This window comes from Gymnoscopelus microlampas (assembly GCF_963454915.1).
Source record: "Gymnoscopelus microlampas genome assembly, chromosome: 15".
Taxonomy (NCBI): Eukaryota; Metazoa; Chordata; class Actinopteri; order Myctophiformes; family Myctophidae; genus Gymnoscopelus; species Gymnoscopelus microlampas.
The window spans coordinates 7,835,806-7,979,984 of record NC_139952.1 but is presented as its reverse complement, the minus strand read 5'-3'; the positions used below and the strand labels follow the sequence as shown (position 1 = coordinate 7,979,984).

Here is a 144,179-nt window from a genome sequence, read left to right as displayed (position 1 = left end):
GGCGAAAGGGCCTACTCTGTGTGGAGTTTGCATGTTCTCCCCGTGGCTCCTAGGGTAGTTAATACCCTCACAAAAACATGTAGTAATCCTGGTCACTATACTGCCTCCCCCTGGTCAGCCGGGGCGCCTGATGGAGGAGAAGGGAACTGGTTGGAATAACGTGTTCCTTCCACGCGCTATGTCCAACCAGGGAAACTCCCCCCTGTCGGGTGATAAGAAGCGGCCTGCTTGCTCCTCATGCATTGAAGGAGGCATGAGCTTCAGCTTGGGCTCTCCCTAGGCTGGCAGAGGGTAGGTAGTGCCCAGGATTACATAGGCAATTGGCACTGGGTGAAAAAATGTGGGTTACAAAATCGTGGGATAAAAATTATTAAAAAAAAAATAAAATAAAAAAAATCATCATACAACACAAACAGCTGCAGGAGCAGCAGCATCCAGCAAAGGAAAAGGAAAAATTACACATGTCACAATTATTAGGCTACATGATCGCAAGTATTTGAGATAATCGCAATACTTTTTCGGATAATCATCATCATTTCCATGTTAAAAAATGTTCATATCTTTTCAAACATACAACAAAACAACAAAAATAGTGGAAATAGCTATTTCCACTATTCATGTTTTTTTTTAAGTATATTGAATTATGCAAGTAATTTGTCATATCTACTCTGTGTACCTTTTTGTTTATGAAGCCTAAAACGCCAGACACATTTGTATTAATAATGTTACAACGTTCAGTGTACAACGCAATAATTCATTAATTCGGCCTAGTTGATCGCAATTATTTGAGCGACAATTAATCGTCAAGTAAAATGTCATAATCGCAACAGCCCTAAAGAGGTTCCTACTTTGAGCCGTCTTCATCAGCCGTCTTCAGGGGAAACCCCCGAGAAGGACGAGGTCTTCGGTTGTCCGACCGCGCGGACCAAGTCTTCGGAGGAATCCCCTAACGCAGACAAACCCATGGATAGAGAGAGACTTCCAGATCTCGATCTCTAGGGCAGGGCATCCTCGGATGAGCCTTCCAGCGGCGCCTCCCGCCATCTCCATCCTCCGTACATCTGGTTGGCTTCACCAGTACTTTACATCTCCATCCTCCATACATCTGGTTAGCTTCACCAGCACTTTATTAGAGGTGGATGGTCTGGGAGGGTGTTGTAGGTGAGAACCTCAGTCTTCTGGGCATTTATGATGCAGATGTCATCTGCATCGTCATATGTACAGTATGTTTGTGGGTGGGTTGTGTGTGTGTGTGTGTGTGTGTGTGTGTGTGTGTGTGTGTGTGTGTGTGTGTGTGTGTGTGTGTGTGTGTGTGTGTGTGTGTGTGTGTGTGTGTGTGTGTGTGTGTGTGTGTGGGGGGGGGGGGGGGGGTTATAAAATTAAAAAATACTACATTAGGGAGTCATCTAGACCAGTGGTTCTCAAACTTTTTCATGTCAAGGACCCCCAAATTGACACTTATTAGCCCGCGGACCCCCATTTGAAAAGATATGCCAGGGACCCCCATAAGAGAAGATTTTTACGGCTCTATAGCAGTGATTCTCAACCATTTTTATTTCAAGGACCCCCAGTTTGACATGCATTAGGCTACGAACCCCCATTTAATGACATTTATATCTCTGGGACCCCAATTCATATTGTAAAATCAATGTTAATCTAACTCTAACGGGTCCATTTGGTTCCATTTGTACACTCTCAGAGTTACAGACCCATAAGGGTCCATTTGGTTCCTGTCCATCATTTAGCTGGGTACCCCCTGGAACCCCCTCAAGTACCCCTGGGGGTCCCCGGACCCCACTTTGAGAACCAACGATCTAGACCTCCTATAGTTGTAGTAGTGAAGCCCAGTTCTTGCTCCCCTCCTCCACTGATGGCCTGTCTTACTGCATAGTCCACGCTTATAATGAAGAGGAGGGGGGAGGGGGGTGTGTCCCCTGCAACACCTCTGCCAGCCTTGAGTATCTGAAAGAAAGAAAGATTGATTGATTAATTGATTGATGTACTTTATTTAGTAAGACATGAGAACATCAGTACATGGAAGTACAAATTCACAATACAAGGTCTACTAAACTGGGAGACTCATTAAGCACTGAGCTTGTTTAAGATGAGATCCCCATGCACACAAATCATGGTAAATTAATCAAATCATGATTAATTTAAGTGACCAAGAGAGCCACATATATGTATAATGTATCCTGTCACAACATACACAGCCTAGTATACGTATACTGTACGCTGTCACAACATACAGCCTAGTATACGCATACATGAGCTTGTAGATCGGCTATTTTCACAATGTTTGCCTCTTTCTTACGTAATATTTGACCATTTGGCCAATTTAGTATTAAAAGTAATTAAATTGTAACTTTATAAATGTGCAAATACCCTGTATACACTTATAGGGCATAGCACGCAGTGGCGGCCATTTTGTGGTGTGAAATAGAAACCCCATAGATTTTTCCCACAGAGATTTCCGAAAATATATTTTATAAATGATGTTAAGCCTGGATCCAAGCCATCCCCAATCCTGGTGAATGTGTAAAGTGATTTACTAGGCCCAGTGGTGCAAAAAGTACTCTAATTGTTTACTTGAGTAAAAGTACCAATACGGCAATTTAGAAATACTCTATTACAAGTACAAGTCTGGTATTCAAAATGTACTTGAGTAAAAGTACAAAAGTATTGGCATCAAAATATACTTAAAGTACCAGAAGTACTCATTATGCACAGCGCGTTAAGATGTGACGCTTGTCACGAGCTTGTAGATCGGCTATTTTCAAATAGCCAAACTATAGGCTATAGGGCTGAAGTGGTATGTTTTGTAGTAATAATCCAAACCTACAAAGTAACAAGTAACTCAAGTTTTCAAATAATTGTAGTGGAGTAGAAGTAAAATATTTGTCTCTGGGATGTAGTGGAGTAGAAGTAAAAGTAGCCTATTGAAAATGTAAAATACTCCAGTAAAAGCTCCTCAAAATTGTACAGTGCTTGAGTACATGTACTTAGTTACTTTACACCACTGACTAGGCCTGCATACTAGTCTGTCTTAGCATCACAATCAAACACAGCTCAACAATACAACATATTCACTTCACATCACATCACATCACATCACACCACAACAATTCTTCATTCATCCTGACTAGTTGTTGCTTTACCAAGTAAAATAAAAGTGAAATGAAACACACAATTTCATCAATTCCTTTAATGCTAAGCAGCTAATTATCTAAGCTAAGTCACCTGTGGAAACTCACCCCAGTTTGCTCAGATGGAGATAATGCACAGTCTTGTCACACATGTTTTAGCAGCTTTCACCACTCTGGTAAACACTGACAGCTCTACTCAATGTGTGCAGCAACGTTACATTATGAGTTGTTTATTTTAGTCTTTTACTTCCAAACTTTGCAGAGCTTGCAACAAACTCTGTGTGTGTATGTGTGTGTGTGTGTGTGTGTGTGTGTGTGTGTGTGTGTGTGTGTGTGTGTGTGTGTGTGTGTGTGTGTGTGTGTGTGCGTGTGTGTGCGTGTGTGTGTGTGTGTGTGAGGGGGGGGAGCGCCCGACAGTTGGAGGATTTAAAAAGCCCGCCCCTCCCTCCCTCCCTCCCTCCCTCCCTGCTTCCTGGGGAGTGTGGAGCAATAACTAACTACCTTCCAGGCAGTGGTGGTACATTTACTTAAGTACTGTACTTACAATTTTTAAGTATTTGTACTTTACTTGAGTATTTCCAATTTCTAATACTTTTAATTCTATTCCACTACATGTCAGAGGCAAATATTTTACTTTTACTCCACTACAATTATTTGAAAACTTTAGTTACTAGTTACTTTTCAGATATAAATGATGATATTATGAAACATACATTAAAGGGATTGTAGGCAAGTTCAGAGATAAAAAATAAATAAAAAGACTGTTGTCAAACACCGCCCCGAGGTTGTAGATCTGCTATTTTCAAACATTCGAGTACTTTTACTTTTGGTACTTTAAGTATATTTTGATGCTAATACTTTTGTACTTTTACTCAAGTAACATTTTGAATTCCGAACTTTTACTTGTAACACAGTACAAAGTATTGATCATTTTACTTAAGTAAAACATTTGAGTACTTTTTCCACCGACAGGGTTTCTCAAAGTGGGTACTTTGATAATATTTGGAATTCATCAATATCACTTCAGTTTAAAACGGACCTCACTGCGTTCTTTTTTGATCTACACCACAAACACCTTTGCCAAAATAGGCAATCTACAAGCCCACAACGTGTCGCCCTTGCGACGCGTTGTGAGCTTGTAGATCGGCTATGTTTGGTTAATGTTCCCCCCAGAATAGGGATGCTGGGGTTCAAGTGGTTAAACGTTGAGTATAGCGTCAATCTGTCCTAGTAAACTCCAAAAGGAAACTGATATTCTCTCAAGTTTGTTTCCCTGTGACACGCTGTATCTTAGGGGGAAAGTTTTACATATTTGCGCAGCGTAATTTAATTTGACATAAATGTAAGGCGCTATCAAGTAACAATGTTATTCAAGGGTGCTGTGGATGAACAGGTTATTACAGGGATGACCTGAGACATATATAAAGTGGTTAAAATGATAACGCTATATTAACTAATTAGCGTTACTAATTAGATGGTGCGATAGAGACAAGTCAATGCAATCCCGATGAGAGGCATTGTAAAATACCGTAATTTCACTGGTTGACTACTGAGGCTGTAGCAATTTTTTTTGTGTTCTAATAAAGTATCCCATTTGTTTGATTCGTCCTTTTTATGTGACATACCTGCCATCTCAATATACAACCCACAATATACTATAATATACTCCATCAGTGTGTAAAAAGTTCTAGCATCTGAAATCTAAGGTTTAAGCGGTCGCATGGTATATATGTCACGGACGCATTCCCTTGAGGATGTCAATACCCAGATACGTTTGGGTCTCTCATGTATCATTTTTATAGGCTATTTATTTTTGGATAATTATCCAAACAGCATCTTGCGAGACTATTTGTATATTAATACTAACCTGGAGTATTCACTAAGTAGTTCAAAATGTCGGGATATGTTGGGTTATTTCCCCAACTTACATTCAGGCAAGTTAATAGAACAACGGTGAACCCACACGTTTTAATTTTTCACACACACACACACACACACACACACACACACACACACACACACACACACACACACACACACACACACACACACACACACACAGATCATTGCTGAGGAATTGCTCACCACAGAGCATGTCCTGTAATATTTGCATACATTTCCTGTTACAGAAGCATTTCTCTAACCTCCTTAAAGCAGTTAAGAACAGCCAGCCATGCATGCAGGCACCTCCTGATAAGTCTGGATTTTAGCAAAGAACAAGTGCACTGACATGCATACAAAGTATGATGGGTGTCTACCCAAAAGACACAACTATAGCAAATAAAGATCTCTCAAATAATATTTGTAACAATTGTGTGTAGCAGAGTGAAATTGACCTCTGAGCATTTCTCACACATGTGGGTGTGATATGGCTTAATTATTAGGTTCCGTTTCTAAAGGGTTGACTTCCTCTTTAATGATTTCTGTTCTCCAGCAAGTTATGCAATGAATGTAGTTTGAATGTGAACTAGAATGAGTGAGGACGTGTACGCCAGGCCAGACCTGACAAAGAAGGTGAGATATGGCCGAAGAGAGGGGGAGCAGCAGACGGAGGAGAGAGGAGAGAAGGAAGACAGGGGAGAGAGGGAGGAGAGGATAGTAGACATCTATGTCTCTGCAGGTGACCTTGGCCGTGACCTTGGCCGTGACCCTGGCACAAAACAGGATGCTGGGCAGAACACCGCACAACAGCAGCACAGAGGTACAAATCAATGTTACAATGATTAACCCTTTAAGGCCGGGAAGGGAACGCATGTGTGTCATTTTACGATTTCTTTGGCTATTCAAAAATAGCAGATCTACAAGCTCATAGCGCAGCACCGAGTGCCACGCTATGAGCTAATTGAAGATCTGCTATTTTTTAGAAAAATCGTGAAAATGTGTGCAAATCTTTTATATACATTTTTAACTCAGATCTTTAGCTTCTGGGGGTCCCTGGAACAAAATATTTTAAGAGGGGAGGGGGTCCTCAGACAAATACATATTATTTTGGGGGTCCTTGACATGAACAAAGTTTGAAAACCATTGATAATATAGCAACATAAGTAAAAAAAAACAATAAAAAATGTTAGGATTTAGATAACATTTGTAAAATCCCCAGAAGCAAAGATTTTGACACATTTTCACGATTTTTCAAAAAAATAGCAGATCTACAAGCTCATAGTGTGGCACTCAGTACCGCACTATGAACTTGTATATCTGCTATTTTTATATAGCCAAAGAAGAAAAAAAAATGACACACTGATTTCTTCCCGGTCTTAAACGGTTAACTAACACATCTGGAACACCACAAAGTTGAGTCTTGTTGATGCATTAAAGGAAGAATTGACCAGTTAAGGTTCAAGCTAAATGTATTAAATGAAAACTTTTAAATGCGTTATTTTGGAACTAAACTCTTTAAACACTGAAATAACCTCACTGGTTTGTCTTGTGTTTTTCAGACTACTGGTCTCAGAATGGTTTCAGAGCTGCTGCAGTGTGTCTGGGCCTGCTGTGTCTTCTCCTATTGGCTGGCATCATTGTCCTGGTCATACACAGTGAGTGTTGATGGCTGTTGATTGAAATACTTTAGGCCCCATGTTGGGTAGGGTTCGAATTTTGACAATTCCAGTTCCTCAACGTTTCAAGTCCAATTCCTTAGCCGTTCCCTTTAACAATATATATGCCTACAGTGTGTATTATCACTGTAGGGTGGAAACCTTGTATGTCTAAAACCGTTCCTTTTGTATTATCTTAAAAATATTTAATAATAGTGAAAATATCCGATCTACAATGCGTCACGTTGTGAGCTTGTTCTTTTGAGTGACACTCTTGATGAAGTACGGCATTAATGTACGACCACCCTACTCCAGTTTGGTAAATACCATACATGTGTGTATGTGTGTGTGTAATTATTGTATACATATTTTATTTTTGCAGACAAGTCCAGTTTTGAAGAGCTACAGTCCAGATATGAAAATGGAACTGCAGAGCAACTGAACATGAGGCTCTCTGGTCAGTGAGACATCACTGTTTTTAGTCATTGTTATATCATGTTGATCATAATTTATCTACAAACCTGCCACACTGTCACTAAAACTTAAACAATTATACCTGTTGCCTATTTCACTATCCAGTAAATGTTTTATCTAATCTAGAATATGTATTCTATTTATGTATATCAACTACGTTTTACATAGAAACAAAATAAATAAAGATAGGCATTCTAGTGTAGTATACAAATATTCTATTTGTAACTGAGGGCCAATTCAGCCATGCAATCTTTTTTCTTTTCTTTTCATTTGTTTAGCCATGGAAGATAGGCTGAAGGCTACAGAGAGTGAGAATGAAGGTAATGTCACATGACCATCTTCTGTGTTGCTGGGAAGTTGTGGTAGCCAACTTTAGCCATACCATTTTGCATGCTGTATAGAAACAGCATATCTCTGCTGTCGGGCAGAAACCAGCTAACTCCAAAATGCAACATTTTCAGGAAATTACTAAAACAAAACAAAAAGTGGAGTTAGGAGGTTTTGTTCATCATTGATAAGAGCAGCTGAATGGACCTCCAAGCTCACAATGAGGTTGGAGGTCAAAAGGGGGTGGAGCCTGGAGTCAGGAAAACCAGCTAACTCCCTAACCCTTTGGTGGAATTAGTTGGTTTAGTAGAAAGTTTGAGGTTCCAATGGAGTTTGCTGGTTTTGTCAGAAGCGCTTTTTAATACTTTTCATCGTTCAATATTTGTTTTTACCAACACACAGACGTAAAGGGTGTTCAATTGCACTGATTTATGGAAAAAAACGTCTCTGTCGGATAGAAACCTCATATGTCCAAAACTGTGACTTTTCAGTATTACATTTTCAGTATTAAATCATACTACAGTGTCACACAAAAATAGCAAAAGTAGCAGATCAACAAGCTCAAAATGTGGCGTTTCGCGCCACGTTTCGAGCTTGTGGATCTGCTTCTTTTGATACTTTTGTGTGTCACTGTAGTATGATCAAGTAGGGCATTCATTTTCCAAAAAAAACACACACAGTTAGAATATGGAGGTGAGAGGTTTCTGCCCGACTGCCTACAGTATAGAAAATACAGAAACAGGAGATAGGCTCCTGCCATATGGGCCACATGGCTGGGAAAGGCTTATTACTTACTTATATTTAGACATAATGCACCAATCTGTCATGTCTGCTGTTTACAGAGCTAACAGCAGCAGTGGACAGGCTAACAGTAGCAGCGGACAGCAGTGTGTCACAGCTCAGAGATGTTCACACCAGACTGAACTCCAGGGAGAATCAGCTCCACCACCTGCTGGAGACATCAGGTAGGACAATCTGTTGTCATCTACTAACTGGTAAATAAAAAATAAAAAATAGAAAAGAACCCAGGGGTTCAACATTCAGCGTCGTTAAGAAACTTCATATTTTTCAATGTTATATGTTCACGAACAGTAATGTTTAGTCTTCTTAGCTACAGCCTTTTATTATAGCCTTTTAATAAAATAAAATAAACATATAATCAAGTTCGAAATCTTCAAGTTGATCTCATCAGCGGGCAGATGTTTGGGCTGAAAAAGGGTGAAGTGTTCCTTTATTCTCTAGGATTATCTAGCGTTACAGAATGACATCTGAAGGTTTATTCATTATACAGTAATTACAAACTGAGAGATTGTTGCTGAAACTGTCAAACAAGTCCTGACATTGAATCTCCTCTTCAATGTCCACTCTAATGGCTTATACTGTATGTTTATAGCTAAATCCAAAGTGGCATTCTCAGCTGGACTTGGGCTCAGTGGGACCATTGGACCCTTCAGCACAGAAACCAGGCTGAAATACAGCAAGGTTTTCACCAACATTGGCAACGCTTACAATTCAAACACGGGTATGTATGACCTATGGACAACTGAGTTTGTGTGTGTGTGTGTGTGTGTGTGTGTGTGTGTGTGTGTGTGTGTGTGTGTGTGTGTGTGTGTGTGTGTGTGTGTGTGTGTGTGTGTGTGTGTGTGTGTGTGTGTGTGTGTGTGTGTGTTAGGAGACTAGCAAAACAAATGAATGCATCACAAATGTTCTTCCTTACAGGCATCTTCACGGCACCACTTCAAGGAGTGTATCACTTCAGTTTCTACCACCTTCATAAAGGTGGAGAAGGAGGTTATGCGTACCTCTACAAGAACACACAACTACTTGTTACCGCATATGGCTATAATACAGATGGATTTTACCATTCTGCTAATGGTGTCACAGTGCAGTTGAAGGAAGGAGATAAGGTCTATGTCAACTTACGGTCAGGTTCATGGATACATGACAATAATAGTAATTACTGTAACTTCAATGGCATTCTGTTGTTCACTCTGTGATTGTAAACACATAGTCGCTGTTGGGTGGATACCTAGTACAAAACTGATACTTTTCAGGAAATGGAAACACAAACCTGTGTTCCAGTGGATCCAATGTAGTTATTATCTAGTCAAAATCTCATGTTGATTCTGTTCATTTGTTCAATATGCATAAGCACCCACACACAGACTTCATAAACAGCAAAAATAGCAGATGCACAAGCTCACAATGCTTTGCATTGCAACGCGTTGTGAGCTTGCAGATCGGCTATTTTGGTGTGATACTGTAGTATGACAAAGTAGGGCATTAATTAAAGGTAGGGTAAGTGATATTATTATTTTTTTCTTTGTTAAAAGGTTAAAGTACTATTCTGATAGCAATCATTGCTACAGAGCATTTGTTCGGTCACAGGGGTCTCTCCAGCTCTTTGGTAAACAGAATATAGTACATTTTTAGGTAGGTGACAACATTTAAGCCAATCAGGAGAGAGCACTGAAAATGCATTTTCTGTTTAATAAAGAGCTGGAGAGACATGGGAGACACCTTTTACTGAACAAACACTCTATAGCAATGAATACTATCAGAATATAGAGCTATTTAACACTTATTTTAACCAAAGTAAATCACTTAACCTACCTTTAAGTAGGGCATCAAAAAAAAAAGATATAGAGACAGTGTAGTGCCTCAGTAATCTAGGATCATAGCAGGTAAACCAAGAACCTATCATCAGTCTAAACATAATCGTATCAATAAATGAAATGTACATTGAAACTATACAAACTATAGGATGCCAGGTCAACAAATGAACCTTAACAAATGAACCTGAACAAATGAACCTGAAAGTGTCAAATCACAACAAGTTGCCTCAAGACACTTTACATGTAGAGCAGAGACCTGACATTGTCCCACCCTAAGCAAGCAATTTTGCAACAGTGGCAACGAAAAACTCCCCCTTAACTGGAAGAAACGTCAGGCAGACCCAGGCTCTAGGGTGGGCGTTCATCTGCCTCGACCGTGTCGGGGGGAAAGAGAGAGAGAGAGAGGGAGAGACAGAGAGGGAGATATAAGCAAATACAAGTAGTACCAATAACAATAATAATAAATATAATAGCGTACGATAGTATAATATAGTACAACAATAATGTTAGATAGCATATAGTGGTATAGTATAAGAATGTGAAGATAATATACAGGATAGTGGTATAGTATAATATACAGTAGTAGACATCCACAGTTTGAATGCATAAGTTTCTCATGTAATGTGCGATGAGAGTACAGAGCAGTGTCTGTACTGATAAGAAAAGACCCAAACAGGGAAGGGACTTTGAAATGATAGCTTCAATTATGCAAGCTGGATGATTCAGCTCAGTTGCATTTCCACCTGTTTTCAGACAGTTGTGTGGGAGGAATAACGTGATCCAAAACAGAGTGCTTGAAATAATGCAGGCAAGGAATACTCCATCATGGAAGTACTTTATTTGTATTTATTTTTCCAACTTGGATAAATTAGCGAATTGCGATACCACAATGTAGATTTGTAAATGCCTGTATCCTAACATTTGCTTGAGTAAATGTACAAAAGTATTACCATTAAATTATTACCAAAGTAAAAGTACTTATTTTTTCAAATGTTTTCAACATTTTGACAAAATATTTTGGAAAATAGCATTTCTACGACTACAAGGTAAAAATGAGTCGCAATGTAATTTGGGGAGCTACTTATCCTACACATCTTCATAAACTTCATAAAACGACAAAGCCCGACAAAGACGGATGCACCACGTTGGATTCGAACCCACAACCTCCACCGCAGGGACTTTACCACTGCGCCACCCGAGCGCCGTTGTTGTTGTTTTTTTTATGTGGCTCCGTACTATGGAGTTTGTGTTTGTGTGTGAGCATACACCTCGGTTCACTCACTGCATGATCAAATGAAATGTAGCGAATGTGCACATGAGGCAAATTCAACTGAATTAAAAAAAAACGTTATCTGACAATTGATATGTTTGTTTTATGTGCAACAGCCATTCTCTTTTAATGGCATGACTCTTTCTCGAGGGACGTCACGCCAGTCACTTTGAAGTAAAGGATCGTTATTTAAGCGCTTTTCATCAACGTATGAAATGCCAATACACTTGCACCGAACATGAAGAATTGAGAGACCAGTCTAATGATCATCATGCACTTGCACAAATGCAATCAGGTAATAGCCTATGTTAACTTGCACTCTAATGAGCCATGGAATCCAGAGGATTTTTTTTTCTGTATCACCTACACTACAGTTAAAGAGTTATACAGTAGGCCTGTAGCACTACCATGAGAGGAACGCTCACACACACACACGCGCGCGCACACACACACACACACACACACACACACACACACACACACACACACACACACACACACACACACACACACACACACACACACACACACACACACACACACACACACACACACACACACACACACACACAAAGTTCATGGTTGAGGAAATGCTCACCATGTGGTGTAATATTTGTAATACTTGCTTACATTTCCTGTTAGAGCATTTCTCTAACCTCCTTAAAGCAGTTAAGAAAGGGAAGCCACGGCAGTTGACCACCTGTCCAACTGCCTTCAGATGAGAAAGTGTCTTTCATCAATTTCAATAAAAAATCACATTTTCAACACGATTATTAATCTTAATCCATATACTGCCATCTTCGGGGTACTCCCCATTGAATATAAGCCCTCAAAGCATGAGTCAAGATTGAGGACAGCACTGTCGATTGCTGCCCACATGATAATGCTGAAAAATTAAAAATAAAGTTATTTAAAAAAAAAAAAGTGTCCTTCATTATGCCTACACAATTTATTGCGATGTCTCTCCTTCCTGCTCTCATTCAGTACAAAGGTCAGGCCAAGTAGTTTTTTCCACCCCGTGATAAGTCTGGTTTTAGCAAGAAACAAGTGCACTGACATGCTCAAGTCTACAAAGTATGATGGGTGTCTACCAGTGGTACTGGTACTCACATGTTTTACTTAAGTAAAAGTATCATTACTGCAATGTAGAAATACTCTGTTACAAGTGAAAGTCCGTAATTCAAAATTTACTCCAGCAAAAGTACAAAAGTATTGAATCAAAATATACTTGAAGTACAAAAGTAAAAGTACTCATTGTGCATAATGTCCCATTTCACAAGTTCAAAATGTATAAAAAATCTTTTGAAAATAGCCTATCTACAGGCTCACAATACGTCGCATCGCGACACATTGTGAGCTTGTAGATCTGCTATTTTCAAATGGCCGAAATATGTATAGGGCTGAAGTGGTTGGTGTGTTTTGCGATAATAATTAAAGTCTAAAAAGTAACTAGCAACTAAAGGTTTTCAAAGAATAGTAGTGGAATAAAAGTACATTATTTGCCTCTGAGATGTAGTGGAGTAGTGAAGTAGAAGTTCTGAAAACTGGAAATCTGGAATACTCCAGTAAAGCAAAAATACCTCAAAATTGTACTTAAGTACAGTACTTGAGTGAATGTACTTAGTTACTTTACACCACTGGTGTCTACCCAAAAGACACATCTATAGCAAATAATGTTGTCAGAACTCTCAAATAATGTGTAACACTTTTAATAACACACTGCAGCAGAACGAAACAGCCCTCTCTCAGTGTTTCTCAGAGAAGTGGGCGTGAAGTGTGGTTTCAGAACATTATGCTGATTTCATACACATCACACCCAAGTAGTTCACCCCATTAGTCGCCCCATGGAAACTTGAATTCATCGATATTTTTAGTTTTTTGTCGCATTCCTAAGCCAATAATTTGTAGGCAGCGGTTCCGGTAGGAGACACAAAGGAGACTCTTTGTGTCTCCTACCGGAACCGCTGCCGGTCATCAAATTATTGGCTTAGGAATGCGACAAAAAACTAAAAATATCCATGAATTCAAGTCTCCATGGGGTGACTAATCAAAAGAAAAAAAGTCATTTTGGTGGTGAACTATCCCTTTAAGGCCAGACCTTACCAATGCAACTATTTGCAACTGCCATTGGGGAATAATGGTTGCAAGTATAGTTGCATATGTTGCAAGGAGTTGTATTGGTGTGGACTGGACTTCAAGGTTCCGTTTCTAACATGTTGGACTTCCGCTTTTCTGGACTTCTCTTCTCCAACACGTTTTACAATGACTGCAGTCTGAATGTGAACTAGAATGAGTGAGGACGTGTACGCCGAGCCAGACTTGACAAAGGTGAGATATGGCCGAAGAGAAGAAGACAGGGGAGAGAGGGAGGAGAGGATAGTAGACATCTATGTCTCTGCAGGAGACTTCGGCCGTGACCCTGGCACACAGCGGGATGCTGTGCAGAACACCGCACAACAGCAGCACAGAGGTACAAATATATGCTACAATGATTAACTAACACATCTGGAACACCACAATGTTGAGTGTAATTGATATATTAAAGGAAGAACTGAAAATTCAGTTTCAAGCAAAATGTATTAACCCATTAAAACCGGGAACGCACTTTAACCATTATTTTATACTTTGGCTATTCAAAAATAGCAGATATACATGCTGTGCGGCACGAGGTGCCGCGCTACAAGCTTGTAGATCTGCTATTTCTTTTGAAAAATGTTGGGCAATTTTTGGAATATATAACATTTGTAACTCAAATCTTTGCTCCCGGGGATTCTACAAATGTCTTCTAAATCCGAACAGTTGGGGAAAAAAGCGTATGTTGCTATATATATCATTGGTTCTCAAACCTTTTCATGTCAAGGACCCCCAAAATCATATGTATTTAGCCACAGACCCCATCTCAAAATATTTTGTTCCAATCCAGGGACCCCCAGAAGCAAAGATTTGAGTTAAAAGTGTACATATATATTCAAAGATTTGCACACATTTTCACGTTTTTTTCCCTAAAAAATAGCAGATCTACAAGCGCGCGGCACCAAGCTTGTATATCTGCTATTTTTGAATAGCCAAAGAAATCTAAAATGACACAGTATGCGTTCCCGGATTGAATGGGTTAAATAAAAAATTTAAAAATGCATTCTTTTGGAACTAAACTCTTTAAACACTGAAATAACCTCATTGGTTTGTCTTATGTTTTTCAGACTACTGGTTTCAGAATGGTTTCAGAGCCGCTGCAGCTTGTCTGGGCCTGCTGTGTCTTCTCCTATTGGCTGGCATCATTGTCCTGACCATACACAGTGAGTGTTGATGGCTATTGATTGAAATACTTTAGGCCCTGTGTTGGGTAGGGTTTGAATTTTGACAATTCCAGTTACTCAACGAGTATATTATTATATATATATATATATATTTATTTATTTTCATTCTCCTTTTTGCAGACAAGTCCAGTTTTGAAGAGCTACAGTCCAGATATGAAAATGGAACTGCAGAGCAACTGAGGCTCAACATGAGGCTCTCAGGTCAGTGAGACATCACTGTTTTTAGTCATTGTTATATCATGTTGATCATCATCATTTATCTACAAACCTGCCACACTGTCACTAAAACAATTATACCTGTTGCCTATTTCACTATCCAGTAAATGTTTTATCTAATCTAGAATATGTATTCTATTTATGTATATCAACCACGCTTTACATAGAAACAAAATAAATAAAGATAGACATGGTCAGGCTGTTTATGTGTTTCTCTTTGGCATTTTTGCTTTTTGTGCTCCTCTACCCCATTTCCAGTGACTATCAGCACCTGTCGAGGTCCAATACTAGATAGGAACAAAAATCGGATCTGCTACTTTTGATGCTTTTGTGTGACGCTGTAGTATGATCAAGTAGGATATTAATTTGCACAAAAAAAAAAGGTTTCTGCCCGACTGCAGCAACGATAGCCTATATAGAAAATACAGAAACAGGTATAGGCTCCTGCCCTATGGGTCACGTGGCTTGGCAAGGCTTATTACTTACTTATATTTAGACATAATGCACCAATCTGTCATGTCTGCTGTCTATAGAGCTAACAGCAGCAGGGGACAGCAGTGTGTCACAGCTCAGAGATGTTCATGCCAGACTGGACTCGAGCGAGAAGCAGCTGCACAACCTGCTGGAGACATCAGGTAGGACAATCTGTTGTCATCTACTCACTGGATGGTAAAAAAATAATAGGCCTACTAACAAGAGAAGAAGAACCTAGGAGTTCAATATTCAATGTCTTTAAGAAACTTCATATTTTTCAATGTTATATGTTCACTAACAGTAATGTTTGGTCTTCTTAGCTACAGCCTTTTATTTACTTCCTGGAACATTAACGTGCTAAAATAGTAGCTGTTGCATTAATAAAATAAAATAAACGTAATCAAGTTCGAAATCTATAGGTTGATCTCATCAGCAGGCAGATGTTTGGGCTGATAAAGGGTGAAGTGTTTCTTTATTCTGTAGGATTATCTGGAGGTACAGAATGACATCTGAAGATTTATTGTACAGTAATTACAAACTGAGAGATTGTTGCTGAAACTGTCAAGTCCTGACATTGTCCTGACATGTACACTCTAATGGCTTATATTGTATCTTTATAGCTAAATCCAAAGTGGCATTCTCAGCTGGACTTGGGGGCAGTGAGACCACCGGACCATTCAACACACAGACCACCCTGATATACAGAAAGGTTCTCACCAACAATGGCAACGCTTACAATTCAAGCACAGGTACAGTATGACCTATGGACAACTGAGAAGTGTGTGTGTGTGTGTGTGTGTGTGTGTGTGTGTGTGTGTGTGTGTGTGTGTGTGTGTGTGTGTGTGTGTGTGTGTGTGTGTGTGTGTGTGTGTGTGTGTGTGTGTGTGTGTGTGTGTGTGTGTGTGTGTAGGTAGGGGGCTAGTAAAACAAATGAATGCATCACAAATGTTCTTCCTTACAGGCATCTTCACTGCGCCGGTACAAGGAGTGTATTACTTCAGTTTCTACCACCTTCATAATAGTGGAAAAGACGGCTATGCATACCTCTACAAGAACACAGAACTACTTGCCACCGCATCTGGCTATAATAGAGATGGATTTTACAATTCTGCTAATGGTGTCACAGTGCAGTTGGCAAAAGGAGATGAGGTCTATGTCAAGTTACGGAAAGGTTCATCGATACATGGCAATGCTAACAATTACAGTAACTTCAATGGCATTCTGTTGTTCACTCTGTGATGGTATACACATAATCGCTGTCGGGTGGAAACCTACCTTGTAATCCAAAACTGATACTTTTCAGGAAATGGAAACAAGAACCTGTGTTCCAGTGGATCCAATGTATTAGGTATTATTTAGTCAACATTTCATGTTGATTATTTTCATTTGTTCAATATGCATAAAAACCCACACACAGACTTCATAAACAGCAAAAATGGCAGATGCACAAGCTCACAACGCTTTGCATTGCAACGCGTTGTGAGCTTGCAGATCGGCTATTTTGGTGTGATACTGTAGTATGACAAAGTAGGGCAGTAATTAAGAAGGGCATCAACACAAAACATATATAATTGAAAAACAACACAACATTCACATGCATGCTTCCTGATGAGTGCATGTAGAATTTAGGCATTTAGCAGACGCTCTTAATCCAGAGCGATTTACAGTATATAAGCAAGGTAAACGCAAGGTAATACATCAAATGCATAGAGACAGTGTAGTGCCTCCGTAATCTAGGATCATAGGTAAACCATGAAACTATCATCAGTCTAAACATAATAGTATCAATGAATTAAATGTACATGGAAACTATACAAACTATAGGATGCCAGGTCAACAAATGAACCTGGCATCTGTCTACATAACATGCTATCTAAATTACATTTGAACCTTTGCATAAGACTGCATGGTCGTCAAGGCTAGGACAAGTGCTACAGGCTAAAGTGGAGTCTGAAGAGGTGAGTCTTCAGATTACGGCGGAAGACTCACCATGTACAGCAAAATAACGTTGTTGTTGTTGTTGTTGTTTTGAATTTAATTTAACCAGGCAGACAATCAAGAACATTCCTATTTACAACTGTGGTCTGGGAAAAGGCACACGACTATGTCCTGGGTTTTAACGATGACATTGCCTCTCTGTCACCTCACCTGTCCTGCATAACTGTTTCTCCCATTTCTGTCTGAACTGTACCATACTCCTTAAAATGTCCAATACAATGCCTGAAAACAATCTTTAAAGAGGACTATTTCTGTATCCTTTTTTCAGATATGTAAATATGTGCTATCACTATCAATCAATGAATCAATCAATGAATCAATCAATGAATCAATCAATCAATCAATCATTTTTACAAATAAAGACTTGAGGTACAATATCTTTATGCACTTTAGAAACTGTCATGAATATTTTAAAAACATTGGTGGGTGGGTGGTTGTAGTGGTGGTGGATTCTGGGAGGCCAGAATTCACAGAGTATGAATTTACAGTAGGCCAAGGAAGAACCTCCACCCCAAATGATTCATATCAGACTACTATAGCGCCACCATGAGGCCGATTTTTGCAAAACACGTTTTTTTGTTACTGCTAGAGATTTTGTCCAAAACTCATGCCAATCAGTACACATTATCTCTGTCGTCATGTGATCAAGGCATATCCATCAATTTGCTAAAATTGCCTTTCAAAATGTGCACATTTTTGTACAAGACACTGATTGGCATGAAAGGGCTTTTCCCAGGGCTTTTTTTCTTTTCTTTTTTTTTTTTTTAGCTCTGGCAGATTTGTCTGGTTTCCAGGCTATTCTGTCTATAGACGGATTTCCGCGAGACGTCATCACAGAGCAGAATGCGTTATCTGCGCATGCCTGGGGGAAAGGCGCGTTCGAAAATACAGCCCTGAGCGGCAGTGAGCGCACTGGCCAATACAAACTAATAGGCGAGTGTGCTCCGGTGCGTAATTTCCAAACGCACCCATAGGCTTCCCCCCGCAGCTGCACGGTCATATTCCTCTCATGTTTACTAACAGGAAACCCGTCTATGGTGTTCAAACTGTGCCAGGTGTTGGAGCCAAATGTTGAACTCATTTCACAAACAATGTCTCTCCAACCAGCGCAACACTGACAACGTATTGCAGCAAAGCAAATATTAATCTACTTTCATGTTGTAATCAGCTCATAATAGCTCCATAAATGATGATTGATCCATGATATATGCTAGCTGTCTAGCCGACTAAAACTGATGCACATACGGATGATGCAATATTTTATGCAGAAAAACATTACAAATAAAATGTTATATTATATTGTGCCTTGGAGTTGGCCATCAGATTGTTAAGTGGCATAATACAATTTTATAGTCATTTTATGGGCGATTTTATGGAACACTGTGCAAGCTCTCCTAATGACAAAACACAAAAATGTTCTACAATATTAAAAAAAGTTAATCTAATCCACAGTACGTGTCACAATGTGAGCTTGTAGAAAATAAAATGGTAGAATCTTTTTTTCTCCTTTATGTGGGATACAATCATTTAACTACTACCACATTGGTTTGAATGCATAAATACGTTTCTCATGTAACGTGCAATGACAGAGTACAGAGCACTATCCAGTGGTGTAAAGTAACTAAGTACATTTACTCAAGTACTGTACTTAAGTACAATTTTGAGGTACTTTTACTTTACTGGAGTATTTCCAATTGTCTATACTTTGGTTACTAGTTACTTTGTATATTTTGATTATTATTACAAAACATGTATTAACCACTTTAGCCTTATATACACTTCGGCTGTTTGAAAATAGCCGATCTACAAACTCACAAGGCTTCGCGATGCGACACGTTGTGAGCTTGTTGATCTGCTAAGATTTGTACACCTATTGAACTGGTGAAATGGGACATTCTGCCTAATGTTACTTTAAGTATATTTTGATGCCAATACTTTTGTACTTTTACTCAAGTAGGCCTACATTTTAAATACCAGACTTTTACTAGTGAGTATTTCTAGATTGTGGTATTCCAAAGTAGCAGATAACCGAATCAGTCTGGATTCCAGGCAAAAATAAGTACAATATTTGCCTAAGATGTGGTGTGGTTCAATACTTCATACTTGTGGTGAAGTATGAAGTATTGAAAAATGGAAATACTCAAGTAAAGTTAAAGTACCTTTACTTTGTTACCTTCCACCACTGCAGACAGCCACAATGCATGGAGCCTGTATGCTGAATGTAGGACTTGCAATTGTAATTGTAAGTATTTATACACTGCGGTATTGCTACTTTTACTTAAGTAAAAATCTGAGTAGGCCTGATACAGAACATACATGCATACACATTAGGAAGTGTACTTGATGTATACGTGTATACTTACGTCACATTTCCCATTGTACATTCCCTGGGCAGTTTTCTTATTTATTTATTTTTTATTAGGCTACAGTCATTATATTGCGTATCATAATGCTGTTGTTTCACAGTCTTGTGGGCTATCCCCCCATTTCACTGCTTGTACCAGTATGAGTGACAAATAACCCCTCTGAATTCTGGATTATTTCATTGAGGTTTCTTTTTGTTTCGTTTTTTTGGTTGTTGTTGTAAGAAAGAAAGCACTGCCCTCTACAGGTCTAAATTGAGAATAAAGAATTTCAGGGATTTAGCCAATGCCAAGAAAGCAAATGTAGCTGCCTATTACACAGCTATAAAGGTCTTATATAACTCAATGGAGTTTGTCTGTTGATAAATAGGTAATCAATACATAAAGTACACACACAACATTTTGTAGCATCTCCATATGGATAGGAAAAGCACCTGACATTGATTAAAACATTGAAAGTAGAAACATGTTTGTTTTGTTCTTATTCCTCAAAACAGTCAATCAATTCAAGCTTCATCCCAAATGGCAAATTATGCTTTAACTAGTGTTGCACACAACCCAACACTAGAGGGAGACAGAGACCATCAGAAAATGTAACTACACACTATTGTGTTATTTCTGCTATAGGCAAATATTGTATGAGGTGGTGAAAAAGATGCAGGTTCAGAAATTCACTTACAATTTAAAACCACTGCACACACTAGAGAGGATGCAGTAGTACAATGAAATTGTACAATTGTAGGCTACTTTGTCCATACCAATCTTACATTTTATTCAGAAACACTGAGAAGATACTTAGATAGATCTACTCCAGTGGGTCTAAAAGTGGGGTCCAGGGACCACCAGGTCTTTGGAGGGAGGGGTTCCAGGGGGCCCCCAGAAAAATGTGCTAATGCAGCGTCAAAATAAGTTTAACCACTTTAAACCCATATTCAGTCATTTGGAAATTGCCAATCTACAAGCTCACAACACATTAACGATGTGATTAAATCTTGAACATTTTGGAACACATTTCAACACAAATCTTGTATGGAGGTCCCTGGCACAATATATTTCCTGATGTGGTTCTACAGCCAAGTACATATTTGGGGGTCCTTGACCTGAAAAGGTTTGAAAAACCTTACAGTACCTAGTCATTTCAATGCTTCATTAACCCCCAAATCTGTATTGACTAAATGGCACTGACATTTAGGAAAGCTTAAGTATAGGCTACGTCCGTGCCCCGCTTTGGAGGACGGAGGTATTCCAACATTTAAAGCATGTTAATGTCTTGCTTTCATCTAGTGTGCCTGCCCCGTTTCTCACTGTGATATCAGTCCAAATCATTCAGATTAACCTGTAATTTTAGCATCACCACCTCCCACATGCAGCCTCTAGGCTCTATGCACAGCAGCCATATTATCACTTCCTTCCCAGGTGTAACCAATGATACTAATGAAGGCTCTGTTCCATTAAGTGTAGCACAGTGGTTTCCACGATCCCCATAACTCTGAATGTACAAATAGAACCAAATGGACCCTTACGGTCGGTCCATTTGTACACTCTCAGAGTTACACACCTGTAAGGGGCCATTTGGAAGCCCATGGGGGTCCCTGGACCCCAACTGTAGACCCACTGGTGTAACAGAGTGTTTCCAGTGGGCCAACATGCACAATATCAGCAACCCTGACTGTTTGACCAGAATGGAACAGAGCCTTCATTAGTATCATTGGTAACACCTGTGAATGTCTTCATAATATGGCTGCTGTGAATAGAGCCTATTGGTAGCAAAGCTGTGAATTACATTGTGTCAGTCTTTCATTTTCCCCCTCCTTCAAACATAGCCAATCTACTAAGTTCACAAGGCATAGCAGCCATTTTCACCATGTCGTTCGGGTTGTGGTTAACATGTCTGAAAGTTTGTCAGATGGAGGGCTCCAAGGAAAAAAGGTTGAGAACCACTGGGCTCACGCAACGGCAGAGCTTTATGATAGTGCACATGTGTGAGATTACACATTAATTAAACCTGTAGAACACAATTCAGAATAAATAAATGCTTCAGAAACCATCATGCGTTCACATTTTTTATTTATTTTGTTTTAGTACAACAGTTCAAGTCAATATCTATCCAGATGCCGAAGTGTATTGCTCTTTTGCATTCCATGTGTAGAGACAGTGATGTCATACCAAGATGGCGTCCCAATTTACATTGTCGGCAAAGTTAATTCACGGCTAAACAGCAATAAGTCATGTGCTTAGAAACAATCCTCTTTTTTTCTTTTACAAAAAGCAAAAAGGTCAGCGGCACAAACATGAAAACTCGGATCTTAAGGCCAATTTATACTTTAAACGACCCAACACTAACGCATTTTATATAGAAAACAAAAGTGTTAACGTGCATCACATTTTATTCCAGTTGAAGACAAATTTGTGCAAAACAAAAATCAGTAAGAATTTGGAAAAGTAAGTAAACAAATTTTACGACAAGTCCTATGAAGCATAAACTAGCCTTTAAGGTAGCAAATACGAGCAGATTTTAAGTCGCAAAAAGCTGCACGAAACACCTGCCATCTATAAAAACGACCAACAGCCCTGTTAAGTCCTTCAACAAAAGGTGTTTAGAATCGACTGTGTAAAATTGTGCATGAAACCCAATTCATACTTCCTCACACGACTGTCGCCGTGTTGAAAATAGCTGACCTACAAGCTCACAGACGCTGACCCACCCGCTCGTCTTAACGCAGGTATTGCGGTGCACGAGCCTTCCAAACCTCACCAATACAATAAGGGACTGTCGCAGATTTGCCGCGAGCCGCAGTGGTGCAATACATCCTATTCAAGAGCACGCACCACGTCTTGTGATGTCCCAAGCCTCTACATTTGTGAGCTTGTAGGTTGGCCATTTTTGACATGCATCATAGCATAAATTAGGCTCAACTGTAGTCCGATGTTTTCACAAGTATGTGACTACATAATTTGGGTCTACCAAATGTTTCCGTGTTGGCATCATAGAAAATTTTGTCTGTCAGACGCTGTCAAAATAAGCAAAACATGGCATTGTAAAGATCTAAGAATTAAACCATTAAAATGCATGTATTTGACTATGTAACAAATGGCAGTACATGTGTATGTCTGGAACTTGCCATTTACCAAAGCAAAACATTTCCCCAATAATTTCGTTCGAATGGCTCGGCGGACAGCTTTGAAACGGGAAACACGTGAAGATGGTCACATTGCGTTCCCGGTTCAAACCTGCTGCTGAGCCAATCAAAACAAAGCTATGAGGAAAAGAACGGCTAACCCACTTTCTGATAACCTGGGGACTACAGTGTATGCACAGAACCGAATAAAACGCATGGATTCATTTGAAGACGTTTACCAAAGACGCTAGTTTAAAGATCTCGTACATTTAAAACTGTGCTACTTCAATAAGTGCCAAGGACAGGTGGATCACGAGGACATTTCTTTCTTTTTTTTTACCAAAGTGCACTATGGAATAGATAGGATATAAACGACTTATGCATAATAACATGCATTTCCCAGAACGGGATAATAGGAACACTGCTAATTTCCTCAAAAGGGCATAAGCTGCAAAATGACAAAGCTACACATCTGTATGAAAATGATTAGACCAGTGGTTCTCAAAGTTGGGTTCTAGGTACCGTCAGGGCTCCTCGACAAGGTTCCAAACGGGATCCCTTAGGTCTGTAACTCTTGAGAGCGTACAAATTGAACCAAATGGATCTGAAGGTCCATTTGGTTCCATTTATACGCCCTCAGAGTTATGAGGTTCCTTATTTGAGAACTACTGGATTAGACGCAAACAAAGGGCAGCAGGGGTAATAGTTTTCACTATGTAGAAACTAGCGCCAAGTACACTTAAAGAGAGCTGCAGAGAGGGGGAGATTTCAGAAGAATTTCACAAAGTGGGACCTCAGTATTTTGTTCTCAACTTGCTTCAAAAAGGTGGGTAGTAGTGAACACAACAAAAATACTGGCCATCGAACGAAAAATAAATCAATCTTTGGATACGTAAAAAACCCTATACAACAATCCCCCTTTTTTACACATCAGTCTTCTGAGGTGCCCTCTTTGGTTTCCTTGTTCTTTCGCACCTCTTCCAGTTTCTTGTCCTGTAGACAAAGGTAAATGATGCAGAACATGAGTGGAATAATCCTGATGAATTTGACAAATAGACTAGCATAATTTATACAGTACTTGTTCACACCAACTGTATGTTTCACCATAGCCCTTTGTTAATAGTTGTGGTGTGGACTCTGCCATCCAATTGAGTTGAAATAAGATACCTTTATAGTTCTAGTGGTTGGTTGAAGGGGCCCTTCGTTTAAAAATTCATGCTCTACCGTAGAACCGGTGTCATAACCACAAGCTCACAATAAACACATTTTTTTTAGGACTGCTTTTTTGACACGACAGTACATCCGACACAAGGCAAATGAACAAATAGGGCTTAGTATGGCGTGTTGCTTGCTGAAAAGAACAGATCTTCGATCCTCAGCAAATGACAGCCATGAGACGGTATTAAAGAACCACTAAAGCCCTTGTTTCACACCACACAAGAATACCCAAAATGCTCTGTGCATAACTGTAGTCCCAGGATTTCAGCAGGTGACGTACCCATTTCCTGTTACAGCTCATTTTCCGATAGCTTTGAACCAAAACAAGCGGTGACATGAGTTTCTGGTTCAAATCTACTGCCAAGCCAATCAACAACAGTTATGCACAGAGCCGATAGACAGGCTCACGACAACGTGTCAAGACATGGGAGCTCGTGGAACAGTTTTTCAAATTTAAATGTGCCAAAAATAGGAACGCCAAGTGTAAAGTGTTTTAACTAGATCACGGTACCTTCTCCTTGAACTTCTCGTTCATGGCCGCCATGATGGCTGTGCGGTTCTCCTTGTTGGCCTCCATCTTCTGGTTGAGCTTCTCCTCGGCGGTCTTGCTGAAGTTGTTGTTTTCCTCCATGGCTTTCTGAAGAACCTCCTTCTCATGCTCACGTTTCGCTGCCAACTGCTTCAGAACCTCCGCCTCATGGTTCTGGAAGAGAACATGAACACTATAAACCACGTCTACCAACACAGAAGCTGTCAGACATGACCATTAGAGTACTTCCCAGCAAAACGAATGATATATTGAGCTGAAGTTTGTCAGAAATCTTAACTGTGGTGCATTCCCTTTAAGGCGGTGTAAGTGATATTTTTTGTTAAAATAAGTGGCAGATAGCTTTAGATTCCGATTATTATTCTACCATTACTCTGATGGCAATCAGTGCTATAGGATGTTCAGTAACGGGTTTCCCCAGCTTCTTAGAACAGAAAATACAATTCTGGTCAGAATACCAGTTTCTTCCAACCAGGAGAGAGAACTCATACAGAATGAATAATGTAAAACTGCAACATTTAAGCTAAAGGGGTTCTCAGATTAAATTTGCAAGTAACCTGAAAAGATCTTCTCTATTATAGAGCTGGAAGAGACTGGGAGAGCCCCGTTACTGAACAAACTAATGTAGAACACCTTTAACTCCTACACAAATACATGTGTCGGGGATTAACCTCTTGTCTCCATATTTAAACTTTGGGTTTTTGGTCAATTAATGCCCTACTTCGTCATACTTCAGTGTCACACAGAAGTAGCACAAATAGCAGATCAACAAGCTCAATACACAATAATGTGACCCGTTTTCAGCTTGTAGATCCACAATTTTTGCCCCTTTTGAAAAATGTATCCTGAAAAGTACCGTTTTGGACATATGAGGTTTCCACCTCACCTATATGGCTTGTAATCGTGATGATTCCGTTTGCCCTGATGGAAGGCCACCTGATGGCCGAAACATGTTTTTTTCCAACGGTTCACTGATGACTTAAGCCTTTCGTTAAAGCTTTAATTATTATTGAAGAGTAAGACAGGGCTTCTGTCTTTTGATCATTTGTATGTCGATTTGAAATTACATTTGTATAGCTTGGCAATTAACATATTTAAATTAAACAGAAATACGTAAATTGTTATATTATGACCAGTGAGACCACTCACCGGCCATTTTAGACACTTCTCCAAATGCATTTAGTAGCGCAAATTTCTAATAAGGCCGATTAGAAATAATTGGCAACACAATGCATTAAGGCCTGTAGACATGGTCAACGTGATCTGCTGCAGTTCAAACCAGGCATGTGACAGAAATGCAACTTAAGACTCTGAACGTGGCATGGTTGGTGCCTGACGGGAGTATTTCAGAAACTGCTGATCTACTGGGCTTTTCACATGCAATCTCAAGGGTTTGCAGGGCATGGTGCGGGGGGAAAAAAAGAATACATTGAACAGCAGTTTGTGGCCGATAATGTCAGAGGAGAAGGGCAACATTAACTCAAATAGCCACTCAAGTTGAACCTTGAGGCGGGACACAGCAGCAGAACGCCACACTGGGTGCCACTTCTGTCAGCCAAGAACAGGAAACCGAGGCCACAATTTGCACAGGCTCACCAAAATTGAACAGCAGAAGATTCGACAGACGCAGTCTCCGTAAAACCTAGAGATGGTTGCGTGTGAAATAGATCAGTTGCTCTCTCTGCCTCGCAGTGCTAGTGAGTGCAGACACATCATGGTCGCTTCACATATCCCCGAGGGGACGATGGACTGATACAACCGGCCTCTGTTTGACATCTTTAAATTAACACTGATTCAATTGGGGCCCTAAAGATAAAGAAATACCAGCTTGTGTTTGACGATATCAAACTGGGAGTCCTTGAATGCAAACAGTTGAGATTCACTGGAATATGACAGTTGCCTTACGTTCTGTGTTAAGACGTTTAAGAGTGGACATTTTTGATCAGTCTTACCTTACGTCTCTCCTCGGCAGCCTCCAGTTTCTTCTGGATCTCATCCAGTGTGACGTCTTCCTTCTTGGGGGGGGACAGGGGGAACTTACCCTTGGCGTCGGGTACTGAACCCCCCAGGATCACCTCAAAAGCCTGGCCTGAGGCCCGCTTGTCCAGCTCCTTCACCAGGATCTCTGAGCAGGGAAAAAAACACAACACAATGAGGTATTATTGTCATTTCATTGGTCGCCATTTTAAAATAGCTGATCTACAAGCTCACAACTTGTGTGACATTTTTGAAAAAGTTAAGAAATCGTGTGTGAAATGGGACATTATTCATGAGTACTTTTGGTACACCAATACTTTTGCGTTTACTCAATTAAAATGTAGATACAAGCCTTTTACTTGTAACAGTATTTCTACATTGCGGTAGATTTTACTTCAAATATTTCAGTACTTATTCCACATGAGAACAGTAATAACTCACCATCGGCTGCTGCCATATTTACTGTGGATGTGGATAGTGGGTAAATGTACCTAAAAGAGAGAAAATACATTTGTATAGTACCTTTCATACAACGCAGCCTTAAGTGCTTCACTTAATAGCAAATAAAACAATGCCAGAATAAATGAACACAACAGTACAGTCTGAGTCTATGCAAAAAGAGCATTAGCAGACATTAAGATTAAATTAATGTCACAAAGGGACTTTAACTTCCATTAACCTAAAATAAAGACAACATGCACTCAAAGAAATGGATTGGAATCAGGCAGTAGCCTTCAGATACAAAACAGTGACCTCTAGTGGACATAACACACCACTGTTCCCATGGAGGTACAACACTACAGCCAGCTAAAGATAAGGCACCACGACGCCACCTGTGGGCAGTTTTGAGCACTGCAAGCAACCACCGCCCATCTATCCACACAAAACAGAAAGCCTTGGCATTCAGAAAACGCCTGACCGCATGGCACATTGATCATGTTCCACCCGTTTCACTTTGTTACAGCACTGACATTTAGCTCAGGCTCAAAGCAATTAAACCAATTCACCCGAGGTGTAAAGGGAGAAAAGGGCCTTTCGAAAAGGACCGCAGTCACACAATCCATCAATTCATTGTATTGAAATCCAAGCTCTCAGTGAAACAAAAGAGCTGGTAGGTAGGCAGTGCCCACGTTGTAGCCAGGCCTCGCCTTGTGGTCTTTCTTGAATGCAGGCTTAAACTACACAGAAATAACAATATCTTCTAATATTTTTCAGATTTCCACATATGGCACATCAAAGCTGATTACATTCTGTAAAAAGCTGGAAAATGACCAGGGCCCGCCATGCGGCACAACGGTCACAATTTCAGTCAATGATGCGTCCCAGAAAAAAAGATATCAAATAGGGGGAAAAAAAGAGAAAGTCAGGTGCACCTGTTCCTTGCACAATGTGTCAGCTGCAGAATACATTTGGAGAGAGAAAAAAATAATCAAGTTTACTACAATCAAGCCTGCCAACACAGTTGGCAGAAAGAATGCCCAAGACATTCATTCCATTCTGGTTGTCAACATCACTGCCAGAAACAGAAAGAACACGAATACTGTTGCTAATGGCTGACAAAACCCGTTTCCATTTTATATTTATAAAATGCAATAAAGAAAATCCTAATTGGTCAATCCAGTCCGGTTGTTAACAGCAATGCCAACAGGAATGCAGTCATTTAAACCCTATGCTTCCCTGACCAGTCCCCAGGGGTATATACACACACACACACACACACACACACACTCTCTGACTATTCCCCCCTCTACACCAACATTCTGCTGAAAATAGCAGATCTACAAGCTCACAACATGTGGCAGCCACGTTGTGGGCCATTTTCATAGGGATGCTGATGGCTCAAGTGGTCCTGATGCAGGTAAACCCCATTTCAATTTGACTAAGAATAAAAATGCTTAATTACGTTCCCCAATTCCACAATAGACAGCAATGCCAACAGAAAACACCACAATACTGTTGCAAAGTAATGACAATAGATTATAATATTTCCATTTTACTCAGTAGCCTATAATCATAAATATATATTTAAAACCCCTTAATTTCTCTGCCCTAAATGTCACAAAGAGGGTATTGATAACGCAAAGATAATAAAACAAAGGCTCGTTTGACGACAGACACAGACCGCGCGTGCGCGCGTCCGCATGCACGAGACAGCAGCTGCAAACAAAGAAACCGAGAGACGGCTCCGCCCGTTCACAGCCCGACATGCATGCGCAACACAGTGGGTGTGTATGTGTGCGTGCACGCCACCTTTTTCCCACAAGGAGGACCTGAATGTAAAAGATTTATTTGTGGTCGACAAAGAGGTTTATTTTGTCGGCAAGCGACGCCGTTATAGATTAGAGATTACATTATAGTCCAAGTAGACACATGTAGATGATGAAAGGCTCTTGGAAACTGCAAAAAAAAACGTCGAATGTCGTTCACGTTTAACTGATAGAACGTTATGACTGGTTTATAAAGGGGGAAACTGTGATGAATGCAATTGACGTGACAGATGTAATTAGTCACGTTAATTAGTATTCCATCCGTGTCGAACCACCGAGGTTCAATGTTCTTCTAGTCGACGGTGGCAGTTGCACACACACACACACACACACACACACACGCAAAACAAGCATTTCTCTTGTTGAGGAGGACCAACGTAATACAGGATAGGTGGGCTGCGTGGGCACTATAGGACATCTGGGCACCTCCCATGTAAAATTGTCTATTTTGTCCAAAATGTGAAAAATATAAAATATTTGAAAAATAGTCTTAAATATACATGATGTGGTACATCATTATCAGACTTTATTTTATCATTCAACTCCTTATTTATGCCACAAAATGAGTTCATATACAGGTTTTGCAGCAATTGTAGAAATATTAGACCTTAATGTTGAATTTTTAGGCATGTTCTAATCATGCATACTAAGACCATTTTTCAAATATTTTGGACAAAATAGCCCATTTTACATGACGTGCCCAGATGTCTCTAGTGCCCAGCTATCCTGTGACCACGCACACACACACGGCTGTTAAGTGTGAACAATCAGTGCATTCAAATTTAAAACAAGACAGTGTTTTTTCGACCCTTTCGTCGCTTATTAATGAAAAACGTCGCGTTTTAACGGCACGAGACGCCCAAAAAACGTCACATTAACTCATTAAGTTGAATTGTATTCGAGCAAAAGCGAGATAAAAACAATTGTTTTGTCGTGTGTCACACCCACCTTGTCTCGAGCCGTGCCGTGCAGTTCTCTGCTCTCTCTCTGAACGTTTAGCCGCGAATCTGTGCTTGTGCTCGAGCGACGCGCGCACATAAAAGGACCAAACGGCCGTGTCGTCACGTCCCCTCGCTGCCCTCTCATTGGCTGGCGCCGACGGTGGCTGCCGTTTCATTGGTTGCTGGCCCATTCCACGCCCTTCCCCGGCGCACTGACCGTTGGGTAATGTAGTTTAGACCACTGGTAGACGGTTTTGGAGTACAGACGGGACAGGACACAGTCCATGTCCGAATAGGCTCTATTCACAGCAGCCATATTATGAAGACATTCACAGGTGTTACCAATGATACTAATAAAGGCTCTGTTCCATTTAGTCTAGCACAGTGGTTTCCACGACCCCCATAACTCTGAGAGTGTACAAATGGAACCAAATGGACCTACACCTGTAAGGGACCATTTGGAAGCCCATGAGGGTCCTTGGACCCCAACTGTAGACCCACTGGTGTTTCCAGTGGGCCAACATGCACAATAATAGCACCCTGACTCTGTTTGAGCAGAATGGAACAGAGCCTTCATTAGTATCATTGGTAGCACCTGTGAATGTCTTCATAATATGGCTGCTGTGAATAGAGCCTATCATATCAGACCTATGGATCAGTGATGGAAGAAGTACTCACATTTTTTTACTTGAGTAAAAGTATCAATAGTGCATGCAGAAATACTCTGTTACAAGTCAAAGTCCGGTATTAAAAATGTACTTGAGTAAAAGTACAAAGGTATTGGTATCAACATGTAAAGTACTAAAAGTAAAAGTACTCATTGTGCAGAATGTCCCATTTCACAAGTGCTCAAAATGTATACAAATCTTTAGAAAATAACAGATCTACAAGCTCACAACGTGTCGCTTTGCGATGCGTTGTGAGCTTGTAGATCGGCTATTTTATTATGGTGTGGGGGAAACTGTAGGTTTGAAACGAGGCCATATCAAAATACACCACATGCTGTTGAGAGTTTGGCTTTATCAATCCAAAACTGCAGTGACACAAAAAAATAAAGAGAGTTGTCACTGTCACACTCACATCATCATGCAGGGACTTGCAAGAGAAGTCAAGTCACCTCACCTGCTGTTTATAGGGCATATAGCAGTGGCAGCCATTTTGTGGTTCCACCGATCCAGAGCCCATCATTTTTTCCCATAGAGATTTCCAAAAATATTTATATACATTATTTTAAGCCTAGAATCAAGCCATCCAGGCTCCTGGTGAATCATGACCATAAAAATGGAATATTTAATGATATGATATACTATTTTTAATAAATACCCTTTGTTTTGCGGTTTTCACTTGTTTTCACACTATCAAAGGTTTTATGGTCATGATTCACCAGGAGCCTGGATGGCTTGGTTCTAGGCTTAAAATAATTGATATACTGTAAATATTTTTGGAAATTTCTATGGGGAAAATGAATGGGCTCTGGATCGGTGGAACCACAAAATGGCGGCCACTGCTATGCCCTAAAGTGATTATCAAGGACCCCTGGGGGTCCCCATACCCCGCTTTGAGAACCACTTGTCTAATAGGTTAACACTAAACACAGTTGAATTGGGTAATCATCTCTGAACTCGATGGAAAAAAACATGTGATTTGAATAATTTTGAATATTGAAATTGGTCACATACGTATACTGTATGTACAACTTATAGTGGAATGATAGGCTATAGCATACTGTGTACATTGTTTACATGGTGTATATGGTTCAAATAATTGATGTGGCTGGTTCAATACTTTCTAAATAATCGATTAAATTGATTCGTTTGGTTAACAGTTGCACCCCTGACCCACATGCACTGTATGTGATGAGGCAGAGAAAGTGTGTACAGGGCCTACTGTACTGTATACTTTATGGGCACGGTAGCTGAGTGGGTAGAGAGAATACAAGAACGCTCGCCCCAAAACACGCTCGCCCCGGGTCCACCTCGGAACGGTTGCCACCAGGTCCTAAACATAAACTCAGTAAAACTATGCCTAACCCTAACCTTATTCCTAAACATAAACTCAGCAAAACTATGCCTAAACCTAACCTTATTCCTAAACATAAACTCAGTAAAACTATGCTTAAACCTAACCGTATTCCAATGCTTAACCTCAGTAAAACTATGCCTAAACCTTATTCCTAAACATAACCTCAGTAAAACTATGCCTAAACCTGACCTTATTCCTACACATAACCTCAGTAAAACTATGCCTAAACCCAACCGTATTCCTATTCTTAACCTCAGTAAAACTATGCCTAAACATGACCTTATTCCTATTCGTAACCTCAGTAAAACTATGCCTAAACCTAACCTTATTCCTATTCTTAACCTCAGTAAAACTATGCCTAAACCTAACCTTATTCCTATTCTTAACCTCAGTAAAACTATGCCTAAACCTGACCTTATTCCTATTCTTAACATCAGCAAAACTATGCCTAGCCCTAACCTTATTCCTAACCTTAACCTCAGTAAAACAAATACAAGAATACAAGAACCGCTGGGGGCGAGCGGTCCGTGGAAGAAATAGGTGTGAATGTGTTTTGGGGCGAGTCTTCCGGTTACCGGTAGAGGGACCTTCTGGGAAACAGAAGGTCCTCACTACCCGGTTCACATCCCTGCTGGCCCAAGTCCATGTGCCGAAGTATCCCTGATCAAGACACTTCACCACTTGAACACCAGCATATGTTATATAATATGTCATGCCAGCATGTTATGCCCCCTATTCTGAGGGGGAATATTCGCCAAAAAGAGCCGGTCTACAAGCTCACAATGACGCGTTATTGTGTGAGCTTGTAGATCAGCAATTTTTACCAGAGAATTGGTGCAGAGGGAAAAAAGAGTGCACCAAGTACAGTCATTTTCAGGTCTGCTTTGTTAAGTATAGAGGGTTTAGGTGGTTAACCCAACCCACCCCACCACACACGCACGCACGCACGCACGCACGCACGCACGCACGCACGCACGCACGCACGCACGCACACACACACACACACACACACACACACACACACACACACACACACACACACACAGCCAGGTGCTCACCATCAGCTGTTAAGGATCAGAATCAGTTTTATTGTCAGGTCAGAGGTTTACATCGGTAGATGAAATTCATTTGTGTGCAAGCTCCATCATTTGTTGTTTTCTGGAATGAAGAAAAAGTGTGTGTGTGTGTGGGGGGGGGGGGGGGACAGAAAAAGGAACGTCAGAAATATCTAAGTTATCTACATAGGCCTACTGTTTATACACATAGCTAGAAGCGGAAAGTGAATTTCCCCTGCAGAGTTATTTAGTATTTGAAGAAGAAATCAAATAATTGATGCCCAAAAAGTTGCGCTGTTTGTCACTTGTGCCTTTTAATGAGAGCTTTTGCACAGTAGTTCAAATCCGTCAGAATGTGGCGGAAAGAGACTATTTGCTTCCAAACTATTTTCAGCTCAACATTATTCAAACAGAAACAGCAGCAGTGTTGTATCTCTTGCTTTGTGTTCAGGCATCAAGGTGACAACTTGCTCCAAATATCTGAAAACGTAGCCTTCATTAGATCTATTTTTGCTGTTGTCATAAAGTGGAAGTCTCCTTGGAGTATGTCTGGCATTTGAGTTGGGTTGTTAATTTCACCGAAGATTGCTTGCAGTGGGATATTTTGCACCACTTTTGACCTGGTGTTATATTTTGGGAATGTTGTAAAAAAAAAAACGGCTATTTTTCACTATTTTCTCAACCTATGTGCTTATAGTTGGCCCTCACTAACGCTATGTCTACTCACTCTGCGTCTCATGGACAGGTCAGAAACCTGCCTACCAATGACGACGTCATCGATGGGGATTCCAAGCTATAAGCTAGAAACTACACACAGCCCTTCTCTTCCTGGAAAGTGAGAATGCTGAAGTAGAAGCCATCCTTCCGTTCTTGCGTTAACAACAACGACAAAATTCCAAACCTGCCTATCGCTGGTAGGCAGATGTCACTGGTAGGCAGTTTTCTGAACTGCCCACAGCCCTCCTCTGATACACAGAGACAGAAACAGTGCCACGAGCACGAGTGAGGATCAATTATGTGAAGATAAGATTGAAAATGGGTGAAGTGGCCCTTTAAGTGGTTAATAGTTTTTTTTATAGATCTATTTTTACTGTTGTCATGTCTCTTCATGTCTGGCATTAGAGCCGACTCAGCCGAGGCCCGCAGTTATTATTTTCAACGGAGAATGCTTCAACGGGATCATTAAAATGTGGAAAATTGATCAGTGCATATTGCACAGTCACTGCATACATAGCATTCTCACTGGCCTCGGGTCGATGAATGAAACAGTCGCATGGATTTAGACACACACGCACACGCACACGCACACACACACGCACGCACGCACGCACGCACGCACGCACGCACGCACGCACGCACGCACGCACGCACGCACGCACACACACACACACACACACACACACACACACACACACACACACAGCCAGCAGGCATGTAGCTATCAAACCGCCGAGTCATGCTGCATCCATGCATGAGCATGACTCCACACAATGTGAATGAACTTTCTGTTCACACATAACTTAACAACCTCTGACATTTTACTGCTGCAGAGGAAAAACAACCCTACCATAGCTTGTGTTCAATACACAACTTTTTGCTTTGGTATGTTTTTTCCCCCAGATAAGGTAGAAAGGCAGACCTTTGTTAATCACATGGGGGGAAATTCAGTTTTCAGCTTCACGCAGCTGCTGGCTGCTCAGACGGTTACGTTACGATGAGCGCTCGGGGGGGGGGGAATGAATTGAGCCCCTTCCTTACTTCCTTCACAGGTGTTACCAATGATACTAATTAAGGCTCTGTTCCATTTAGTGTGGCATAGTGGTTGTCTTATTTTCAAGGACCCCCATAACTCTGAGAGTTACACACCCACCATAAGGGGCCATTTGGGAACCAAAATGGAGTGTTTCTAGTGAGCCAACATGCACAATATCAGCACCCTGACCTGAATGGAACAGAGCCTTCATTAGGATCATTGGTAACACCTGTGAAGGAAGTAAGTAGAGGCCCAATTTCTTTCCAATATGGCTGCTGTGCATAGAGCCTATTGGTCCTCGCTAATGTTCATTGTAAGATGTGTCACCTTTGTCTATCGTCTCACTCTGTCTCAGAGGAGGGCTGTGGGCAGTTCACAAACCTGCCTACCAGTGACACCGGTACGCAGGTTTGGTCATTTCAAACAAAATATTAATTTTAATTTGTATTAATGCAAGAACAAAGGCGTCTGTTTCAGCATGCTAACTTTCCAGGAAGAGAGCTGAGGTTGTAGATTCTATTAGCTTTGAATACCCATTGATGATGTCTTTGGAAGGCACTGGCAGGTTTCTGAACAGTCCACTGATGATGAGACACAGAGTCAGTAGTCAGAAACGGTGCAATCTTACAATGAGCATTACTGGGGACCAATCATATGAATATAAGGTTGAAAATGTGTGAAGACCTTCTGTTTCTCTACCCATTCAGCTATGGCCACCCTAAGCACAACAACAACAACCAGAAGCTGCTGTGTCATGTGTCTTCTCTCTCTCCATTCTGGTATTTTTTTTAGGGAGTGGTTGGATGGAAGTATATCTTGAGAAAGGGGAGCAGATGGTGTTGACTCGCTGCCAGCGGGATGACTCTCCCCAGCTCACTGGACCAGCGCTCATCCACAGGTCACACACACACACACAATGTGCACACATAGGACGTGCACGGAATGGCAGGAGGAGAGGTGATTAGCCCTTTAAGACCGGGAACGCGTACTGTGTCATTTCTTTGGCTATTAAAAAAAAAAGCAGATATACAAGCTCATAGCACGGCACTGAGTGCCACGCTACGAGCTTGTAGATCTGCTATTTTTGAAAAATCGTGAACAGTTGTGCAAATCTTTGAATATAACATTTTAAAGGGAACATTTTTGACTCAAATCTTTGCTTCTGGGGGTCCCTATTACAACATATTTTGAGATGGGGGTCCGCGGCCGAATACGGAAAATTTTGGGAGTCCTTGACATGAAAAAGTTTGAGAACCACTTATATAGAAACATACGTTTTTTTTTTTTTTAACGTAGGATTTAGAAGACATTTTGTAGAATCCCCGAAAGCAAAGATTTGAGTAAAAAAATGTTTGCTTTAAAAAAAAACATATATATTCATAAGATTTGCACACATTTTCACGATTTTTTTCAAAAATAGCTGATCTACAAGCTTGTAGATCTGCTATTTTCTTAATAGCCAAAGAAATCTAAAAATGACACAGACGCGTTCCCGGTCTTCATGGGTTAGAGGAGAGACGGCAATGTGGTCAAAATGTTCGGATGTGATTCATGTGGCAGAGGATGTGGGTTTGGTTTTGGGGTGGCCGTAGCTTAGTGGGGAGAGGGGCCATCTGGTAACCAGGAGGTCACTGGTTTTCGTAAGCGGAGACAGACAAGAGCGTCTGCTAAATGCCTAAATTGTGCATGTTGGAGTTTTGTGCATGCAGGCTTTTGTTGCTTATTGCATTACTGAGGCCCTCGTTGCACAGATGTAGCAATTAAAATGTCACGGTGAAGCCCAAATGCTCCCCTCTGCCATAATTCATTTATTATATTCTTGCTGATTTCAATATTAGGATCATGTTAATTGGAAAATCCAATCCAGAGGTCATGGGCAATATGTATGTTACATGTGCAGGATTTGAAATATGTGCCGTATTTACTATTTTGTAATTTTATTTAACCGGCCTGAGTACAGTGTTGTTGCATTTTTAATGAGCTTGTAGCTCTTTGAATACTTGTGAAATTGGACATTCTGCATAATGAGTACTTCTATATTAGGTACTTAAGTATACTTATGTATGATGCCAATACTTTTGTTCTGTTTCTCAAGTTATTTTTTTAATACAGAACTGTTACTTCGTGGTATTGATACTTTTACTTTAAGTAAAACATCTGAGTACTTCTTCCACCACATGTGTAAACAAAGACAATCAGTAAATCACAGTTAACATTCCCGCCAAACAACTTTGTAGCAGCAGTATTCAGTTAAAGCTGTATTATGTAACTTTTTAAAGTGAATAGAGTATGTTAATACACTATAACTTATACAATTGGGGCGGTTGTATTTGGTCTCCCTGCTCTTCTAATGAGACATTTAGACCGTGTGTCTGGTTTGACATGACCTTTGACACGGTCCTGTTTCTGGTTTGATGAAAATGTTGCCCTATAAGTCAATAGGCTACAATGTAGCCTAACAGCAAGTCGCAGGTTCGATTCCCGAGCCTGACGACCGTTTCCTGTCACGCTCCACTATACTATCCAAATAAAGGCCCTCCGTCCAAAAAAATAAGTTTAAAATTAAATTTCACCCCTGAGCAAGCAGGTTCTCAGTGGTCACTTGCGCAGGAGGCTCCAAACCAGAACAGGAAAGTTACATATAGTGCAGCTTTAACGTTATTCATCTCACTGTGAGAACAGTAGGGTGATAGAGTTACAGCGAATAGGAAGTGTGTGTACACAGCATCTTTGTTGCATGTCATGCATGTTCCTGGAGGAAGTTCTGGGCTGTTTATGAAATGTACCCTTTTCACATGATCTGACAACAGTTCAGCATCCAACTGTATATGTTACAGGCATTAGATGTTAATCAGCGATTCTCAGCCTTTTGAATTTTAAGGACACCCAGTTTGATATGCACTGGGTCTGAGTCACAGACCCCCCATTTAATGCCATTGTTTCTATCTCTGGGACCCCATTCCACACTGTAAAGTCCTTAGTGTTAGTTAAACTCTGAGAGTGTACAAATGGAAGCAAACGGACCCTTACGGGTCCGTTTGGTTCCATTTGTACACTCCCAGAGTTACAGACTCGGGGGTCCACGGACCCTATGTTGAGACACCATTGGCATAGTAGGGGGTTCAGAGAACACGACTAAAATAGCAGATTGTGAGCTTGTAGATCTGCTATTTTGTGGCGTGCGGCACACCTAACCCCTAAAACGTAAACCTCTAAATGTCTAATCCTAACCCCAACCTGAATCTTTTCCTAATTGTAAATCTATACTGTACTATATACTATACCCTCACACGTACAGTAGTACTAGTACAAGTGCACACACGCGCACGCACGCACACGCACACACGCACGCACGCACGCACGCACACACACACACACACACACGGTTGGGGGCAGGGATTCTTTGTAGACCGCCTCCAGCCTCCGGGTGAAAAAGAGAGCAGCTGAGATGGAGATTATGTAATGTACAATTACATAAAAGTTGCAGTGTATGTAAACACTATGCAGTATACTGTAAGTCTATAGATACTGCCACCGTAACACTGATGGAGCACATGCTGTATCTATATTTAGACCAATGTTGTTGTTCTCTTCCATAAATCACTGCTATATTTCCAACAAACAACAAATGAGCCTCGCGCAAATGAATATCGATGCTGTCGGGCAGAAACCTTGCATCTCCATATTTCAACTTTTTCCTTTTTCTGGTAACATAATGCCCTTCTTCATTATGCAAAAGTAGAAACACATAGCAGTTCTACAAGCTCACCAGCCTGGCGACGCCTTGTGAGCTTGTAGATCTGCTATTTTCGCAATTTTTGAGAATTCTTGATTTTCTTTTTCACTTTGGGTTCTAACTTAATGTATAAGAAAACCACAGGTCACATAAGACAGCCATAACACATAGCAAAACAGAACAACTTACTGCAATCCCCATATTATCAAATATTAACCCATTTAGACCGGGAAAGTATCGGAGTCATTTTATATTTATTTGGCTATTCTTTTTTAAATCATGAAAATTTGTGCAAATCTTGGAATATATCTTTTTTGAATCGAACATTTGTAAAACATCTAGCTCCAGGAACCCACAGAAGCAAAGAATTTAATTACAAATTTCCGCTTAAAAAAAGAAAGAAAGCAATCACCAATCAAATATTTGCAAAAAAAAAACATGATTTAAAAACAAAAATGCAGATATACAAGCTCATAGCACGGCACTCTGTGCCGCGCTATGAGCTTGTAGATCTGCTATTTTTGAATATCCAAAGAAATCTTAAAATTACATGACCGAGGTCCCCCAAGGCTCTATGCTGGGTCCGCTAGTATTAATTTCCTTCCACACCAAAATGTCTTCATCGAAAATGACTGATCTACACACCGATCTGCGAGCCTGTCAGCTTGTAGATCTACTATTTTCGCCAAATGTTCCCCTGAATATGGAGACCATTTGTTAATCACGTGCATGAGGGAAATTCAGTTACAGCTTCATCCAGCTGATGGCTGTTCAGGTGGTCATGATGAGCGGGAGCAGTCAGGGACACGGGGACACAACAAAAAAAGAGTGCAGCAATTTTCAATGACATCAAATATTAATCCAGACACCAAAATGTATTTCTAAATGCAACCCCCGATACAAGCATGTGAACGCCAACAGAGCTCAAATCATAAATGCATAATTCAGACCCCACTGGATCGGATACTTGCACGTGTTGGGAAGAAGTACTTAGATTTCTTACTTAAGTATAAAAGTAGCAGTATACCACCAAGTAGAAATACTCTGTTAGAAGTAAAAAAATCCTGTATTCAAAATGTTACTTGAGTAAAAGTACAAAAGTAGGCTATTGGCACCAAAATACTTTACTTAAAGGGATATTTCACTTTCAAAAAAACTTTTGGTCATTTTATCGTCTACTCAGGTTTTTGTCAGCCCCCCAGACAGTTTTTAAGTTGCTTGATTTAGTATTTAGATATTTGATATTCATTTTATCAGACACGCCCCCTTCCTATACAAACCCATTATAACTTCAAACTCCATTTTTAACATGTTAGATTCATCAAAAACACCCGTCCTTGGTTCTGGTGACTCACCCTGCCCTCCTAATGCGTGAGGGGGCCGTGTTTTTTCGATACATTTTTTCATTTATTTTATTACATTTTTTTTATGTATTCTTTTTTTTTCATTTTCCAAAACAAATATTAAAAATAAATGAAAAAAGTTATCGAAAAACACGGCCCCCTCACACATTAGGAGGGCAGGGTGAGTCAACAGAACCAAACGGGTGAACCAAGGATGAATCTAACATGTTAAAAATGGAGTTTGAAGTTATAATGGGTTTGTATAGGAAGGGGGCGTGTCTGATAAAATGGATATCAAATATCTAAATAATAAATCAAGCAACTTAAAAACAGTCTGGGGGTCTCACAAAAGCCTGAGTAGACGATAAAATGACCAAAAGTTTTTTTGAAAGTGAAATATCCCTTTAAAAGTAAAAGTAGACCCACTCGTTATGCAGAACATAGCAGATCTACAAGCTCATTGTGAGGTGAGCTTGTACCATTTCCGAATAGCTGAAGTATAAAATAGGGCTCAAGTGTTTAATGTATGTTTTGTAATAACAATCCAAATCTACAAAGTAACTAGTGCGTAGAAGTACAAAGCATTGAAAAATGGACCTACGGAAGTAAAGTAAAAAGTACCTCGAAATTGCACTTAAGTACAGTACTTGAGTAAATGTACTTAGTTACTTTACACCACTGCTACCTGCACGTGTCCCAGCCAACCCCCCTCCCTCCCCCATCCTCCCCCATGCTCCCTGGAGTCAAACATTAGACGATGGCTCCAACCAATGGAAGCAGAAGCCTCGGAACTAGACGGGAACATACCCCCTGCCTGCAAGAGGATTCTCACCGCTGAAGCTGCGCCCGATGTGTTTTAGATCTTCTTTAGAGATTCTCAATGTGGTGATGCGGGTACCCCCGGGGGTCCCTGTGGGGGTTCCAGAGGGTCCCAAGCAAAATGAGTTAATATAGCGTCAAAATGTGTTTAATAAGCACTTTAACCATATAACCGCATATATTTATGAACTGCTATGTATTTGTTTTTATAATCTTGAAAAAAGGTGTATTTTTAAAAAATATTTGAACATTTTAAGAACACAAATCTTGAATGTGGGTCCCTTTCACAAAATATTCTCAGATGGGGGTCCGTGGCCAAATTCATATACATTTTCAGGGGTTCTCGACATGAAAACGTTTGAGAACCACTGGTTCATAGGGAATAAAATGGAGCTGCAATGCCTCTGTGTTTAGGGAATAAAGCGGCCCATGCTGGGTCTGTGTGTGGAGTACTGGGGGTGTCGGTGAAAATGGGTCAACAGCTTCCAGCTCCAAACATAACCAGCACACATTCTGTTATGGATGAACGCTCCTGAAAAGGAGAGAGACTTTTTGTCCTCTGTCTTACTTATGCTGTATACTGCCTGGATGTGAGTGAGTGAGTGAGTGAGTGAGTGAGTGAGTGAGTGAGTGAGTGAGTGAGTGAGTGAGTGAGTGAGTGAGTGAGTGAGTGAGTTAGTTAGTGACTGAGTGACTGAGTGACTGACTGCTGACTGTGAGGTTCAATTCATAAAGGTCTCACAGGCAATTTTATTACCTGTGTAGGCCCTATAAAGAGAAGAATGCATTCGCCATCTGTTTTGAATAAGGGGTGTCATGTTTTGCAATTAATTAAGTTTACCTAGACTAAAGGTAAAACCATTTCTTAATTCCATTTAAGGATGTGTTTTCACTATAATTTATAATTATAAGTTATAGGCCATGACGGAGGCGCGCCGACTCAGCAGACCTTGAGGCTGAGGAGACGCGCCCGAGCGCCTCCAGGCGCGAGTGCCCGCGTCGACCAGCCGAAGGGCTGTTAGTCGACTCAGCGCCGTCCGAGTTATGTACCGATAGGGACAGAATCGTAAATATTTTTGGTGCGGACTGCGTTTGCTCCACTGACTGCGTTTATCCCAACTACCACTCAAAGTGGCTCCTGGCCAACTGCCTGGATGAGGCAGACTTATTTTTTTTTAAACTGACTGACTGACTGACTGACTGACTGACTGACTGACTGACTGACTGACTGACGATATGTGTCCCAAAAAGGTTTATAACAACAAAGTTACTACAAAATCCTGAAAAAATAAACCAAATGCTGATATTAGTTTCAAAAAGCTTTGAAGTACACCAAGCTACCCCTGCCTACATGTATGTAGCCTAACTATTACCAACAGCAAATGAACACTTTTGTGGTTTTGTACGTTATTTTTTTCCTAGTTGCAATGTGACATACGTTCTACTGTTGACACATTACTGTATTCCCTTTAATTGTACATACATTTCATAGTTTTCGATTGTTTTTACTTGACACTCACTTTGGCAAGGTAAACGTACATTTTCTCATGCCAATGAAGCTCCATTGAATTGAATGAGTGAGTGAGTGAGTGAGTGAGTGAGTGAGTGAGTGAGTGAGTGAGTGAGTGAGTGCGAGCGAGCGAGCGAAAAAGCGAGCGAACAATCGAGTGAATTATGTAATGAGCGAGACAGACAGAGACCCCAGATTATCACTACATTATTTCACGCTGAGAAACCCTGTTAGAGTACTATTCCCTCACAGCAGAGGCCCAGCAGGAGTTCCGTATAATAATAACAAGCTAGCTGTGTCCCGCCTCATGCAAACACTTGCCCTTTGTCTTATGTCCAGACTTTAGTGTCCCCAGCAATTAACCCATGTGCACAAAATACATCTCAGTCAGTCACTCACACACACACACACACACACACACACACACACACACACACACACACACACACACACACACACACACACACACACACACACACACACACACACACACACACACACACACACACACACACACACACACACACACACACACACACACTCACTTGCACTCAAAATGTACTGTATTTTACAACAAAATACCCCAAATTGTCAAACAAGAACAGTTGGTAAAAATAACAGCTAGATAGTAGATCAGCTCATATAGATTGGTTATTTTTGGGGTAAAATTAGTGCTAAAATGCGATGTCACAAGTATAATACAAAGGACAAAGGTGTGTGTGTGTGTGTGTGTGTGTGTGTGTGTGTGTGTGTGTGTGTGTGTGTGTGTGTGTGTGTGTGTGTGTGTGTGTGTGTGTGTGTGTGTGTGTGTGTGTGTGTGTGTGTGTGTGTGTGTGTGTGTGTGTGTGTGTGTGTGTGTCTGTGTGATTTGCACGTGCGCTATGTAGGAACAAAAAATGCGGTGCGGCTTTCAAAATGGAACAAGAGGGAAATTGTGATCTTATGCTAAAATTTGATGAACAGAACAAACTCAAAGACCACCTTGTTGTCTGGTATTTCTGGTTCTTTACAGAGACAGCCTGGAAGCATAATTTAGCACCGAACTGTCCTATAGGACCAGTGATGCAAAGTTTACTTGAGTATTTCCATTTTTCAATAATTCATACTTCTACTCCACTACATCTCAGAGGAAAATATTTTACCTTTTACTTAACTACAATTATTTTAAATTTTACTGACTAGTTCCTTTGCAGATTTAGATTATTAATACAAAGCATGCTTTAACCACTTACGGCTATTTTATACTTTGGCAATTTAAAAATAGTGTCCCATCAGGACGCGTTGTGACCTTGTACAGTAGATTGGCTTGTAGGCCTACTTTTACTTAAGAAAAAGCAGCATCAAAATGCTTACAGTGCGTAGTACATTTTCTTAAGTAACATTTTGAATATAAATACAGGACTTTTACTTGTAACAGAGTATTTCTACATTGTGGCATTGATACACTAGTAAATCACCACTGGCGGTTCTTTACAAAGACAGCCTAGCTAGAAGCATAGAAATAAGCTCTAAATGAACTAAGAGTTGACACACAGTTAGTGACATGACATTAAATGACATAGCCTACTGCAATTGTAGCACAAAACAGTGTGTCTATTTTAGACCAAAGATTCACAACAAGACGCTAAAGTGCTTTATAAGCCCAGTTTATGTTTTCATCATTCGATGGTGTCATGTGCCGAAAATATAGCTCTGAAATAACCCTGTTACTGAACGCTCCAACTCAACATTGGAAAGACCCAGAAGCTGGTGGAGGTCTATACGGAGGGAGCAAGAATAGTCCTACACTTCCCATCACCATCCGTGGGGAGGAGGAGGTGGCGGACACCTACATGGTCCTGGGAGTACACATGAACAACTAGAAAACTGTGCTCCTTGGAGCACAGGTTTTCGCCAGGCCAGGTTGCCTACCCAGGAACTTTGGAATGCAGTCATAGACAATTGGTGGAATCTGAAAAATCGCACCGATAAGTCTCGATCACATGACTCCAGAAATAATGCGTACCGATTTGTAGGAGTTTTGGACAGAATTTGTGGGAGTAGTGGCAAAAAGTCCGTTTTTTTTTCTTGATCCAAGGAATCCAGTGAGTGGATTTTTTTTTATTTTGATGATGGAGCAACTTTGATGATGGAGAGGGCCACTATATTTCCACACTCACTCCAGAGGGCCACATTGCATACTGTCGGGCAGACACCTCTTGTCTCCATATTTTAACTTTTTCCGTAAATTAATGCCGTACTTCGCCATTCTATGTCACACAAAAGTAGCAAAAATAGCAGATCTACAAGCTCAAAACGCATCGCACTGCGACGTGTTTTGAGCTTGTAGATCTGCTATTTTTGCTACTTTTGAATTGGAATCCTGAATTTGTTGTAGCTATTTTTGAATTAGAATCCTGAAAAGTAACATTTGTATTTCATTTGAAATGCATTTAGTTATACTTATGTTAACCTTATGAACTTAAATACAAATACATTTGTATGTATGTTTGCATGTTTGGACAGCTGAAATCAGTATTCTGATATTAACCTGCGGGCCGCATTAAGTGAAGGTGGGGGCCGCATGTGGCCCCCGGGCTGCCAGTTGCCCATGTATGATGTATCCTAACATCAAACACTGGACTTGTTTACAGTATAGATGCTGCAGATGAGAGCCTTGTCAAGATCCAAATCTGCTTGGTCATAAACTGCTACCACCCTCGCCCTTCATCCTCCTCCTCCTCCTCCTCCTCGCTCTGACAGGATCAGTAGTTCATCCTCCTTCTGTCTGAGGACAGGCACCACACTATCCTCAGTACGTGTGGTTGTGCCAGACCCCGCGCTGTGACCTCAACCTGAAGACAACGCTCCTGTCTCAACTCCGCTGCCTGCTAACGAGGCCCAGCAAACAGATGGGACTCACACTCGTGGACACGGGGGAGCCGCCATATAACTGGATGGTTAGAGCGGTCACCTGGGAAACAACAGAAGGTCCCCGCTTTTGCGTCCCGGGCCCCGGTCTATGTGTCGAAGTGTCCCTGGGCTATAGACACTTAACCCTTAACTGCTCCCTTGGCGCTGTAATGATATGGTAACCGGAACAGTATAGTAACCCTAAGAACTCTGGGCGCCATTTTCTTTTTTATTTGTTTATTTTATATTTTGCATTTTATATACATTTATTTTACAAAAGGAGGGCACGCAAATACATATAATAAGGTTTTTTCATTACATTTAAGGCCCAATATTTCTACAAACTCAAAATTGCTACAAATTGCTACAAAACCTGTGATATCCATTCATTCTGGGGGATAAAGAAGAACATTTAGGTCTGATAATGATGTACCGTGCATGTTCAAATCATGTACTGTACTCTTCACATTATTTCCGACCATTTTCAAAATCATACAGACAATTTGGAACTGTATCCATTAATAGCGCCCAACTGGCACAACACATTTTCAGATGGGGGTCCGTGGACAAATTCATGTTCATTTGGGGGGTCCTTGACATGAAAATGTTTGAGAACCCCTGGTTTAAACACCATTAGGAAGGAAGCCCAAATAAGCACTTTAGAAACAAGTTAAAAAACAACGCAACCTGCAACTATCAATATTTACAAGCGACTTTACAGCCCAAAGCCCAAAGTCGCTTATAATATAAGCAGACATGGCAACGCTGCTGTACACTCTCCAAACCTGGTTCCTTCCACTGACCTACTGGGAGGACAACAATGGCGTGTCCCACTCCCGCTGTGCTGTGGCATGTCAGGATAATATGTGGGAGACAGAGACAGCCAGTGGAGGAAGAAGTCAAAGGTTTTACTTAAAGGGGCACTTCACCCATTTTCAACCCATCTTTATAAGACTGGTCCTCACTATGCTCATTATAATATGGTGGTACCACCGTTGTCTACTGTGTCTCAGAAGAGGGCTGTGGATAGTTCAGAAACCTGCCTACTAGTGACATCATCGGTATAGGCAGGTTTGGTAATTTCACGAAGAGAAAACTTGCAGTTTCTATTAGCTTGGATTCCCTATCGATGATGTCATTGGTAGGCAGGTTTCTGAACAGTCCACAGCCCTCCTCTGAGACACAGACAGAGTAGATCTTTATTATTTATTCATTTTTGCCAGACCCAGAGGGTCGGCCTACAGGAGGCTTTGTCGGTCGGTCGGTCGGTCTGTCCCTCTTTTCCTCTGCACACACGTCAAGCGAAGTCCGGCCATTCAGATGTCAACCACTAGGGGTCTGGCAGAACCAGGTCTCCTGGTTTCTCTAGTTACCCTATAGTGCAGGGGTCTTCAACAGGGGGTCCTGGACCCCTAGGGGGTCCTCATAGTTACTACAGGGGGGCCGCCAAATCTTTGTGTGATAGGAACTTTTTTTTTTACATTAACCACTTTATTCTGAAGGGAACGTTAGCCGAAAATAGCCGATCTAGATCGGCTATTTTCAAGCAAAGAGGTTTGGGGTAGGGGGGGAAAAAGAGCAGACCAAGTACAAGTTTTCTAAGTATTGAGGGTTCAAGTGATTAACTGTCTGAAAATACACACGTCTATGAATAGTATGAAGCTATCTATGAAAATGTTTAATATGCAACATGATTTTATACAACATGTAGTTGGGGCTCCCCGCTTCATCTCTCTCTCAGCTAAGGGGTCCTTGGCCTGAACACGTTGAAGACCCCTGCTATAGTGAGTATTAATGAGGACCAAGTATATGAAGGTAGGCTGAAAATGGGTGAAATGGTCTTTTAAGTAAAAATATACTTAAAATATGCGACGTGGTGTGAGCTTGTAGATTGGCTATTATCGAACAGACAAAGTGATACATTATGGATTAATCGATTAATGTATGATTTGTATCAACAATCAAAATCTACAAAGTGAAGTATTTCAAATATTTGAGTAAAAAGTACATTACTTGCCTCTGAGGTGTATTAGTGGAGTAGAAGTATAACGAATTGAAAAATGGACATGCTCACGAAAAGTAAAAAGTGACTCAACATTGTACTGACGGTACAGTACTTGAGTAAATGTACTTTTCACCACTGCCCTCCACTGACCTACATGTACTGAGAGGAAAGCAATGGCTTGTCCTGCTGTGATGTCAAGCTATCATCATGTGAGAGAGAGAGAGAGAGAGAGAGAGAGAGAGAGAGAGAGAGAGAGAGAGAGAGAGAGAGAGAGAGAGACCACAGACCACAGATACAGGTTTTAAGGGGAGCCTGCATGAATTATGCATCACGTGAGCATGTGCGTGCTGGAAGGACATGGTCATATTGTCTTTTTGATTGATTTGAATACTTTATTAGTCAAAGTACGTAAACAGCACGGAGGCTACAGTAAAACATTTAGGCTAAAAGGATAACACAAGTAAGTGCTGGGGACTTGTTTCCATTCCGGTCCTATGTATTCAATTAATCAACAGAGCATAGAATTGACACATTAATTTGTGTTATCAACAAATACAAATAGCTATATTTATACTTTTTCCCCGGTAGGACGTAGCACGTGGAAGGAACACGGAGGCAGCATAGAGGATTACTGCGTGTTTTTTGTGAGGGTACCAACAAGGACAGTTTTTAAAGAAAGATTCACATCCTTTAATGGATGGTGTCAGGGCATTCCACATCGTCACCTTGCTAAACTATTGCCATTTTTTTTGTTGTTGAGGAGAATTATATTTTTGCCTAAATCAGCTCCTCATAACACTGGCCACCTCTGGTAAAATCGCCCTTCTTCTAATTGAAAAGGATCATGCTGTTCACTCCCCTTTTAGTACAATTGCCTAACTCCCTAGTGTGACTTAGGCCAAAATAGGCCTTTTCTTTGGCCTAAGTCACATGGTTTTTTGGCTTAAGCCAAATTATTTACTGATTTAGGCAATTTTGTATTAGTTTTTGCTTTTTTGGGGGGCCTAAGTCAGATTTAATCCTATTTAAACCTATTTAAATCTATTATGTTACATAACTGACAGACAGTGTTATTTATATTTAAATAGTCATAATTTGTTATAAATATTTTGGGTGAAATGATTAAGAAATATCATATAGTTTTGTTTTGGATCAGTTTTATATTTTTCCTGAAAAACGTGCAGAATCAGAGTGAATAGAATGATTCCTAGTCAACAAGCAACAGTACATAGTTGCATAAGCACCGTAGAATGCAAAGAAAACTATTTAGTGCTTCAGAGAAACTAGGTAACTAGGTAAACATCAAACCTATAGCATCTGCCTGATACACAGGTTCTAAAAGTCAGGTACCCGGTAGTCTCACGTGGCCAGACTGTTGCCTCCCACAATTTTCAAATGTTTCCGGTCATACAGTCTGGGACTCGGAAGCTCTGATCATGATTAGAATATAAACCGGATATGAAGCCTCCTCCCCACTTCCGTTTCGTCTTTACAGTCACGCAAATTTATCCTAATATAAATACAAATCACCTAAGTATATTTAGCTTGCTGCTTAGCAGAAATAGAAATAAAATAATAAAATGTAAAGATATTTTAAAATATATTTTCGTGAACGGAAGTGCCAGCTTCCTCTCTCGGATTTCGGGAGTATATATACTGTATAGCATCAGAGATTGTGGAATAATTGTCTGGCTACGCGAGACTAGGTCCCCGGGGACCACCAGGTGGTCCAAATGGACCCATACGGGTCTGTAACTCTGAGAGTGTACAAATAGAACCAAATGGACCCGTAAGGGTCCATTTGGTTCCATTTGTTCACTCTCAGAGTTAAATTAACACTGATGATTATAGTGTAGATTGGGTTCCCAGAGGGATTTTTTTTTAATCAAATGGGGATCTGTGTCTAATGCATATCAAACAGGGGGTCCTTGACATTAAAACGGTTGAGCATCACTGGTGTAAACAACATGCTACAGAATCTAAAGAGTGCGCGGTTTGCCGTGAGCGAGCCGCAAAGTGCTTGAGGATGGGACGCGATCGAGTCAGGAGACAAGATCAAATCTATAGTCGCACCTTGATCTTATCTTTACATATTCATGTTTTCCATAAATATTTCACTGTGCCTGATGTTGCCTGGTAATGCAGCCCGTCAGAGAGGGATACCAGCCTCTAGGTGAAATGAGAGAGCCTAGACACTGGGGAGTTAAGTTGTTTTCTGCCATGCTGTGAAAGCAAGTCTGCATGCAGAGCCCCCGGAGCCTTCCCATGGCCAAGGGAAAGCAGACAGACAGACAGACAGACAGACAGACAGAGGAGCAGAGTAGGCCTTTCAGCATAATTTTTCCTTTTCTTTGTTGTTGTTTTTTTTTTACCAGGGACAGTGCTATTTTTACTGTTATTTGTTTGTTTCTTCTCCATCGCACCATTTGTACTCTATTTGTGCCTTTTGTGATGTTTTTTTTTCGTGTATATAGGGACTACGGATGGAAAATAACATTCTTGTTGTTTCTTCTTGTTACAATTGTTGATAGCCTTCAATACAAAACAACATGAGTACAGAACTACAGTATAACATTAAGACAAGTAACAACCATGAAAATGTAGGTGATAATTACCCATGAATGCACATTTGGTTTGCTTTTTAAGCCATGTCTTGAGATTTCAATTGAAAGTCAAATCATTGGTGCTCTCTGTTAATTCGGTAAGAAGACTTTAGATTTTAGTTGTTTTCACCGCTTTTACTCCAATTGTAACCCCCCTCCAGGTTACACACCTAGATGGAATCCACAACGGAAATAAGCTTTTTAGCTCTTTTTTTTGTTATCCTTTTGACTTTCCCCTGCGTATTTTGTTGATATATTGTCAATAAATAGGTCAATCAGACAGACAGACAGACAGACAGACAGACAGACAGACAGATAGACAGACAGACTACAGTAAAGGAAGGGGGGGTGGCGTGTGCCTCCCAAAAAGAGGAGTGGGACACGATGCTGCTGAGTCAGGGCATATTAGCATCATCACAGCCATTACCGTAGTAGGAGCACGGCGATGATGATGTCAGAACATAGATGGAGGGCCAGGGGAGACAAACAAAGGGAGGAGGAGAAAGAAAGGAGGAGAAAGAGGAGGAGGAGGAGGAGGGGATGATAGCCATGCACCAGGGCATTGACAATGAAGGCCCGCAGGGAGGCAGCGAGGATAATGCACAGATGGCTGTGTCGAAAGCCACAGGCAAACACACCACAAAAAATTGCCTCGTTGGAGCGTGGTGAATGGAGCTGTATTATCGTCTATGTCGGGAGGAAACCTTGTACTGTACGTCCTAAACCAGTGGTTTTCAACCCTTTTCATATCAAGGGTCCATTATTTATTCGGCATTTGAGCCGCAGACCACCGTTTGATGAGATTTAGCCTCTCAGACCCAAAACTTAGCATATTTTGTTGTTGTTGGATAAGATTTTGTCCGCAATTCCATGATGTATTGATGTTGGTACCATAGGAGAGATTACAGGCAAACGTTGATCAAAATAACAATTATTCTACATTCTCTAATTGTGTGGACTTCTTGTAAAGCGTAAAATGAGCGTAAAATGAAACCAAATGGACCCTTACGGGTCCATTTGGTTTCATTTTACGCTCTCAAGAGCATAAAAGGTTGAAATATGGAGATATGAGGTTTCTGCCTGACAGCAACGATATGTGAGACACTAATGCATCCTTCAATAGATCACATAAAACAGTAGTACTCTTATGTCAGTACAATTTGGAGGTACTTTTACTTCACTGGAGTATTTCCATTTTAAAAGAAAATACTTGATACTTATACTCCACTATATCTCAGAGGCTATTATTGCATTTTCTTTTACTGCACTATAATTGTGAGCTTGTAGTTTGACAAATTCTGTAAACATTTTAGTGCTTTTACCTTGGCACTTTGAAGTATATTTTGATGCCAATACTTTTCTACTTTTACTCAAGTACAATTTTGAATGCAGGATTTTTACTTGTAATATAAGTGAGTATTTTTAGATTGTGATATTGCTACTTTTACTTAAGTAAGAGTACTTTTTGCACCGCTGGCTGGTGAAGTGGTGAATAGAACAGTACCATTGAGACAAACTAATGCAGCCATAACACAGTTATAGTATGACGTCATGCCGTTAGACCATGCTAATGCAGCTGGTGTCACATAATACATTGTGTCATACAGGAGTTATAGTATGATGATGTCATACTTTTAGACTGCTGTAGACCGTGGAATTTTTCACTGTACGCGGCTCCCATTTATTGCGCTGACGCGTGGTGATCATATAACCCCAATCTGTAAGATTACTATTTACCATCCCCCGTCTACAGTGTGATTGATTGATGTACTTTATTTAGTAAGACATGAGAACAACAGTACATGGAAGTACAAATTCACAGTACAAGGTCTACTAAACTGGAAGACTCATAAAAGCACTGAGCTTGTTTCAAATGAGTTCCCCATGCACACAAATCATGATGACATATAAGAGACAGACAGATATACACAACTACTATAGAATGTCATACAATCAGTTTACAGGTTACTGGTATGAAGAGTGAGAAATATGTACAAAAGGAGAAGGAGAGAGGGGGGGGGTAGGGGGGTAGGTTAGGTTAGGACTTAGACAGGGGCCATTTTCCAATTGCAGCCTCCTGAAGGTGTATTCCTTTAGGGCTGTTTTGAAAGAGAGTAGGGTTTTACACTCCTTTACTCCTTTTGGTAGGGCGTTCCACATTTTTGATGAATAGCATGAGAACGAGTTACTTCCCTTTGTTGAGCCAAAAAAGGGTTGGACAAGGTTTGTGGAGCTTGTGTAATATCCTCATATATGTTGACTTTAAGGGATATTTCAAAATTAAAAAATGTGGGTCATTTTAATGTCTACTCAGGCTTTTGTGAGCCCCCCATACAGTTTTTAAGTTGCTTGATTCAGTATTTAGATATTTGATATTCATTTTATCAGACACAGCCCCTTCCTATACAAACCCATTGTAACGTCAAACTCCATTTTTAAAGTCCTTGGTTCTGGTGACTCATCCTGCCCTCTTAATACGTGAGGGGCCGTGTTATTCCGATTACTCTTTTCATTTATTGTATTTATTTTTTGTATTGTATTATTATTTTTACATTTTCCAAAAAAAATATTTTAAAAAATGAAAAAAAGTACTTGAAAAAACACGGTCTCCTCACGTATTAGAAGGACAATATCAGTCACCAGAACCAAGGACGTGTGTTTTCGATGAATCTATCATGGTCAAAATTGAGTTTGAAGTTACAATGGGTTTGTATAGGAAGGGGGCGTGTCTGATAAAATCTATATCAAACATCTAAATACTGAATGAAGCAACTTAAAACTGTCCGGGGTGTTCCCAAAAACCTGAGTAGACGATAAAATGACCCACTTTTTAAAAAAAAGTGAAATATCCCTTTAACTCTGAGAGTGTACAAATGGAACCAAATGTTGGTTCCATTTGGTCGCAGACCCATAAGGGTCCATTTGGATGTATCATGTCCTTGTGCGTCGTGGATTGTACCGCTGTGAAAGTTAGCTCTTTATAGACGATAAAAAAGAACAAGATAAAAAGAAATGAAACAAAAATAAAACGACTCACAGGAGGCAGGCACAGTGATCTCCCCATGTGCACACGCCCCCACCACCTCGTACAATTCAGAAGTCAAAGTCTCAGTGTCTCAAGTCTCATCCCCTGTTTCACCATCTCTGGCCACTCAGAGCACTGACAATAGGCTCTATTCACAGCAGCCATATTATGAAGACATTCACAGGTGTTACCATACTAATGAAGGCTCTGTTCCATTCTTGGTCAAAAAGAGTCAGGGTGCTGAATGATATTGTGCATGTTGGCTCACTGGAAACACTCTGCTACACCAGTGGGTCTACAGTTGGGGTCCAGGGACCCTCATGGGCTTCCAAATGGCCCCTTACAGGTGTGTAACTCTGAGAGTGTACAAATGGAACCAAATGAACCCGTAAGGGTTCATTTGGTTCCATTTGTACACTCTCAGAGTTATGGGGGTCGTGGAAACCATATGGAACAGAGCCTTCATTAGTATCATTGGTAACACCTGTGAAGGAAGTGATAATATGGCTGCTGTGCATAGAGCCTATTCCAACAGTAAGTTTTCATTGATGAAGAACAGAATATATTAAGAACATTGCATGTACAGTTAGTACATCCCATACCATCCCAGTATACAGTATGTGGTTCAAAACTGACACTCTCTTGGCACCTTAAAGGACGACTTCACCGCTTTTCAACCTCTCTTCATATAATTGGTCCTCACTAATACTCATGATAAAATGGTACCATTTTTTTCTACTCGGTCTGTGTCTCAGAGGAGGGCTGTGGACAGTTCAGAGTCCCGTCTACCAGTGACATCATCAATGGTGAATCCAAGCTAATAGAAACTGCAGGCTTTCTATTCCTGGAAGGTTGCAATGCAATAAAAGAAGCCATTGTTCTCGTGTTAATAAAAATGTAAATAAAAAATGTGAAATCTTGTTGGAAAAAAAAATCATGCCTAAAGATGATGTCACTGGTAGACGGGTTTCTGGACTGTCCACAGCCCTCCTATGAGACACAGACAAAGTAGGAAAAAAATGTACCATTTTATCATGAGTATTAGTGAGGACCAATTATATGAAGATAGGTTTAAAAGCGGTGAAGTCGTCCTTTAATCAAATGTACAATGTGTGGATACTCTTTCACACCTTAATGTCTAATATTATGTAGCCTACATACCTGCTGCTTTATGCGCCTTATGTCTAACCTCATGGACATACAGTACAGTACTGTACCAGTTGGATAATGCTATGTGTATATACAGTATGTAGATATATTTTTTTTTTTGCATCTCCTTGACATGTCCTTTTTTTCCTTTTATTGTTTGATTTTTCTTTTCCCCTTGCTCTCCCTGCCCCCCACCCCTCCCCACCCCTTCTTTTTTAATTTTCTCTTCCTGACAACTTTGATTTGATTTGATTTATTAGACGTCATAAAAGAAAAACACATGCCACATGTTTGTCAGAGAAACGGCAAGGATATAAATAAACACAACAATGTCGTGAGACTTATTTCCATTGTGGTCCTTGGCCTGAGACAAGCAATACATTACAACAAATAAACAGGCAGTACGACAATAAATAGAACACTCTAGAGCTACACTAATTACGGCATAAATAAAAATGATCTCATTATAAATAATAAGCGGCCATACTATTATGCAATATTTTCTAAAAGCCATGCTTTGACCTTTTTTCTTAAAAGGATCCCTAGCTGGCTAATAAGCCTTATACAGTATGCCTTGATACATTATAGTTGCCCTATATAACTAAAATTAGAAATAAAAAACACCTGAAATATTTCAGAAATAGTACGTCTTTCACTCAATAGGGACCGTTCCCGTCGCAAGTTGATGATGTCATTTGTCCATGTGGGGTCCAGCCCTATGGGATTTATGTTATGCATGTGCTAATAAAAAACAACTTAATACTTCCTAAGGTTAATATGAGCATCAAAGCAATATTTATTTATATCTTTTATTAGAACATGCATTCCATACATTCCATAGGGCTGGACCACACATGGACAAATTGGGAGCGGCCCCTACTGGGTAAAAGATGAACTATTTCTAAAATAAATACAATATTTCAGGTGTTTTTAGCGGTGCCAGCCGCTCTACACTTGACTATGTCCGTCCGTATGTCTGTTTGTCTGTTTGTCCGTTATGTCCGTTTGAGCCTGGATGTCCGTTTGAGCACGGCCTTTAAACAGCTATAACTCCAGTTCGCATGCCAGCAAGTCCAAATTTGGTATGTGGACTTACACCACCAATTGGGACGAGCATTGATTGCTGAAGCCCCGCCCCGCCCTATTATAGCGCCACCAGGAGGCCACTGGCTTTAAACAGCACTTTACACAGCCATAACTCCAGTTCGCAGCATGCCAGCAAGTCCAAATTTGGTATGTGGACTTAGACCACCAATAGGGACGAGCATTGATTGCTGAAGCCCCGCCCCGCCCTATTATAGCGCCACCAGGAGGCCACTGGCTTTAAACAGCTATAACTCCAGTTTGCAGCATATGCCACCAAGTCCAACTAATACCACCAATAGGGACCAACTGTAATTACATAAGCCCCGCCCCCTCTGTCTTCCCATTGGCTGGGCTTTAAACAGCCATAACTCCAGTTCACAGCATGCTACTGAGTACAAATTTGGTACGTGGACTCAGACCACCAATAGGGACGAACTGAAATGTAGTAAGCCCCGCCCCCTCTGTCTTCCTATTGGCTGGGCTTTAAACAGCCATAAGTCCACTTTGCAGCATGCTACCAAATACACATTTACCACGTGAACTTAGACCACCAATAGGGACAAGCTTTAATTGCTGAAGCCCCGCCCCCTCTGTATTGTCATTGGCTGGGCTACAAACAGCCATAACTCCAGTTAGCAGCATGCCACCAAGTCCGATTTTGGTTTGTGGACTTACACCACCACTAGGGACGAGCATTAATTGCTGAAGCCCCGCCCCGCCCTATTATAGCGCCACCAGGAGGCCACTCATCAAAGGCACCGCTTCCTTCACACAGGGTGCGATTTTTAATTTAACATTCTAGTTGTAGAGGGCAATTATAATGTATTAACCCATTAAGACCTGGAACGCATCTGTGTCATTTTTTGATTTGAGCTAAAAAAGCATTATTTTACACTTTGGCTATTCAAAAATAGCAGATCTACAAGCTAGATCTGCTATTTTTGAAAAATCATGAAAATCTGTGCAAATCTTTTAATATATATATCATTTTAAAGCAAACATTGTTAACTAAAATCTTTGACTATGGGGGGTCCCTGGAACAAAATATTTTGAGACGGCGGCCAAATACAGATCATTTTGGGGGTCCTTGACATGAAAAAGGTTTGAGCAACACTGATAGAGAAACACACTTTTCAGAATACTGTGGGGGATTTAGAGGGTATTTGTAGAATCGGCTTCAGGTCTTATTAGCCAGGGATCCTTTTAAAAAGGACATGACTGCTGATGCTCCTTATCATCGGAGGCAGCAGGTTTCCAGGTTACTGCTGTGCTCCTCCAAATCTAAATGAGCGTATTCCCATCAGTGGTGGGAAAAGTACTCAAATTCTTTGTATAAATGTATAAAACAGGACTAAAGTGGTTAATGTATGTTTCATAATATCATAATGTATATCTGAAAAGTAACTAGCAACTAAAGTTTTCAAATAATAGTAGTGGAGTAAAAGTACAATATTTGCCTCTGAGATGTAGTGGAGTAAATTGGAAGTACTCAAGTAAAGTACAAATACCTCAAAATTGTACTGAAGTACTGTACTTAAGTAAATGTACTTAGTTAATTTCCACCACTGATTCACATATCAGTGGTGAACATGGGCAAGGACAGGTCTGCAATGCAGGAAATGATGGAGCTTCTACAAAAGCTAATTCCACCCTAAAGACCTCACGTTGAAAACCAATGGACTAATGGACTCATAAAACAGTCGACAGAATGATGTCACATTGTTGTAGAATTATTTATGTGGCTCCCATTTTACTGTGCTGATAATCTTAACAATCCCAATCTGGAAGATTACAATTGAGGCAGGCGCTCTTATCCAGAGAGACTTAGAAAGTGCTGAATAAATAATAATAATTATAGACCTCAGAATGTTAGTAAACAACATTTAGAGCTGTACTTCCGGGTAGAATGTCTAGTCTATGGATATTTATTTACACATTATAAAATAAAGTGTCCAACACATTAGCTGTGTCTTGTCAACCTGTGGATGTTTAGAACAAAGATAATAGCTTCCAATACTAAGTAAGTGCAGAAATTGTGATACTTCGACCCCCCGGGGTGAGAGGTGAACCGAGGACCTTCTGTTTCCCAGACAGCCTCTCTATCACAGATATAGAAACCTAGATACCTCATTGGTCTCTGCAGTTCATTGGAGCGACGTGCTTGGTATGGTGGCCGCCATACGCGCTGTGATTGGCCAGTGTCCGTTCCCCCCGGAAATGGGCACTGGCCAATCACAGCGCGTCTTTTCCAGGACTTGTCAGAATCTAGTTGTCCCGCCCCCACCTGCCTCTGATTGGCCTACTGAACGCCCCCTTCTGTGACGCACACGGACATTTCCAGCTGCCCCCCCAGAAGCGGAAGCGCGTCCGCCATACACACGCTTCAGAGCCAGAGGAGGCGTCTACCTTTATATGTCTATGCTCTCTATAGGCTCTATGCACAGCAGCCATATTGTGAAGACATTCACAGGTGTTGCCAATGATACTAATGAAGGCTCTGTTCCATTCTTGGTCAAACAGAGTCAGGGTGCTGATTTTGTGCATGTTGCCAACTGAACTGGCTACACCAGTGGGTCTAAAGTTGGGGTCCAGGACCCGTCATGGGCTTCCAAATGGCCCCTTGTGGGTGTGTAAGGGTCCATTTGGTTCCATTTGTACACTCTCAGAGTTATGGGGGTCGTGGAAACCACTGTGCTACACTAAATGGAACAGAGCCTTCATTAGTATCATTGGTAACACCTGTGAAGGAAGTGATAATATGGCTGCTGTGCAAGGAGCCTATACCCACTCAGCTATGGACGCCCCGCCCCCTCTAGGCAGGACCCCTTGTCAACAAACTACAGGATAAATGGCCAAGTAAATAGACTGCAAAGAAAAAATTATGAAGTGCTACAAACTAGAATGCAAGCATCAAACCTAGCATCTGTGTTAACAACATGCTATTTAAATAACATTATCAGCATCTATGGACAAGCAAACATGAATCTTTACACATAATGTGAACAAGGATTAAGGAGTGTTAGGCGGTGAGGTACTTGCGAGGGTGAGGTATTTGAACATGTTATGAACCTTTTTCAACATGGAAACGATGATGACGATTGTGCAAAAAATAATTGCGATTATCTCAAATAATTGTGATTAGACGATTATGTAATAATTGTATCAGGCCTACTTGTCAACACTGAACTAGGGAACCTGGAATGAGTTACGACGCACTCTACACATTCACTCCATGATTTCACGGGGGCAATTTAGAAATCTGCTCACTTTAATCTTGTTGTCTTTAATTGTAAGTGTTTTAATTAGGATGTCTTATTGTTTGTTTGTTTTCTATACTCTGTTCCTTGCTTGCTTATCCAGTACACAACCTCATTTTTAATATTATGACACTGTTGTGCTATGTTTTTGGGGTAATCTTAGCATCATTGAAAATGAGGGTCCCTGCCCTCAATGTATTTATGAGAAATCAAATAAAGGTTGAATGAATTAATGAATACAAGGAATAAGGAGTGGTAGTGGGCGAGGTACACGAAGTGATACAAGGAATAAGGAGTGCTAGAGGGCGAGGTACCAGGTAGACACCAGCTGTCGGGCGCGCGAGGCTCAGAGACATTATTTTGAAATATTAACCAGAGAATACAGAGCGATTATTACATCGGCCTTTAGCATGCAAATGCTCACATGAATGTTATGGTTCTCATTTCTTGTTTGTGAGGGGAACAGCAGGAATCCCTTAAGACTTCCTATAATTCAAGGATCAACCTTTTCTGAATCAGGGCCCACTTGAAAATCAAAGCGTCCGCGCCTGCATTTTCCACCTGCATTTTGTTCGTTTGTTTTATCAATCAATCGATTGTGGTCCAGTTTGGATCAATGGAACCAACATAGCATACCTATAGTTCCTATTCATTGAAATCACAAAGAAAACTGATGTATTCAAGATTTTAAAGAAAAGAAATACCATGCCTTTTTTTGTTTTGTACAATATAATTTTACATCACTGTCAATGTATTCATATGGGGGCCCGCTTGCAATACCCTCACGGCCCACCAGCGGTCCCCTGCCCACAGGTTGAGAAGCAGTGTCCTAATTCACAAAGTGAATGAAATAAAGGTGCAGGTCCCTTGACTTGCAACATGGAGCCATCATGCATGGTGGAGGATCCATTGTGTCCCATTCCCAGGGGAAGGGACGGTCTGTGACTGACGGCCCCCTCTCTGTGTACCAACAATAATAAATCAATGTTTGTTCCCGCAAGCTGTGTTTAAATGGATTATAGAGCATTGATGGATTTGAATAATCGGACGGGGAAGCAGGTGTTTCTTCCTCTGTCTCTATGTTCTATAGATTTGTTTCTCAAAGAGGGGTTCGGGGACCCCCAGGGGTCCTTGGAGGGGTTCCAGGGGTTCCCCAGCAAAATGTTAATACAGCATCACAATCATTTTAACCACTTTATACATTTATACATTGGCTATTCAAAAATAGCAGATACACAAGCTCACAGTGCGTCACTTTGTGCCGCGCTGCGAGCTTGTACATCTGCTATTTCTGAAACATTTTTGAAAAATCTCAAAAATGTGTGAAACATTTTGAATTGAACTTGAAATCTTCTACATCTTATCTTCTGGGTGTCCCGCAGACAAATACATCTCAACTTGGGGTCCTTGAGGGGTTTCCAGGGAGGGTTATAAATCAGTTTAACCTTATATACCTTGGCTATTTGAAAAGAGACGATCTAGTGTAGTGATTGGCTACTAACAAAAAATAATTTGAAATATTTTTGAATATATCTTTGAATAATTTGGGGGTCCTTGGACATGAACATGTTTAAGAACTACTGCTTTTTATAATGATCTTATTGTAATTTTAAAATATTACACATACACAATATAACATACACATTTTCAGATGGGGGTCTGCAACCAAATACATATTAATTGGTGAGGGGGGGGGGGGGGGTATTTGACATGAAAATGCTTGAGAACCAGTGTTCTAGAGGTCTTGGTGATGCTAGTCAGGTTTCTGGCCTATAAAGATGAGAGATTTAGATGTGCTGTGATAAAATAAATGGTGCATTTATATAGCCCTTTTATTCAAAGCAAGCGCTTTACAATGTCCATTACATTCACCCATTCACTCACAACTACAGAGAGAGAGAGAGAGAGAGAGCGAGAGAGAGAGAGAGAGAGAGAGAGAGAGAGAGAGAGAGAGAGAGAGAGAGAGAGAGAGAGAACCTTGCAAGGCACCACCAGCCTGCTCGTCAGAAGCAGGTGGGGGTTCTGTGTGTTGCGCAAGGACACTTCGACACTAATGGTTAAAAAAATAACCTAAGCCCTCAAGGTCATGACCTAAAGAGCGCAAATAACCTTTTATTAAGTAGTCACTCTTTTGACGGACACAGAATAATGGTTCTCTGAATACACACACGCACATGTGATGTTTACACTGTGCTCACGACCCTGTGATGAGGATAATATAACGTTTGCCCTCGGGCAGAAACCATGTATCTCCATATTTCAACATCATATGTTTTTTTTCCTTCTTAAATGAAGGCCCTACTGCATCATACTAGAGCATTGGTTCTCAAAGTGGGGTCCGGGGACCCCCAGGGGTACTTGAGGGGGTTCCAGGGGGTCCCCAGCTAAATGATGGATAAGAACCAAATGGACCCTCTGTAACTCTGAGAGTGTACAAATGGAACCAAATGGACCCGTTATGGACCCTAACGGGTCCATTTGGTTCCATTTGTACACTGTCCATTTGGTTCCATTTGTACACTCTCAGAGTTAAGATAACATTGATTTTACAACATGAATTGGGGTCCCAGAGATAGAAATGCCATTAAATGGGGGTCCGTAGCCCTAATGCATGTCAAACTGGTGGTCCTTAAAATGTATCTTTTCAAATGGGGGTCCGCAGGCTAATAAGTGTCCATTTGGGGGTCCTTGACATGAAAAAGTTTGAGAACCACTGTACTAGAGTGCCGTACAAAAGTAGTGAAAATAGCAGATCTACAAGCTCACGCTATTTTCGCTATTTATTATAAGATAATAAAAAAGGAACGTTTGGGACATAAAGTACAAGGTGTCTAACCTTCAGTGATGATATTCTCCGGAAAAATAAATGTGTTCAGGGCCACAGCCAGTCGGTTTTCAAGTACTCAACTCCAGACAAAAAGTATACTCTTGGTCAAATATTACTACTGCAAGTGAAAGTTGCTCTGTCAAATGTGTACATTTGCTAATTTTAACACTATCATCTTCTCCTCTACATCTTCTCTTCTGGCTGTCCCTGGCACAAAACATTTTCAGATGGGGGTCCGCGGCCAAATAAATCTCAATGTCAGGGTCCTTGACATGAAAAGGTTTGAGAACCACTGCAGTACAGTATGGACACTATCTGACATGCTTAAGGTGCATTTGTCCTGCACTATGCAAGCACTGTTGAGGTTATATGGTGTTGTATATTTTGTTCATTGTCGATGGTGTTGCGTTGAATGTGATGTGTTTTACCCTGTATCAGTAGCACCTTTTCTTGCCCCTGAACTTAACAAAAAGCATAACAATACTTAAGTTGTCACGTTGCCGACCCAGGAAAGAGATGAGGACCCAATAATGCAGAAACCAGAGTTGTAGAAACAAATAATACTTTACTTAGGACTTAAGTAGGAACAGGAACAGAAGTACACCTCACACAGAGGGCATCAAACAGTAACTCAGAAATAACAAAGGTCTTAGAACACAGGGCAAATACAGAAACACAGGAGCTCACGGCGACGTGGCAAACATTTACATACCGGCACAGAGCCAACAAAGGAAGTCCATAAGAAGCAACGGCAGTCATTAGGCCAACAGCTCACAGCTGGGCACCTGGGTGGATTCAGTCTCTCAATCAAGGGCACCCTGGGGGGGGAGCAGAGAGTGGTAGTAACAGGGAAAGCAGGTACAAAGTCTGGCACAAAGTAGAGCAGAGGGCACGAGCAGCAGGAGACACTGGACACTGTGTCTCGGTGACACTGGATCGCGGGACACTGCGTCACTAGCCCGGGCTGACCATACCTCAGAGAAACGGCCCACCACGCACGCAGTCGTTCTCCCAGGACCGTTCGGCCTCAGCAGACTGCCAGCATCTCGTTGCCACTGACCCGGGGGGGGGGAGGGGAAGCTCTGACAGGACAGCCACACACACCAGGTCCGAAACAACGGTCAGGACCCAAAAACACTCAACACACAGAAGAAGTCAGAGGGGGGGGGTCAAAAAAGGTGAGAGAACTGAACCATGGCAAAATCAAAAACACTGACCCCAAGGGCCGAACAAACACTAGACTCTGGACGGGGCAGGTCTAACAGGGCAGGAAAGACGGAAGTGGTCAGGGAGGCCGCAGTAAAGACATAACTTCTCTTTGATGCGCCACTTTCTCTCCTCACGAGACTGACATCCAAAACCCTCGGGCGGGGGCAGCAAGCGACCCTCTCTCTCCGGGGACGGACGGCGTGCTCTCGCCTCGGCTTGGGACGTCCGACGACTCCCTCTCTCAGGGGACGGACGGCGTGCTCTAGCCGCGGGAGGGGACTGCCGGCGGCTATCTCTCTCAGGGGGTGGACAGCGTTCTCTAGCTCCGGAAGGGGGCCGCACGCGACGCGAGGTTCCCGGCCCCACGCTGGAGGCCCTCGACAAGCTGGCGCGAGTCTGCACTGCTGCGTCCGCGTACGGGCCCCGCTCAGGCGTTGCCTCCAAGCACCGCAAGAGCTCCCAGATCCACTGGACCTGCGAGAGGATCGCTGACTGGCCCCTGATGAAACTTGCCTCAAATTCGTCCAAACGAGACTCGACCCGGGACAGGGAGTCCAGAGCCTCCGCCAGGCACTGCTGCTGGTATTCGAGGACTCCAGTCCCCGAACCGCGCTCCGCTGGGTCCATAATAATGGCCGGTTTGCCGACCCAGGAAAGAGATGAGGACCCAATAATGCAGAAGGCGGAAGCCAGAATTGCAGAAACAAATAATACTTTACTTAGGACTTAAGTAGGAACAGAAGGATACCTCAAACAGAGGGAATCAAACAGTAACTTAGAAATAACAAAGGTCTTCGAACACAGGGCAAAATACAGAAACACAGGAGCTCACTGCAATGGCAAACATTTAGAGCCAACAAAGCAAGTTCCATTTAAAAAGCAACAGCAGTCATTAGGCCAACAGCTCACAGCTGGGCAACTGGGTGGATTCAGTCTCTCAATAAAGGACACGCTGAGGGGGCGAGCAGAAAGTGGTAGTAACAGGGAAAGGGCTGGGGACAGACCCAGGGTGTGACATAAGTATTAAAAAGTACAAATTACACAGTACATTTTCTTTTTAATATCAGCACATTGTTGTATAAAAATGTAGACAAATACTCAAGTAAAGTATACTCAAAACTGTTCTTAAGTAGGTCTACAGTACGCAAGTACTTGGGTACTGTCCACCATTGAGTATAAGTGCCAACAGTGTCCACTGTGGCAGATGAAGAATATTGTTGTTGTCGAGTAGAAACCTCTTATCTCCCCATTTTAACTTGTTGTGTTTTTCCCCCCCGTAAATTAACGCCCTTCTTGATCATACTACAGCGTCATACAAAAGCATAGTGGCAGAACCACAAGCAGATCTGTTACTTTTGAATTTTGAATGCTGCAAATTAACAGTTTTGGACAGACATGAGGTTTCCACCTGACAGAGATGATAGTGTGTGTGTGTGTGTGTGTGTGTTGAGGGCCACAGGGAGGCTGTTTTCTGCTCTGCAGGTATGATGCAGAGATCACAGGAGCAGCATGGTGGACTTAATATGCAGTGTGTGGAGAACATACTGTAGTGTATTGATGAGATGGAATGGGGACAGAGCTACGCCCTCTGAGGACTACTGCTACCATATGCTACTGGAGATAAAACATTAACCACTCACACCCCTGTGTAGTCTTTGCAGCAGTGGTTCCCGAACCTTTTGGCTCGAGAACCAAAAGAGAAATATGATGTCTTCCTGGGACCCAAAATAGTGAAAATAGCCGATCTACAACCTCACAACGTGTCGCGGTGCTACACCGACACGTGAGCTTGTAGATTGTCTATTTTCACTGCTTCTTGGAGGTTGTTTTTTGTTCTAATTTATGGAATTTATTACTCTCCGCAGGAGAGTATTGTTTTCACTTTCTAAATATGACACACCGATTGGTCAAGCCTCACGTGACACGTGACAATACGGTGAAATACTGTATAAATACATGGCGTCACTTTGACAGTGTCTTTGCCACTGTCAAAGTGAGGTAAGACAGGAACCATCACGAAATGGCTGCATGGCTGATACATAATTGGCAGATAGGACAGATAGGACACTTATATAGACAGGAGGGATATGACACTTACACAGACGGATAGGACACTTACAGTACACAGACAGGACGGATAGGACACTTATACAGACAGGACGGATAGGACACTTATACAGACAGGACGGATAGGACACTTATACAGACAGGACGGATAGAACACTTACACAGACAGGACGGATAGGACACTTACATAGACAGGAGGGATATGACACTTACACAGACAGGACGGATAGGACACTTACAGTATACAGACAGGACGGATAGGACACTTACAGTATACAGACAGGACGGATAGGACACTTATACAGACAGGAGGGATAGGACACTTACACAGACAGGAGGGATAGGACACTTACATAGACAGGACGGATAGGACACTTATACAGACAAGACGGATAGGACACTTATACAGACGGATAGGACACTTATACAGACAGGACGGATCGGACACTTATACAGACAGGATGGATAGGACAGTTAGAACATAAGAATTAGAACATTCCCAACATTCCCAACACAAGTCTGGTAAGAGTGAGGTAAGACAGGAACAATCACGAAATGGTTGAGAAATGGCGGATACTGTAACAATTGGATAGGACACTTACACAGACAGGACGGATAGGACACTTACACAGACAGGACGGATAGGACACTTATACAGACAGGAGGGATAGGACACTTATACAGACAGGACGGATAGGACACTTATACAGATAGAACATTCCCAACATTCCCAACAGCGGAGAGTTGTGCTCCGAGGAGCACTTTTTCTAGTTAGATTTTATTTTACTTTATTTATGAAATTATTTTGAAAAATGTTTGAATTCGTTTTTAATGTATGACATTTTGTGAATTCTTCAGGGAATTTTTCAAATCCTTTGAAATAATAATATTAAAAACAAAAAGTATGGTAACCGAAAAATAAAGGCATATTTACACGCGACCCATGAAAATGGGTTTGGGAAACAGTCCTTTAGAGAACTGGACTTGAGGTACAACTGCACTTTGACCACTTTTTCCGTCAACACCAAATCTAGTCTAGTCTCCCTGCTCTTCTATTGAGACCTTTAGATCGTGTCAAAGGTCATGTCTCACCTAGACACAGGATCTGACATGAATTTTGACCTGATGGTCAAGATTAAATGTATCCCCTGAGCAAGCAGGCAGGATCTATTAGCTCAATGGTAAACATGTCAGTACGTGTGCAGGAAACCAGGTTCAAATCCGGGGTAGAAGAGGAAAGTGACATAGTGCAGCTTTAACCACTATATATATATATATTTTAATAGCAATAAAATTGCAGATCTAAGTTGTTGCGATGCACTGCTAGCTTGTAGATCTGCTATTTGTGCTGAACCTTCGCTCCCAGAATACAGATGCTATGGGTTCATGTAGTTAAGGGGTTAATGGTCTGAGCGTGGTGATAGTCACACTGGGTCACACTGACATGATCTTTGTCACATTAAAGCCCATTACAGCAACATGCAGTTAAACTGCAGTTACATATAAATCTACTTAACTGAGTGTGACCAGGAATATCATCCTCACATTACTGCATGGAACATACCACTGTCATGGATCCCCGAGAGGGGGGTATGGAACATACCACTGTCATGGACGAGAGAGGGGGAGTGGTTGTCAAACATTGTCATATCAAGGATCCCCAAATTGAAACGTATTTGGCCGCGCGGACCCCCATCTGAGAAGATTTTGTGCCAGGTACCCCCAGAAGAGAATAGTCGTGTTAAAAATATTTCAAAATTATTCAATTTTTACATTTTTATTTCCAAGGTTAAAAACATTAAAGAACGCAAAAATAGCAAGTCTGCAAGCTCACGGACGTTGTGAGCTTGTTGAACAACTATTTTTTAATATCCCATGTACTCGTAAAAAAGGGCCATTTTAACTCATTTTGCTGGTGAACCCCTGGAACCACCTCAAAGACCCCTCTGGGAGTCTCCGTACCCCACTTTGAGAACCATTGCTTTAACCAATTGAACCCCAGCATCCATATTGTGGGGAAAGCTTTTGCTGAAAATAGCAGATCGACAAGCTCACAAGCTTGTCGATCTGCTATTTTCAGAAAAAAGCTTTCCTCACAATAACAGAAAACAGAGAAAAGATAGATAAGCTAAGATAAGATGTTTATTGTCACGGTATGGAACATACAACGAAATGTTGTTTAGTGCATCCACTCAAAACAAATGGCAGCATCAACAAAGAAGTACAGATGGAGCAACATTATGCCATAAACTGTTAGTCCGTCATAGTCAAGTCATCATAGTCTGTTGTCAAATAAAAACATCCATAGCACATCTTGAAATATTAAAATAAGGGGAGACGACGGGGAACCATCCACTAGGTACAGTACAATATTGCACTTGACATCATAAACAAATAGAACAGAGTGTGTGTGTGTGTGTGTGTGTGTGTGTGTGTGTGTGTGTGTGTGTGTATTTGGAAGAGAATGAGGTTATGAGTCCATCCACGCAGGCAGAGCCCTGAGGGTGTAAGTGGTTGAGAATGGCAGTGGATGCGCTGAATGCTATAGGTTCTTCTTATGTGATGTGTTTTATGTCAAACATCAGACGAATAAACTGCCGTGTACGAGTGTCTGTACTATTATGTATTACTGATGGTGCTTCCTTTTTGCGTTATCCTCTGAGCATAACTTTTAGACTGTACTGCCTGTACTGATAATAAGCATGCTAATGAAGTATTCAATCAATCAGAAAACATCTTATCAACAATACATCAAACGTGAATTTGTTTATTATTATTATTTTATATATAAATAAAACAGTGAATAAAACAGTGAAAATAGCAGATCTACAAGCTCACAACGCGTCGCGTTGTGAGCTTGTAGATCAGCTATTTTCACTACTTTTGAGGACACTCTTGAGTGAAGAAGGCATTAATTTACAGAAAAAAATAAAATAATAATAATTAGATAATAATTGAAATAAATACAGTATCTATGGAGATACAAGGGTTTTGCCCCTGACATCAATCGTGTATTTGTTGATGTCTCCTCTTTGCTCCCATGTCTGGCTCTGACTCCATGCTTTGTCCACCAGATGAATCACAAGGCTGAAAATACTCTTCTACACACACACACACACACACGCACACGCACACGCACACGCACACGCACACGCACACGCACACACACACACACACGCTTGTGCGCGCACACACGCACACAAACACACAAACACACACTTACAGACACACAGACAGACACACACAGGCACACACATAGGCAGACAGACAGAAGTGACATCACCCAACCGCCGATTGGGGGCGGAGACAATGGCATGGGCAGCGAGAGGCTGGCATCAAAACACCATCAAAACATAAGCCATAAGCCCCTCCCTCCCTGTCACACAGCTCAGCCTGGCATCAACTGGGCATCTCTCTCTCTCTCTCTCTCTCTCTCTCTCTCTCTCTCTCTCTCTTAATCCAATGGTTCTGAAAGTGGGGTTCAGTCCAGGGACCCCCACAGGCCTTCGAGGGGTTTCCAGGGGGTCCCCAGCCAAATTGGATAATATAGCATGAAAATCAGTTTAACAACTTCATCCCTATTATGCATCGGCTATTTGATAACAGCTGATCTACAAGCTCGCAGTGATAAGTTGTGAGCTTGTAAATCACCTATTTCCTGCACTTTTTTAATGAAAATGTTGTTATCACAAATCTTGTATGGGGGTCCCTGACACAAAAATGCTTTCAGATGGGGCTCTGCGGCCAAATACATGTTAATTAAGGGTCGTTATGTGAAAAGGTTTGAGAACCACTGATTTATTCAATAGGTAAGAAGACAATCGATATAGTGCAGACCTAGTTCCTTAAGGCTATAGCAACGCATATGTGGCCCTCCTCCTCTCCTCTCCTCTCCTCCCCTCCCCTCCCCTCTCCTCTCCTCTCCTCTCCTCTCCTCCATACAGGAGGTGTCACATGGACTTCCACGTGAAGGAAAGGCCGCCTCGTTCAGCTCACTCCACTGTGCCCGACTCAGCCATCATGGTTCCATGGTCCCAGTGCCAGTCTCATCACCGCCTCTCTCTCTCTCTCTTTTTTTTGTTGTCTCTCTCCCTCGCTCTGTCTCTCTCTCTCTCTCCTTCTTTCTCCTTCTTTCTCTCCCTCCCTGTCTCCCCCCCCTCCTCTCTCTCTGTCATTCACAGGCCTGGTTGTGGGGGCGAGAGACACAGACAGACTGAAGGAGAGAGAGAGCAGTGGAGTGCATCAGTATCTTGCTGGTCATTCAGTTAAGTTGGACTGTTAGCAGACGGTCATGGCCTCTAATCCGTCTGTAATTGAAGTGCAGCACATTTCTGTTGGCCAATTATACATCACTTTCACTGGTGGAAGACGTACTCCGATTATCTTTACTCAAGTAAAAGTAGAAATACCACAATCTAGCAATACACAAAGTAAAAGTCCTGGAGGCTATTCAAGATGTTACGTGAGTAAAAGTGCAAAAGTGTTAAATAAACTTACTGTACCAATGTACACATTTTTTCAAGACATAGCAATCTTTTCTTAACAATCTTTCGAAAATAGCAGACCTACAAGCTCTGCTATTGTTGTGAAAAATATTTCTTTTCAGATTTTCAAAATGTTTTTTATAACATAGAAACCACACAGACAGCACAAACAAAAAACGTAAACATAAGGCAAAAAAACATATAACAAAGCAAAAAAACGACATAAAAATAAAGGTGAAAAGAAGGAACTAACAGTATCCAGCCATGAAAGAGAAGGTTTAATGGATGGGTAATAAAAGTAGTTAATGTATGTTTTGTGTTAATAATCTAAATATGAAAAGTAACTCAAGACAGATTCTACCACCACCGCCTTAAACATGTAGTGTTGTTGTTAGTCGGAATAGAACACTGAAGCACCCGGGAGGAAGTGGACTAAGAACGGGGAGGAGCCAAACCAGAGGCAAAAACAAAGGGGGAGAATATATATTGTTTTCCCCCTTTTTTTATTTAAACAAATGGGTTCCAGATTGCTAGTAACTAAAGCTGTCAAATAATTGTAGTGGAGTAAAACGTACAATATTTGCATCTGAGAAAGCAAATTATATTTCTATAATATATACTATATGTAAAATAAAGCCCTCCATTAAAGTCAAAATACCTCAAAGGTCTACTTAAGTAGAGTACTTGAGTAAATGTAGTTAGTTACTTTACACCACTGGCCAATTATACATCACTTTGCTCCATGGAAATCCAACCCGACCGCTTCTGACCAGTCTACTTCAATTATGCAGCCAGACAAGACAGCTCCTCTCCTCTCCTCTCCTCTCCTCTCCTCTCCTCTCCTCTCCTCTCCTCTCCTCTCCCCTCCCGTCCATTAATATTGATAGAAGAAGCTCTTCCGACATGAGTTGTCATCATTTGGGTTTTTGGAAAACCAAAAATAGCCTCAGTCTCATGCCTGTCTGTCTGTGTGTGTGTCTGTCATCACGTCTCTTAGAACTACTTTTGCTTTTAGACTGCAATCAATGGTGGATGAAGTGCTCAGTGGTTTTACTTTCTAGGATGGCTCAGGGTAGAAGACAGAGTGCACCATCTCTCTGTGGGCCTTGTCTTTAATATACTCAGAGGACCGGTGTCCAAATACCTGTCAAATACTTCACAAGCATAACACCAGGTCAGGTGACCTTGTTCTCCCCAAATTCGGCTGAAACATGCATGGGGAAAAATGCATTCTACTATGCTGCCACCAAAATGGGGACCAAAAGACATAAAGGTTCGCTACTCCCTAACCAAATAAAAAAATAACCTAAAATAATTCCTTTCGTCAAAATACAAGTGACATACAACTCCTTGAACACCTTGATAGTAGAATTCCCTGACCCCCCCAAGCTCTCCCGTACGTTCTCTGTAAATATAAAATATGATTCTACTGTACTGTCGCTTCATTCCAATAAGTTTTGTAGTATATTTTGTATTGTACATTGTCTGAATTATATGTATTACTGATGAATTGAGTACAAGGACCACAATGGGAACAAGCGCCCTGGGGCTTTTTGTGTTATCCTTTATAGCATAATAATCAAGTTAATAAAGTAATGAATGAACGGATGAATCAATCAATCAATCCTTAAGTAAAAGTACTCGGTTTCAAGTGCAAGTTCTGTATTCAATGTGTTGGCATCAAAATATACTCAGTAGGCTACATTATGCAGAATGGCCCACTTCACTTTTGTTTCGAAATGTGTCCAAATCTTTCAAAGATACCTGTTCTACTAGCTCACAATGCACCGTGATGCGGCGCAGTGTGAGCTTGTAGATCGGCTATTATCGAACATCCAGTATAAAATAGGGCTTAAATAAATATGCAAAGTAACTAAATGGACCCTTATGGGTCTGTAACTCTGAGAGTGTACAAATGGAACCAAATGGACCCGTTAGGGTCCATTTGGTTCCATTTGTACACTCACTCTGTTAAGAGTGAGTGTACTCTGTTAAGATAACATTGATTTTACAACATGAATTGGGGTCCCAGAGATAGAAATGCCATTAAATGAGGGTCCGTAGCCCTAATGCATGTCAAACTGGGGGTCCTTAAAATGTATCTTTTCAAATGGGGGTCCGCAGGCTAATAAGTGTCCATTTGGGGGTCCTTGACACGGAAGTGAAATAGAGTACACGTACCCTGACATTGTACTTAACAGTACGAATACTTATTTACTTTCCACCAGTATATCTGTATGTCATATATTTCAGCACCACTTTCATCTTAGACTGCAAAATGTCAGGCCTGTAAAGCCAAGGACATTGTTTATCACTGCTGTATCCGGCAGAAGACTTGTATCTGCTTAATTCAACTTCTCATGTTTTTTTGTAAATGAATGCAACACAGTCTCTCTCCCAAGAAGGCACATATTGCCTTTTGGTCAGAATAGTGCCTTCCTGGGGTTCTTGGGAGTGAGACTGTGTTGATTAATGCCCTACTTTGTCATACTAGTTTCACACACAAAATACCAAAAAATAGCAGATCTACAAGCTTACTACACAACTCATGGTGAGCTTGTAGATCAGCTATTTGTGCTATTTTTTACATTTTCCTCATCAGGTCAACAAAGGGTAAAACAAAATAGGATTTGTGAAAAGGGTAAAAAAAACAAAGATTTGTGACATGTTATCCTCAGAGTGGAAAAGTACACGATTGCGCGCGCGCGCGCACACACACACACACACACACACACACACACACACACACACACACACACACACACACACACACACACACACACAGCTTTCTCTCAAGGCTGCGTCGCCCTAGCAACAAGTTACGTAGCAACGGTGCAGTGGTGTAGCTCATGAGGAGGGTTGAAGATTGGAGGTGGAGACTGATAATAATAATGATGATAATAATAATAATATTATAATACCATCCATCCCATAATAACCACCCCTCTAAGGCAGGCAATGGGGACATGGGATGGCATGTTTTTTTCTTTCCTTTTTTTAAATGACCCACATTGGGGAAAAATGAATAAAACAATTGCTAATTGTAATGTTGGTGGCAATGAACATGCTAAACAAGACAAAACAAAAAACAGTGATTCTTAATGTCAAGGACATTCATGTAAAACATGAATATAAAATGGACTCCATATCACCCTCATACATCATCTGTTTTGATATGATTTTGCCCATAACAGGACGGACGGACGGACGGACGGACGGACGGACAGACAGACAGACAGACAGACAGTACCAGATCTACAAGCTCAGAATCGCAAGGCATTCTGAGCTTGTAGATCGGTTATTTTTCGAATAGCCGAAAAATTAAATAGGGCTTAAGTCCTCTCAAGGACAGCACTTTGAGAACCAGATGTTTTAAGGTCTATGGGGGGGGGGGGGGGCATGTTCACTCTCTACTAGCACTGGGTGTGTCCATGTCAACACCATCAAAAGCTTGTATATCGTCGCACACGAGGAGAAATCTAATCTCCAACTATAGACCCATTGAATCATTTGAAATATGACATTCATAACATGGATGTCAAGAGTGGCATTTGTGTCACAGGTGTGGTTAAATCTTCCAGCCAGAGGTTTTTGTTTTTGTATCTTTCTTTGTGCCAGACAAAACAAAGAGATGCTCCTCCAGACAGACCAGACAGCGTGACAGCATGGCGTGGCCGTGAAGGAAAACTCAGTACACGTCTCCACCTGGTGTTTGGTTAGAGGAACTGCGTTCTGGAATGTTCCATTATATCAGGCGTCTTCAACGTTTTTCCAGGCCAAGGACCCCCTTAGCTGCAAGGACCCCCTTAGTTGAGAGAGAGATGAAGCAGAGACCCCCCCCCCCCCCCCGCTACATATTGTATAACACTGTGTTGCAGAAGATTCAACTTTTTCATAGATTTCATATAGCTTCAATGCTGCATCAGGCTTGTTTGACAGCATCATCAGTGTTGTGTGAATTGATTACAACTAGACCATACCCGTTCGACGCATCCGTGGGGGGATATGCGCACAGGATCTGGCAACCCGGGAGGCGACATTGTTTGACACATAAACGCTAATAAGAAGCTGAGATTTGATGAAATTGAAAAATGGGCTTCACAGTTAAGTTGAGATGGTAATGGTCAATGGCTGTGTGCAAAATCAGAGCAATTGGTCCAGCCACTGAGGAGAACCGGGTAGCTTCACCTACCACTACAGAGGTTACTAGAATTATAGTAGGATTTGCAATTTAGGCATTTAGCAGCAAACACTTGTACCCAGAGTGACTTACACAGTGGTGTAAAGTAACTAAGTACATGTATTTGTACTTTAATTGAGTATTTCCAATGTATTCTACTCCACTACATCTCAGAGTTAAATATTGTACTTTTACTCCACCACAATTATTTGAAAACTTAAGTTACTATAGTTACTTTGTAGATTTTGATTGTTATTACAAAACAGGCATTAACCACTTCAGCCCTATGTTTCGGCCATTTGAAAATAGCCGATCTACAAGCTCACAATGCCTCGCGATGCAACGCATTGTGAGCTTGTAGATCTGCTTAACTGAAAACTTGAAATGGGACATTCTGCATAATGAGTACTTTCTACTTTTGGTACTTTAAGTACATTTTGATACCAAAACGTTTGTGCCGGCCTTTAAACAGAGTATTTCTACATCGCAGTATTGATACTTTTACTTAAGTAAAACATTTGAGTATTTTTTTCCATCACTGGACTTACAATAAGCAAGGTAAATGCAGAGAGACAGTGTGGTCAGTGCATCAGTAAACTAGGATCATAGGTTAGCCAGGAACCTAGCAAAAACATGAGAACAAATAACCAATGTCTGACTGCATGGTCAAACAATGTTGTCTTTTTGGTTTACATTATCTTTTCAATTAATAGTTGGATTCATGTTAATGTGTATTTTCAAACATTTAACCACTTAAACCCTCAATACTTAGTAAACCTCTGTACTTTGTCTGCTTTTTTGGCAGGGGGGGGGGGGGGGTTGGCAAATGTTCCCGCTAGAATAGGGCTGCTAGGGTTCAAGTGGTTAATGTAGAAACAAAAACAGAACATCCTTTCACAAAGAATATTTGGTGGCCCCCCTGTAGTAGTAACTCTGAGGGCCCCTTGTCGAAGACCCATTCTCTATAAAGCGAGAGTACAATTTTGAGGTACTTTTACTTTACTTGAGTATTTCCACTTTTTCAATCATTTATACTTCAACTCCACATGATCAAAAAAAGAAAGAAAGAAAAGGTCAGTATCATGTCAATATTATGGTCAGTATCATTTTTAAAATATATTTTTTTCCGTTATTGAAATATGTCTGCCTGTTCATGACTGTTGTTGAAGTCTGACACTCTCAAAACACATCTTAAATACCTCAGAATCACTAGATCTCATCATTTAGGTTGATTGATTGTGCAGTAATCCTGAACTTAATCCGTAGCTTAGTGGGCACCAGCTCATCTGGTAATCAGAACTAAGGTCACTGGATCAACTACCCACTCGCCCAGTGAACAGGGCACATATTGCTGCTGTCAGGCAGAAACCTTTTATCTCCATATTTCTTTTTTGCTTCTCTGCCTTTATTTATAGTGTATAGTAGAGACAGACAGGAAACAGGAAGAGAGAGAGAGATGGGAAGAGACATGCAGCAAAGATCATCAGGAACGGCCGGGACTCGAACCCGCAATGTGCTGTCAGGCTACATTCGAGCCTAAGTGCCCGGACCGCTGGGCTATACCTCCATATTTCAAAAAAGAAAAAATGGTAAATGAATGCCCTACTTCATCATACTAGTGTCACATAAAAGTAGCAAAAATAGCAAATCTACAAGCTCACGTGTCACAATGCGACATGTTGTGAGCTTGTAGATCGGCTATTTTTGCTATTTTTGAACAACTTTTAAGGAAAAGTAAAAGTGGTCAAGTGTGTCTGTGGGGTTTATAAATAAAGTAATAGAGACAAAGGACCCACATGTTAAAAAGTTTGGAATGCTCCTTTAATAACAACATACTATGTAGAGCAGCAGCGATAAAACGTGGTGCGATCGAGTTACGTATGCTTCTGGCTCTCTCTCCCTTCCCTACTCTGGTAAAAGTGTTGATGAGGAGAGAACATACTTCATACTTCTCTCCCGAGTCCTGGCTGGGTGTGTGTGGGTATACAGTAGCAGGCAGGCAGATGGGCCAGCATTCTGTTATTTTTCAGCACTTGAAACCATCGATGGCTAGGGCTGTCACGATTACACAAGTTGACAAGTAATTGTCACTCAAATAATTGCAATTAACGATTTAATTGTGTGTTTGGCATTGAACATTGGAACATATGAATACAAAAAAAAATCTGTTTGCCTTCTAGGCTTCGTAATAAAAAATTGCACAGGGTGGATATGACAAATAACTTAAATATACAAATAAACTATTGACGTGAAATAGCTGATCTACAAGCTTACAACGCGTCACGAAGTGACGCGTTGTAAGCTTGTAGATCAGCTATTTCTGCTTTTTTTATATTTGAACATGTGTGAGCATTTATTAACATGGAAACGATTATGACGATTATGCAAAAATAATTGTGATTATCTCAAATAATTACGATTAGACGATTATGTAATAATTGTGACAGGCCTATCGATGGCACACGATGGCAGTGTGAGTGGATGCACATTAGCGTGCCCAGCCTGCAGTGGGCATATGCTGCTTAACAACCACATGTAAGTATAGCAGCTTGAAAAGCCAACTAAATGTTACAACTAGTAGACTGCACCATATCTAATAGGTGCTGTAAGTTATTTTGGTGGTTCAAAATAAAAAATACAACTCTTATCCCCTACTGTATATCAGGGGAGGGAAGCTTTTTTAACCAGAGGGCCATACCGACTTTGTTAAGTGAGTGAAGGGACACATATTGGACTATTGAAATGAAACGTGAAACACATAGTGGTGAATTATGTTAAAACTGCAATATTACAATACAAAAGTAGCAAAAATAGCCGATCTACAAGCTCAAAACGTGTCTTGAGCTATTTTTTTATTTAAATAAAAAATAAAGTGTTGCTATTTTTCAATTGGAATCCTGAAAAGTAACATTTGTATTTCATTTCATTAACGTTTTGAACTTAAATACAAATATATTGGACATAAAAAAGACACTAGAATTTTAATACTAGCCATTAAGCCACTAATACAGACTGAAGTAATTAAAGCGGGTCATGTTTGCATGTTTGGAATCGTAACTGCTGAAATCAATAATATATCAGTATTCTGATATTAACCTGAGGGCCACATTAAGTGAAGGTGGGGGCCGCATGTGGCCCTCGGGCCGCCAGTTGCCCATGCAACAGAATATGCAATAGACTATTTCCCAGGCCAGAAGGCCTGGGTCCTTGCTTTACAACACAAGAATCGTTACAAAATGACTTTTTTACAGCTTTATGTGTCACTCTGGTGTACTCTGAGGTTACAATGAAAATATTACTTACATGAAACAATCCACTTAAATGCATAATCAACTTTTAAATAAGCCTACTCATTTATATCTTGCCAGGTGTCACTTCATAGGTCACTAGGGGGGTTGTTTTGTTTTCCTTTGAGGACACTGTCGGCCGGATTGAGATGGTCCACAGACCGTGCTCTATGTTGTGATAGTAATACTTTGTTCAGTAACAGGGGTCTCCCCAGCTCTTTTACTAAACAGAAAATACATTTTCAGGTGGGTTGCCAATTTCATCCAATCAGGAGCGAACCCCACAAAGCTCATTTATCAGCTTGTGTTCCAATATCAATGTTGTATCCCTATGAGTTCTCTCTCCTGATTGGATGAAAATGATATTCCGACCTGAACATGTATTTTCTGTTTACTAAAGAGCTGTAGAGGCCCCTGTTACTGAACAAACACTCTGATCAGAATACAGAGCTAGCACTTATCTTAACAAAAATAACAATATCACTTACAGGCAGCACTTAAAATGGTTGATGAATGTATGTTTCACAAGTGTATTTGTTTCAATCAATGTGCAGTTTATCAATAAACATGTAGTGTGGTACTGTATCAGATACAGTGTATCTGATTTTGAAACTTTAGAAAAAAACAGGCTCCCTGCACAGCAGCCATATTGGAAAGAAATTGGGCCTCTTCCTTACTTCCTTCACAGGTCTGAGGTCTTACCAATTATACTAATTGGTCCCTACCTGGGGTTGTGCAAACTCAAATGAGCTCTGTTCATTTCATGTGGGACAAAAACTGTTCAATAAATCCTTGATGCCTATTGAAAGGCAAAATTCCATAGAAAGTTTGTTGCGGTGTTGTGTGTTAATGGCATTGATTGAGCACAGCTGGTGAGACAGACAGTGTGGGGAAGAGAGTTGTTAAGAGTGATGATCAAAGGCCAGGTGCGGATGGAGCTCCAGGATCATGTTGAGCGACACATGACCTAACTCTTAACTTCAATCTCCCTCTGCCAAATCCCGCTGTCACTAAACCATATCATTTTTGTGAGGCAGGTCGTCGCGGTCACACCTGGGGTCCGCAAAGCATTCTGCAAAGCATTTGCGGACCCCAGGTGTAACCGGTGTGCATGTCTGTGACAACCCGGTCATTTACGACCCGACGTGGAATCGTTGCTACCCACACACAACCTAGCGTTGATGATTAAGCTGTTTGAGCGAAGCTATGTGTGCTAATAACACAACCTGGATTCGAACAGTGCACGTGTTAATCTGCGTGCTAGTGCAATAAAGATTATATCCAAAGCACCCTCCCGCTCATAAAATGCTATGTGTGTGGACACAGGCTGTAAATGAAAGTCCTTTATAAGTTCTACTGTTCTGTTCTTTCCAGTATGGCTGCTGTGGATAGAGCATATAGGAGTATATTATCAGTAGCCCAGAATTATTGTAACACAACACACATTGCTCCATTGTAAACGGCCGGCAGACACATTTTCACAGGAGATAAAGAAAGAAAATAAAAAGCTTTTTAAAAGGCAGCTTTGAGCTGTAGAGAATCTGCAAATACTTGACTTTAGCGACACAATGTAGCAATGTAGGTATATGCAACTGGCAGTGCCACACAATGTGCTTTGTGTGGAATGTATAAAGATATTCTGAACAGTGCTATCCTGGGGTACTGTTGTCTTGCACAATAAAATAAAAGGTTGCACAGCAAGGACACCTCAAAGATGAATCGAATCCCTGTTCAGCATTATTATTATTATCATTGAAACAGTCTCATGGCAAATAATCTAAACGGTACATTTACAAAAGCAGGCCTAGATTGCAGGACTCTCAAATATGTGTCACACAGATCTTCAGCTACTGGCGATTAACCACTTAAACCCTATATGGTTGACCGGCGTCCCTCAGGGCTCTATACTAGCGGGCTTTCTGTTATTGTGGGGAAAGCTTTCGCTGAGAATAGCCGATCGACAAGCTCACAACGCGTGGCACTATGAGCTTGTTGATCTGCTGTTTTCTGCTAAAGCTTTCCCCACAATTCGGATGCTGGGATTTAAGTGGTTAAGACCAAAGAGGAAGCCCCGCCCCCGGGCTTGCACAGAATCCCCTGGCCCTATAATATCACACATTGTATTAATATTATTATTTACAATTCTACCAGAAAGCTTAAAACCACTATTATAGGCCACTAAAGGACATCTCCGCCCCGATCACTGCCGCGGTGAAGTCAGACAGATTATTATGAAAACAGAAATCAGCAGGAAAATGCGAGGAAATAAGCACAGAACGGTTTGACCTGTTGATCTTCCGTTGCCGAGTCTCCAACAGTTGGACCGAATACAATACAAAAGTCTTAACGCGCAATGACACTTTGGTAGAGGTTTGGGTTGTGTAGTTTTCTTGTCATGATGATGCAACTCCAATTATTGGCGAGATATATTGATCCGTTGATTAGAATCCAAAAATATCTAGCTCTCAAAGTCACTCTTTTAGCACATAAATAAATGCAAACGAATCAGATTCTGGCAATATATAACATCACAAAACCCATAAGCCTATGTATGAGTTTTCTGTTACTCTTTGTCCAGCACCAGCGATCAACTGGATGTGAGTGACCTTCACTTTTTGAACTAACTACCAAACCTCTGCCAAAGTGTCCTTTCGCCTTAAGCCCAATTCATGTTCATTCACCTGACGGCATAGAGCACCAAAAACAGCGGGCCTACGAGGTCACAACGCGTCGCGGATGAGCTTGTAGGTCTGCTTTTTTTCCGGCCTGCGATACAGGCATCGACAGCGCGAGTCTGTTCATTGTAGTGTGTGTAGGTGATCAATCCAGAAGTCTCTGTGTACAGTTTCTGCCAGAAGGGCTAGGCAATTTGGAAAATATCACTATGTTTTTTTGCGAAAATAGCATTGCGACACATTGTGATCTTTTCGATCAGCTGCTTTTAAACAAGCTTTTAGATCGGTTGCCATTTCCCAAAAGAATTACATTTAATCAATTTATAAATTAAGGCTTTAAACGACGAACACCAGAAAAGGACAACAACACACTTGCCATATCATAATCTCCAACATCCCAGTCAGTATATCTAGTGTCATATCAATATAATATTGATATATCCTCCAGGAATTGTCCCTCTGTCTGTCATCGTAGTGTAGTGGGCAGGTGGATCCATCCGTCCATTAAGCCAGTGGTTCTCAAACCTTTTTGGCTCAGGGAGCCCCTGTAAATAACTTGTGTTCATCCTGAATTACATTGTTGCTTTACAGAACCCATCCATTTATGTCATATTACCGTACGTTTTTTTTTTATCTTTGCCCCCAAGATTAGAGTATGTCACAAGGAAAACTTGATAGAATATCCGTTTCCATTAGGCCAGATTGAAAATAACTACACTTGACATTTAACCACTTGAACCCCAACATCGATATTCTGGGGGGTAACATTCACCCAAAATAGCAGATTGCAACGCGTTGCGTGCTTGTACTGTAGATGCTATTTTAGGCGAAGATATTTGGCGTAAATGGAAACAGAACGCACCGAGTACAGTGCCACTCAGGTCAAGTACAGAGGGTCTAAGTGGTTAAACTGAAGTGATATTGATAAATTCCAAACACTACCAAAGTATTCTGCGGCAAACCCTGGACTTGCGTCACGGCCGCGGCACCCACTTCGAGAACCACTGCGTTAAACCCTGACACCGCGCTCCTTACAGTCAGCTCCCCTCTGTCCGACTGTCTCTGTCCATCACTGTTCCTCGCCAGCTGCCGTGCTGCAAACATGGCCGCCACGGTGACACGGTAGGTAGGCACACACCACACCACACACACACCATCAGTCTGTCTTAGATTGCTGTTCCGTCCTTTCTCTTCAACAGTTCATCTCGGGTCATCTTCTTCTTCTTCTTCTTCGCAGGCCTCCCCGGAGGTGTGTGAAGGCGTCCCTAGGATCCTTTTGTGTCGTCCGAGCTCTCCGGCGGAGCCGGGGGCCCCTCTGCCGTCGTGGTGGGGGACTGGGCCCCTGATCCGGGACCATCTGTATATACACAAACAAACCCCAAAAAAGGAGCCAGAATGTTGAACCACGTTGATTCATGGTGTGTGTCCCCATCTTGGGCACATTTTCATGAGAAGATTATCAGGCCGCACAGGACTTCAAATCCAGTCTTATGTTGTGCTTATCAGAGCAATGGTCACCGAGTTATGGCCATTTGAAATGTTAAACACTGCTTGGTTAAACCCTGAGGAAGACAACATTGTCGAACCGTTGGTTTCCTGTACCTTTTAATACATTTTTGCAGAGTGTCTAAGAGCTGTGCGGCCTCATCCTTTTCAACACACACTGCTGTTGTGCCTCAAATGTGCGCAATTTTGTTTTTTCTATTCTCATGACAGACCCCTGAACAATGTTTGTGGCACGTTTGGTGCGGATTGGAACAACGGTTTGTCTGTGGCCCCTGGGAGACACATATGGCCCCTAGGAGCCACATATGGCCCCAGCCTGGTGTAACTATTTTCATGGCAGACACCTGAATAGTGTATCTGCCAAGTTTGGTGCGGATCGGAGCAACGGTGCGCCTCGCAAGTCCAGATGTTACGTTTGTTCCGCCCACTGTCTTGGCAATTTTAATGTGAAATAAGATCACATGGAGTTGCTGTTGCATTGCTCCACCCGGGGCTGATAATTGTAGTGAAATCCTGTATTGTGTGATTGCAGCATTCAGCATTTAAAAATATTAAATGTGTGTGTGTGTGTGTGTGTGTGCATGTAATGTAAGATGCCATTCATTATTTGTCACTGTGTATTTATTTGCACAAACGTGAAATTTGTCCTCTGCATTTTACCCATCCTAAAATCATTAGGAGCAGTGAGCAGCCATTGTGCAGCGCTCGGGGAGCAATTAGGGGTTAAGAGTCTTGCTCAGGGACACAAATCGAAAACACAAATCGCTGGCGTGGTCTAGAATCGTACCTTGGGACAACCAGGGGCTCTGGCTCCCCAGGCGGGCTCACTAACCACTGGCCGCCCCCAAAATATTATTTCCGATGGATTCTCCTTCAGTGTGTGATGCTACGAAATTTCAAAATCATCTTAGATTTTAAAACTCCTCTAGTGTGAGCCAACCTTCAGAGAATAAGTGAAATTTAGAGAGTAAGGGTACGCGCTCACTACAAGAACATCAGGGTATTTTGGGTAGAGAACGGCCCTCCCGACGATTGGGAGCGACGATCAGGCAAGATCCTGTAATTATCCTAAAGACTTCCATCTTGAGGATGGGAATCGTTTTTCTCAGTACAGTACAGCAGTGGTTCACAAACTGTGGGTCGGGACCTCCAGGGCGGTCCCCAAATGATGTGCAACATTGTTTTCTCACTCAACAGTAAACAAACCAACATACAGTATAAGTGTATACAGGTCCATTTCTAAAGAGACAATTTAAGGACTTTTAAGACCTTTTTAATACCTGTAATACTGCGGCTAAAGTAATCAACTAACTGTAATATAAAACGTGAGGCGTATAGATCAGCTATTTTCACAATAGTTTTTGTTCAGAAAGGTCTGATAACTGATAATGGAATCCGTATTGAGCTTTTTTATTTTATTGGTTGCTTTAAAAAGCTTTTCTGTATCCTGCTATATGCATTTAATGCTGAAAACTGCTATGTAAAAACCCAATAAACAAAGTAAAAAAAAAAAAAAAGAAAGGTCTGATAACCACTGCAGTACAGTATACAGTACAGTATGCAGTACAGTACATGCACAGCCATGGTGAGCATATGGTACTAAGACCTCGCTGTACCTTTGAGGTTGAGTTCGGCCAGTTTGAGAGGCAGGTCGGTGGGGTTGACCCCCGCTGGAGAGCCCAGGATGTCTGGCAGGGCGTTCCTTCGACCCGAGCGCCCCGACGATGCAAAGTCCAGCACAGGCTCCACCTCGGTCATGTCAGGAACCAATCACCAGGCTGAGAGACGACACACCCGTTTCATTAATGAGAAAACACATTAGTATCACACACACACACACACACACACACACACACACACACACACACACACACACACACACACACACACACACACACACACACACACACACACACACACACACACACACACACACACACACACACACACACACACACACGAGATCAGCTTTACACACACATTATGAACCAGATGCTCGGTAGGACATAGAAAAACAGAAAGAGGTGTTTTTGGTTTCCATTACAGTGTATTTGTATTATTACACTTGTGAGGGCATCAGCATTTTAGAACATTTTCACTATTTCCCCCGCACAAAATTTGCAATACCACACAGTAGAAATACTCTGTTAGGGCGCGCTCCCACCGCACTTTTATTTTACCTCTGGGGCAGAATCTGCCAATGCTTTGTCAATGTAAATGCGTGGATTCACGCAAGAGCGGATCTTTCCGCCTGCCGCGCAGACCTTGCGTTTATCCGCTCTACACGACTTGTCCATTTGAGGCATAACACTGCTGGAGGCAGGAGCTGATTCTCCCCCTCTGTCCAATCGGGTGAGTCAAAGGCGGAGCGTCCCAAGACTCAGGAAGCAACATGGTGCTCAAGTCAGAAGGCGGTGCGGGCTACAGGGAGGGTCTTGAAAGTGAGTGACAGGTGGGTCACTCCCGTTTTTTAGAATCTGCTGGCTGCAAAAAAACGTGGCTGCGCACAACCTGCGTTTAACGCTAGCCGACCATGTTTTGGTGGGAGCGCGCCCTTACAAGTAAAAGTCCTGTATTAAAATGTTACTCAAGTGTAATTGCAAGGTCAGATTAAGTAACAAAGTAGTCATTATGCAGAATGGTCCAGTTTGTCCCAAGTTTTTACAAAAAAAATTAGAATGTGTCAAAATCCTTAGAAAATAGCAGATCTACAAGCCATTTCTAACCCCAACTCTGAGGCGGAAAATAGCCAATCTACAAGCTCACGTGTCGTGGCGCTCTCAAGTATAAATCAGGCAAAACTCCAACCCTAATCCCAACCGGAATCTTTTTATAATTTTAAGCCTATACCCCAAAAATATTGTTGACCATAAATCAACCATTTATCTGGTGAGGACCAGGTAAATGGTCCTTACAATGTCACACATACACAAGTACACAGTTTTTTATAGTGTATATTCTTTTAAAGCTTTGCTTCTGGGGGTCCCTCGAACTAAATATTTTGAGATGGGGGTCAAATACATATCATTTTTGTTGTTTGGTTGCTATATCAGTGGTGCGCCAACTATTTCCATGTCAAGGACCCCCAAAATTATATGTATTTAGCCGCGGACCCAAGGACCCCCAGAAGCAAATATTGGAGTTAAAAGTGTTCGCTTTAAAAAAATATATATTCAAAGATTTGCACAAATTGTGAAGATTTTTCAAAAATAGCAGATCTACAAGCTCGTATATCTATTTTTTAAAAGCCAAAGAAAAAACTGAATGAAATTGACCTGAATTGAGACAAAGGAAACAAGTTTGCAGTGACATGTATTGTCCACTAGAGGGAGTGCCTTTACAAAACATGCATGTACTGTGTGCAGAGGACAAAGCACCTGCTCATACAGTGTACTAGTAACTATAGCTGTAAACAGTTTTTACCCAGCAGCAATCAGGCTGCTGAACAAAAGCTAAGTCTGGTGACACTGCACAGACTGAACTGAATTGTGTTTAAAGGGACATTTATATAAGCACATTTGTGACTTTTTATGTATTATGCACTTTAGTCACATTATTGTATTATGTTGTAGATTAGTCATATTATGCACGTTATGCCTCTCATCTCTCCCTATGAGATGACTCTCTATCTTTTTAAACTGTAATGATGAGCCTGCACAACAAAGAATTTCACCCACCTTACTTGTAATGTGACAATAAATAAAAGATTGATTCTGATTCTGTCGGGTGGAAACCTCGTCCAAAACGATTACTTTTCAGGAAATGGAAAAATAGAACCTGTGTTCCAATCAGTGTTCATTTTGACAGCAAATATGTATTTAGTTTTAGTCATAGTCTTTTGAACAAAATTCTACTTTTAGTTGACTAAATATCACAGGATTTTAGTCTAACTAAATCTGCAGTTGATTTAGTTGACTAAAATGTTTAAGTTTTTTTCTGCGGCCCGTGATGGCGTTTCGCTGCAGCGTTTTCACAAGCTCTTCGGTAGGACCTCCTGGTAAGCAGAAGGTCGCCGGTTCGCCCGGGCGCTCTTAACCATCTGAGCAACCATCAGCTGGATGAAGCTGAAAAGTGAATTTCCCCGGCTCCCTTCGTCTCCCTTTCTGAATGCTATTTATATCTATGTTGGTTACCCCTGGAGTGGACAGACACACATACACACACACACACACACACACACACACACACACACACACACACACACACACACACACTACTGACCTGACCATGAGATCAGACAGATACAGCCCCCATTTCAACAATAAATCCTTTCTGCAGTGTGTGTGTGTGTGTGTGTGTGTGTGTGTGTGTGTGTGTGTGTGTGTGTGTGTGTGTGTGTGTGTGTGTGTGTGTGTGTGTGTGTGTGTGTGTGTGTGTGTGTGTGTGTGTGATCTCATGAGTCGCTCAGGGCCACAACAGTGACACACACAATTACATCACCTGCCACACAGTATCTCACACATGCGCGCACACACACGGCGAACCGCTGTTGCCATGACAACGAGAAAAATACACCTCTGGCGGGCAAGCATGCGAGTTTGTGTCTGTGTGCACGCACGTGCATGTTGTTTTCGAGCAAAGACCCATTTCTGGTCCCTCCGCTACATAAGGGAGGAGACAACGGTCGTCACTGTGCCTTTAAGCACACACACACACACACACACACACACACACACACACACACACACACACACACACACACAAAAAGGCAACAGGTTGACCATATTAGCCCTCTTTAACCCTCGCATCCATATTCTGGTGGGAAAATTTGTGGGAAAAGGAGTACAGATGGTGGTTCATTTTCTTCATTTCACCTGAATTCATGTACAATTTACAATGCAGGCATTTAGCAGATGCTCTTATCCAGAGCGACAGTGTAGTGCCTCAAGAAACTGCACATAAACCAAGAACGAAGCGTTGTCATCAGTGCTCTAAATTAGGGCTGCATGATATTAGAAGAAAACATGCAATAGGCTCTATTCACAGCAGCCATATTATGAAGACATTCACAGGTGTTACCAATGATACTAATGAAGGCTCTGTTCCATTCTGGTCAAACAGAGTCAGGGGGCTGATATTGTGCATGTTGGCTCACTGGAAACACTCTGCTACACCAGTGGGTCTACAGTTGGGGTCCAGGGACCCTCATGGGCTTCCAAATGGCCCCTTACAGGTGTGTAACTCTCAGAGTTATGGGGGTCCATAAATGGAACAGAGCCTTCATTAGTATCATTGGTAACACCTGTGAAGGAAGTGATAATATGGCTGCTGTGCATAGAGCCTATATGCAATACATTTGTTGACTATTGTGATGATGACGATATGACTCGTGATAAGTAAACAAATACTGACGTATACAGGTTGTCTTTCAGCCTTAGGTTTGCTGCTAACACGGAACCCAGACAATGAAAAGCCTACTGTACGCACACAATGAAAGAAAGAGAAATAAATTGATTGACTGTATATTTCCATTCCAACAACATGGTTTTGGTGAAAACATTGCACTGCTGACAATATATAGCCTACTGTACAACCAATTTAGCAATACAGTTTCTCACTGCTCACCTTAAAACGTTGTCGTCTAATCTAAACAAAAACATCCTTTATACCTGGATTTTGATTGATTTTGAAATGAATACAACTTTATAAAAATCACAAAAAAACACAAGTTAGTGATACTCATTTGTTAAAATAAGTGTTAAACAACTATACTGTATATTCTCTGATAGTATTCATTGCTATACTGTAGAATGTTTGTTCAGTAACAGCCCAACAGGGCTCTCCCTGTCTCTCCAGCTCTTTAATAAACAGAAAATGCATTTTCAGGTCAGGATTAGTCCAGTCACAATTATTACATAATCGCCTAATCACAATTATTTGAGATAATCGTAATTATCTTTAACATAAACGTCAAAATCATTTCCATAAATGTCCTTTTTTATTTATTTTATCCCATAATGGTGTTAATAGCACATCTACCAGCTCAAAACGCATCACGACGCAACATATTTTGAGCTTGTAGATCGTCCATTTCCACAATTTTTTATTATTTTGAAGAATAAAGTAATGCAATATTTGTTATTTGTCATATCTGCCCTGTGAATGGAGGACATTTGTCAACAGCCTATGCACCCTAGAGGAGCAAAGGGCTTACGTCAAGTAAATCATATTTGCCCTGTGCAACTTTTGTTTACGAAGACCAAAAGCCAAACAGAAATGTAATTTGTAATCATAATGTTCCAATAGTGTTAATCGCAATTATTTGAGTGACTTAATGGTCAGGTAAAATTCCATAATCGTGACAGCCCTAGTCAGGATACAAATTTTATCCAATCAGAGAACTCATACATAATACAGGATTAACAAGTGAAATTGGAAGTGATGACACAAAATAAATCAGCAGACCAAATTGGAACGGGAACAATATAAAATTGAAGCTGATAAATGGGTTCTGTCTCCTTGGGTGAAAATGTGCAGGCCACCTGAAAATGTATTTCCTGTTTATTAAAGGAGAATTCCGTTCATTTTAAGTGTTATGTTTGATGTGAGTCAAATCACTTACCAACGTATAAATGAAAATCGCGTGACTCCACAGATCCCCCTATCGACCCCCACCGTTGGCATGATAGTAGGATTGTGGATAGCCCAAATTCGCCTATTTTAACAAATGCAAAGTCTGTTTTTTTGCTTCTAGTACTCATTGTTGAGTCCCATGATAATGTAACAGGCGCTAAAACTCCGAGAAGCTAACGGCTAATAACAGAACGAACGAAATGCTGGTTGCCGGTTTCTCTCCCGACCTGGCAACCTGGGGCTGCCATGCAGAGATATAAGCAGCCCCAGCGTTAGCTCGTTCTGTTATTAGCCGTTAGCTTCTCGGAGTTTTAGCGCCTGTTACATTATCATGGGACTCAACAATGAGTACTAGAAGCAAAAAAACAGACTTTGCATTTGTTAAAATAGGCGAATTTGGGCTATCCACAATCCTACTATCATGCCAACGGTGGGGGTCGATAGGGGGATCTGTGGAGTCACGCGATTTTCATTTCTACGTTGGTAAGTGATTTGACTCACCTCAAACATAACACTTAAAATGAACGGAATTCTCCTTTAAAGAGCTGGAGAGATGGGGGAACTCCTCTTATTGAACAAACACTCTATAGCAATGATTACTATCAGAATATAGTGATTCAACCCCAAAATATCACTTAACCTAGCTTTAAACAATATCTTTTGCAATAATGATGTAAAGTCTTTTGCGATATGTATATTTTGCACATGTTGACAATGACATTGTGATGATGACGACACATTTTCAATATATTGTACAGCCCTACTCTACTGTAGATCTCACCCTGTGACTTGATTAGTGATGCTTCCCTTAACCCTTTGAGACCGGGAACGTCATTTTAAGATTTCTTTGGCTATATAAAAATAGCAGATATACAAGCTCATAGCGCGGCACCAAGTGCCGCGCTACGAGCTTGTAGATCTGCAATTTTTTTTTAAAATCGTGAAAATGTGTGCAAATCTTTAGTTTGAATATATATATATATATGCTTTTTTAAAGCGAAAGTTTTTAACTCAAATCTTTGTTTCTGGGGATTTTACAAATGTATTCTAAATCCTAACAGGTTTTTTTCCTAAAGTTTTTTTTTTTCTTTTTTTTCTTTTTTACTTATGTTGCTATATTATCAATGGTTTTCTAACTTTTTTCTTGTCAAGGACCCCCAAAATAATATGTATTTGTCTAATATATAATAATAATATTTTGTTCCAGGGACCACCAGAAGCAAAGATTTGAGTTAAAAATGTATATAAAAGATTTGCACACATTTTCTAAAAAATAGCAGATCTGCAAGCTCGTAGGGTTAATGTCACGTCGTCAACTTCCCTGTTGTAAACGAGGCCAATGAAAACTAGGGAAGAATTTATAAACCACAAAAGAAAACAAAAACACTGACACAGCTTTCTGTTTCCCTATATCCTACTGAGCATCTGTACGTGCTGTGCGTGTGTACCAGACATGTCCTTCCCAGGAGATTAGGGCAAGCATGTTTAGGATACAATGCAGTTCATTGAGTATATATCTGCTCTCAGTTCTGTGAATCTCAGTTCCGTGAATTCAAGGGGGAATGAATCCTAGGCTGATTTTATCGTTTGTTTTTCTTTACTGCAAACATGTCCAGGGCCGTGGGAAGGTATTTTAAGTTAGGAGTGCTGTAGTAGGAAGTACATTTTTGCTTATTTTTTTTTAATGAGGGAGGGAGGGTGTCACTGCACGCAGGCACCGGGGACAGCAACACTGTTCTTAAATCATCCATGCCGTGATCAGAGAAATCTATCAAAAGCAGCGGCGACCACTGCTGCTGCTGTAAACATCATCTCTGGGGTCATGTGATCAAGATGTATGTGTTAGATTTTTCATGATCCCATTCCAAACGTGTGGCTATGACCAAAGTTTGCGGGCCCTGGGTAGGCAACCCGGCCTGGCGGAGACCTGTGCTCAGAGGAGCACACTTTTCTATTTTTTCACAGTGAAAAAAAAAACACATTTTGACACTCCTGATGCAGAGGTTAAAACTGCAGAAGGGTAAAACCATGGCAGGCTGGTAGGCTAAGCAACACAGCTGTAGCTAATCAAATTGATCATTGTGTTAGATGTACTGTACGTCAGAGTGTAGAAGAGAGAGTTGCGTCATGCTTTGATCTCGCCGCAAAGCGCGATGTTTGCCTCCTGTAGTTCCAAACATTGGAACTTCCTCATTGAGATGGACAGGGAACTTCCGCATTCCATTCCTACAATGGGAGTCAACGCTAGTGTCGTCACTCTCATAGTTCTATCACGCTGATGTACGTGTGCCCAGAGCCAATGTGCAAGCTTAGACAGCAGACACCAGTATTGCCAATGCATATTGACACACCCTCAATCTAAGAATACACCCGGATTTAAGCCCTATTTTATACAGAAATGTTATAACTAAAATTGTGAAAATATTCCACGATCTTTGAAAGTTTGTGAAAATATTTGGAGATTTTTGCCTATAATGACATGCCCAAAATAGGGATTGATTATTTGTTGATTTTTTAATTAAAATGTAAGTTATTAAAAACATGTTAATTGTTTTCATTAATCAATTAAATCAGTTAGTTTGATAAACTGTCGATTAATATATTCCATATCTATATCCAGCCGGTATAGAGCTACCGCTTGGCCCTGTTCCCATAGCAGCCAGCGGGTACACATTACACTTCAGGATTAATTGCGGGGGGAGGGGGATTCTGTCAAATAAACTAATCACAGGGATGGGGGGGGGGGGGGGCAGTGGGTGGGGGTCTAAAAAAAGAAGCACGTAATCCTCCCCCCTGACATCATGTATTTGTTCACCTCAAAACTTGAGACTCAGGCTCTGTGTAAACATGATTTCCTCTGCAGCCTTCATTACAGGCGCTGTTCCATCCTAATCCCCCCTCCCCCCAAACACACACACACACACACACACACACACACACACACACACACACACACACACACACACACACACACACATCACCCGGCTTTACGAGTTTAGGGATGATGATACTCCACACAAGAGGATGACACGCACGCACACGTGCTTGTGCAGCCTGATCACATGCTCCTGGTGCATGTAAGCTTTGCTGTTAGGGTGGCTACAAAGTCTGGCATATATATATATATATATATATATATATATATAAATGTGTGTATATGTGTATGCACGCACACGCGCACGCACGCACACACGCACACAGAGAGAGAGAGAGAGAGTGTGAGAGATTATAAATTCCTAGACAGCTGAATTTTCTTGGATGGAAATCAGGTGACCTTCCATTGGGATGAGCTCATGGTGTGTGCAGGCTGGTGATTAGTGAAGCCTGTCTGTGAGGCTCTGTGTCAGTGTGGTTCTCAACCTGTGGGTCGCTTTTAACAACATAATAGCATAATAATGTAATGGTGGTTTTCAACCCATTTCATATCAAGGACCGTTATTGTCTCCGCCAGAGGTGGAGAGTATGTTTTCGTTCTTGTCCTTCCGTGTGTCCGTCCGTCTCAGCCAAGCTAACATTGGTCAAGCTTCACGTGACACGTGACAATATGTCGTCACCAATGCTTTTGATTGGCTAGCGAGACGCATGACGAAATAAAATCCTATAAACAGGTGTGTCACTTCAAAAAATCATTTATATTTTTTGAAGTGAGCTTCCATCAGCCAAGCTAACATTGGTCAAGTGACACGTGACAATATGTAATATAAATAGGCAAGACAGGATTAATCAGGAACAGTACTGGCGGAGACCTGTGCTCCGAGGAGCACATTTTCTAGTTTATTCTGCATTTGAGTCACGGACAGTGTTGGGAAGTAACTAAAGTAATATGTAACTTAAAGTAATATTATTACCTTTTCCCAGTAACTAGTAACGTAACTAATTACTTTCACGTTTTGAGTAATAATATTACCTTTACTTTTTTTCAAAAAAGTAACTTATTACTTTTTTTCACGAGCCTCGTGGTACTCTGGGTTTGAGTGTGTTTATTTGATCCTGTGTTGTTTTTGGTCCATTGATATAATGGTAGACTGGTTGGGATCGAGTTGCTATGCAGGCTGCTTGCTGATCCGGTCTAGAGCGGATACGGAAACGTTGCGCTCATGTCTGTGTGAATTATTATCAGCTGCGGAAGGGCGGGCCGCCCTTAAACCGGATCAAACAGTGTTGCCATGTCTGCTTATTATAAGCGACTTGTTAACCGATGAAGATTCGCCGTAAGCTTGTAGGTCGGCTATTTTCTATATATATATATATATTAGAATACATTTGTTTACAAAGAAATTAAGCACTTTATGAAGAGGTTTTGTTGTTTAGTTGGTTGCTGTCAAATAAAAGGTTTTTGAGAGGCTGGCTGTAAGTGGGTCCACCAGCATATTGTCCAATGCCCACTTAACCGTAGGCCTAGTCCATAGGCCTAGCTGTAGGCTGCTATGAAGTGGTCAAGTGGAACACACTTTTGATTTATTTTCCTGATATGTTTTTTTGTGTCCTGAATGATGCACTAAATATCAGTCAGTCAGAATGATTGTTTTGAAGTTTACATTTCCTACACCCACGAACCACGATGATATGTGTTGCTATGGGAGCCTTTTTATTTTATTAGAATTAATTTTGTTTACAAAGAAATGAAGCACTTTATGAAGAGGTTTTGTTGTTTAACTGTTTTGTTTAACCTAGTACATAGGCCTAGCCCACGATGATATGTGTTGCTATGGGAGCATTTTTATTTTTGTATTTTATTAGAATACATTTTGTTTACAAAGAAGTTTATGAAGATGTTTTTATCTATGTTTGTTTAGTTTATGTTTGGAGCTTTAATAAACAACAGAAGTTGTTCAAAGATTGTGTCTCATGATGAGTCATTATCTGTTTGAGCCCAGGTGTTTGAATTTGAATATTTTATTAGGCAAAAAATACATTAAATACATTTAAAATACTTGTTTCCATTGAGGTCCTTAGTATTCAATTCATAGTCGTCAAATGGTTTTCATTTAGTCTGTAAGTTATGAATTCATACACTGTAAAAGTCTTAGTGTTAATATAATTCAAATGAGTGTACAATGAGGATTTTACAATGTAGGCTGCAGAAAAGAGAAAAAAAACAACTGCTAATGTTGAAAATGCAAAGTTAGACTTTTGGGGAGAAAGGATGCAAATTACTGGGGGCGAGAAAAAAAAAGTAACTAAAGTAATAAGTAACTAGGTACTTTTGGCAGGGAGTAATAAGTAAAGTAACTACATTACTTTTTAAACAAGTAATATGTAATAAGTAGCATATTACTATGTTTTAGTAACTATCCCAACACTGGTCACGGACCACCGTTTGATGAGATTTAGACTCTCAGACTCAAGACCTAGAATATTGTGTTATCGTTGGACAAGATCTTGTCCACAATTCCAGGCTGTATTGATGTTAGTACCATAGGAGAGATTACAGGCAAACGTTGATCGAAATAACAATTATTCTACATTGAGTAATGCAGATGTTTAACAATCATTTAACTCTTGAGAGCGTAAAATGAAACCAAATGGACCCTTTTACGGGTCCATTTGGTTTCATTTTACGCTCTCAAGAGTTAAAGATCTATATAAGGGTCCATTTGGTTACCAACTCTGCATCATTTAGCTGGGGACCACCTGGAATCCCTTCAAGGACCACTGGTGGTCCCCGGACCACTGGTTGAGAACCACTGACATATACCATTGATAAATGAATACCATGGTATTCTTAACGGCGCATCCTGCTCTATACCTGACTTTGTCCGTGTTCACCGTCAACGTTCTGATTGGTCAGACACGTCAACAAAGTGATTGGTCAAGCTTCACGTGACACGTGGCTATAAACACATTATAAACACATGTCGATGATAAAATGTATCAAAGGCGCTACCTTCACACAGGGTGTGATTTTTTTTATTTTCTTTACATCTTGCAATATTGAAAAAGAAAAAAGGGGGGAAAAAAAGTATACTATGTTAGTTCCATTGATCCACGGCGGAACACAAACGTTTGATTGATCATTAAAAATAAACATGCTCTGGAAATGCGTGCGGCCCACCCGTCTGACCACTGGGTGGGCCGCGAACGCATTTCAAAGATTTTCAAGTGGGCCCTGATCGGGGAAAAAAGGGCTGAGAAGAACCACTGCTCTGTGAGGCTCTCTCAGCCTCCGTTCCCAATTTACACCTTGTTGCACAGAGGAGCTGAAGAGATGGAGACACTTCTCTGCCTCCTCTCAGGGTGTCTGGGTGCTCCTGCTGTTAGATTGATGACAAGCACAGAGCACTGTGGCTCCTTCAGGCCATGCGGGGCCGTGTTGAGTGCTGCCTGCCTGCATCTCTCACTAACACACTGTGTGTGTGTGTGTGTGTGTGTGTGTGTGTGTGTGTGTGTGTGTGTGTGTGTGTGTGTGTGTGTGTGTGTGTGTGTGTGTGTGTGTGTGTGTGTGTCTCTCTCCGTCTAGCCGGTACCCAGGCTTTTTTTTACTCTCTCTGACTGACTGACTGACTGTCTGTCTCTCACGCTGTGTCTGTCTGTCTGTCTGTCTCTCACGCTGTGTCTGTCTGTCTGTCTGTCTGCCTGCCTCTCTCTCACTCTCTGTCTTTCTCTCACTCTGTGTCTGTCTGTCTGTCTGTCTTTCTCTCACTCTGTGTCTGTCTGTCTGTCTGTCTGTCTGTCTGTCTGCCTCTCTCACTCTGTGTCTGTCTGTCTGTCTGTCTGTCTGTCTGTCTGTCTGTCTGTCTGTCTGTCTCTCTCACTCTGTGTGTGTCTGTCTGTCTGTCTGTCTCTCTCACTCTGTCTGTCTGTCTGTCTGTCTGTCTGTCTGTCTCTCTCACTCTGTCTGTCTGTCTGTCTGTCTGTCTGTCTGTCTCTCTCACTCTGTCTGTCTGTCTGTCTGTCTGTCTGTCTGTCTGTCTGTCTGTCTGTCTGTCTGTCTGTCTGTCTGTCTGTCTGTCTGTCTGTCTGTCTGTCTGTCTGTCTGTCTGTCTGTGTGTGTGTGTGTGTGTGTGTGTGTGTGTGTGTGTGTGTGTGTGTCTGTCTCTCTCTCACTCTGTGTGTGTGTCTGTCTGTCTGTCTCTCTCACTCTGTCTGTCTGTCTGTCTGTCTGCCTCACTCAGTCTGCCTGTCTGTCTCTCTCACTCTGTATCTGTCTGTCTGTCTGTCTGTCTGTCTGTCTCTCTCTCTCACTCTGTGTCTGTCTGTCTGTCCATCAAGCTCTCTCTCTATATATTTTTTTCCCTCATGTGTCTTCTGCTCTGTCCATTGTGCTGAAAACACCCATTCCCACATGCTCTCTCTTCTCATGTGCCCTTTTTGCTCTGTCCATTGTGCTGAAAATTGTGCTGAAAACAGCCCACATGGTGAGACCCTTCGGTGAGAGAAAGTCTGTCTCTCTGAATAGAATCCTTTGCCCCGTGTCGCAGAGAACTGGTGTGAAGAGCTGTTTTAAAAGGATATAATCTAGGGACCCTATTATGGTGTGGCATTACAAAAAACTAGCCCTGCATTGAGTGTGAAGGTTTCGGAAAGGTCTCTTACAGATCGACAGATGTCAGAGCTAGCTAGCGTTCTATTTATTTATTTTTGAGTGGTGCCAACCACTCCTATATCTGACTTTGTCTGTGTGTCCGTCCGTAAGTCCAAAAAACAAACATTGAATATAGCTGCAAGCAGCGATAATATGGGGCCAGGAGAGAGAAAGAGAAATGATAATTCCTTTAACAGGTCAGTTCATGAAAGTCCTTGCGGTCTTGTTTCCAATGAGTGCCTGTGAGCAATTAGGGGTTAAGAGTCTTGCTCAGGGACAAATTTCATTTCATCGACACATTTGCTGACCTGGCCTGGAATCGTACCTGGGGCAACCAGAATCTCTGGCTCCCTAGGCGGGCTCACTAACCACTCAGCTATGGCCACCCCTCAGAGAGAGAGAGAGAGAGAGAGAGAGAGAGAGAGAGAGAGAGAGAGAGAGAGAGAGAGAGAGAGAGAGAGAGAGAGAGAGAGAGAGAGAGAGAGAGAGAGAGAGAGAGAGAGAGAGAGAGAGAGAGAGAGAGAGAGAGAGAGAGAGAGAGAGAGAGAGAGAGAGAGAGAGAGAGAGAGAGAGAGAGAGAGAGAGAGAGAGAGAGAGAGAGAGAGAGAGAGAGAGAGAGAGAGAGAGAGAGATAGATAGATAGATAGAAGAGACATAGAGAGAGACAAATGGAATAGATTGAAGAGACAGATAGATAGATAGAAGAGACATAGAGAGAGACAAATGGAATAGATTGAAGAGAGACATGGAAACGGAATAGATTGAAGAGAAAGACATGGAATAGATTGAAGAGAGAGAGAGAGCGCCATGGAAACGGAATAGATTGAGTCATGTTTTTTGCATTTCAACTTAAATGAGTCTGCATCAAGTGAGGCTTGAACCGGCAACCTTACGGTCATGAAGCACTCTTAGGTAGCTGCAACACTACCTATAGTGCTATATCTTTGTCAAGGCTGATATCGTCTGTTGAGGATCACAAACTCTTGCCTTCTGTCATGACCCAAGCCCCTGTTTCACTAACACTAAGATCACTCGTTCACAAACCATTTACCAATGAAGAAATTGTACATCTCCTCAGAACCAAAATTAGTGAAAGTAGCCGATCTACAAGCTCACAAACCATTAAAAGTTGTCAGATTGTACATTGGCTATTTTCACAATGAAGTATGTTATACATTGAAAAAAGATACTCTCATTGCTATCTGAAAAGTTGTGAGATTGTAGATCAGCTGTATGTAAAAAACACTCAATTAAGTATTTCATGTTATCTTTAACAATTGCAGATGTATTCATTGATAGTCATGTTGTGTGAAATGCAACTTAGATGAAGTCTGCACCAAGTGAGGCTTGAACTGGTGACCTTCAGGTTGTGGGGCACACATTTAAGCGAGAAGCCACCAACAGACAAGAACCTGTGAAAAAGGAGATCACACAGATCATACAGTTTCACGCAAATAGCTGAAAAATCCTGGGTTTAAGTGTTTTTCAAACTGCTCAAGATTGCGGACAATCTAAGGGCGGTGCTTACTGGTCAACGTGATAGATGTGTTCCTCATTAGTCAAGGCACATGTGTAAGCAGGTCTAATGGCTGTCGGCCAAACGAGGCATGACTTTTGCTGTTTAAAGTTTCAATTTTCAAAAAATTGCTATAGCGCCCCCGTTTGACCAATTGGAGTAAGATTGGTTTCAGTGATATTTGGAATGGCCCTTTACATTTCTGCAAAGTTTCAAAGAATGGTAAGTCTGCATGTATGTGTTAGGGGCAGATGAATAATTGTCATAAAACTGCAATATTCATTGGCTCATTAAAGCTTCATTTTTTCACTTATGGAAGATATTTTGCAAACGTTTTTTGGTATAGGTCCAAAGTTCATGTGTAAAAAGTTTCGTGCAGATTACTCAAAAATCCCAGGAGGAGATAGGTTTTAACTGTTTTTCATATAATTCAAAATGGTGGGAGATCTAAAGGTCAGAGGTCAAAAGTGAGAGTGTGAAAGTTGTTCAGCATGAGGAGACGCATGTGTGCATCGAAGTTTCATGGCTGTAGGTGAAACAGGGCATGAGTTGTACCTGTTCAAAGTTGTCATTTTCAACTGAGTGCTATAGCGCCACCTTTTGACGAAAGATTGTGAGATTTATTTTTTGATCGTTTTTCATGACCATCTATCATATGGCCGAGTTTCATAAAAAGCGACTGCACGGTTCAGCCAGAACTGCCAAAAGTGGCAGAAGAAGAAGAAGAAGAAATGGAATAATGCGAATAACAATATGGGTCCATGCTGGAAGCCTGGCCCCATAATGACAACATCAATACGGGGCTCATCAAAGGCACCACTCTCTTCACACAGGGTGTGATTTTAACATACATGTTACTGTATGTCAAGTACAGGTACCAAATGATAGGTAGGGGAGAAAGTAAGTAGCATTCATTCATGAATTATTATTATATTATAATTAAATTATATTATAATTAAAGGGGAACATTTTGAACAAATCTTTGCTTCTGGGGGTCCCTAGAACAGCATATTTTCAGGTGGGGGTCCGCGGCCACATACATATCAATTTGGGGGTCCTTGGCACTATAGGCACTGTGGGTTGCCTCCGGGCCTCAGAGTGTCCTAGTGTCACCAACACCAGCTGCAACATCTCAACTAACCTGGCCTGGCATCAGCCGGACTGATGGCGCAGATTCACGTATTCCATTCACACATGCCATGTGTGAGTGAATCCGTGTTGTCGGTCTGGCTAGTGCCAGGCTAACCCTAACCCCTAATTAGCACCGTCTCTAAATACCCCTCAAGAGACAGTGGGGGCAGTAGAGTTACAGTAGCATGCAACTTGGACACAGGCCGGGGTCTGATCAACCTCGGTCGGGTCGCCTGGAGGAGGGTGTCTGTTGCTGCAAGACCCGAAACACCCAGTTACACTCCAGGTAACGTGTCCAAGTTTGTGCATCAGTTGACGTTTTATTAACTAACATTATAATATTTTTATTTCCCAACCATTTTACACATTGGCACTACTGAAGGAAGTGATGATCAAAGACATATTATTTGTGGTTTAATTACAGGCCAGGGTATACGGTATATAAATAGCCCAGGTAGTAATTAGTGTCATTAACAAGCGGCTCATCACTGATGAGGAAAGGGAAGATGCAGACCTGTGAACGCAGCGTTCTTTTCTGTCACGCTGTCTTTGAACGATCCTTGACCTCTGGGGCTATTCTTCTATCAAAAGGCTTTCATAACGACGGGTTGTGTAAGGCAGTTCCCAAACTTTTTTGTTTGAGACGAAAAAAAGAGGAGAAATCTGATGTCTCCCAGGACCCACACAAGTGGAAATAGCCAATCTGACGTTTTCACTACTTCTTAAAAAGTTGTTTATGGAATTTCCTAGATTTTGATGAAATGTAATTACATTATTTAGAAAAATGTTTGACTTTATGAAAATGTTTTTTGTACAACATTGTCCACATCTCTCTTCACATCACCATTAGCCCAGGGTAACAGCAACACTTCCCTAAATAACAAATGATACTTCCCTAAAATAAACACTTCCCTATTCACCACTTAAAACCTACATACTCATTTGACCGGAGTCCCCCAGGGATCTATAATAGGTTGTCTAGTATTTCTCTCTACACCAAATCTCTTTGCCAAAAATAGCCAATCTACAAGCTTGTGTCGCATGGCGACGCATTGTGAACTTGTAGATAATCAATAGAATAATCACTATGGAGGTGATCGTACTTGCAGCTCTATTATCTTTTATTCATAGCATCATATCGTTGGTGTCGGGCAGAAACATGTCTCCATATTTCATCTTTTTATGTTTTTCTGGTAAATTAATGTCCTACTTCATCATACAAGAGTGTCTTGAATGACGATGCAAAACTAAACTTTGTATTAATTGCACAATTACTTTTAAAGGACAATGATGTTTGTGATGACGACGTTACGATGTCGTGGCACGATGACGTTACTCAAACTGAATGGCCATTTGGCAAATAAACATCTTTTGAAATTGTAATTGATCTCGGTTTGATTTGTTTGTCAGTACTATGACATCAGTCATTCATATTAGGGCATATTGAGAGAAAGTCGACAGACCCCCATCTGAAAATATTTTGTGCCAGGGACACTCCCCCATACACGATTTGTGTAGTTAAAATGTGGGTTAAAGTGGTTTTCTGGGGACCGCCTCCGCCTGTGTGTGTGCGATCATGTGGCCTAATCACTTCTTTTGGGCTTGTTTTCGTAGACCTCACCACCGCTTGCTTCTCTTGCACAATCTGGCAACACTAGGCTCTGTCCTTCCGTGGGAAGCAGACACTAATTGACAGTCCCCATTGAAAAGCCATTTAAATGATAATTGTAGCACTCGACTCCTCCTCTGACAGGCTCTCAACTAAATGAGCTCTTCAGATGCTCGGACAAAAACATTTCTCCGCACGCACGCACGGGCACACAGGCGCACACACACACACACACACACAAGGCAGGGCTGTCACAATATGAATTTTTGCTTGGCGATTAATTGTCACTCAAATGATTGTGATTAACGATTTAATTGTGTGACGTTGGAACATTATGAATAAACATGACATTTCTTTTTGGCTTTTAGGCTAACCCTAACCCTAAACAAAGGTTGCACAGGGCAGATGTGACGAATATCATACATATTTAAATGCTTTAAAAAAAAAACATGAATAGTGGAAATAGCCAATCTACAAGCTCACAACACGTCACATTGCGACACGTTTTGAGCGCCTGCTATTTCCACTATTTTTTAAAAGGTTATACAAAAGATAATTGTGATTATCTCAAATAATTGCAATTGACAGGCCATGCTTTAGGATGGAGATTTTGTGAAAAGGCATCTTTACAACCATAAAGCCAAAAAAATAAACTTGTGAGCTTGTATCTGCTATTTTCGGTGCACGACACCAATGTGTGGAGCAACTAAGTCAAATAGGCATAACTCCAAACATGAATTCTAAAACTCACCTCTAAATGTCTAAAACTAACCTTAACCCCAAGCTGAGAAAAATACTAATTATTCAAACATTTTCCAACATGAAAGAAAAGCAGATCTAGAAGCTTGCAGTGTCTCACTTGTAGATCTGCTATTTTTGAATAGCCAACATAGAAATGTCTAATCCTAACGGTAACCCCAAGCTGGCTCTAATAACACAAAAACTCAAAACATTTCCTTGTGAGAACCAGGAAAATGGCCCTCACAAGTATAGTAACACAAGTGTACACACACACACACGCGACAAAATAGCCTGTGAGTGGATTGAGTGAAAGAATCGAAATTAACGGATGCAGTTAAGAAATACCCACACGTCTGAATAGAATTTCAACAGGTGTTGGATGAAAGAAACTATGTGAATTTACTTAATTATATTTCAGTAAATTTCATTTTATTATTAAAAAATAGTCTATATATTTCTTTCATAGTAATGTAAACATAATAAATATTCACACAATCTAATCTTTGAATTCAAATTGGTTTGAATAATTTACTCATAAAGTGTCGGAGTGACATTCTCAGTAATATGCTGCAGGAGATTTGTGGTATTGTACATGGTACTGCACAGAGGAGAAGACAGCTAGAAGTAATCTAACTATATAAATGGCGACCAACTTCCGCACCCTCGGTGTCCACACCCCACAGCTCTGTTATCGACTAAACAACGAACCGCCAGACCACATGTCGCCAACTGACTCGCCACGCCGGCCGCGCTGAATTTACGCCTCGCGTAGGGGACATCTCACTGCTCAATACACCTTTTCCACCGCGCAACATAATTAATTCTACTCACCAAATGTCGGACAAAACGGAAGGGGAGGCAGCTTCGTACCGTTTACCGTGCGCACGACCTCATCACCACAACAGCACGCAGCCGCTGCGGGGTTTTTTTCCTTTTTTTCCAAACTTTTTTTTTGGTCACCATTTTCTCCAGGCACCATTTCTGGTGTAACGTCGGGTGTTTCTTTTCACCAGCCAATCACCTTTCACGTTGCCACGTCCGTTGCCACGTCGCGCTGACGTACGCTAAACAAGCGCTGCCGTGCGCACAATGCAAACGAGCCCAAAGGCGCGCCAAAATCAGCCGACCATTGCTTAGACACAAAGTCAGACCTGGCAACGCAGCCTACGCCAATCATGTGTGAGAGATCTACAAGCTATGGGGCAGAGACGCCACCGTATCTTAGCAACAACTACAGCGCTCACTCTCATTGGTCGTGTCACGCTAAGAGCAGTCTCCAGACAATGGCATCGCAGACAACTTGCTGTTACTGCTGTAGCCATCACAGGCAGTTGCAGCACGACGGACAGGGCGCTGTGATAGCTGCCATGTCGCTAACGCTAACCTGGTTGTCATGCCTGCAGCGGCTGTGCAATCACTTTGTCAACAATGCACGTTCGTGTGCTGAATGTCTATATTGCTGCTCAGTTCGTCCATTGTAGATGGTGTATGTTTGTGTGTGTCTTCTGGAGAACTATGTCGCTCCACAGCAACTACAGTAACTAACGTAATGGCAGGACCGCCCCGTGCAACAGATGTTAGGCTGCATTATGGTCATGTAGTAATTTCAGATAATTTCGCTCCGATTAGAGCAGTGTTTATCAACCCTTTCACGCCGCCCCCCCCCCCCCCCCCCCCCCCCCAAATACACGTACTTGATCTGGGACCCCCCCATTCTGTTTGACTCCGTTCCACAAGTAAATATTGTGAAAATAGCCGATCTACAAGCTCGAAACGCCTCACGTTCAGAGGCTTTGTAAGCTTGGAGATCGGCTATTTTCTACATGATTGCCTCTTTCTTACATTCTTTGCCAATGTGGCCCATGTTTTCATAGCATAGTTTATTGACTACTTCTGTTGCAGAAATGGCCATTTCCTTTACTGTCGTTTTTTTATTGTCTCCGCCAGGCCGAAAGGCATGGCGCAACACTATGTTTCACCCCCTGTCCGTCCGTCTGTGATAGCTAATCTCTCACATCGTTGACTTGATCGCAGCAAAATAACAGCCCGATGTGGAGAGTCAGTGAGAGCTGGATAAACGACGTAAAATGTGTCAAAAGGAGTCTGTACGGCTGTCGATAAATGAACACATGACGTTGGTGGGAGAGCAGATATTGTGTCTTTTGGACAAACAGCAGCGTGGTGCTGATGTTTGTTGTGTGAAGCAGCTTAATGTCAGAGTGTTTGTGTTGGAGCGCCTCAGTGCGGCTGCAGAGTTCATGTGCAACCTCTTCCAGAGAGACACAGAGACACTAGAAACTCTGCTGGGGAAAAAAAACACTGCTGGGCATTGACTTTCCTATGGACATTGATCTACACACTGCAGGTATATCTGCTACACACACAACATCAAACTACACACTGCAGGTATGATGCAGCGTTTGCATTACAGCCAGCATGCCAGCGTAGTTCCCATATGGTTTCAAGGTGGGCTAAACCATATGGACCCCATGTCAGCAATGTCAGCGGCATCCACTTCAGTCCCAACTGCGATGCCCATGCAGGCTATAAGTAGCTTCTACCTGGCCCTTAGGTGGGCCCCAACTAGCCATGTTTATGTGGGACCAAGGCGGGTCCTAACTGGGTTTGCCCATGCAGGCTTTAACTGGGTTCTACCTGGGCCCTAGGTGTACCCTAACCAACCACAGTGCAGTGCCCATCGCTCCAATTGTTGTGACGTCAGGCCTCTCAATACTGCACATTGGTGGAGGAGGAGGGGCCGCAGGGCGACCGCACACATCGCTGAACCAATGGTAGCCCACGGATGTTTCCTCTGTGGATTTACAATCTGCCCCTCTATGCCACATATCATCCGCACTACAGGGTCTTCACTGACCGAGCCACGGCCCCACTGACCCTCATGACGCTACGCCACTTAAACGTGCGGCAGCATGCGCTGGGTTGCCAGGTTTGCACAGCCTGCGCCAGAAACAAGCAACCACCTTCATGAAAAAAAAAAAAACACCGAAATGGTCCGCAATGTTCCAGGGGTGTCCCCGCGCGTCCCAACACTCCACAGGGGGTCAGTGGACCATCAGGGGGTCCGCGGACCCCCTGTGGACCCCCTGAAACATAACAAATATTATTTCTTCAAATTTTTTCCTTTTTCAAAAATTTTTTTCCACAGTTTCACTCCGGCGATTTGGGTCCCCCAATATACACACGGCTGGGCCCCGTGCGCGGCTGGGGTTGAGGGGGGCGTAGCCCCCCGAAACTCTAGTGTTTGATAATAGAGTCTACCTTAAGTCCCTGAAAATAGCTAAATATGTGTTTTTAAGACAATGCATTCATATGTGGTGTGACTGTGGTCAGACAATTATAAACTGTAGGAAAAGATCAAAAACAGATCTGTTCAGAAGGATCCATTTGATACAAAAAAAATCACACCCAGTGTGAAGTGGGCGGTGTGTGGTCATCACAACATGACTCACTTTAAAAAAAGGATAAATTACTTTTTTTAAAGTCCATACTGCTATTCATAGGGCTGCATATGTGTCATGTGTTTCGCTAGCCAATCACAGTCCTGAATTTGCAAAGTCAGCCAATCACATTACAGTTAGTGGTGATGACACTAGCTGTAATGTGATTGGCTGATATGAAAATGACAATTTTGCATTAACAATGGATGGGATAGGGGGTACACAAATGTTTTGGTCGGTGTCCAAAACTCACTTATAGGGGGCGGCTACACCGCCCCAACAAAGGAGGGCAGAACTGGACAAGTAAAGCTGGTTGAAAAATATTTTCACCGTTGAGAGAAAGTGTTTCAAAGTGTCCAAAAATAACAATATATAACTATAATAACAACTATAATAACACTCCACAATCATAATCCGTGGAAACCCTTGATCCACAGCCTGTGGTCCACAATCACCATCAGACCTCCAGCTTAGAAGTGTTCTCACCTCTGATTAAAGTTAGGAGCCCTTGCATGAAAGTAGTGCATCCTGCAGGGTTAGGGTTTTCTTCACTCTTTCACTTCATTATCACTTCATTATCTTCACTCATCATGTACATACAGGTGTATGATGTTTTTGACTCTGACCTTTCTTTTTCCATTGCTCCACATATCTTACATACAACTATGCAATGTCTAAGACTTTCTCATCATGATAGAAGATTAGCTACCATACCAATCCAAAAAAATAGTTTTGGTTTGGTAAGGTAGAACTGGTAGAACTTGATCTCCTCCTGACCTCAAGTAACACTGTCCTCTGAAAAGCCAGCAATCTCTACAATAACCATATGACACGCACCCACTCACCTCTGCACCTACATGGCCCTTTTGCTCATGTAAAGTGCGATGGAAGCACTAACTGTACTGATATGACCCAATTATTGAAATTCCAAATACGGAATAGACTTCCATCATGCCACATTTAATGCTCGTCTTAGCCTCCTGGCAGTCTTAAGGTTTTCTTCAGAATAGGTCACTTCTTTAACCTTTTCTCTAAGCACCTTAACGTCTATAAGTATATCATGCACAGTATACATTGCTGCTATGCACAGGCACCTTCGTCATATTTTTTTATCTCAGGTACTAGTGTAAATATGTAGATAACTTGTTTGGCCTTTTTGTTGTTCTCTTGTTTGATCTCCTTCCCACTGGCTTTTAAAGCAATGGCTTATATTTCTTTGTGGCTTGTGGTTAATGCAGATATACTATCATTGTAAAATGTGTAGAACATTGGCATAGGCAATATGGCACATTAGGAGTTCATTATGCATTTAAAATATCGATGAAAATGTCCATCACAAGCTAGCATGGTGATGACCCCTGTCTGGAGGTCCCTGGCACAAAAGATTTTTGAGATAGGGGTCCGCAGCCAAATACATATCATTTTGGGGGTCCTTGACATGAAAAGGTTTGAGAACCACTGTCTGTATTATCTAGCTATATATTCTACAAGCCTCTGGTGTTCAGTGCGTTGAGCAATTGATCTGAACTTGCACAGGGGCATATGATCATTACCATGTGAAGACACTCAGGAACGCAATTTCTCTGTGTGACTGTGTGTGTTGTAACTGTCACAGCTAGGCAGACATATACATATATATATATATATATACATATATATATATATATATATATATATATATATATATATATATATATATATATATATATATATATATATATATATATATATATATATATATATATATATGCTACAAACTGACAGCAGACAGTCCCCACTGTATCCATTATCATTCTGATCCTCTGACTGTCTGCTGACATTTCTTGGAGTCACAATAGTAGCAGACAGAGATGAAAGCAGCATGGTCAAATGGCAGCGGGCCATAGGTCACGCGTTAAAGGCCACAAACACTCATTTGGTGACGGGTTTATGGGAGCCGGTCGATACAGAGCAATAATGACTGACCAGCGCCATTATCTCCAGCCTCCATGTGACAAGCAGTGAATCGTTGTGAATCCATGTGACCTGGATTCGCAGCACTGTTGACTGACATGCAGATAACCAGTGGTGGGAAAAGTACTCAAATGTTTTACTTAAGTAAAAGTGGCAATACTGCAACATAGAAACACTATGTTACAAGTCCGGTAATCAAAATGTACTTGAGTAAAAGTACAAAAGTATTGGTATCAAAATATACTACCAAAGTAGTACCAAAGTAAAAGTGTCCCGTTTCACAAGTTATCATATGTGTAAAATGTATAAAAATCATTTGAAAATAGATCTACAAGCTTGTAGATCAACTATTTTCAAATAGCCAACATTTAAAATAGGGCTGAAGTGGTTAATGTATGTTTTGTAATAATTCAGACAGTTCAGAAACCTGCCTACCAATGACATCATCGATGGGGATTCAAAATTATTGTAAACGATAGCTTTTCTCATCCTCTAAAGTTAGCATGCTGAAGTAGATGACTTTGCTCTGTGGAGGAAACTGATTGTGTCATTATAGTGAGGTTTCTGAACTGTCCACAGCCGGCCAATGAGACGCAGAGTGACTAGACAGAAATGGTGTCATCTTATAGAGAGCATTAGTGAGGACCAATTATATGCTTGTTTAAGGACATGTGACTGTGGAACTAGTCAGAGAAAGGACTGAGCAACCACCAGCCATAAGATGACTATCATTGCAATGGCTGACATCAGCTGGTGCGACATACAGTACAATACATGCATGTCCTTTCCTTCTTTACATAGCCTCGTCTCAGACCAGGAATTACAAGAGTGAGAATTAGGGGGAGGCAACAGTGAGTGGACACGTGACATCATCATGTCTTCAGAATAAAACGATGATGTCAGACAGAGCTCACATCAAACAAGGATGGATGATTCACTTAGCAGTGGCAAAACAGGGCTGTGGGTCACAGCTGGTGTTGATGCCAATATATGTATATAGCGCATGAACCCTCGAATGATCTGTATTCTGGGACGAACATTTGGCGAGAATAGCAGATCTACAAGCTAGCTCGTAGATCAGCTATTTTATAGGGAAATACGAACGGATCTACAGCAGTATTATATAGAGTCCTTGGGGACCCCGTCATCTACGTTCAAGGTGCTTTATTGTTACGTTTGGTGTACGGATACATCAGAGTTAAACAGATTTTTGTTTGGCTTCCTTTCTTCAGAAATTGTAGCAGCATAGGTAAACATAGTAATTCAAGAAAATAAAAAAAGTTGTAGTTTTAAAAGAAAGTACGGTTTAAGTGGTTATAAATGTTAAATATTAAATGATACGTCCCAACAAGGCTTTTTGTAAAAGTGTTTTGTCTAACAGTCCTCCCAAGCCAAGGCCAGAAAAGAATATTGTCGCTGTCGGGTGGAAACCTCATATGTCCAAAACCGTTACTTCTCAGGAAATGGGAGGAAAATGTTCAGGAGTAGTGAAAACAGCAGAGCTACAAGCTCACAACGCGTCGCATTGCGACGCGTTGTGAGCTTGTAGATATGCTGTTTTCACTACTTTTGCTTTACACTCGCAACAAAGTAGGTGATGAAAAAAAACTAAAACGTTGAAACATGGAGATACGAGGTGTCTGCCCAACAGCGATGATATATTACCAACTCTAGGCCTCGCTAATGTGATTTATACTGCAGCCTAAAAGGTGGAATTGTAAGATGAAGAGACACCAGGCTGATAAAGTGAATACTAGAAGAGTGATGTTGGCATTCTTTTTCCGTATTTGACGTTTGGTATCTTCAGTCTTCTTGATGTACTAATTAATTTGGTCGCCGCTCCTTTGGGGTGTTTTCTTGTCACTGTGCATTTGCACATACATTAAATTAGGAGCAGTGGGTGCCATTAATAATACAGCACCCAGGGAGCAGTTAGGGGTTTAAGTGTCTTGCTCAAGGACACTTTGACATAGATCGGGGCTATGGGGGGTGAAACAGGGACCTTCTATTTCCGACCTAGACGGCCTCTCTGCCCATTCGGATATTGCACAGTATTTCATGATTTTTCTATTGTTTTCTGAAATAGCAGATCTACAAGCTATTGTATGATTAACTCATTTTGCTTGGGGACCCCCTGGAACCCCCCTCAAGGACCACTGGCCCTGGGGGTCCCCGGACCCCACTTTGAGAACCACTCTGACTGAGTAGCAGTCAAATGAGGCGAGCGTCAATGAGAGATGGGTCACAAACCTCTCGTCAGAAAGCCTGTAGAGACAAACAGATGTCACGACTAGGCCTGTCACAATGATTACATATTCGCCTAATCACAATTGTTTGAGATAATCACAATCATTTTGCAATGCATAATGGTCAAAATCATTTTCATGTTGAAAGTTTTCACACGTTGCAAACTTTTTCCAAAAGTAGTGTTAAGATATCGGCCATTTCCACTATTCTTAAAATATTTTGAAAGTATACAATTACTAAAAATGTCAGTCATTATATATTTACGTTTCATTTGTCATATTTGCCCTGTGCATTTTTTGTTTACAAAGCCTAAAAGGCAAACATAATGTATTTTGTATTCATGCAGTATGTTACAATGTATGCAAAGGCCAAAAACACAATTATTTGTATGACAACCACAATTATTTGTATGACAGCTAATCGTCACCTAAAATGTCATGATCGTGACAGCCCTACGTTGCACCTTTCTAAATTTGGTACCAGGAGCCTTTTCTGCTCAGCAAACCATGGAGAGACAAGGTTGCTTCAAGGGCCGATGGAATGTGCACCATCTGTGAGCCATATCACTCTAGAATGCCAATGAAACACTGGCACATAAACAGCTCTTTTCCACCATGAAGGGTAACCTAGAACTTTCCATAACCTGAAACGTTCCAGAACCTTAATGTTTTTTTTATTCACGCTTATATTATAATCACAACCCTTCACCACTGAAGGGGGAGGTACGTCATTGCAAAGAAAAGAAAGAAATAGCCGATCTACAAGCTCACTACGTATCACGATGCTTCTTTTCAGCGCTGTGAGCTTGTAGATTGGCTATTTTGCCATTTTAGAAACAAGCATAAGTTCTGAGTTCCCTGAACTCAGGGTTATACCACCTCCTGAACAGGGCCCAAATTACTAATTAGATTCTGAGAACCTTATCTGAAAACCCAGCTGTAGTGTATCAAACAAATCCAGAACCTTATCTGAAACGCAGCTGTGGCAGCATAACCAATCCAGAACATTACTAAAACACAGCTGTGCGATGTGTGATGCAAGAGTGCGGTCTAGCCAATACCAACTGAGGACTCCTGAATCACTGCATTCCACACCCTCCTGTCTACAGTGTGTCCAAATGGACCCTTACTGCAGGTCTGTAACCCTGAGAGTGTACAAATTACGTGTCCATTTGGTTTCATTTGTACACTCTCAGAGTTAAACACTGAATACAGTGTAGATTGGGGCCCCAGAATAAAATAAAATAAAATAAAATAAAATAAAATAAAAGCCTGTGGCCTAATGGAACCACCGCAAGGAACCATGAGGGTACCTGGCCAATGGCCATCACACTCATGTCACCATGACTCAGCCATAACCATTTACTAATATAAGGAATTCCCAAAGAGGCTACACCCAAATATGGAGTCTGTTGTCTACAATGTGTCATGTCATCAGACACAAACAAATCACTCAGCTCCATATATGCCCATTAAAAAGGGGCCTTGTCCATATATGGCCATGTACTAATGATATCAGGGATCTCAATTTATGCCCATGAAAGGGACAAGAACTGACAGAGACAAAGATCTCCATATATGGCTATATCAGTCGGTTCGGCCGTGCAACGTAGCCGTGAGGGCCCCGAACTTCTAGTTAGCGTAATTGGTAAGACCTGCGAAGGGAGAAAGGAAGAGGACCAATTTATTTCCAATATGGCTGCTGTGCATAGAGCCTATTGACCGTAACGGGGGGCAGCAGGGGGTTGTAACTCTGAGAGAGAGAGAGAGTGTACAGATGGGAACGAAGCACTCTCCTCCTCTAATGCATGCCATGCCAGGCCCGGGATGATGAGAGGTCATTTGTGTCCAGAGTCTTTTACGGCAATTAAATTGTAACAGCTGAGAGGGCAATTGCCTCGTCACCCGTATGGGGGGGGGGGGTTGGGGGGACAGTAACACAATGCTGTTGATTCATCTTTGGGTGACCACGTTATGATGACAGGTCGGATTAAACACTTTATCAGTCAGAAATGTAAACAGCACGTGGTACAGTCAGACAGTAAGGCTCTATGTTATCATGGGCAGTGGTGGGAGCTCATACAGTATGTTGCAATGATCAATGCCAATGATCAATGCACTCCGCTACATTTCAGCTATTTATTTTAAGATTGAATGTCAATGCAGCAATGCATCAGCTGTCATCAACATGCACCCTACATGGACACATGGCAAGACTTGTCTATGGCAAACGTTGTCAACAAGTAAAGCTTGTTGAAAAAGGTTTTCACCGTTCAAAGTGTTTCAAAGTGTCCAAAAATAACTATATATAACTATAATAACACTCCACAATCATAATCCGTGGAAACCCTTTATCCACAGCCTGGGGTCCACAATCACAATCAGACCTCCAGCTCAGACGTTTGCTCATCTCTGCATGAAACTAGTTGTTGTGACACTGCATTCCTTCAAATCCTGTCATGCCCTTTATCCTTATCTAATCACTCATCGTGTACGTACAGGTGCATGACGGTTTTGACTCTTATCTTTCTTTTTCCATTGTTTCATTGGCATGCCTCATTGAAGATGTCTCATCAAGATTTCACCGTAATGGAAACCACAACTATCAAAGCTCCTTACCAAACCAGAAAATAGTTTGGTAAGGTAGAACTTGATCTCCTCCGTCCTGACCTCAAGCAACACTGTCCTCTGAAAAGCCAGCAATCTCTATTATAACCATATGACACGCACCCACTCACCTATGCACCTATATGGCCCTTTGCTCATGTAAAGTGAGATGGAAGCACTAACTGTACTGATATGACCAAATTATTGAAATTCCAACTATGGAATAGACTTTCACCATGCCATATTTAATGCCCGTCTTAGCCACCTGGCAGTCTTAAGGTTTCCTTCAGAATAGGTAACCTCTTTAACACCTGGCAGCCCCATGTTGGGCATGTCATTATAGGCTAAGTAAATAATTAGAACAATTTTGTTTTGAAAATACCGGATCTACAAGCTCTCAACATATCATGATGTAATGTGTTGTGAGCTTGTAGATTGGCTTTTTCTTTAAACACTTATATTTATTTGTGGCTCAGTGGTTAATGCGGAAATGCTGTCATTGTAAAATGAGTAGCACATTGGCATAGACAAGACACTATGGCAAATAAGGAGTTCATTATGTATTTCTGGTAAAATTATTGATCACTTATTTTGTATGTCTGTGGCAAAAAAAATATTGATGAAAATGTCCATCACAAGCTGGCATGGTGATGACCCCTGCAATGCATTGATATGACAAAGAAAATGTAGCCTTTTAAAATAAATAAAAGATAATAGGCAGGCATAGGCCTATTTCAGAAGTTCATAAGTTGGTGATGTATTGATTATTATATGGATAATAAGATCAATTGCTTTAAAACAATAATAAATGGCTAGCCCATGCATTTTGCCAGTTATGCCCCAAACCTAAAGAGAGATGACAGCTTATTATAGCAACCAAAGCCTCTTATCTAATATAACTAGTTGACAATGTTACTATTATGTATTAGGCTACTATATTATAACAGAGAGAGAGAGAGAGAGAGAAAGAAAGAAAGAAAGAAAGAAAGAAAGAAAGAAAGAAAGAAAGAAAGAAAGACACACACACACACACACACACACACACACACACACACACACACAGTGAGAGAGAGAGAGAGAAAGAGAGAGAGAGAGAGACAGTGAGGCAGACAGAGAGAGTGAGGCGGAGAGAGTGAAAGTGAGACGGAGAGAGTGAGGGAGAGATAGGCTGAGACAGACAGAGAGAGAGAGAGAGAGAGAGAGAGAGAGAGAGAGAGAGAGAGAGAGACGGAGAGAGTAAGTGAGACGGAGAGTGAGAGAGACAGAGAGAGCCAGAGAGAGAGAGAGAGATGCGATGTTGTTGATCATAATGTTTGTGTCCAATGTAGACACACAAAAACGTCACTAATTCTTCCCAATACGTCTACATAATTCATATTCTAAAATGTCAAATGAATAAATTCATTAGCTAGCGTAGGCCATCAGGCATGTAATAGCCTGCACCTGTTGAGTGAATAATAAGCGATGGAGAAGGGGGGGGGCATTACTCGCGCCGACGAGAGCAGATCTCCAAGCTGCTCTTGCCTGCAAGCGACACCTGTACCGCCGTAAAAAAGGAGTAATACATGATGTTTTAAACGGATTTATGGCATGTGCGCAATAGGCTCTATGCACAGCAGCAATATTATCACTTCCTTCACAGGTGTTTACCAATGATACTAATGAAGGCTCTGTTCCATTTAGTGTAGCACAGTGGTTTCCACGACCCCCATAACTCTGAGAGTGTACAAATGGAACCAAATGTTACACACCTGTAAGGGGCCTTTTGGAAGCCCATGAGGGTCCCTGGACCCTAACTGTAGACCCACTGGTGTAACAGAGTGTTTCCAGTGAGCCAACATGCACAATATCAGCACCCTGACTCTGTTTGACCAGAATGGAACAGCGCCTTCATTAGTATCATTGGTAACACCTGTGAATGTCTTCATAATATGGCTGCTGTGAATAGAGCCTATAACAATAAAGAAACGACACTCACCTAAATGCGTTGCGTGCGCCTCAAGGGGGACAAAAAAAAACAAAAGCCCGTTCCCAAAAGTTGTAACTATCCTCCGGTCACCATCTTCCCCCCTATTATTTTTTGCTTGTATTGGGACTCCTTTTTGCATGTATATAATGATAAACGGTGTTGTTAACTACGGCTGACATTCGTTAAATCTCCTCTAACATCGAGCAGGGAGCAGGAGGAGCGCCACGCAGGTTCATAATAGGCTACAAAGCTCTACAGGAGCGCAACTGGCTGAGAGGAGCAAACCATTATGCTGTTGCAGGGGGGGGGGGGGGGGGCGCCGTACCACGGAGCAAACGAAATTACTTGTTTTTTCTTCTCATTTTATCGGACATAAATCACGTAATTTGCTCAATTATTGCAGTCATAAAGTGCATTTTTTTTGCGTCGTGGGTCGTATACAGTGGTGGTGGAAGAAGTACTCAGATATTTATATTTTACTTTAAGTAAAAGTAGCAATACCACAATCTAAAACTACTCTGTTACAAAAAGGCCTGTGTAAAAAAAAATGTTACTAATTACAAAAGTATTGGCATCAAAATATACTTAAAGTACCTTAAAGTATTTGTTTTAAAATAGCAGATCTACAAGCTCGCAAGGCCTCAAATGAGCATGTCCATCGGCTATTTTCAGATCAGATCAGCCTATGTATAAAATAGGGCTAAAGTAGTTCATTCATGTTTTATAATATAATAATTTATATCTACAAAGTAACTAATAACTAAAGTTTTCAAATCATTTTAGTCGTGTAAAAGTACACTATTTGGATCTGAGATGGAGTACAAGTAAAAGTATTGAAAATTGAAATTAAAATACCTCAAAATTGTACTTAAGTACAGTACTCGAGTAAATGTACTTATGTTACTTTACACCACTGGTCGTATAAAAAGGATGGAGCGGGGACACCCCCCACCCAGGTGGTGTGATGGTATCGTCCCCGTATTGTCCAATCGCCCTGGGCTCCATCCTTCGCAGATGAGTGAGGCTGGGACCGAGGTTAGGGCTCCATAGACCTCTATGTTGGCTTTATTCTGTGAAGTGTGAAGGCTCTTATCTGTCAACAGCAGTGGTGGAAAAAGTACTCAAATGTTTTACATAAGTAAAAGTATCAATAGCACAATATAAAAATACTCTGTTACAAGTAAAGGCCTGTGTTCAAAATGTAACTTGAGTAAAAGTACTGGCATCAAAATATACTCAAAGTGCAAGAATGTCCCATTTCACAAGTGTTAAAGTAATAAAATGTATACAAATCTTTTAAAAATAGCAGATCTAAAAGCTCACAATGCATCGCATCTCGAGACATTGTGAGCTTGTAGATCGGCTATTTACAAATGGCCGAAATAGGGGGTTAATGTGTGTTTTGTAATGACTATAGTAACGAAAAAAAAGTTTTCAAATAATTGTAGAAAAGTACAATATGCCTTTGTAGTGGAGTAGAAGTAAAAGTATTGAAAATTGGAAGTACTCCAGTAATGTAAAAAATACCTCAAAATTTTACCTAGGTACAGTACTTGAGTACATGTACTTAGTTACTTTACACCACTGCTCAACAGGTTGTTTGGACCTTTTATAATCTGATATTTAAATTGATTCTTTCATTTCACAGTGAGCTACTGTACCTCAAACTCCCTCAAATCATGTTGCCAGGTTCAAAATGGAATTCCATATTTGGGCAAGACTGACGTCATATATGATGATGTCATGTCAATGATGAGGTGAGATTTCAGTCATCTTGACTTCAAAGCTGATTACACAGAGTGTGAGAGGCATTACTCAAAGAGAGTGGCTACCCCCCAGACTGAAAGGGATATATTTTTTATCATAGAAAGAAAGGCCCTGGACAAAATGTCAATAAGGTTTGGTGAAGTACAAGCAGAGGTGCACTCGATATTATGAGCTTATGTAGTGTGATTTATTTGTACTGTTGACGTCCTCCAATGAACACATTAAGTCAGTAGATGTATTGAAGTTGAATATGGTTGAGCTCTGAGCTGAAGCAGCTCTCACACACTGAAGATCACCTCCACCTCCTCCAGAACTTCACATCCATCAACAGCCATCAAGGACATGTCAAAGGTCAATGTCCATCAGACTTCATATGTGGGGATTGTGATGACAGCTGTGGCTCAGCTGGAGAAGAAGTAGTAGAAGTAAAAGTATTGAAAATTGGAAGTACTCCAGTAATGTAAAAAATCACACCCTGTGTGAAGGTAGCGGCGCCTTTGATACATTTTGTCATCGATATGTGTTTATAATGTGTTTATAGCCACCTGTCACGTGAAGCTTGACCAATCACGTTGTTGACGGGTCTGACCAATCAGAACGTTGACGGGTCTGACCAATCAGAACGTTGACGGGTCTGACCAATCAGAACGTTGACGGGTCTGACCAATCAGAACGTTGACGGACCTGACCAATCAGAACCTTGGCGAGCCTGACCAATCAGAACGTTGACGCAAAAGCCAGGTATAGAGGGCTAATATCCGCTCTATACCTAAAGGTATAGAGCGGCTAGCGCCGCTAAAAATACCTCAAAATGTTACCTAGGTACAGTACTTGAGTACATGTACTTAGTCATCAAGGACATGTCAAAGGTCAATGTCCATCAGACTTCATATGTGGGGACTGTGATGACAGCTGTGGCTCAGCTGGAAAAGACACTCAAGTCAAGAGATGGAGAAGCTGTGTGATGCTGAGCTGAGGAGGATCCAGTAATATGCAGTGGATGTAACTCTGGACCCTGATACAGCACAATGCAAACTCATCCTGTCTGAGGATGGAAAACAAGTGAGACACTTCCGGCGGGGCGCCGGAAGTGAGACTTACGGTGGGGGACATTCAGGACAAACACGTTGCATAGTGTTCTAACACTATAAACATCAGATCTCACCTGGAAATTAAAAAAAAAAAGCCCATAGGTGCGACTTTTTAACTGCGGCGGACCTGGGATGGAGTTATGACATTTTTCTACTGTACCACTCGTCTAGGATATCATAACATCATAAGAAAGGTAAGAAAAACGCCGGGAGAAATACTCCTTTAATATAGCATCAAAATCAATACAACCACTTTAACCCTATTTACATCGGCTATTTGAAAATAGCTCATCTACAAGCTCACTGTATCTTGAAAGGATTTAGCACATTTTGGAATATTCTTTTTAAAATATTCTAACAACACAAATCTTGCATGGGGGTCCCTGGCACAAAATATTTTGTGGGGGTCCGCTAGCTCTGGTCCACTCCCTCTATGGGGTCTGCAGTCAAATACATATACATATTCTGGGGGTCCTTGACAAGAGAAAATTGAGAATCTCTGCCTAGCAATGATTACTATCAGAATCTAAAGCTATTTAACACTGGCAGGCTTCGTTCACAGGTGTGAAATAGTTGCACCTGCTGCGATGCTGCAGGTCATAGCTGGGTGACAGATGGACCGGTTTGTGCTGGAAGCAGTCTGACCTTGTGAGTCCCCCCCCACACACACACACACATACGCGTATTTGTTTGGTTTGTATTACTATACTTGTGAGGACATTAACATTTTAGGACAGCAGTTTTATGAACGACATTCTCACAATTTCTCGCCATTTTTTAACCTGAAGCCGAAAAATAGCTGATCTACAAGCTCAGCGTGGCGCGTTGTGAGCTTGTAGATCGGCTATTTTTCGGTGCACGACACCAGTGTGTCAAGTATAAGTACAAATCAGGCAAATCAGACATTAGTCCTCACAAGTATACACACACACGCACGCACGCGCGCGCACACACACACACACACACACACACACACACACACACACACACACACACACACACACACAGACACACACACACACACACACACACACACACACACACACACAGCCTAGCCTGCACAGCGTCACCATCTGCTGCTGTTTCACTGATGCTGCAGCACCAGTGGTGTAAATTAAGTAAAGCACATTTACTCAAGTGCTGTACTTAAGTACAATTTTGTGGCACTTTTACCTTACTGGATTTTTTCCATTTTTTCGATACTTACTTCTACTTCTACTACACTACATCTCAGAGGCACATGTTGTTTTTATTCAACTACAATTATTTGAAAACTTAAGTTACAGGTTACTTTGCAGATTTAAATTATTAGACAAAACCCCTAGCTAAATATCTTCAGACATGTACATTTGGTTCTTTAAACACATTTGATGCCAGTATTTTTGTACTTTTACTCAAGTAAAGATTTGCAGGACTTGTAACATATATTTATACATTGTTGTAATGCCAGTTTTACATATTGTAACAAGACGATGCTTGTTCTTCCACCACTGGGAAACAAACTTTGACCATCATACTTGAAGGAGAAACGATGCAATATTTACCCCAGTGATAGAGGAAAGTACTGAACTGTTTTTCTTATTCGTAAAAATGATACCACAATGTAGAAATACAGTACTCTCTTACAAGTAAAGGTCCTGCACTAAAACAAGTGCTAGAGTTAATGTACACCTATAGGACTCCCCTAACCCCTGCTCATTATGCTAGGGTGGGATGGCTCAGGGTAGAGGACAGAGTAATGCAATGGTTTTCAAGATACTCAAGGGCCCAGTGCCCATATGTACCTCAAACTACTTCAAAAGAGTGAGAAACGCCCATGGGCACAACACCAGAGCAGGGAGCCCCACTGATATCATTCCCCCCAGATTCGGCACAAATGGGGATGAATTCATAACTATTATCCCACCATAATGTGAAATGCCCTACCAACACCCATCAAAAAGTGTGACTTCAAAACCGGCATGAAAGACCACATGTCTGCAATTTGTAACTGGACCTAGACAAGTCTTCTAGCTCAGTGGTTCTCAAAGTGGGGTCCGGGACCCCCAGGGGTCCTTGAGGGAGTTCCAGCGGGTCCCCAGCTAAATGATAGATAGTTAGGAACCAAATGGACCCTTATATGAGTCTATAACTCAGAGAGTGTACAAATGGAACCAAATGGACCCCATAACGGGTCCATTTGGTTCCATTTGTACACTCTAGAGTTAAATTACCATTGATTTTACAATATAAATTGGGCTCCCAGAGATAGAAATGCCATTAAATGGGGGTCCGTAGCCTAATGCATGTCAAACTGGGGGGTCCTTGAAATTAAAATGGTTGAAAATCACAGCTAGAGCCATACAAATCTTCTCTAAGGGCCTTGGCATATCTTCTCAAATGGGGGTCCGCGGGCTAATAATAAGGGTCAATTTTGGGGTCCTTGACATGAAAAAGTTTGAGAACCACTGTTCTACCTTGCCAAAAGAAAATACCCCCCACAGTTTTTCTGTAAATATACTTTTATTGCTCCTAGAATTGATGATTTCTTGTATTGTATGTCTGTATATGTTTTGATGAATTGAAGCCCTCAGGACTTTTTTGTGTTATCCTTTTAGCATTATTGTATAACTGTACCTCTGTACTTTTTGCACACTGAAGCATTCAAACTATCAATCAATCAAAAACATTGGCAGAGCAGGGGTCTTCAGCGTTTTCCAGGACCCCTTGAGAGAGAGATGAAGCAGGGACCCCCCACTCTACATGTTGCAAATTGTGCTGCAGATTCAACATTTTCATAGATTTTATAGATAGCTTCATAGACTTGTTTGACAGCACTATCATCATTATTATCTTCTCTATTATGATACGCTGGATTCAAGTTAATGAGTGTTTTCAGACATTTAACCTTTTACTCCCTCAATACTTGACCTTTAGTCCTGTACTTCGTCGGCTCTTTCTTTCCCTCTACACCAAACCTCTTCACCGAAAATAGCCGATCTGCGGGGCGGCGTGAGCTTGTAGATCGGCTGTTTTCGGTGAATGCTCCCCCCGGAAATAGGGATGCAATGGTTTAAGTGGTTAATGTAAATATTGGTGGCTCCCCCTGTAGTAACTCTGAGGACCCCCTATAGGGTCCCGGACCCCCTGTTGAAGTACCATGGATTAGAATATAGGGCCCTACTTATAAACCATGAAAGTAGCCTGCCCTATGCAGAAATGTAAGGGTCCATTTCACAATCATATTGGATTGTAGTAACCGGATATAGCTTAATAACCAATGGTTCTCAAACTTTAGGTCTCCCCTTAACTCGAGTTACATACTTGTAAGGGTCAATTTAGAACCCTCTAAAGGAACCCAGAGAGTCCCTGAAATCCACTTTGAGAACCACTGACCTATATAATACATCATTTATCAGCCATTGTATGTTTTTATTTAATTCTTCTGCCTACACATATGTCATGTCTTAGTATGAGAGATTCCTTTGTTTGACCCGGAGAAGGCCTTCTCCGGGTCAAACAAAGGTGCTTATTGGTCAAAAACCCGGATGTCTGTCTCAAATAATTCATTATCTTCAAGTGGAACATATGCTGAAATATTGTTGAAACATGTTTTGTTTTTTTTTTACTTTTTTTTTTTTCTTTCTTTCTTCCTTTCTTTCTTTCTTTCTTTCTTTCTTTTTTTAGTTGAAAAGTTTAAAAACGGAATATTTACTTGGCCTGCCTAAAAAAGGGCCGCTGCTCTGTTTGGGAACCAAATCAGAGTAAAATAATGACGTCATGACGTTACACCAGAAGCAGTTTCCTATCTTAAAACACACACCCAGCTTGCTTGCTTCCAGACCCAGAAGTGTGTCGTCGTTGGATTCTTAGAAAGTTCAAACCAAAAAACGTCAGGTTTTAGGACTAAAAAACACATTTCTTTTAAAAGTTAAGTGTTCCATAAACACCATGGGAGCCTGTATGGCGTTGTGCTCACTGGCCAGCTGTGTAAGTAAACGTTTTATTATAGTAAAGTTAACAAAAACATATGGCAAAACAAACCGACCTCACGTCCGTTTGTTTAGATCCGCGTCAGAGCGAACATTGAACACGATATACGGTAGATTCGCTGATCGATTATTCGATTTACACATCGATCGCCTACCGTATTGACACTATGGAACAATCTAGCCTTGGATCAAGATAATGATAGATGGATATATGTTTTTATTATAGATTTTGACATTTGCATATCTATGATCGATACGAAAGTAAAAGTCAGACTCGATCAAATACATCTATGATCGTCTTGATCCAAGGCTAGGAATAATCGATCTTTTATTGACACTTTCAGTGTCAGTTATTACGTATTTTGGTGTGTTTTAATGTGTGTAAAAACGCGTTGAAAACTTGATTTCCGGGGTTTCACAGACAACCTGGCGGTGTCTTTGTTTGTGTTACTGTTATGTTCTCCCAGTGGTGGAAAAAGTACTAGATTTTTTTTACTTAAGTAAAAGTATCAATACTGAAATGTAGAACTCTGTTACTATACTCTGTACTTAAGTTAAGTACAGCACTTACTTGAGTAAATGTTCTTAGTTACTTTAGACCACTGTGTTCTCCCCAGATAGTTAAAGGTGATGTAAGTGGGTCTACAGTTGGGGTCCAGGGACCCTCATGGGCTTCCAAATGGCCCCTTACTGGTGTGTAACTCACAGAGTTATGGGGGTCGTGGAAACCACTGTGCTAGATGGAACAGAGCCTTCATTAGTATCATTGGTAACACATGTGAAAGAAGTGATAATATGGCTGCTGTGCATAGAGCCTATTATGACACCACACATTAATCTAACTGACTAAACCTTTTATTTCTATTAATACTCACACGTATGCCATGTGTGCCAGTGATCACCCTCCCCTGTGCCAATGTTGGCACCCGTGCCTAAGGTTGCCTACCCCTGCTCTATAGAAAGGTTTACTATCACAATATAGAGCTTTAACTATTAACCAATTAAAATAAATAAATAATAATAAACACTTACGCTACCTTTCAATATATTATCACAATAACATGAACAGCACCAGAGGTCCTGGAGGTCCCAGGTATGATTCCAGCTCTCTCAGCAACGTGTCAAAGTGTCCCTGAGCAAGACACTTAACCCCTTACTGCTCCCGCCCTCCGCGCTCCTCTGTTGCAGCACTCAGCTGGTTGAAGCTGAAAACTGAAGTTCCCCCGTGGAATATGATAGGTATCCCCAAAAAAAAAGAATCAAAACACAATTTCCCTGAATTGCACTTAATGCAGAATGTGTAGCATTGGTTTTGGTCAGGTAAAGACAATGACGATGATGGAACTGTATTAGGGGTGTAACAACAGTATACTGTAGTAACTATCGATGCATCAATTTGAATTTCAACGAGCCAATTATATTTATGTAAACAGCAACATATCGTATCGTGTGACTTGTATCGATCTAAAATCGCATCGCCTTGCAAAGAAACAATTGTATCGATACTAAGAACTCGTGCCTTGTATTCAGTAATGTTAAAACAAGAGGTGTTTAATTACTTCACGCTGAGATCCATATCACTACACTTGATCTCTATAAATGCCTGGAATCTCGGCATGCCTGTCATGATGTGAGTTTGTCCATATTTGGTCAAATAAAATGTATACCCATAATAATAAATGTTTCCCTAAAACAGGGGTCTTCAACGTTTTCAGGCCAAGGACCCCCTAGCTGAGAGAGAGATGAAGCAGGGACCCGCTCGATATCGTTTACAATTGCGTTTCAGATTCAACTTTTTTTCATTACTTGGTCTCTTTTCCCTCTACACCTCTTTGCCAAAAATATCTACAAATATCCGATCTACAAGCTCACAACGCCTCGCGCTGCGAGGCGTTGTGAGCTTGTAGATCGGCTATTTTTGGCTAAAGTTCTCCTCAGAAAAGGGATGCTAGGGTTCAAGTGGTCAAGGTAAAACAAATAATCATCACACAAAGATTTGGCGGACCGCCTGTAGTAACTCTGAAGACCCCTATGGGTCCCGGACCCCTTGTTGAAGACCCTTGCCCCAAAAGACAAATCCTGCACTATACACGTGTACATTTTTCACACAGATGGGCGTGTTAAATCACACATTGTACGTGCACCGTGGTCGTGTGCTCTGTGGTGCATTACAGTAATTGAATTAAGGGATGAGGGTGATGTCATTATAGTAATTAATTGAGGGATGACGGTGATGGCACGATGTTCCTTTCACAGCTTAGTAAGAGGCCGTGTCTGTCTGTCTATTTGTCCACCAGGAGATTTGAACGGGTGCAACATAAAAGTCTGCCTCCTCGCGCTGCTGGCGATCGCGTAACCGTTTCAAAACAATTACACACCCCATGAAGCCTTGAATTCGTAATTATTGGCTCAGGAATGCGACAAAAACTAAAACAAATCTCCATGAATTCACGGGGTGTGTAATTGATGGAAAATAAGTCATTCTTTGGGTGAACTACCCCTTTTTTAAGGTCTGCGTGCGTTCATATTTACCATGCATGCAGTTACCCTGTGGTGTTATTATGACCCTATTCACAATACAATGAGAGAGAGAGAGAAAGTCACAACACAGGACTAGAGACAGAGGAAGGGAGAGAGACTATTCAGAACACAGCGTGAGAGAGAGAGACCCTGTTTACAATGTTTACAATACTAGGAAGAGAGAGATACTATTCGCAACACAGATTGACAGAAAGAGAGCGGGAGAGAGAGAGAGAGGCCCTGTTTACAGCACAGAGAGAGAGAGAGAGAGAGAGAGACTATTCCTAACAGGATGAGAGAGAGAGAGAGAGAGAGAGAGAGAGAGAGAGAGAGAGAGAGAGAGGCTATGAGCTCAGCATCAGTTCAGGGTTGATGTGTGTCAGTGCATCATCAATAGTTGATGTTTGTCTAGAAGGATACAGAGAGAGAGGAGAGCAGACAGGGTTGTCATGACAACAGCAATACATACACACTGTGTGTTGTGCATGTTATTTGTCGCTGTCAGGTGGAAGCTTTGTATGTGCAAAACATATAATCTAATGGGAATAAAGAGCCTGTCTGTGTTCCAATGGATCCAATGTAGTTGTTATTTAAGTCACAGGCTCGTATTAATCTTGTTTCCGAAAATTCTGACACAAATGTTCGTCGACTACCTTTTTTTCACTGACAAAAACTAAATAAAAAGTAAGCTATGATGACTAAAACTATGACTGAAAACATTAACAGTTTCGTCAACAAATAAAAACGACTAAAATGTTTAGGAGGGACTAGTTAGTGGAGAAGAGATCCAATAGAACTTAAAACCGATCTACAAGCTCACAACAGCTTGTGGATCGACCGTTATGACGCCATCGCGGCCCCGGCCAAAATACATTTTTTGTCAACTGTATCCACTGTAGATTTTAGTCGACTGAAACATTTCAGATGGCTAAAATACGACTTAAAAAAACGAAATGGAATTTTATCCAAAAGACCCTGACTTAAAAAAACGACATCTAAATCTGCTGTCAAAATGAACACTGACGGAGATGGAAGGTGTCTGCCCGACAGCAACATCGTGTCGGTGTATGTATGCACAGTCAGTGCAGTGCAGCCCCCCCCTCCCCACCCCCCCAAAGGGCTATCCATCAGTTTAACCCATTCAATCCGGGAACGCATGTCTTGTCATTTTAGATTGCTTTGGCTAATCAAAAATAGCAGATCTACAAGCTCGTAGATCTGCTATTTTTGAAAAAAATCATGAAAATGTGTGCAGACCTTTCAATATTTCAGTTACCAATGTTCGCTTTAAAAAATATTAACGCAAAGATTTGCAAAAATGTTCCACGTTTTTCAAAAATAGCGGATCTACAAGCTCATGGTGCTATGAACTTGCAGATCTGCTATTTTCGCATAGCCAAAGAAATCTAAAATGACAGAGCCCCCGGATTGAATGGGTTAACAACAGCGTGAGTCACCGTCCTGTGCTGTCCTCCTAAATCTTAATGCCCTGTGTGTGTGTGTGTGTGTGTGTGTTACTATACTTGTGAGGACCGAATGTACGGTATATGAGAAATGGATGTCGTGAGGACCATTTTCCTGGTCCTCACAAGAAAAACTGTTGTCTTTATGGTTGGAAAAAATATTTTTTAGAGATACGTTTACAATTAGAAAAAGGTTTAGGTTGGGGTTAGGTTTAGGATTAGACATTTATAAATTAGTTTTAGGGATTAGAGATAGAGATTTGGCTGATTTACACGTGCTTGCATGCTGGTGTTGTAGACTGAAAAATAGCTGATCTGCCCGTTGTGAGCTTGTAGATCTGCAATTTTTTCAGTTTTAGCTTACGGTTAAAAATGGCAAAAGATTGCGAAAATTGCATTCATAAAATCTCAGTCCTAAAAGGTTGATGTCCTCACAAGTATAGTAATACCAACATTTGTCTGTCTGTCTGTCTGTGTGTTTGTGTGTGTGTGAAGGCATCATTTATGCGGCTCAGCTCGCCGTCTCCTGTCCAAATGAATGCTGCCCTAAATCTTAAAGGAGCACTTCACCCATTTTCAACCTTAATATCTTCGTATAATTGGTCCCCATTAATGCTCCTTATAAGATGGCTCCATTTCTGTCTAGTCACTCTGTGTCTCAGAGGACCGTTCACAAACCTGCCTACCAATGACATCATCAGTGGGGATTCCAAGCTAATAGAAACTACACCCTTTCTCTTCCTGGAAATGCTGCATGATGAAATAGAAGCCATTGTTCTTGCATTAACCCATTAAATCCGGGAACGCATCTGCTAATGTTTTCTAAATTAACAGTTTTCTGAAAACCGTAGGTTGCTGTAATATAAGTGGTTCTCAAACCTTTTCATGTCAAGGACCCCCAGAATTCTATGCATTTTGGTCGCGGGCCCCCATCTCAAAATATTTTGTCCCAGGGACCACCAGAAGCAAAGATTTGAGTTACAACTGTTTTCTTTAAAAGATATATATATTCAAAGATTTGCAAAAATTGTATTGATTTCTCAAAAATAGCCAAAGTATAAAATAAATATTGGCTACAGCTAAACAAATCTGAGTTTTGAAACTTAAACTGCTTGCCTACCGATGATGTCACTGGTAGGCAGGTTTCTGAACTGTCCACAGCCCTCCTCTGTACACAGAAATGGTTAATGGTGCATTTATATAGCACCTTTTATCCAAGGCGCTTTACAATGGTTGTGCATTGCATTCACACACACGTTTATGTAATAATTGTGACAATTGTGTCTGTCTGTCCTCCAGGCCTCATGTCTGTGTGGATCAGCGCCCTGTCTGCTGTCCTCATGCTGTCCGGCGTCGTTCAGTTCCACCATCACCCGCCTGGCCTTCTCCTTCCTGCTTCTGCTGGGCACCTTCCTGTCTGTCATCATGATCCTACCGGGCATGGAGACACAGCTGAAGAAGGTCGGTCTGTCTGTCTGTCTAATCTACCTATTGTGATGCTGTCTAATCTACCTGGTGTGATGCTGTATTAACACATTTAGCTGGGGACCCCCTTGAACCCCCCCAAGGACCCCTGGGGGTACCGAACCCCACATTTGGATTTGATTGGTCAAGCTTCACGTGACTTAGTGCTCTGATCAAGCGCTACTAGATTCTCAGACCGTGGAACGACCGTAAAATCTATGCCTGGATACTCCTAGACCTGTTGAACCTCAAAGCATCATTATTCATGTTTGACCTGATAACTGCATTTCTATCCAACCAGACTCCAGGTTTCTGTGTGGGTGACGCACACCTGGTACCCGGCATGTTGTGGGTTGCACCCACCTGTTACCTGTTATTAATTACAAAACCCACTTCCCCAAAAAGTTGGGATGTTGTGGAAAATGTAAATAAAACAAAATGTGATCCTTTTTTGACATATATTTAATTGCAAAGCATACCTAATTACACACACATAGACAGTGGGTGCTGGGCCAATGAAACTAATATTAAGAGAGGAAGAGCCCGCACATCGTCTTACATATTCAATTGAAAACAGTACAAAGACAATTATATGTAAAGTTATCTTATCAACTTTGTAAATATATGCTTATCCTGAAGTTTATGCCACAAAAAAAGTGGTGACAGGGCCAGCAAAAGACGGATATATGGATATTCCACAAGTTATTTGGAAACCGGTGATAGTGTCAGGACTGGGTGTAAAAGGAGTATCTTGAAAGGCTCAGTCAGTCGCAATCAAGGAAGGATGTGGTCAGGTTCACCACTGGGAAAAGAGTCCAAAAGTTTAAGAACAACACAACATTTCAAAGAATTGTAGGGATTTCACCATCTACAGTCCATAATATCATCAAAAGATTCAGACAATCTGGAGGAATCTCGCGCAGGGCCAAAAAACTACAAATATGGATGGTCCTTTTACTCTAGCTCGGAGAACTCGACGTCCATAATTTCCAAAACCAATTTCAAATGTGGTCTCATCAGACCACAGCACACCTTTTTCACACGTTGCATCAGTCCTACTTTGTACTACTGTGTTTCCTCATCAGACTCCAGGTGTCTGTGTGGGTGGCACACACCTGGTATCGGCATTTTGTGGCTTTCACCCATCTGTTACCTGGCATTAACGCATCTGTGTAACCACTTAAACCATTATTTTATACTTTGGATATTCACAAATAGCAGATCTACAAGCTCATAGCTACGAGCTTGTAGATCTGCTTGTAGATCTGCTATTTTTGAAAAACATTTGTGCAAATCTTTGAATACATACATTGTTTTGAAACAACATTTTAACCCAAATCTTTGCTTCTGGGGGGGTCCCTGGAACAACATATTTTGATCGGCGGCCAAAAACATATAATTTGGGGGGTCCTTGACAAGAAAAGGTTTGAGAACCACTGATATAGTATAGCAACAATAATTTTACAGAACATTTGTTGAGACATTTAACCGTTACAAATGTTCACTTTAAGAAACATATATATTCAAAGATTTGCACCCATTTTCACGATTTTTCAAAAATAGCAGATCTACAAGCTCATAGCGCGGCACTCGGTGCCGCGCTGTGAACTTGTATATCTGCTATTTTTGAATAGCCCAAAGTATAAAATAATGGTTAGAGCTAAAATCTAAAATGACACGGTATGCGTTCCCGGATTGAATGGGTTAATTTAATTACTGCTGTGTTTCCTCGTCAGATTCCAGGGTTCTGTGTGGGGGGGACGCACCTGGTCCCTGGCATGGAGAACCAGGTGAACTGTGACATCATCGTGGGCTACAAGTCGGTGTACCGCGTGTGCTTCGCCATGACCTGCTTCTTCTTCCTGTTCTCCGTCATCATGATCCGCGTCCGCAGCAGCAAGGACCCCAGAGCCGCCATACAAAACGGGTGGGTACACACACACACACACACACACACACACACACACACACACACACACACACACATACAGTACACACACTTAAAAAAACAAAAACGTTACCGTACCTTTATTTACCCTGGGAGGTTTGCTGAGAACAAATTCTCTTTTTCAGGAACGCCCTGCTGCACGCACGCACGCACGCACGCACACACACACACATTAAAACCTGGGAGCTGCCAACCACATTCTCATACTGTGTGCTAATAGCTTCCATGGACACACACACACACACACACACACACACACACACACACACACACACACACACACACACACACACACACACACACACACACACACACACACACACACACACGAAAGCATACACAAACACGTTATGGGCGTTCCTCAAGTGTGGAGAGGACATTGCTTTCTGGGGGTTCAGTGCCTTGCCGAAGGACACTTCAGCTGTGTTGGGGGAGGGGTCAGGGGTGGGCCATTCACTTCCCTGCCCAGATTTATTTTCTGCCGGTCCGGGGAATCGAACCGGTAACCTTTCGGTTACAACTCTCTTCTCTAACCTTTAAGCCACCACTGTGTACAGGGAGGCAATGTTGCCCTCTGCTGGTCACACTAGCACAGTGCACCTCTGCAGTTTGTTGCAGGGGTTTTCAAGAATCAGGTGTAAACAAGTGGGTGAATTTTCCATTATTTTGTTGTTTTCAGAGAGGGAGAGAGAGCACAAGCCTCATCAAATGACCACCGAAAATGATTAATATTAATTTATTTTAATTCCACTGTCCCCATATCACACAAATACCAACAGTTGTGGTCTAAGGTTCTCCAAAATAAAATAAATAAAATAATAATAATCTTCACCGTACACACCTGGAGCCTATTTCAAGTGATTAGTGATTAATTCACATTCATTTAAACTGCTGTTTGTGTCATGAGGAGAACATCATGATTTTTCACAGTGAATAAAAGCATCAAAACCTGTATTTGATGTGAAATGTTCACAGATACATTTTCTTCCATTTTCAGATTGTTTATTTGCGACGCTCACTGTATGTGAAGACCCATATAGACAGAGAAAACAGTGGCTGGCCGTTTAAGAGGACATGTGTAATAGATTTGTATTTGTGTTGTCAGGTTCTGGTTCTTCAAGTTCCTCATCCTGGTTGGCATCACCGTGGGAGCGTTTTTCATTCCTGATGGAACCTTCACTACAGGTGCATTTATTTAGTTTTAGTCATAGTCTTTTGAATACAATTCCATTTAGTTTCAGTCATATCTTAGTCATTTGAAAAGTTTTTTTTAGTCTAGTTTTAATTGACTAAATGTCATAAGATTTTTGCCAACTAAATCTACAGTTGATTTAGTCGACTAAAATGTATTTTAGTCGGATGGTGTCCTAATCACTGATTTATATACGTTGTGTCGCTGCTTATTTTTGGAGTGTGACACCTACACACAACCAGGCATAAAATGACTTGTCTTAGTTCTACTGGACCTCTTCTCCGCTAGTCCCTCACTAACGTTTTAGTCTAGTTTTTATTTGTTGACAAAATTGTCAACATGTTAAGTCATAGTTTTAGTCATCATAGCTTAGTTTTTCTTTATTTGTCGTCAGTGATTCGTCATTGTTTTAGTCTGAAATTAACCCCTAGAAACCTTCACTCAGGTATATGCTGCAGCCCTTAACCCCAACACCTAGAAACCTAGGCTGTATATCTTTATCCTATAGTAGTTACTTTGTTACATATCTTTAGTTTCTTAGTAATTCATTGACCATTTACCAGATGTTGTTTGACCAGTGTTCAAACAGTGCCTGCCTCAATCGTAATTGGTATGCCCTAACTAACAAAGGAAAGTCGGCAATGCTTTAAGAATACCGGTTTAGCACCGGTATCGAATAAAACCCAATCGATACCCAACCCTACAATATTAAAAACAAGTACTGGAGCACTCATTCATTCAGAATTAGTCTTTTTTTTTTAAAGTGCCTAGGTAACTCTTCTTTCATATGACCTAAGTCACATTTGTCTGTTGAGTAGAGCATATTGTACATCAGGGTTCCCCAATAGGCGGCCCGCAAGAGGCAACTGTCCGGCCCGCGACGACTCCTGTCATAAATTTTTTTTGGGGGAAAAAAATTAATATCTGTATTACTGTTCAAGCAGACTGTAACAAACATATCTGTAAGTAAATTGTTGATTCTGGACTTATTTTGATTTTCAGTATGTTCAACTGGCTGCTGTTAATCTGTATTAATTTTCAAGCAGACTGTAACAAACATATCTGTAAGTAAATTGTTGATTCTGGACTTATTTTGATTTTCAGTATGTTCAACTGGCTGCTGTTAATCTGTATTAATTTTCAAGCAGACTGTAACAACCAAATATTTTAAGTAAATGTTTGGTTCTCAACTTATTTTGTATCAGGCCTAAAATAACACAGTGTCAAAGAGAAAAAAAAAACTCAAAATTTTGCGCACGCGCGCTTTGCGCCCCTGTGCTTTTTGCCCCCGCGCTTCGCGTGCGGGCACAATGCCCCTGTCCCTCGGCTTGGTACCCTAGACATAATTTGGCCCTTGGGGAAAACTCATTGGGGAACCCTGTTGTACATGATGTTGTCGAGAGATGTGAAGGTGTCTTATCTCGTTCCAGTGTGGTGGTACTTTATTTGACGGTGTATTTTCTGGTTGCAGTGTGGTACTACTTTGGTGCGGTCGGCTCATTCATCTTCATCATCATCCAGCTCATCCTGCTGGTGGACTTTGCTCACTCCTGGAACCAGTCCTGGCTGGAGAGGGCCGAGGAAGGCAACTCCAAGTGCTGGTTCGGAGGTAGACCACACGGCGGCGCTGTCCACACACGTGGCCCTCAACAAACACACTGACACCTTAGCCTTCTCCTAGCCATTCGGCTCTATGCACAGCAGCCATATTGGAAAGAAATTGGGCCTCTTCCTTACTTCCTTCACAGGTGTTGCCAATGATGCTAATTAAGATTGTGTTCCATTCTGATCAAACAGTCAGTGCTGATATTGTGCATGTTGGTTCACTGGAAACACTCTGCTACACCAGTGGGTCTCAAAGTGTGGTCCATGGACCCTCATAGTTCCTTAAGGGGGTTCCAAATGGCCCCTTACAGGTGTAGTATAACTATGAGAGTGTACAAATGGAACCAATTTGTACACGCTCAGAGTTATGGGGGTCCTTGAAATTAAAATGTTTGAGAACCACTCTGCTACACTAAATGGAACAGAGCCTTAATCAGTATAATTGGTAAGACCTGTGAAGGAAGTAAGGAAGAGGCCCAATTTCATTCCAATATGGCTGCAGTGCATACATACAGCCTTTTACATGCATGAAATGTTTTGCCCTAAATGACACCAGGTTGAAGTGGTTAAGAGCGTAGACAGCGACATGGAAAAAAAATGATGGAAATAATTGTGATATTTATTTCATTATTATTTCATTTAGCTGTTTTTATAAATACTATATAATTATGACATTTATTTTAACTTCATCTAGCTGTTTTTATACAGACCACGGCGAAGCACGTTGGGACTGCATACCCGCTGTACCTGTTGTCAGAGTACTTAGTGCATTACCCATTATCATAGTACCAAAAGACATGCATGCTGGGTATACTCCTGCTTGTGCCCTTGACCAAGGTACTGGCATTTACTACTGGAGTTGGTTCATTATGCAAAATAATTGTGATTAGCTCAAATAATCGCAACTAGGTGATTATGTGACAGGCCTAATGATAATGTGTGGTGGTGTTATTGTATATATTTGGCGGCAGAACCCCATCTGAAAATATCTAAATTATTCCAACGCTTTTTTCGAAAATGTTAAAAAATAGCAGATCTACAAGCTCAGCACGAAGTGACGCACTGTGAACTTGTACATCTGCTATTTTTGAACAGCCAATGTTCAAAATTCCTTGTATAGATTGTATGATTCCTTGTATGATGGAGAGAGTTCCTTGTATAGATTATTACTATTTATCACTATGGAAGGCGTCGAACTGGTGCGATCTGACGGCATCCTAGAATTTATAGGTAGGATGTGATGTCATGCTGTCGTGAGATTACGTCACACTGGCGTTGTCATCGTGATGTCAGATTACGTCACACCGTCACACTGGCGTCGCATACGGACAACCGACATGGCGCAGGATTCAAATTGTATATATAGATAGATATTGATAAAGGGGTTCAAATGTATTAACACGTGTTGCTGGGGACCCTTTGGAACCCTCTCAAGGACCCCTGGGGGTCCTCGGCAGAGCCCACTTTGTGAACCAACGATCTATACCTTTTTTGCTAAAAAAATGTTTTGGTTCTTTTCAGCTCTGCTGACGTTCACCATCTTCTTCTTCACGGCGGCCTTCAGTGCCATGGTTCTCTTCTACGTGTTCTACACCCAGCCAGAAGGATGTACGGAGCACAAGCTCTTCATCAGCCTCAACCTCATCTTCTGCATCATCGTCTCCATCGTGTCCATCCTGCCTAAAGTCCAGGTCATACACTACAAACACACCCTGACGCTTCTCGTCATAACAACTCGAAACCGGACCGATATGCCAGCCATTATTATTGACTTTTGTGACGATCGGTATCACCAATGGACCCTTCGCTTAACCCCACCCCAAAAGCGATTGTCCAATGCCAGCTTAGCAACCGTTGTTAGCCTGGCATAGGTCTGGCAAGCTTTCGTCACCTGCCATAGCTGTAAATGTTATTTCGCCCGCACACACACACAATCATTTGCAACATAATGGCAAGAATAGCCTATTCCTATTCTGAATAGGAATACCACGATAACGCAATGGTGACTATGAACCAGCAACAGATTCCACTTACCCAAAACCGTTGGAGGGGTCTTTTCCCAAGCTGCATGGCGGTGTTGTTGAACACATACACAGCTTAACGTCGGGAAAGTTACACGACTCACTCGCCCAGGTGGTGTCATTAATACTAATCACCGTAATCGTAACAAAATTCAGAATCACAGCGCTGCCTGTTTCGGATTCCACCCGTTAAAGTATATTCATTCATTTGTTCGTCTATTTATTAACTGCTACTGTAGTCTTACCCTGCGGTACATGAAAACTCCCGTTACAGTCATGGATCAACTTCAACCTGGTGTTTGCACTTTCTCCATTTACGGTCCGTACATCTATATAAACGTTCAGATTTCCCGTGCTTTTAGTTTATTGAAATAATGTCATGCACATTTGTCCAGTGCATAGCCTACTGCAGTCCTTGTTGACTAGATTTAGAATAGATTTTGAAGCTCTTGCTGCTGAAATGATCGATTATTTTTAAGGGGAAAAGCCGTCATTTAACATGCAAGTCAATGGATGAGAAGCAGAGTTTGCCAGGCCTGGGTGTGACTAACTCGCACCACCAGTCACACAGTGGAGTGGGTGGGGCTTAGCAAAGGGTCCATTATGCACCTGATGTGGCCTCTATTCAAACATATTCAAAAACGGCCGATCTACAAGCTCACAATGCTGTAGATCAGCTATTTTGGAACATTTCTGAATAGGGCTTAAAGGGATAGTTCACCCCTAAAATAACGCCTTTTCTATCGATTAGTCACCACAAATTATTGGCTTAGGAATGCGACAAAAACTCATCAAAAGTCATTTTAGGGGTGAACTATCCCTTTAAGAGGTTAAAATCTGGCATCAGTTAGGTTCTGCTGCACAATGAAGTAGCTTACATTTTCTTCTTTTAATTTGCATTCACATTTTGGGGAAGTTGAAGGTGGCTCATTAGAACTGTTCACGCATAACATCACTAAACGCATTATCCATGATCCATTGGATCGAGCGATGTTAACGTGATTAATGGTTTCCCCCGTTATGTTATCAACAGGAGGCTCAGCCCAGTTCCGGTCTGCTCCAAGCGTCCCTCATCTCGGCCTACACCATGTACATCACCTGGTCGGCCATGTCCAACAACCCCAGTGAGTCACATGACATGACACTCATGTAATGTATGGATTTAAGTTCTCAGTCGCCTCGACTGATTTCAGCCATTTGGATTCCATAGAAGCCAGCATGTCTTCTATGGAAGTGGTTCTCAACCTGTAGGCCTTGACCCCAGGGGGGTCCCCACATGATTTGGGGGGGGGGGGGGGGGTCCCAGATGACAGTAAAGTGCAATTTAAGAACTTTTAAGACCTTATTAAAAAAAAGGAAGAGAAATAAAATTTCCATTTCTGCATCAAAAGTAATTAACAAACTATACTATAAAAACTGGTCAAACTTTGGCGAAATTGTCAAATAATTTAAGAGAGAGGCAGAAATTGTGAAAATAGCCGATCTACAATCAATCACACGCCTCGCGTGTGCTTGTAGATCAGCTATTCTCACAATATTTATCTGTGGGAACAAACGAAATGTAATGCCTCAACTCCTACAATTCCAAGTGCTTGTCAGGGTCGGGGGGTCCCCAGTTCAAATTTGATTACTTTGGGGGGGTCGCGGCCTGAAAAGGTTGAGAACCACTGTTATGTCGTGCACCAAAAATGAGCCGATCTACAAGCTCGCTGCGACGTGTTGTGAGCTTAAAGATTTTCGGTTATTCGTTATTTTATAAGATGAGAGAGTGTTTGTTTAAAGTGGTCAAACTAGCAAACATCCATATAAACATCAACGGTCTCAGATACTTCATAAAAGCAAAGGCCTCAATCTGTGATTTCTTCCACTCGTTGGCTATATGTAGAACAGCAACAACATAGATTTGGAATGACAATTAAACAGCTTTATTTTACATACTGTGTTAATCATTTAGGAAACACTGTTTCACAAATCACAGACTGGGACTTGGCCTAACAAAATGGTTCAGTCTTGACTCTTGAGATTATTACTTAGCTTTATTCCATGTGTAAGGTCATCTGATGTTATTCGTCTTTGAATATACCTCATTAATATCCCATTCATTATTTCATGACTATGCCTATTTGTCCAGATCGTCAGTGTAACCCCAGCCTGCTCAGTCTGGTCAGTAACAGTCCGACTCCAGCTCCGACCATGGCTCCAGGAGAAGACGTCCAGTGGTGGGACGCGCAAGGCATCGTGGGATTGGTCATCTTCTTCTTCTGTACGCTCTATGCCAGGTATGCGTCATTATGGACCCCACCAACGTTATGGGATAGACCCGCCTTACCTGTGTCTGATAGGCTTTATGCACAGCAGCCATATTATCACTTCCTTCACAGGTGTTACCAATGATACTAATGAAGGCTCTGTTCCATTTAGTGTAGCACAGTGGTTTCCACGACCCCCATAACTCTGAGAGTGTACAAATGGAACCAAATGGACCCTTACGGGTCCATTTGGTTCCATTTGTACACTCTCAGAGTTACACACCTGTAAGGGGCCATTTGGAAGCCCATGAGGGTCCCTGGACCCCAACTGTAGACCCACTGGTGTAACAGAGTGTTTCCAGTGGGCCAACATGCACAATATCAGCACCCTGACTCTGTTTGACCAGAATGGAACAGAGCCTTCATTAGTATCGGTAACACCTGTGAATGTCTTCATAATATGGCTGCTGTGAATAGAGCCCATTGGCTCCCTGGCAGGCATAGTTTTACTGAGGTTAGGTTTAGGTATTGTTTTACTGAGGTTAGGGTTGGGTTTAGGTATAGTTTTAATGAGATTAGGGTTAGGGTTAAGGTTAGGTTTAGGCATAGTTGCAAAAACAAGAACTGTCAATCACAGCGACTACTGGCCAATCACAGCGGGTCTCCCTAGAAAAGCAGTAATTATACTAATTATAATTATAATGATTATGTAAAATAACTGTGCTTATCTTATGTAATAATTGTGACAGACCTATGCCAGGTAGGATCAAACACATGACAGTATCTCTACTGGGGGGGGGGGGTCAGCTTTAACTTGCAAGATTGCAAGATGATTCACAAAGTAAAAACGGAACTAAACCTGCAAACCTGCGTTAAAAACAAATTTAAAACTAAAAACAAGAAGTCAACACAAAAAAGAAGAAAAAAAAACGAGTGAAAAATGCAACACTATAACAACCGTGGTCCTAACCCCCCCCCACCACCCCGCAGCATCCGCTCGTCCAACAACTCCCAGGTGAACAAGCTGATGCAGACGGAGGAAGGCCAGGGTCTGACGGCCGACGACGACGCCGCCACGGGCGAGGACGGGGTCCGGCGCGCCGTCGACAACGAGGAGGACGGGGTCACCTACAGCTACGCCTTCTTCCACTTCAGCCTCTGCCTGGCCTCTCTGTACATCATGATGACCCTCACCAACTGGTACCAGTAAGTGTCTTCACTCATTTAAGAAACATGGCTAAGGTAAGACCTTTTTTAAATCAGAGAGCTGCAGAAGTCCTTATCCATGCTTTTATAACAAGCCGGCTAGATTATCGCCAAGGACAACCAAAGAAATCCATTAGAAAACTACGTAGTAAACTAAGTAGTCCAAAATGCGGCAGCTAGAATTTTAACCAACACTAGCAGAAGAGATCACATTAGTCCAGTCTTGTCAACACTACACTGGCTACCTGTATCTTTTAGAATAGATTTTAAAGCACTTTTATTTGTTTACAAAGCACTTCATAACTTAGCACCTTTTATATATCAAGGATTCTATAAAACTTCATGTTCCAACTAGAACACTCAGGTCCTCCTCCGCTCTCCGTACCAGAGGTTCGCAATGCTTCTCATAAGAACACCGGTGAGGCTGATTTCTGGATATATTTGGCCCTAAGTTGTGGAATACACTACCACTGGAACTTAAAAAGGCGAGCTCTCTTCTAATCTCATCTAATGCCAGCGCTCTTACCGTTTACGCTGAGCTGTTTAGAGCTGTAGACGGCTCCACGAGTACCCGGATGTAAACAAAGGCTGCGTGCGCGATGGTCGAGGGTCCCGTCTAACTACTGGAACAATAACATTTCTAACGCGATCCGCCATTGCAGAGTGATCGCCCGGCGAAAATGGCTCCTTTTCACCACGGTAAAAAGATATGGAGCTATGGAGCTTTTTCTCAAGATCCTATAATGGGAGTGGACGGGAGGTAGTTTTTTTGAACAGGATTCACATCCGTCCATTCCATTTTACAGGGTCCGCGGATCATTCCAAAGTTGAGTTAGAGCGGCCCACGTGGGGAAAAAAAAAAGAGAAAATTCTCATCCCGTAGATCTCCGGTTTTGGCACTCAAAGAGTAAACTAAAACCGTATATTTTTGATTATTTAAATTCATCTTGTGTTCACGTTTTATGTCCGACCCACTGTTTTGGAAACACCAGTTTAGGAAACGGAGTGCTACTGGAGGAGGGCTCCTTTTTCACGCTGTTTCACAAATCACAGATTGGGATCTTTTTTGTTGTTGCTTTTATCCCTTCTAACGCTACACCGTCTTCTCCCTCCAGGCCTGACTCTGACTACCACGCCATGAAGAGCACCATGCCGGCGGTGTGGGTGAAGATCTCGTCCAGCTGGCTGGGTCTGGCGCTGTACCTGTGGACCCTGGTGGCTCCGCTCATCCTGCCCGACCGAGAATTCAACTGAAACGCCTAAGCAGTCACTACAGTAAAGGCTATACGCTCACACCGCAGGCTAATCTGATTGTTGGCCTATTTTAGATTGACTCTTAGCACAGCAGCCATATTGGAAAGAAATTGGGCTTCTTCCTTACTTCCTTCACGTCGTCTTACTAATTGTACTAATGCAGGCTCTGTTCCATTTTGTTTTCAAGGACCCCCATAACTCTGAAAGTGTGCAAATGAAACCAAATGGACCCTCGTTTGGTCCATTTGCACACTTCCAGAGTTACACACCCGTAAGGGGAACCCCCTCAAGGAACCATGAGAGGGTACCTGGACCACACTTTGAGACTCACTGGTGTAGCAGAGTGTTTTTCTTGAGAGTGACTCTGTTTGACCAGAATGGCTGCTGTGCATAGAGCCGATTGGATTCATCGAGTCCGAACAGCAAAAATATCTCATGAAAACTGACTGTTTCAAATCAGCTTTGAACCACATTCCGAGGTGGTTTGAAACGCGATTCAAATCTTATTTCTAAAGATGTGTCTCGATGAAAAAATAGCTGATCTACAAGCTCACAACGCACGCGATGCGACGCGTTGTGAGATTCTAGATCAGCTGTTTCCGGTGTCCCATCGTACGATGGAGTGTAACTTTTAAGTGTTACGCCTACGTATTTACATTGTTAGCGCAGTTATCAATGCAAATAGGTCTATAATGTCCGAATACACTATTCCGTTCTCGCAAATAACTGGACAATCAGTCCTTAAGATCAGATTTGATAAACAAATGGAATTTACCTGCAGTCTGAACAAAGCCATTGTTGTTATTTGCACCACAAGAGCACATGGTTGTAGCTTTAAATGAATCCGCTTGATTCTTTTTTACTTTTGAAGACTTTATATTTGTCACTTAATGTGCCTTAATGACTCACTTAATGTTCACAAGTGATTTAATCTGTCTGCCAAATATTCATTTGACTGTGTATCTTGTTTCTTATCTGCTACTGTAAATACAGTCCTGGCTGGTTCCTTATTTTATAGCTCATTTTATAGTTCATTCCATTAATATTTCACATACTAATTGCCATTTCAGAGTTCATTGTTTTCATGGCTGACACCCTTAGAATTCTGAGTAAATATTTGTCTGATTCTGTTTTTTTAATCTCGGATGTTGTAATTCAGAAAAGTACGTTCTTTGTTTCTATTTCTAGTCTCTAATTAAAAGTTGTTCAAATGGCCTGGGGATTTATAGTACATATTTGAATATAGTATGCTGTCAAGACTACATTCTGTACTATTTAGGAGGTCATAGTAGTGGTGTATGGCATTGGTGAAAATCAAATGTCACATTTTAAACCAAATGCCTCAATATCGAAGTTGTGATGAAAATATCTTATTGTGACGTTAATATTGTACTGTCACAATAATGCCAAATTGTTTTTCCCCAAAGAATTGTCAAACATAACAAATACAGCCAATCTACAAGCACACCGTTCTATTCTATTTTAGACCTTCAATTATTATGCAACCAATAAATGTATAAACCGGCCACTGTCCTTCCGTTCCAGCGTACATGAGCATCAAAGGTGCTCATTTAGAAGTGTATTTAATTTTTACACTTGTAAAAGAAACAGGGCAATAACACACCACAAGGGGGAGCTCTAAGGTTGAGAGATGAGGCAGTGGACCTACTGTACAACTGATGATTATTAAAGCAGTTATTATACAGTGTACAATATTTCATGGTAAATGGGGAAACAGAATAGTGGTGGGGAGGGGCTTCCTAAAGGGCTCAAAAAGTGGTATCCTGCAGCTGCAGTGGTGGACCGTAACTAGGTATATTTACTTTGAGTACTGTACTTAAGTACATTTTTGGACCGTTTGTTTTTCTTGCAAGCTGATGACTTTCACTCCACTACATTTGAAATAGACATATTGTACTTTTTGACTCCAATACATTTATGGGGACCCAAACTTACCAAAAATATATTATGAATTAATCACTTAAGCCCCATTTCAAATGTAGTGAAAATAGCCGATCTACAAGCTTTTAGATCGTCTATTTTCACTTTTTCTTTTTTGAAAAATGCATAACATTTCTGAATTTTCTTTTTGGAAATGTTCTAAATTTCAAATGTACTTCGTAATTTGTACTTTTGAATTCTTGAGTGTTTACTTGAGTATGTATTTGTTCACCGCTGACCACCTATATCTTTTAATAGACGTTTGGATCCTGAGCTCCACATGATTAGTTATTTGTATTTATTTATTTTTGTTAAAGCCTTAAAACGTTTTGTTCAAAACTTAGGATATGGTAGTCTAATTATTAAAAAAAAAAATATATTATTATAAAATATATATATAAAATATAATATATTATATTATCATGCACAGCCTGCCTCTTTAGAAGTTAATACCAGTGTTGCCATGTCCACTATTATAAGCCACTTTGGGCTTGTTTTTCTGCAAAGCCCCTTGTTAACTTATAGTATAGGTATAGTTGCGGGTTGTGTTGTGGTCTTTTTGGGCTTGTTTCCAAAGGGGTTCTCAAACATGTTGAATATTTCAAAAAGTATAAAAAAGAAAAATCCAAGCACACCGTTCTGAACGTGTCAAAGTTTGCACGGAATGTTCCAGCACAAACTGTGTGGAAGTAGTTAGAGGCCCCCAAAAAGTGTATGGAATACATATAAAGCGGGAAGAACATTCTGTGAATGTATTGTGGGCAGGGTTGCCAGATCTGCTTATTATAATTTCCCCGCAAGCTTTGATTTGAAAATAGCCGATCTACAAGCTCACAACGCGTCGCGTTGTGAGCTTGTAGATCTGCTATTTAAACTAATTGTGTGCTCGCTCTGCACAAAATAAACATTACAATATTTGGATTGGGAGAATCACAGGGGGGGGGTCTGGGGGTCCTCCCTGGGTCCTCCCCCCGAAACCTTTTAACAGAGTGGATGTCATTTCCTGTGTTTTTGTGAATTTGATACTTTTATCAGGCTTGCTTTACTAGCATTGGAAAATGGTGGGTACAATTGCATCCATTAAAAAGCTAAAAGTAGGCCCTACAGAAATTGATTTGATGACTGAAGCAATGCAAGACCCATCTTTAATAACAACTATTCATTACTTAAAAGTTAATATCTCTGTATGATGACATGCACTGACCACACACCCCAAGCGGGGGGTCTGGGAGTCCTCCCCCATAAACTCTTTAATATAGTAGATGTAATTTCCTGTGTTCTGGTGAATTTTGGGAGTTTGATACCAAATCCAGGAGAAACACAGGAGAAATACAGTCTTATATGGGAGTCTTATAAAATGGGCGTGGTTTTATTTCGTCTCCCTGCTCTTCAGTTGAGACATTTAGATCGTGTCAAAGGTCATGTCTCACCTAGACACAGGATCTGACACGAATTTTGACCTGATGGTCAAGATTCAATTTCTGCCCTGAGCAAGCAGGCAAGGTCTATTAGCTCAATGGTAAACATGTCAGCACTTGCACAGGAAACCAGGTTCAAATCCGGGGTAGAAGAGGAAAGTTACAGTCAGTTAAAATCATTATTTTAAAAAACTGGCCTTGCCCCTGAATGATGACATTCCAAACCTGATTATTATGCATACTGCATCTACAATTGACATAGCCTGAACATTCTCTCTGTTCAGTGTGTGTTTGTACAGAGACCTGTTGACTGCTTTGGTCGAGAGATTTGCACGCATCACACTCACAGCCCAATGCAAATACAGAGAGAGAGAGAGAGAGAGAGAGAGAGAGAGAGAGAGAGGATGAAACAGATAAATGGAGAAACAGAGAGGGAGAGATGGAGAGAGAGAGAGTAAGGAGGATGAAACAGAGAGAGGGGGGTGGAGAGAGATGAGAGAGTGAGAGGAAGATGAGAGAGAGAGAGAGAGAGAGAGAGAGAGAGAGAGAATTGACTGTCCATAAAACGTAATGTATGTAGGCCTACATGAAGATCAATTCTACCCGAAAAAGAAACAATTGTGATCAGCTAATAATTCTTTGACACAAATGCTACTATTTATAATTAAACTGAAGAACAAACTTTCGGTTAAAGAATGCAATCTGGGAACCCATCTGCAAAAAAAGGGGGGGGGGGGAGATTCCTTTGAATTTGCGGAGCTTGGAATCTGTTCTTGAGAGATCAGTCAGAATGCAATCTGGTAGCCCATTTGGTAAAAAAAAAGAAAAAAGTCTTGAGAGATTAGTCAGAAGGCAGACCTTTCAGCTATTTGATTTGTTGACATTTCAATTTACTAATCAGTGTCATCATTGATTGATATTCGAAATACTGTTCTTCTGCTACTGTATACCAACGTTAAGGGTGTAATTTCGTCACTGTACAGAGTGTGTAATTACTGTATATAACTGGTTCTCAATGTGGGGTCTGGGGACCACCAGGGGTCCAAATGGACTCTTACAGGTCTGCAACTCTGAGAGTGTACAAATGGAAGCAAATAGACCCGTAAGGGTCCATTTGTGCACTCTCAGAGTTGAATAAACATTAAGGATTTACAGCGTAGATTGAGGTTCAATGTTTAGATATTTGACATTCATTTCTATTCATTTTTATCAGACACACCCACCTCCTACTGTAAACCAATTGAACTTCAAATTCAACTTTAACCAGACTCGTGGCTCACAGCGTGAGCTTGTAGGCCTACACCGGCCTTTTTTAGCAAATCTTTTAACATTGTTTTATTTTTCATTCATACCGTCCATCCAGGATATGGCCAGTCTCTGGAGCTGTTGGAACAGCTCCAATGAGCCTTGCTTCAGTTCAAACATGTTGATGTCGGGGATGAATTTTGCATTGAAAAAAATATTGTGGCTTCTGCATCATGGAGCTGCACATTAATCATCATTTGAATGGCAGTTTATTTGTATAACATATTTAAACAACAAAGCAATTCAAAGTGATTTACATGAAACATTGAGCATTGAAACAGCAAGACACAGAGCATAATGAACACATTATAAAAGAACATTTGAAAATAAAGATAAAAATGGAGAAGTAGAATTATAACAGAAAACTAGCATAAAATTACAGTGTAGAAGAATGATAAAAAGAAAAGAAAAAAAAAGAAGACACTATAAAAGTAAAAAATAACTGCACTAATATGGATGAGGAGGACATACAGAAAAAAATGTTTTCTATATGACAGCAAATAAGTTCAAGTTCAAGTGCTCAGCTTTGCTGGTCGAAGGGGCAGGCAGAACGCAGAGAGACGAGAGAATAGCCTAAAGCAGTGGTTCCCAATTACATTACATTACATTACATTACATTACATTACAGTCATTTAGCAGACGCTTTTATTTTAAGCGACTTACAATAAGTGCATTCAACATAGGTAGGCAGAGAAACTACTAATCACCAGAAGTCTTAAAGGGCAAGACCACTTTGGTAGAGGTTTGGGTTGTGTAGTTACCTTGCCATGATGTAACGCCAAAGGTGGACAAGAAATCAAAAATAATTGCTCCATTGATTAGAAATTGATCATTCAAAATATGCTCCTCATTGACTTACATTGTACGGTAAAACAGCTCTCAAAGTCACTCTTTTAGCACATAAACGAACACAAACAAAGTTGATTCAGACAATATAGAACATCACCAAACCCAGTACTGTTTGTTTTTTTAATAAAAATGTTAACTTCCTGATTTTTTTTGATTTTGCTATTTTTATTAAGAAGAAAACCCGGACTGGATCCGTGGATCCGGATCCGGATCTTCAAATAGTAAAATCAGCAGGAAGTTGACATTTTTATTAAGAAAATAAACAGTACTGGGTTTGGTGATGTTCTATATTGTCTGAATTAGCTTTGATTGTGTTTGTTTACGTGCTAAAATAGTGACTTTGAGAGCTGTTTCAGCGTACAATGTAAGTCAATGAGGAGCATATTTTGAATTATCAATTTCTAATCAATGGAGCAATTATTTTTGATTTCTTGTCCACCTTTGGAGTTACATCATGGCAAGGTAAATACACAACCCAAACCTCTACCAAAGTGGTCTTGCCCTTTAAGTGCATTCTCTTCTAAAACAAGCAACTAAGAGTACACCTGGCGCTAAGGTAAAAGTGCAATATATCAGCTACCTACTTTCTTAAACAGATGAGACAAGTAGGAAAATCAAATGAGCAAGAGCTAAAACAAAAAAGTATCGAATACACAAGAACCAATAAGACAATGTGTCTTATGTGAGCTTATAGATTGGCTATTTCGGCAAAAAAAAACATTTAGTCTAGAGCGCAAAGAGACTAGAATAGGGTTTCAGTGGTTAAGTGAACATAGATGATCTATGTTGAAAACATTCACCTATAATGACATGCCGAAAATAGGGATGGCAGGTTTGGTTAATACTGTTGTTATGAACATACAATCTGGGGGTCGGGACCCCCAGGGCTGTGCCCAAATTATTTCGGGGGTCCCCAGATGATTAGCTTAACGTGCAACATGTCTTCACACTCAACAGTAAACAAACCAACATACAGTATCAGCATAAGCGTATACAGTACAGGGTATCTGTACATTTCTAAAGTTACAATGTAAATACTTTTAAGACTTTTTTAATACCAAATTGGTCAAATTGTCAAATATTACGTAAGAAAGAGGCAAACATTGTTAATATAGACGATCTACAAGCTCACAACGCCTCTAGTTCAGCTATTTTCACATTATTTATCTGTGGAACCGAGTCAAACTAAAATGCCTACATTTCGAAGTGCTTGTCAGGGTGGGGGGTTCCCAGTTCAAATATGATTATTTTGGGGGGTCGCGGCCTGAAGCGTTTGGGAAGTGGGAACCCTTGACCTAAAGTAAACAGAACTGCCCCAGTGTGTGTGAGCGAGTGCAAGTGTTTAAGTGCATGTGTTATCATACGTCCCTCACATTCAAGTTGGTGTGGTGCGGCTCAACATTGCCTAGAGGGTGGTGGACCATGGTCCGATGATGGACAGTGGACGTCTCAATTGTAACATCTGGACTTGCGAAGTGCACCCTTACTTCTGATCCGCACCAAACGTGGCACAAACATATTTCCGGGCATACCCTGCTCTGTTCTTAGTTGTATTTCTAGTCAGTGGCTAGTAACTAACCAGTGCAAGCTGGTTAGTCACCCTCCTGTCTGTTCTTTCATTGATCAACCCTTAACCCAGGACAAGTAAAGGCTACATGGGTATGGGATAAACAAATTATCTTTGTTGCCCGAGCTCATCCAACCATGGACAAAGTTTGTATAACGACTCAGTGATTACAAATACATTTCCATGGAATAACCATCAAAAGAAATATTGATATGTGCAGGTGTACAACAAGCATTACAGTGGAAGGAGGAGCAGAGAAGGGAATGGTTAGAGGAGGCAAAGTAGAGAGGACATCATTTGGAGGATGTGATATCAGGAAGACAGTGGCTGTCTGAAGAAGAGACTTCACCAAAACACCCAACTCAGAGATCTGAGACATTCTGCTGACATCTAAAACGTGAGATCACTTTAACCTTGTGTTCATTGTTCATTAGAATAGTTGTTGCTTCCAGAAGAATGTTGAGAAGAGTTACTTAAAATGTATGATTGTGTCATTGTTATATTCAGTCAACTGCACTCAAATCCAGCCATTATGTCTTTCTCTTCTGAACGGGTTACAGGGCAAACACGGAGTCCTAAGATGAACGACACACTGGAAAATGGCACCAACTCCTCCATCCCCTTCATATCCTCAGTAGACGACACCAGTCGGGCACTGCAGACTGCTTTCAACTCTATCTACCTCATCCTGGGTCTCCCCACCAACAGCTACGTTGTGTGGCTGATCCTGAGTGGAGCTGGTGGGACGATAGCCTCAGAGTTCTTTTATCTCAACCTGACTGCATCTGTGATCGTCTATTCCCTGACCGCTGTCTTTTACTTTGCATGGCTCTTCACACGCAACATTATTGTTTTAATGGTTATTTACTTTGCTGTTTTGTTTTGCTGGTTCTCTGTTCCATCGTTCCAGTGTTGTATCTGTGTGGAGCGTTACATAGCGGTGGTTCAGCCTGTGGTATTTCTCAGGTACAAAGCTCTTCGGTACAGGGTGGCCTGTTGCTGCGTTGTCTGGCTGACGGTATTTGCATTCAGCTTGTTATATTTTTGGTCACTAACAGTGGTGTATTACACCTTTCTGGCTTTTGCCATCGTGTGCATTTCTGTGGTGTCTTTCTGCTGCTTCTCGGTCCTCAGAGCTCTGAAACAGCCTGGACCAGGAGAAGGACAGAGGGACAGTGGGGAGGGAAACAACATGAAGAGAAGAGCTTTTAAAATTATTCTGACCAGCTTGATAGTAATGGTACTGACTACACTGAGCTATATTCCCTTTATTCTGACCCAACTACTGAATTATTCCAGCCCAGTTGCTTTTTACATCACATATATAATAGCCATGATGTCAGGGCTTGTTCATCCTTTTCTCTACATCCACAAAGCTGGGAAACTGCCATGCTTCAGGGAGCTCTGAAAGCAGGATAGATCTCTTACCAGACCTTTGTGTAATATTATGTTTTAAATCTAATCTAAAACTTTCACTGTGTTAGAGAAACTAATTAAAATCATTCAGCTATTTGAGAAAACTGTTTTTGACATTACATTTTAATTATGCATTATTGTTCATCATTATGTAGTTTATTCATTTGTGAAAACATGTTGTTTTTCAGGCTAAAATCAGTGTCTGGTGTAGAATTTGGTACAGGATCTGGGAAGGGTGTCTTCCAAGCCATGCTCTGACACCAGTTAATATTGTAGCATTTTCTTTTATCAATGCTGTCTGACTGATTA

General features: G+C 41.3%; 4 protein-coding genes across 4 annotated transcripts; 2 read left to right on the top strand and 2 right to left on the bottom strand.

Moving 5' to 3' along the window:
• Positions 1–5,618: 5,618 nt before the first annotated feature.
• LOC311061626 (uncharacterized protein) lies at positions 5,619–16,614 on the top strand (the record flags this gene model as incomplete). Its single annotated transcript, XM_084080319.1, has 7 exons — positions 5,619–5,847; positions 6,587–6,682; positions 7,065–7,139; positions 7,435–7,476; positions 8,326–8,448; positions 8,877–9,005; positions 16,337–16,614. 7 exons carry the CDS (start codon positions 5,619–5,621, stop codon positions 16,612–16,614), a joined length of 972 nt encoding a protein of 323 aa, XP_083936445.1.
• Positions 16,615–21,795: 5,181 nt separating this feature from the next.
• LOC311061576 (stathmin-like) lies at positions 21,796–29,866 on the bottom strand. Its single transcript, XM_084080261.1, has 5 exons — positions 29,813–29,866; positions 27,039–27,088; positions 26,573–26,745; positions 24,585–24,776; positions 21,796–23,848 (listed from the first exon to the last, which is right to left on the bottom strand). The coding sequence occupies exons 2-5, from the start codon at positions 27,052–27,054 to the stop codon at positions 23,786–23,788; spliced, it is 444 nt and encodes a 147-aa protein (XP_083936387.1). The 5' UTR covers positions 27,055–27,088; positions 29,813–29,866; the 3' UTR covers positions 21,796–23,785.
• A 46,177-nt stretch (positions 29,867–76,043) lies between these two features.
• pkib (protein kinase (cAMP-dependent, catalytic) inhibitor beta) lies at positions 76,044–111,814 on the bottom strand. The gene is made up of 3 exons (XM_084080262.1): positions 111,633–111,814; positions 81,912–82,073; positions 76,044–80,146 (listed from the first exon to the last, which is right to left on the bottom strand). The coding sequence occupies exons 2-3, from the start codon at positions 82,051–82,053 to the stop codon at positions 80,055–80,057; spliced, it is 234 nt and encodes a 77-aa protein (XP_083936388.1). The 5' UTR covers positions 82,054–82,073; positions 111,633–111,814; the 3' UTR covers positions 76,044–80,054.
• A 6,472-nt stretch (positions 111,815–118,286) lies between these two features.
• Positions 118,287–136,899, top strand: LOC311061572 (serine incorporator 1-like). The gene is made up of 10 exons (XM_084080257.1): positions 118,287–118,450; positions 123,735–123,896; positions 125,636–125,826; positions 126,953–127,032; positions 128,511–128,648; positions 130,166–130,335; positions 131,699–131,789; positions 132,797–132,944; positions 133,905–134,120; positions 135,236–136,899. Exons 1-10 carry the CDS (start codon positions 118,412–118,414, stop codon positions 135,372–135,374), a joined length of 1,374 nt encoding a protein of 457 aa, XP_083936383.1. The 5' UTR covers positions 118,287–118,411; the 3' UTR covers positions 135,375–136,899.
• Positions 136,900–144,179: the final 7,280 nt, after the last annotated feature.

Coding starts and splice junctions, on each gene's coding strand:
- pkib (XM_084080262.1), bottom strand. CDS start 82,053: ATGACCGAGGTGGAGCCTGTGCTGGACTTTGCATCGTCGGGGCGCTCG. Junction 80,147..81,911: donor GGCCGAACTCAACCTCAAAG/GTACAGCGAGGT, acceptor GTGTATATACAG/ATGGTCCCGGATCAGGGGCC.
- LOC311061576 (XM_084080261.1), bottom strand. Junction 24,777..26,572: donor CTGCCGAGGAGAGACGTAAG/GTAAGACTGATC, acceptor GTTCTCTTCCAG/AACCATGAGGCGGAGGTTCT. Junction 23,849..24,584: donor ACGAGAAGTTCAAGGAGAAG/GTACCGTGATCT, acceptor CTTTGTCTACAG/GACAAGAAACTGGAAGAGGT.
- LOC311061572 (XM_084080257.1), top strand. CDS start 118,412: ATGGGAGCCTGTATGGCGTTGTGCTCACTGGCCAGCTGT. Junction 128,649..130,165: donor CTCCAAGTGCTGGTTCGGAG/GTAGACCACACG, acceptor GGTTCTTTTCAG/CTCTGCTGACGTTCACCATC. Junction 134,121..135,235: donor ACCCTCACCAACTGGTACCA/GTAAGTGTCTTC, acceptor TTCTCCCTCCAG/GCCTGACTCTGACTACCACG.